General features: G+C 35.7%; 1 protein-coding gene across 1 annotated transcript; it reads left to right on the forward strand.

The window, feature by feature from the left end:
• Window positions 1–22,564: 22,564 nt before the first annotated feature.
• Window positions 22,565–106,091, forward strand: FGF10 (fibroblast growth factor 10). Its single transcript, XM_019736248.2, has 3 exons — window positions 22,565–24,397; window positions 98,639–98,742; window positions 101,594–106,091. Exons 1-3 carry the CDS (start codon window positions 24,025–24,027, stop codon window positions 101,789–101,791), a joined length of 675 nt encoding a protein of 224 aa, XP_019591807.2. The 5' UTR covers window positions 22,565–24,024; the 3' UTR covers window positions 101,792–106,091.
• The last annotated feature ends 38,088 nt before the right edge of the window (window positions 106,092–144,179 follow it).

A 144,179-nucleotide genomic window follows, 5' to 3' on the forward strand; every position in this document is an offset into this window, starting at 1 on the left:
TTGGATTCTGTTCGAAGTCTTACCTTTTAAATCAAGTGTTTTCCTCAGTGCCACCCTGTCTGGATTTGGACATGTTCCTCGTGAACTGCTGCTGCCAAATGCACTTCCCAACTTTCATGTCCTTATTCTCAGTCCCTCCACTTAGAGTCTGAATATATATTTGATGATAACAGTTTATGGTATAGAATTCAGGGATCATGAACTCAAAAGCCATCAGAGATAGGGAAGGTAATGTTAATTTGTAAGGCAGCCAGGAGTAAAATCATAGAAAGGAGTGGACCTATGGTGAACTGCACAACAGATACTCCAAAACATTCAAATTCAAATTATTTTTTTTAAATAAACACAGAACTAGCCCAAAAAGACAGGTTAAGAGGCTGTGTTTAGCCCAATGGCTGCCATGTCACAAATTTTAGTTTAGATCATTGGTTCTCAAGACTGGCTGCACATTAGACTCACTGCATGAGCAAAAATAAAACAGAATTGTACATCCCTAGGCCCCTCCTCCAGAAATCTGTATCAGTTCATCTAAGGCATGGCTCAGAGCACAATATCTCTTAACAAGTTCCCAACATGATACTAATATGTGCCAAAGTTGAGAACTTCTGGTCTAATAGATTTTAGATCTAATAAATAATTTTATTCAATCAGATGAAGAACATTTATATTTTTCTACTGAGATGTTAATTCCCACAAGATTAGGCTGATAATTTACATGTTTACAATAAAGTCAATTCACTGAGCTGTTTTTAAAATACGACTGAGAAGTTCTCCACCATATCTGGTCACATATTAATTTGTAATCCGAGACTTCCCCCTTTCCTTCAATCAGCATAATAAATCTTGTTGAGTCTACCTCTAAAATATCCTTTGAATCCATCCACTTCTATGCATCTCAACCATCTCCGCTCTAAGTCACCATCATTTTCTGTTTGGTTTATGGTAATAGCCTCCTAACTGGTTACTTCACTTTGTCTCAGATCATTTCACTGCTCTGCTTAAAACATTCATTGTCTTCTCATTATCTTTAGAAAAGAAAAAAAAAAAAAAACAAACTCTTAAAACAAAAACAAAAAAAGCCCTCAGTATCCTCACCATGACCTATAAGGTTTTGATTGATCTGGCCCCAACAACATTTGCAATCTTATCCAAAGCAGCTCGACTGTTTATACACTATGTTCCAGCCACAGCAGCCTTTTCCAAGTTCCTTGAACTTCCCAAACTTTTTCCTGCTACAGTATTTTTGTGCTTGCTGTTCCCTTTGTTCAGAAGACTCTTCACATGTCTGACTCCTCATTTTCGTGTTTCCTGATATTCTCTATTAAATAGCTATTTTTATGTCCCTCATACTGCTAATTTTAACATTTATCATCTCACTCGTTAATTTTTATGCTGTCTATTTATCCTACTGGCAAATAAGACCTAGGCAGAAACGGAGATCCTGTCTATCCTAATCTTCCATGTATTCCCAGTGCCTAGCACCATGCCATATACAGAACAGATGCTCAACGAATATTTTTGAATATTTAAGTGATTGAATGAGTACTTCAAGTTCTGACACTTTACTACATCTGTAAATAATAGAATGCTCTGTATGCCTAGATTTTATGAAGAGCATGTTTCTATTGCACAGTGCTGATCTACTTAGAGCACTCTCAATAAATGTTTTCAGTTGTCATCAATGCAGCTCTCATTCATCTATTGATTCAAGCATTTGCTAAACGTGCCTGATTATAGAATACCAAATACAATGCACATATGCTTCAGCAATCTATGACACATCCTAAGTCATATTAATATTAGTACTTGAATATTTCTATTTCTAACTTCCCACCTGCTCATTCCAGAATTCAAATGCCTTGACCCTCTCCACCGCTTCAGCAACAAGAAGGGTCTTCTATGAAATTCAGCATCAGTTTGAACTGTAATTCCTCAATGTACTCTGCTACTCCAAGCTCTACTTTTACCAAGCTGGTCTGATTATCTCACACAAGCCTCTGATCTCATTAAAGTGCATATCTTTACCTTTTTAAAACTTACAGCATTGATGCTCTCAACTGTAACAGTACAGCAATACATCAGTAGCCTTTGCAGCATTCCATCCCACTACATTAAACTCAGCTGGAAGTGAGTACAGTTCTATAGCAGAATGGGTTGGGAATCCATACTACTAAGAGTAAACTCACAGTTACACCAAGTAGATTCAAAACTGTCACGCAGGGTGTCATGTGAGATCTCTGGTCCCACTCCCCACATAAGAAATGCAGTACATGGTGAGGCCAAAAAGGAAGACCCACGGATCCATAGATAGGGGAGTCACACCACTATATTCTCGCTGACAGCTGGGTTGGAGAACCAGGAAGCAGGAGCCACACTATCTGCAACCTGCTGTTCACTTCTTTATCAACCAACCAACCCCACTTGCTAACTGCAATCCGCGCTTGCTAGCCCAGCCACCATCTTCTTGCTAGCCCCCATTTCTTTCTGCTAGCATAGCCACAGCATTTATATTAGTGGCCAATGGCTCACTGGTTACAGCTGACAGCCAACTAGCCACAGCTGATGGCCATTTACTACCTGAGCCAGCACCTTTCCACGCAAGGCCGAGAGTCTGGAAACTGCACTGTTGGCTCTGTCCCCACAAACACTGTATTAGGCTCAAAACAATAGAAGTATATTTCTTGATCATGTGACAGTACTAGATGGGATAACAGGCTGGTGTGGCATCTATCTCCCACAGAGTCATTCAGGACCTAAAGTGATTAAGTTTCTGCCATCTTCAGCATGTGGCTTCCAAAGTTCCCCTGGAGAAGTCTGCATTATAGGTAGCAAGAAGGCAAAAAGGGCATGGAGGTGCACCATGTGGGAGTTTTATGAGCCAGGCCTGGAGGTAGCACTATCACTTCCTATCATATTCCATGGGGTAGAACTCAGTCACATGGTGATAACTAATAACAAGGAGAAGTGTGATACCCACTTGGGAATTCACTTTCTAGTTACAGTTCATAAACTTTTGAAGGATAATTTGTTATGCCAGCCACAGCCCATGGTGTTTTAGAATACAGTGGATAGATCTTCTAGTCCACACAAAGAGCCCTACATGTTTCTAGGATCTACACGTGCTTCTAGGGTGGTTAGATTTGGACTGCTTTCAGGATTTGGACACCATACTATACCCAGACCTATAATTCCACATTGATCTTTAGTCCATGATGCTGAATCTAAAAAAAAATTATTTAAGTGTTCAAGATTCTTCTTGTACCTTGGCAGATTCTTCTATTGAAGCATGAGTTATATCTGTATGTTTAATATTTTGGACAAAGTACAATTTTCCACCCCCAAAGAAACTCCCCAACCCTCTAAAAATCAATGGAAACAAATATATATGGTAATTATGTTGCTTACAACTGTTCTCTAGTCATATCTTATACCTTAAGTCCAACCTTTCTGGGATCCTTGTTAGGAATTTGAGATGAGCCTCAGACTGGTTGGAATTTATGTAGCCATAGGAGCTAAAGAAATAATTCTTAATGAGAAATAAAATTTGAGCAAACACAGACAAGAATTCACTTATTCATTCACTCATTCTTTCATTCATTCTTATAAACCAGATATAATATTTTTTGAGTAACTAAAAACTACCTTTTGGTAGGTCCTATTTGCTATTCTCTTGGTAATCTTCATAGATTTGACTACAAAGCCGATTTCACTAAAAATTTAAAAGTACATCTTAGAGTCAAAAATACTTGGAGACTTTATACCCTGATTTCATCGATGAAGATTTTTCTCTTAAAATCAAGATCAGAATTAAGATTGGAATTAATGAAAACAGATTAAAAGTATTTTCAAGATGAATTCAGGAAACAAACAATCAAAAATAAGGCTGAAAATAAGCATATTTTAGAATTGTAATCACAGGCAAGAGTCCATGCTTCATAAAACTCAGCCTTCAAAACACTGGTTAAATAACGACATCTGGGAAAGTCAATAAGCAGCAACTCTCCAGTACTCCTCTGAAAGAAAAGCCTAGACAGTCCCGGCCAAGCTGGTTGGAATTTGAGGAGCCACCTCAGAAGGTAGAAGTACATGGTTCCTAAGTCCAAATACCACCTATGGTCCAAGAAGAGACGCCAAGAGTCACTTTGCAGAAATGTATCCAAACATGCTGTCAAGCAAAAGAAGCCTGAGAGCCAAAGCCAAGACAGCCACGAATTCAGACAAGGCTATATCAAGAAACAATGGATCAGAATCGGGAACTGAGAATAACCAGGATCTAATGCCTTTGGCTATCCCTGTTCTAGGTGGGATATAAGGTGGGACAAACCCATATACTTAAAGGACCTAGGACAGAGCAGACAGCAAGTAAATTGGCTTTAAAAGTTAGCTAAAATTGAAATTAATTGTATCAGAAATAATTTCTAGGAATGTGAAGTAAGTGGTAACAAATGTAACCTGATTTGATAAATGCTGATAGATCTTGGCTCTTCCTAAACATATTCTCTATTGACTCAATTTTCAAACAGATTTTTAAGTTTTAACCACTAAAATCATTGGTGAGAATAGCAATTAACAGAAGATTTATATAAAATCTAAGAACCTCAGCAGAATGCTCAGTCATGAACCCCCTTTGAAACAATTAAATTTGTTATTACCTAACTAAGCAGCAGCCTAAAAAGCAAAGGTTTGCTTATGACAGAGTGAGGATTTAATAGAAGTATTTTTTTAGTGTAACTTGGTTAGACTGGATTTCCTTGAAACAGACTCATTGACAATTCATGTGAAAGTGATTTCTGAAGAAAGTGCTCCTAGGAAAAACAAGTGAGGGCATCGGAGAAGCACGACAGGGAGGGGAAAAGCCCACTAAGAATGCAATTTCAGCACAGCGCCCTTCCTTTGAGGAAGCTGCAACTTGACTGCACCAGGCATCTCTGGAGTGTAGGCTACACATCAGAATTATTCTGCCCAGGGCAACATATCTGCCTTTCACACCCTTGTATTGTACTAGACCAACATTAGCTAAGAGTTACCCTGAGCAAACACCAGGCACTTCTAGTTTTCTCCACAGGCAACTGAATATAGTCTCTCTTTTGAAAAGAGTCATAGGTACAGGCTGTTGGAAACAGAATTACAACAAACCTAGAGTCAGGATTCAGTGAAGGAGTAAAAGACATGTGAGGGAATCTAGGCATTGATAATTGTGGTGCTGTTACAGGTGATTTTAGTTTCTGTATGGAAACTGTATTAAAAATACTTTTACATGATAATATGATTAAATATTTTGTAAGAAAAAGCAACAAGTGTTTCTTATCACAACTGAAGGAGTACAAGGATATAAAAAAGGGAAAAAAAGGAAATCTCTCACAAATTCTCCTCCATTTCTACTCCCTCAAGTCACCAATATTAAAGTTGCTAGTTGTTTATTCTTACCATCTTTACCCATATTTACATAAACATATGACATACATGTAAGTTTTTTTATTTACTAAAAATGGTAACAATATACACAATGCTTTTATCTTTCTTTGCCCACTTAAAAATATATTGCACAGCCATCCTTCCAGATAAATAAACATTTAACTCGTTTTCAAATAAGATAAAATATTCAAAACATGGATAATTTAAAATGTATTAAATTATTTCCCTATGAATGGTGAACATTAAAGATAATTCTTTTTCTTTGTTACTGTAAATAATGCTACCCTAAAATATCTTGTATGTATGTCCTTATATGTCACTGTTTTATTTCTATAGCATAGATACTGAAAAGTGGGACTTCTGGGTCAAAGAGTATGTAGATTTGTAATTTTAAAAGGTAAAGAGAAATTCAGTTGATGTTTTTGCTTTCTCTTTCACTGAGAAAATAGAACCAATCCAAAAAGAACCTTCACAAACTGCCTCAAAAAGATTTACCACTGGCCGGATCGGTATAATGTACCATATCTTCCCTCCCAACATAAATGATCTACCCATTCTCCTCTCTCACTCAATCTCTCTCCTATCTGTATAATAGATCTCATTCCCTCCTTGCCTACTCAAGGACACTTTTTCTCCAGCAATGTTCCCCTCTTTTTCTATCTCCTATATTAACTCAATTGCTCTATTTACTCAAGACAAAAACATCTTAGTGCTGTCCCCAGCTAGACTCACTAAGGAAAAACAGGAAAGATACACAAAAAAACAAAACAAAATCAGAAATGAAAGAGGAGAGGTTACAGTGGATACCACAGAAATACAAAGGATCATACAAGAATACTACGAAAGACTATGTGCCACCAAATTCAATAACCTAAAAGACATTGACAAGTTCATAGAAATATATAACCTTCCAACACAGAATCACGAAGAACTGGAAAATCGAAATAGACTGATCAACAGTAAGAAAATTGAAATAATCATCTAAAACCTCTCAAAAAGCCAAAGTCCAGGATCAGATGCGTTCACTAGTGAGTTCTACCAAACCTTAAAAGATGATTTAATACCTATCCTTCTCAAACTCTTCCAAAAAATTGAAGAAGAGGCCTTCCTAATTCATTTTATGAGGCCAACATTACCTTGATACCAAAACCTGGTAAAAATAACACAGAAAAAGAAACTACAGACCAATGTCTCTATGAATACAGATGCAAAAATCCTAAACAAAATACTAGCAAATCAAATATAATACATTAAGAAGATTATACATCACAGTCAAGTAGGATTCATTCCAGGGGCACAAGGATAGTTCAGCATATGCAAATCAATTAATGTGATACACCAGGTAAACAAAATATAGGCTAAAAATCATATGATCATATAGATAGAGGCAGAAAAAGCATTTAACAAGATACAACATCAATTTATAATTAAAACAGTTAATAAAATGGGGATAGAAGGAAAGTACCTCAACATAGCAGAGGCCGTATACAACAAACCCACAGCTAACATCATATTCAATGGTAAAAATTGAAATCTTCTCCTCCATGATCAGGATCAAAACAGGAATGCCTCCTCTCACCACTGTTATTCAATATAGCACTGGAAGTCCTTGCCAGAGTGATCAGGCAAGAGAAGGAAATAAAAGACACCCAAATTGGGAATGAAAAAGCCAAATTGTCACTTTATGCAGGTGCCATGATTGTTTATATAGAAAACCCTAAAGACGCCACCAAAAAAACTATTAGAAACAATAAATAAATATAGTAAAGTTGCTGCATACACAATCAATGTACAAAAATCCATTGTATTCCTGTATACTAACAATGAAAATTCAAAAAAAGAAATGAAAATGAACAATTCATTTTGCAACTGCAACAAAAAGAATAAAATACCTAGGAATATACTTAACAATGGATATGAAGCACCTATACACTGAAAACAATAAGACATTATTAAAAGAAATGGAAGAAAACACAAAGAAATGGAAAGATATTCTGTGCTCATGGATTGGAAGAATTGACATAATTAAAATGGTCATATCACCCAAAGCAATATACAGATTTAATGCAATCCCCATCAAAATCCCAATGGCATTTTTTAAAGAAATATAACAAAAAAATCATCAGATTTGTACGGAATCACAAAAGACCCCAAATTGCCAGAGCAATCCTGAGAAAAAAATAATAGGGCCGGAGGTATCACACTCCCTGACTTCAATTTATACTACAAAGTGACAATAATCAAAACATCATGGTGCTGGCAGAAAAACAGACACACAGACCAATGGAATAGAATTGAGAAACCAGAAATAAACCCATATATATATGAGGTGTGATCAAACAATACGGTGAATATTTAAAGAAAAAAAATTACAGTACAAGACACATTGCTATTAATCCCCCTCAAAATACTCCTCTGTGCTTCGAACATACTGATCCCAACATTCTTGCCAATTTCTGAAGCAGTTCTGGAAGTCCTCTTTTATGAGTTGCACTGTCCTGGCTGCCTCAATGCCCTGAATCATTTTGGGGAAGAACCAGAAGTTACATGGTGCCAGATCCAGTGAATAAGGTGGATGCAGACCCACCAGAATATTTTTATTTGACAGAAATTGCCATACCAGAAGTGATGTGTGACACGGGGTATTGTCATGATGGAGAATGATTTATTTAAAACACACCTTTTCTCAACCGTAGCTCACACCCGACTGACTACCAAACAAGCTGAAACTTGTCACACACTGTTACTAAGGTTCCATGCTCCGCTTCCCATATTAAAGATCCCTACCTTTCCGTTGGATGGCACTCAGCAAGAGCATTCACCATATGTTTTGATCACAACAGAAAGGCTCCATGTCACACATCACTTCTGGTATAAGGCAATTTCTGTCAAATAAAAATATTACAGTGTATCCTCATCCACCTCATTCACTGGATCTGGCACCATGTGACTTCTGGCTCTTCCCCAAAGTCAAAATGACCATGAAAGGAAAACATTTTGAATTGATTCAGGACATTGAGGCAGCCATGACTGCACAACTAAAGACACTCACAAAAGAGAATTTTCAGAACTGCTTCAGAAAGTGGCAAGAACTATAGGATAGGTGTATTAGAAGCAAGGGGAGTGTTTTGAGGGGGATTAATAGCAATGTGTCCTTTTCTGTAATAAATTATTGAATTTAAACATTCACCATATTTTTTTATCCCAGCGCATATGTCCCTGACTGGACTGCTGGCTTCACCATTCCTTCTTAGTTCCGAACTCTGCTGTACTTAGGTGGGATAAGATAGCTAGAGGAAGCCATATTTGAGTATTTCCCTTTCACTGCATGGAATGCTAGAGCTAGCTTGAGCTGGATATTTCCTTTCCCCTGTTTAGATTAGGTTGTGATAAAACCTAGTAGGTTGGGCTCTGCTAGAATGTTTTTCTGATGGAGGGTTTCGTTAAGAAGACCAGAATGCTCTAGCATATTTCAAAATGGTTTCTTTTTTCCCTCCCCCTGCAGAAACATGAGGAGATATTTTTCCCCCCAGTATTCATTGAGGACCTGTATTCATTGAGGCTCCTGCAAGTAAAATTCACAGAAGTGTTGGAGCCCCCCTATGACTGGGTCCCCACGGAGTTTTTAACTCTCCTAATTTTCTGTACTGAACTTTCTGCAATTTGACAATTAAAATTCATATTTCTCTACCCTGGTACTGTTTCCTATGGATATTTTTGCTCATGTATTTCTGCTCTGGTAAGTTTCTGGTAAACTGTGAGTCTCTGTATCTTCTTGCTGTCTCTCCAATATTTGAGGTAGTAGTTTGACCTGTGACCTCAATTCTCTAAGAAGAGGTGTTGAGTTTTCAATTTGTTCAGCTTTTAACTTGCTAGAATGGAGTGGTGACTTCTAACCTGCTTGCATGCTGGACTCAAGACCCTCAATCCCAATAAAGTTACTTTTTATTTTTTAATCTGGATACCCAGTTATTGCAACATAATTTGTTGAAAATATTTTCCATTACCGCCATATTGCTTAGGTAACTTTGTTGAAAAACAAATCACCAATAAAGTATGGATCTATTTCTTAGATTTCCGTTTTACTTCACTGTCAATTTTTCATCTGTCCCATGCCGTCTTGATTACGCAGCATTATAGTACATCTTTAAATCCTCCAATTTTGTTCTTGAAGAGTGCTTTAATATTGATCATAAATGGGTGCCAAATTTTCTTAAATGCTTTCTCTATATTTATTGCAATGATCATATTATTTTTCTCCTTTATTCCATTTATATAGTGATTTATAGATTTATTTTAAATGTTAAAACAAATGGGCATTTCTAACATAAACCTTGCTTGGTCAAGAATATACTTTTTATGCTAATATTTTGTTATGCTAACATTTTGCTAGTTATTTTTGTGTCTATATTCACAAGGGACATGGTCTTTAGGTTTTTTTTTTGGTTTTGTTTTGTTTTTTCAATGCCTTACTCAGACATTCTATTAGTCTCATAAAACGATTTGGGAGCAATCTACAATCCTCTTTTCCATAAAATGTTTAGTGTAACATTGAAATTATTTCTTTATTAGTGTTTCTTAGAATTCACCAGTGGAACCATCTGTGCCTGTACTTTACATTGTTGTGAAAATTTTTTATAATAATTCTATTTACTTAAGAGATATAGGGCTATTATTCATATAAGTTTGGGAGTTACTGAGCTTTTGTGAATCTATAAATTTGTGTCTTTCACAATTTTGGCCACTTTTATTCTCCTTCTCTTCCTCCTCCTTCTTCTTCTTGCCATATTTTCTCTCTTTTACCTTTTGGGACACAATTACACACGTACTATTGGTATTTGATGATTGTCCTTAATCTTGAGAAAGGGTCACATTTTCCCGATTCTTCATATGTTGAGTGAATTTGGTTTATATACTAGACATTGTGAATGATATGCTGTGTATTCTGTTATATTCCTCTGGCTTTAATTTGACTGGATTCAATGTGCAAATCCTTCAGTAGCTCAGTTATTTTATCTTAACTAGTGTGTGTTTCACGTATTCATGTCCCAGTGGCTAGCCAGATAATGTTGTAAAGCTTGCATAGAGAATTTGGGGCTCCCATTTTCTGGTTTTCCACTTTCCGGTATTGTTCCTCAGTTTCCAATGGTCAAGGTCATCACTAGGCATTCTGGTATGTCAGATCAGAAAGCCTGTGTTTTATTTGTTTCAGGTGTACAAAACAATGTAACAGACATCTCAACTTAAAAAAAAAAAGAAAGAAAGAAAGCCTGTGTTTTTCCATCAAAGTTTCAGTCATCCCACATGGCTGCTCACTATAGTTTATTCCTCCCTTCATAAACAAAAACTGCCACAGTTTCAGTGACCACATCTGCATATGACAATGGCTGGCATAAGAAAAGAGTCATCTTTATTAGTAAAGTTGCCACAAGCCTTCCCCTATGCCAGTACTATGTCACATGCCCATCCTAAAACCAGTCACCAGTAAAGACAATGGTATATTACTTTGTCTCAGGGAGGTATATGGCCAGGAGGGTGGGTTTACTGAATAAATTAGAGACAATGTCACAAAGCAATAGGCTGGTAATAGTTCTTGGATAGACAGCCAATAGTGCATGCTACATAAACCTCTGCATTGCAAAATACCAAGAGACAGTTTTCACATATACTAACACAGGAATGATGGGCCCCAGGATTTTGCAATGTGGTATTGTTAAAATTAATTACTAATTTTACAAAAACAGGATTGGGAAATTTACAAAGTGAAATCAGTTTTAATTCCATCTAACTGCAGAGCCCCTTAAAAGGGAATGAGATTTGTATTGGTTAAGAATTCTAGGTATGAACACCCTAAGCACGAACTTTAAGAAACAAGGAGAGCTTTCTAGAAGTATATAGAGTAATATATAACCACACTGAGAAAGTATATGGACAAAGGGAAGCTATTAGACTAAGATTTTCTAAAAAGTCTATGGTAAGTTTTCTAGAAAAAAAATAGCAAAGAAAGTGTATTAAAAATAAGAAGCACTAGGTGATGATAAAAGCAACATTCTTTGTTTAAAATGTGTTCCTACAAGAAGACAGGTCCAAAATGGGCATGGAGAAGTCCAGTTAGTTTTCGAGTGAGATTGCTATTTAAAATTAAGTCACTTTTCCACCCAGAAGAAAGTAAAGCCAAAGATTATTTTCTTGGGATAAATTCCTACAAATTACTTGGTTGAAAGGTATTGTTTTTCTGTTTATTCATGCAGTTTTTTGATAATTCCTTGTCAGTTAATTCCTATTGGAGTAGAATTTCCAACAGCCCATTATTCCAGTGTCATTGAGGATGCTCAATATTACAAATATAAATAATCAAACAGAGTGGTCTCATTCCATCAAGACTGTCTCTTTTTTTTTTTTTTTTTTTAAAGATTTTATTGGGGAAGTAGAACAGGACTTTATTGGGAAACAGTGTGTACTTCCAGGCCTTTTTTTTTTTTCCCAAGTCAAATTGTTGTCCTTTCAATCTTAGTTGCCGAGGGTGCCATTCAGCTTCAAGTTGTTGTCCTTTCAGTCTTAGTTGTGGAGGGCGCAGCTCAGCTCCAGGTCCGGTTGCCGATTTCTAGGTGCCGTTTTCTAGTTGCCGTTTTCTAGTTGCCGTTTTCTAGTTGCCGTTTTCTAGTTGCCGTTTTCTAGTTGCAGGGGGCACAGCCCACCATCCCTTGCGGGAGTTGAACTGGCAACCTTGTGGTTCAGAGCCCACTGGCCCATGTGGGAATCGAACTGGCAGCCTTCGGAGTTAGGAGCATGGAGCTCTAACCGCCTGAGCCACCGGGCCGGCCCGAAGACTGTCTCTTGATTTCTTATCTTAAACCAAGTACTGTAGACTTGACTTCCAACCTCTTCCCAGTCTAAAATACCCAGATTTATGCCAAAGTTTTCATAGAAACTTGTATAAGATTTTTAAAAATCCATTTAGTCGGAGTTTCCTTTATCTACATTTGCATTTACTCACTATATTTCTCACTCTATTACTTACTATCTTTTTAAAACAACAACAATTTTACATTCTGTTTGCTGCAAAAGATTGGTATAATGGAAAACAATATTGGAAAATTGTGCACATGGCTTCTATAGGGTCTGTAACTAATTAGCTGCGTAATCCTGAGCAAGGGATTTTCTCTTTATGGACTATAGTTGCCAGAGTTGCAACTGTAGGGGGAAAAACTGAAAATAGAGTTTGGTATTAGATGGACCTTTCAGTTCCACCTTCCACGAATCTACAATTATCCCATGAAATAATTCAAGTGATAAGAACAGACTTTCAATGCTAAGTACCATCTATTTCTACTACTGCCATAGTACAATGCTGGTAAAGTACATCTTTCATTATTCTGGGTCTCATAGTTGGAATATTTTAGAACCAAAGGTATCTATATTTTTGCCTAAATATTAGCCCTAGGCCACACAATTATTAGTGTGTTAGAACCAGAAATCTAACCTAGATTTCCTAACTTCCAAGTTTAATGCTCTTCCCTCTTTTTCTATTCACTTGAAAATGTAATACTCACAAACTGTATAAGCCTGACAAATATTTTAAATTATTCTTTCCTCCCTCCATGAACATGGTAGACATACTATTAGTGGAGATAATTCAAACACGAGTCACCAAGCTTTTGTCATTCTGCATCGCACTGGCATCCTGGAATAGACTCAGTATTCTCCAGTAATATGAAAGTCTCAAAAGAGAAGGCTGAGAAATTGTATATTTTCCTATAAGAAACAGTTCCAGGAAATACACTTTCATCAGAAAATTAACCCAAAATAATATTCAATAGTACATAGCACACGCACCGCCTGCTGAGGCAAAGACTGATTAGAGTTTCAAAATACTGCTCAATCTAAAACACATTACCTTCACATTCTATAAATTTTAAAACCTTTTAAAATGAAAAGTCTTGAAAAATCTACTGGTTGAGGATTCTCTTCCTTCTAAAACAAAAGCATGTTATTTTCACTCACTTTAATAGTAGCCATACAATAGCGCTGAAAATAAAGTGATTTATGTAAGTGGTCTTAATGATGATGTCACTTTGGGAAAATGTACTCAAGAGGGCAACCATTCTCTTCTGTCCTCTTCGTACCTAGGCTTCTAGCCCCTTCCACAGGAACCTCATACACGCTTAGGATTGAGAGAAGTTCCTCATCCAATTCTCCCCACTAAAGAGGAAGTGGGTTCAGGCCCTTAGTCTTACAGCTGCTTTGATGAAAGTCAGGGATCTCTCATCAGAGCCCCCTCCATTTGCAAGTCAGCAGAGCTGCTCTCTCCTTCCTGTCTTCACTGGGCCTTAGTAGGAAGAAGCCTATGTGACAAAATATTTTACCTCCCCCTCATCCTCTCTCAACTATAATTTACTTTCAGCTTCTACCCTTTCCTGATGGAAGTTGGGGCATACAGAGCTTTCTCTTTTCCCTTCACCAACATAAAGTTGGCCACAAATTTCCAATTTTCCCTAACAGTCAGTGGAATGGCTTTGGAAAATTTACTTGGTACTAAAGAGAATTCAACAGGAAAAAAAGAATTCCCTTCAAATGACAGAAGCAAATATTTTTAAGACAAAAAATGATGTAAATGAAACTGGCTCCCAAAACTTTATACAACAATTAATTTCTTCCTGAAACATTTATCTACTGTCATGTGGATATAGCCTTGTGTATTTTCAGTAGGCCTAAAAGGGTAGTGTTTATCAATAAAACGTTCCTAAGTACTAAAACTAATTATACTTTATATTGCTAAATCTGGAAGTTGCTTTATTAAAAAAAAAAATCTGAGGTTTCTATCTTTACCAAATATGTGGCTTCCTTGCTGTCTGTATTTCATTTGCCTTGCTTATTTACCAAAAGATAAACTAGTCACTTCCCCGCCCCCCCCCCACACCCGGCTTTGTTAGTTATCATTATTTTTTAACCTCACTACAATTTTATTTTGGACTTTGATAATGGAGATTCTGTTCTTAGGTTTACTGTGTGTTTTCTAATTTAAAAGTTTACTTAATTTAAAAATACATTAACAAAATCAACTGACAATCTCAAAATATTAAGACAGAGTTGAAAATGGCAGCAAAATTTGCTGCCTAAATTCTAACTCTTTAAGCAATGACTAAATAGGAATTTCTTTTTCCTTTCGGCCCTCATTTTTTTTTTTTTAATGACTTGGCATCATGCCTCAGGGTTTTAGTGGTCAAATTGGGATATTGTGTTAAGAATTCTCACGAAGGAAGCTCCAAAAGCTGACTGGAAATGTTCTCAAGTAGTTTGAAAAGTTTTTTCCCCAACTAATTATGTAGAACCTATGTGCAGCCATGCAGTCTTCGGTTTCTAAGCAAAATAACCAAATTATTTTTTATCTTGGCACAAAACTAGCTCAGGAGTCAGGTCTCCGCCCCAAGGGAAAGAAAGAAAAGGGTAACTTGACACAGAGTACAGCCCCCAAGTTAGAAAAAAAAAGGCTCTCTTTACTGTTACTGTTGAAGTATCAATAATCAAGCAGAAGACGCAGTTTTGCAGAACAAATGTCTGCATTTAGGAAAGGAATAAAGAAGCAGAGAACATGCTTTTATTTGAGTACATTTTCAGAACCCAGAACTTTCTGGAGAAATAATAAAATCAGGCACCTGAAAGAGAAAAAGGCATAAATGAAAAGTACCACTGTCTTTATCCTTATATATAGCCTTTCAACTCAGATACTTCCAGACTTTCCCAATTGGCATTTCTGAACTTCAAAGTACTCACTTTGAGTACCCAATGCTTTTCTATCCACAGGATTGTGTCAAAAGATGAAAATAAGTCCTGGCTCTGACATTTGGTCAGGTTACTTGACATTCCTGGACTTCAACATAGAGAGGGTGCCAAAAAAATGTATACACATTTTAAGAAAGGAAAAGAACTGCATTAATATATACCAATAACAAAAGATGAATACAAGTCACGTTTGACTTCTGCAATCACAAGAGGTGCTCAAAGTGGTTACCATCAGCGTCCAGACACTTCTGATTATGGCAAACTACTGCTTGAGCAACACTGACCAAAGTGCTTGAAGGTGTGTGTGTGTGTGTGTGTGTGTGCGTGTGTGTGTGTGTGTGTTTTATGACAGGAATGAGAGAAGTAAGGTAATTTCCCACAATTAAGTTTCTAATTGTAGAAAATATGAGATTTAAATATTTCTCATATGTATTTCCCTATTTTTAATGACACCAAATATAGATAAAACAGTAAAAACAATAATAGCTAAATAAATAAATCCAGAAAATGTTAGCTGGCATTGGTGGCATAGTAGTGAGCATGCTATCTTCCAGAAAATGTTGCTATCTTGTGCTATAAAGTAGGAATAATATACCCTAATCCCACCCACAAATGATTGTGACTTGGTTAAAGGCAAGACAGTATTCCTTTCTCATAAGTCAGTCAATGAAACATTTTTAAGTCCTTTCTTACTCTACCTATAAAATTCTAATATATTGAAACCAAAATACCCAAACCGCCACTGATAACTGAAATAAGAATGTAAAAGCCAGAATGGTATTGACAAGAAGGAGTCACTACTGACTCTTGAGCAGAAGTTAATTTTAAAATAATGTTATCTTTGAACTGTTATCCTGACAGCAGTCTCATCCCTTAGCTAGGATTATAGTGATTTATTGCTATGCTCTACTAATTCAGGGAGAGCCTAATACGTTCTCAAACACAAGGGCATGCTCTTCTAAAGGCATATGTTGAAACAAACCCTGAGAATTTTCCAAACAGCTTGCTAAAGGCACCAGAGATTCTGACATGTTCCCTTTCTCCCTTCCTGTTCCACAGCCTCACAGGGGCCACTGTTGTATTTGCAAACATATTGCATCCTTTAAGCATGTGAATGCTGAAATTCCTGTGATTTGCTAGCTTAATGCATACATAGTAGGTCACCTCTATAAGCCCTGTCATCCTGGGCAGCCTGCTTCACCTTCCAAGGCCTTCCCCCACCCCCCCCCACACACACTTTTTTAAAATTTATTTTTTATGTTTTATTTCCAACTATAAAGTAAGGGCAGTAGGACTAAGGAAGTTAAATTATTTTCCAAAACTTTATCATTGTTTGGGGTGATGAGGTGAGAGGATAAAAGAGAAAGACTTGAGATTTGAACTCCATAAATCTAGGCCATATTGATTTCTGTAAGAAGTTATTTGTCTATGAAATCTGTGGAATTGTCTAGACAGTAATCAAGCCACAAAATTATCTCTATATGTGTTTCATCTTAGCAGTTTTGGTACTATACCCAGCTTTTATGCCTAATTCAAGGCTGTCTGCATCTCCATTTTTAAAGAATTGTCCTTAGATGAAAACCAATGAAGTAGGCTAGAAAATAACATTATTAACTTCCCTCTTTTTTATACTAAGCCATAAACAAAGGTCAAATATAACAAATTTACTCACAAAAATTAATGATTTTAAAGATTAGTAAGGATTTATATTGAGAAACATTTAAATTTTTCATAGTAAACTGAAAAGAAAACTAATTTTAATATAGAGCTTTTACTACAGCTTTCGACCAATATATATCATTTATGAACATATTTCTACTTTACTAAAATTTTTTCTGAATTTATCAGGTAAAAGTATTGCACATTTAGCAGTGACAATGTTTTACTTTTTGATTTTCGACCTCAAAATCATTCACCAAATAAAAAAACCCCTCTGCAATAATCAATCAAAACTCAATACTAGATTATATACTTTTGAGGGCAAATGCCATGTGTCATTCTCTTTGTATAGCACAAGGAATATAGCACATTAAGCAAGCACTAGACTTTTATTCAATAACTCTTCTCTGTTCTCTTGCATACATACAGAATCCATACTATTTTGCACTGGTTACTTACTACGGAAGAGGTATACTGTAGTGGGTGTCCTGACTAGGACACAGAATTTACCCGGATTGATTCAGATGAAGAGACTTGAACAAAGTTACCAGTTACAGAGGTGTAGATAAGTGAAAGGAACAAATAAGGAAGGGATGCTGAGCTAATCAGCAATAGAGAGGTACTGTTACCACTCCTTGAGCTTAAGGGGCCAGGGGAGGATTTATTATTGCAGGGACTCCAGTGGGAAGTGTTGATCTGGAGATAGACAGCCACTGCCAGAAAACGGACACTGAAACAAAGAGGAGAAGGCCAGGAAGGAGTACTCAGAATTCTCTCTCCTTCTGTGCTCTGATCTTCTGAAGCTTCCATTTTTCCACTGACAAAACCAACTGCAAGTCATCTGTCCAAGGGACACTGGTGACGTAGAGATGTCACCACAGAGCTGAACAGAGAAGGGCAAAAACTGGATCTGGGGACCAATCCAAGAAAAACCATTACCACAAATATTGCATTCCCCAAACACAATAATATTTCTGTTAATAGTAATTTGTAGATAATAAATCTTTGTCAAAGTCTATTCAACAGTGGCAAAATTTGTCAAGTAGGGAAAATGGGTCTCAGGTCGAATTATATTTAATCATATGTACGTTTTAACAGGAGGCACAGGGGAGAGCCGATGGATTAGGAAAATCATTGGGAAGCAATTAAAATAATAAGCTAGAAAGCATATAACGTGCATCCAGGAGTCTGAGAGCAGAAAGAAAGAAGAGTAGGTCAGGTTGAGTTGGCAGAAAGGACACAGCCAAAGTCCCCAGATTGCACGACAACTGTGAGGGATTGATCCAGGGACACAAAAAAGGAAAAGATCTAGTCTTGATCATTTAGGAAGCCCAAGAATAGAAGTCAGTTTCTTTCAGCTCATTTTATAGAGTAGGATAACCAGAAAAAAATTTCAGGGGCTCCCAAATCTCTCCATTTGCTTTTTGAGTCTTAAGATAACCCTATTTTGTCCATCATTAATAATAAAGTATATAAAATTACTCATTCACTTATTCATTCATGCTCTTTACAAGGTAAGTTGCTCTGTCTTATTTATTAGTAAAATCGTGCACCATGCACACTGCCTAGCTGGCACATAATAGGTATCAATAAACATTAGTTGAATAAAAAACACTTAAGTGAATAGATTTAGAAATGAACACACTATAAATGCCTGTTGTTGTAAGACACTGTTACTTTAAAGAAAACATTATGACCTGCCCATTAAATCACAAACATAAATATTGTGACTGACAGAATGTTTAAAAGTTTGATCTTGGATACAGGACTGAGAAACCTAGAGGGCTTGAAGAGTAAGGAGGCACAGCTCTACCAAGGGACAGCTGGGAACACAGAAAACAAACAGAACCCTTCAAAAAACTTCACAACTTTGTTAAAGGAAGGTTCTGTTTACCATCAGTTGGGAGGAGACAAACAGCAGCTTTGTGGAAATTTGTTTGTTGTGTTTGGTGCCAAGATGCAGAGCTCAGTTTCCAGGAATTTTTGGTGATTTCTTGTATGATTTTAACATTCTTACACAGAATTTTTTTTCCCCATCGGATGACCGTTTTCAACATCTTAGCCATTTTTCCTTCTCAATAATAGATCATTAAAACTGTTTGAATGCTAGGGAATAGAAAATTTACCTTAGTTTCAAACTTTGAAAAACAAAATTTAAGCCACTACCTATGCTTTTAACTATTACACTGCTTTATGAAAGTTTAATATTAGAATATAGAAAGCAGAATCAAATTATGAATCTACTTTGCTAGAAGATGCCATACATTTTCTGTAGAAATTTATAAATTCAAATTATATAGAAAAAAATCCTTGAATATTCTGAAAAAGTGTGTTATGCACTGCTTTCTAATTGTGTTCATTTCACAAGCTTTGCTAAAATAGCCCCCTTTGCCAAATATGTATTAATATTTATTTGGCGAATCAACTGGTGCTTAATAATGCAACACTAAACTATTTTATTACTTTTCTATGCCTAGTTTATTATAGCAAAGATATATTTGTTTTCCGTAAGTAAAGACTTCTAACTCTTTTTATCACATCCACGCTGGCATCTAAAGAGTGGTCAAGGCTAAGAAGAGGAGCAGGGAGGGAGAAGAGAGAAAACAGACAGAACAGGCATTAAAAAAAAAAAAAATTAGGACAACAGCCTTTATAGTCTAGCACCTGAGTTCTAAACTCTGTTCCACCATTGAGTGACTTGGGCATCAGCTCGTTGGTCTACAAAATGAATGAGCCGGATTGAATTATTGCTAAGATTCCCACTGGCTATGAAGTATTGCACTCCTCTCTCTGTGAGGTAAGACCTCTTTTCCTTTCACTTGTAACCCCTTGTTATATAGTAAGATATCACCGTTTTATTTGCCGCAATGTCATGGGCTGTAAGCATCACCTCTAGCTGCATCCTGGGAAGACCACAAGCCCCGACAATGCCTTAAAACTGGCATCTTCTGTATCCAAAAAGGATAATGGGCTGCACACTCAGACTGACATACTCATAAGTGCTGCAGTGCAGATTTCAAAAATGAGGCCTGCCCATGTCCACTTGGTAGAACAGCCTGGCTGACTTTTGACCTGACTTAGCTATTATTTGAAGCAGCTTATTGACACTGCCAATAACATCCTACATAATAGAACACACATCTTGTAACTGAACCACAGAGAGTGCCCAGTAGCATAAAGAATATAGGAAATAACGTACTTAAAATGTAAACTGCTTCAAACCGAATCGCTACCGAAGGAACTGGAAATACATATGCAAATGCTTTTCTGAGGTTAAATAGCCACATTTTACGATTCTTCAATGCCTGCTGCCATGATCTTGCTTTTAAAAGCCTCAATAATTTCTCAAAACATCATATTAAACAAAAGGCCACACCTATCCCCCCCATCAAGATTTAGCCTAATATTACTGGATCTGTTTAGAGCATAGAAATAAATAAAGCATGCCTTCTAGACGTTAGAAAAAAGGAGAAAAAACAGCCTTTTAGAATTAGTAGGTACTACTCTAATCTGAAGCTTGTACTGTCCTTTTCAATCGCTGCAGAGAAACAATTAATAAAGGAACCCATTAAGACCTGATTATTGCTGCTAAAAAAGGAAGGTAGAATTTCAGTCCTTTGAAGTAACTGAGAATGATTCAGGCCTCATTACAGAGATATAATCTACATTCATACATTTATGTTAGTGATTCAAATCTATTGGGAGAGATTGAATTCCGTTAAATAGTGCATCTTTCCTGTGGAACTTTTCTCAGGCTTTCTCGGGCTAACCTAAGAGGTGACCTAACAATGCAAAGCAGTGAAGTATTTAGGGATTCAACTGCGCTATAAAAGAAAGGCTGTGCAGAAAAGAAAAAGAAGAATGAGATATAATCTAAAAAGCTATGTCAGCTTTTCCTTTGGGCTGTTTTGTAAATGCCCTTCCTGTCATCACGCTGTACAGAAAAGCAGAGAAAGGGCTCTAGAACTTTTAAACACTGCACCTGCTGCAAACAGATTTTAATATGGAACTTTTGAAGATGTGTTTTTTTCCCATTTCAGACAGAATAAACAGAAAACTTAAAGATCTGAATAGTTTTTTCCACTGAAGCAGAAAGTTGGTAGGCTGTGTGTGAGAGAGAGAGAGAGAGAGAGAGAGAGAGAGAGAGAGAGAGAGAGAGAGGAGACTTCCTTTGGGGTGCGGGTGGAGTCTCTTATGAGTTAAGAAAAAAATAAAAGGATCTCAATCTGGCATCAATGGTGTTGATGCCCAGTGTAGAGAAACCTCAACATAATAACTTCCTGTGTTTTGTAATTTTTCACGACAGAATTTTTATTGTATGGTTTCATCAAACATAATTTTTAAAAAACATGTAGTTTTAATTAGTTGTCAATTCAAACATTTGGATTCTGCTGAACAACTGGGCTGAAACTCTAGTCCCTTAGAAACACTATACTCTCTTTTAGGCATTTGTCATCTCAAGTATAAAACTGTGAACTAGAAAATTGAAATTAGTACTGTGAGTTCATTTTTAAACACCCATGCTGTAATGAAAAAGCAACATTTGTTTGACGTATGCTCTTTATTTGCTTAGCTCTCCAATTAATGGCTACAGAAATCAGAGCTAATTATATTTAAAATTTTTAAATGTGATGGATGTTCACCACATTGTTGAAATCTTCAGAATAAGCATTGCAATGAGTTATAAATAATGCAATTAAAATCCCTGATTCTAGTATTAAATGGTTCTATCTCAAAGGCTCTGAATGCAGAGGAAAATATATGAGAAGCATGTAAAGTCATTTTTCAGGTCACTAAACAACATAATTGGGCAATCATTCCTGATGCCCATCTCAAAAGTTAGATTTTTAATGTCTTTGTATTTTCGCCTGTTCACAATGAAGACTGAGGCCAAAAGCACATTATAGGGATTCTTGCTTGTTGTATACACACAGCTCTTGTGATTAGTTCCTCCCAAATTACAGTTGTAGAGGTCAAACTCCCAAGTTCACCTTGAAATCATTCTCCTTCTTAGAATAGCAGCCTAAATATTGGGTTGAATCGTGTGAAATTGCCACTTTTGAAGGTGAAAACCATAAAATATTGGCAATTGCGTATGTTTAAACATAACACAAGTGTCCAACCACTTCGCAGAACATAAATATTTTACACCAATACATCTTTAGGCACTCCTTCCAGGCAAGATTTCCCTACTTTAAATTAATTCTTAAAGAAGTGCTCCCGTGGGAACTCTTACTCAGATTGGAACGGATTATCACAGTATTTCTTCTTTGCGCCTCTTAATTCTTGGCAAAGGCTACCCAGCTAGTGACTTGGTTCTGTCTATACCTGGGTTTCATGCAAGTTTCTGTTAGCGAGGAGGGTGTTGAAAGGTGGTGCGTATGAAAGGGAGACGGGTAGTGCAGTTATATTGTAAAATAGAGCCCTTTAAACGTTAAATTTGAAGATAGAAAAAAGAAAATGCCCCTTTATGGGAAAGTGCAAAGGAAATTACAGAGAAAATAAAACAGCAGAATATTAGCCAAATTGTGTGGTTAAATCTTTGCAATCTCAAAAAGTGCGTTCGCTTTGAAGTGCACGCGTGATTCCGTAAACGACTCATGTTAGCAATTAGAAATCCGTCGTTGGGTCCCCGATTTCATTTGCGCCCAGAGAGGCAACTTTTAAGGGTGACAATAAATCTCCCTGAGCTTAAAAGGCAGAGAGGGCCAAAGTGTGAACTTTTTACTTCAGCAACGGAAGGGAGAAATCAGTGATTCATTAAAGCACAGACCTCCTTGGAAGCTGGCAGAAGAGGAGGAAAGAAAGCTAATTACGTCTCCCTTTTTTGTGTGTGCTCGCTCGGACCAGTTTATAATCTTCTGGTTTGGAGGGTTTATCCTCAGCATCTTCTGCTTTCTCCCCCAGCTCTCCCCTCCTTCTGGGAGCAAGAGGGAAGAAAAAAAGTCAGCTAAGCACCAGGCTCCAGGTGGCTCTCAAGTACTTCACTGCCAAAAGAAAAAAAAAAAAAATCCTACGCTGGAAAACAAGTGAGAAAGGGGCTCCCCAGAGGGGATTGGTTCAGGCTGGAAGACAGCAAAATTCAGAAAGCCTGAGGATACAGATCTCGCCGGTGGCCTGCGCAGCAGCGAGCACAGGGACGCTTTTGCAGCAATTAGCCGGAGCTGGAGCTCAGCAGGGCGGAGGTTGCGGTGCCGTGGCGCAAGAAGGGATCAGCAGCCCCCCAGCTCCACACAGAGCATCGCGCTCTCTTCTCCTCGCTCCCCTGCTCTCCCCACTCTCGGCCCCCTCCCTCCTCCCTCTCCCTGGCGTTCCCAGCAGCCCAGGGTTTCAGATGTCCCACCGCAGTTTGACCCCCTCCCCCCGCTTCTCCACCCCTGCAAATGAGGTTTGACCAGCAGAGGCAGAGCCCACCTCTGGCTTAGAATCACTGACATTTAGACTCCAGGCTTCAACCTGTTTACAAGCGGGCTTTCCAAAGGAAAGGAGGGTGGGGGGAGGGAAATAGGGCCAAACAAAACACCAACCGCCATCCCCCCAAACAAGAAGTGACTTTCTGCAGGCTTCAAATCAACAGGCACCACCAAAAAGAGAAAGCAAGAGAGAGAAGAAAACAGCGCTCGAGCCGGCAGCTGCCTCCAGTGCTGACAACTCCAAAGGGACGCACTTTTAGAACTGGGTAGCAGAAGGTGCCAACCACAGACGGGCGCAGATCTCTCCCGCAGTCTCCCACCCCAACCCCTTTGGGTTTTGTTCACCGTGCTGTCATCTGTTTCTCAGACCTTTTTTTTTTTTCTTTTACATCTAACATGGTGAAGAAAGGGGTGAAGAAGAGAACAAAGTAACTCCTGGGGCAGTGAAGATCGCTGGTGACCAACCCCACCACCTCCACCAAACAACTCCTGCTACTGCGGCCACCCACGTCCACGATTCACTGGGAGACTTGAGAAGCTCAGGGTAGCAGATCCGAGAACGGAGCGAGGAGAGGCAGCCGGCCCTTCCGAGGAGTTATGGATGTTGGTGCATTCACTTCTGGCCAGATCCGCACCCAGAGGGAGCTAACCAGCGGCCACCACCTCCAGCTGTCTCCTTGCCTCGCACCAGGTCTTACCCTTCCAGTATGTTCCTTCTGATAAGACAATTTCCAGTGCCGAGAGTTTCAGTACAATGTGGAAATGGATACTGACACATTGTGCCTCAGCCTTTCCCCACCTGCCGGGCTGCTGCTGCTGCTTCTTGTTGCTGTTCTTGGTGTCTTCTGTCCCTGTCACCTGCCAAGCCCTTGGTCAGGACATGGTGTCACCAGAGGCCACCAACTCTTCTTCTTCCTCCTCCTCCTCGTCGTCGTCGTCGTCGTCGTCGTCGTCGTCCTCCTCCTCCTCCTTCTCCTTCCCTTCCAGTGCGGGGAGGCATGTGCGGAGCTACAATCACCTCCAAGGAGATGTCCGCTGGAGAAAGCTATTCTCTTTCACCAAGTACTTTCTCAAGATTGAGAAGAACGGGAAGGTCAGCGGTACCAAGAAGGAGAACTGCCCGTACAGTAAGTAACAAATGTGTGCTCCCCTCCTTCCAATTATCCACCCCCACCCCACAAGGGGGGGAAAATCTGTTCCAGATGTGGCCAGCTAAATATTTACGTCCCCAACCCCTGTAAAATGATTAAGTGGAATACTTTCACACTAAATCACCCCCCAGTCCCGTGTATACATTGTGCTGCCGCACCCCCTCCTCGCAGCCCCCTCCCTCTACACCCCCAACTCCTTGCCACCCTATCCGCCCTGTCTCTCTGGCTTGTCACTCTCCTGACCACGCAGGGCGCCCAAGAGTTGTTGCAATGCATTGATGCCCCTCTCCGTCTCCATCACCCTTCCCTACTTCATCCCAAGGTCTCCTTTCCCTCTGTTCTGGAAATGTCTCAAGGAAACGCATTTTGTTTCTTTTCGCTAGCAATCTTATTAATAGTTTGGGGACAGTTTCCTCAAGCTGAAAATAATTATCTGCTGTCAATTATGGGGGCTTTATGGGAACTTTATTTAAGAAAGAAATGTCAATTCCACTTGCTCACTACCCTTACCCCTTTACCCCACCACCTCTCTAGATAGGAGTGAAAGTATTTTTCTGGTTTTAATTTTTGTGTGTGTGTGTGTGCGGGGCTGGGGGTGGGGGGGTGGTCCCTCATTTTGGCTTGAGTGATTGCAGTGCATGAAGTTAGCTTTTCCGGCATCACTGCTGCTATTTGTCTTCTGCCTGTCTTCTCTCTTGGTAACATGATGCTCATGTCTGCGTTGTCAATAGCATATGCGCTGCTTTGTGGTGTCCTGTTGTACTGGTTTCTTCTGAAACCTCTCATATTGCAGAGCCATACTACTACAGCATTGTAAACATCTGGGACTGGATTCACACAGACCTCACACAAATTTCATTGTCATTCTTTTATTTTCAAAGTAAAAGTCATAAGTCTGTTTCCATGGCTATAGTTTATCCCATAAGATGAGGTTTTCTTCTCCGTACAAATTATACCCCAGATTTCTGGATTTCTTTTTCCTTTCTCTCTCACTTTCTGTTCTTCTTTAGCACTTTTCTTTCTTTCTTTCTTGCAGGGGTATGGGTTGGGGAAGAGGAGGGAGAACCAGGAGAGGAGGAGTGGACATTGTGCCCCTCAAATCTGTCCAGCAAAGCCAGATTACCCTTTTGGCTTCCTTTCCTAGTTACTTTCAAGTGGTGAGACTTATTCATCCTCTATTGATTGCTATTTGAAAGGATCCTGAGGCTATGTAATGGCACACTGAATATAGTAGACAATGACATTTAAATATCTTTAATGACCATTTAGCATTACCTCAATGGTACTTTCAAGTCACCTTGTAAAGGGATCTTTTTGTGTCAGTTTGGGAATTTGAAACATACATTTGCCAACTAACTTAAATCCATGAGTCATACATTTCAAGATTCCTTGGCGCTGAAAGTATCTGGTACTAAGAGAGACAGTTAACCGGAACTTAGCATTTTCCTTTTAAATAAAGATTGACAAGAATTAAGACTTAGTTTTCTTATTTGGGGACTCACATTCAACATTAACTTTGTTCCTTCTCAGCTGCTCCTTCCATTTACTAAAATTAGCAATATATTTACAAGTAGTAATATTTGTAGAAGGATGTTAATGTATTTCATTTTATGTTTCATATCTAAGGTGTCAACCAATCAACTATACTTTTTTCCATTCTGATTCATTAAAAGTGGCTGAAATAATGTCATTTATGATCAAGATTTTTTCAATTGTTACCTGAATTAATTAGGTACTATGTATAGATGTTATCGTGGTTGATTAAAACTTTAATATCTTTGTACACTTCTAAAACAAAATAGCTGTGGTATCATCCAGGTAGGATGATGGGGAAGAAATTGTCCAAATACTGACTGAAAGTGAACTGAGAGTTTAAAAAAAATAATTCCCATGGACTAAAATTCTTTGTAGTTTTAGTTCATGGAGATAACTGGAAGAAATATAATAAAATTTTAGAGTGTTAACCTTGTGCAAACTTTATTCGTTTTTTTTTTTTTTTTGACACTAATTTGATTTTGCTATTGCTATATTTCAAGTGTCTTTAGGATATGAAGCAAGGACTAATCTACACTAGTTTATTTATGCAACTTAAATTACTATTTTCTAAAATAATAGTCACTGTGTGATTAATGATTTAGCAAAATAATTTTCAGGGTACACATTGGATTATATTTTTACAGTAAGAATTATCTACAAACAGAAAAGTATACAACTTTTATTGCGTAAATACAAGTGTGGAAAATTTCCATCCTAATTATCCAAAATATACTAATATCTCTTCCATATGATAAAGTATACTAAGAGTTCTTGTTAAAATTACAATATCTTACATAGTAATACAATCTTAATCAGTGGTTGAGAATAAAAGGGGGAGGGTCTTATTCTGTTAAATAATGTCAAGCCATAAATAATTTAGACTTTCAAAGAACATCTGTATGAAGACATAGCAAGTGAAAAGCAGAGGTTGAAAAAACCTTAATTTCACATGTGGCGGGGTAATCAGAACGCTGCTACAATTTCCAGCTGGACTGATTCAGCTGAACTACATGGTATCATTAAGATATTGTCTAAATGTTGTATAATTATATGTGAACAAACTTTTGCCATGCCTACAGGGTAACCAGCCAGCCGGCCCACCAAATGGTAGCCTGTTAAATATTAGGGTATCTAACCTCTGAAGAGTGTCAGTTCCTTGTCCAAAAACCACATTTCAGTAACATTTTCCTAAACAAGTTATTAATTATTCTCAATACACAAAGCTGTTCTTTTGAGGTTTGCTTATTTGAAGCTTAATTTTCTTTGTTACTTTTGACCCTAGTATTATTGCTGCTAAAATACAGTAACAGCTTATCTAAGAGGATACATGTTTGTGATGTCCTGGGTAATTAAACAACTGTTTTACTGGCTTTTTGCCAGCAAAATTCTAACAAAAAGGAAGTAAGGAAATCACTCATAAGTGCTGTGAAATTATTTTTAACTTCTACCTCCAAAGGTGGTTCCCAGAAATTGGATGGTTCTAAAAATATTACATTTGTTAAAGAAACTCTTCTCAATTTGGGTGATTATTATAATTTGACTTTTGGTAGGGAAGAGATATTTTTTTGTTTTCTTCTTAGTCATTATGGAAGAGTAGAATAGAGGGGGCAGAGATGAATTATGTTTCTCCTGCTAGAAGTCTGAGAAAGCTTGAATAATTTAGAATAGCTGTGGTCTATCTGTCACTAGATATGCTCAGGTTCATTTAGGTTTGTTTTATCATTCTTTACATCTAGAGCTTTGCCCTTGAAACATTACCACTCGGCTCCAGTTCTGGCCTCCTAGAAAGGCTGGATACAGCTGTTAGGTACCCTTGCAACTGGGACTGGTAGACTTATTTCTGAACGTAAGTAAAACAGCTGTGGGCTTCTCCCATGGTTGTCACTTGCACAACAAGGGAGTCCGATGCAAAGAAAATGTATCCCTAAACTTGAGACAGCCAAGGATGGATATTCTCAAAATGGAAAAGCCATCGTGCTTATGAGTCTTTCTGGGAAAAGAGTACGGGAGACAACAGAGAAATCAGTATGCACTGAATATGTAGTATGTGCCATAGTTCTTTAAATATATATCTCATTTAACACTCATAGCAGTCCTATGATTTAGGTACAACTATCACATTTTTCAAATATGAAAACTAAGCCTGAAAAAAGTATATTACCCCAGGTCATCAACTAGAAATTGGCAGAGCTTGGATTCAAGCCTCAGTCTATTGGGTTATATCACTCATTTTTTTTACCTCTTTGCTACTGGCAACACTGGTACCAATAATTAGAATTAGACATCCCAAAACTCTAAAACACAAATTATCCAAAACATAATTGCTTTCAGCTATGAATGCCAACAGTTCTTCAGAATGAAGGTGGAAGAGTAATAGAATGACAGTGGAACAGAAGCAGAAATATTGCAGGTGGCTACATGGTGTCAGACTCTGTTAGTGCATTCTCTAGGTGCAATATCTCTTTTGATATTATGATTGGGAATATAATTGCTTATGGATACACAACATACACATACATTGATCACACTCATTTTAAAAGAGGGCATTAGAAATACATGACTATTTAAGAAAAGCCCATGAATGCCACTGTACATAATAATTGTTTACAGCTGAGGGACATATGTTTAATTATTCCCACGTGTGATAAAATAATTTGATTATAAATACTAGTGTGAAATTGAGATATTGCAGATACTTCTGATCTATGACTCTAAAAGGAGTAAAAACTTGGAGACCTAAAGATAGATGATAGGTAGTTAGATAGACAGGTAGATAGATAGACAGATAGATAGATAGATGATAGATGGATGGGTGGGTGGATGGATGGATGGATGGATGGATAGATAGACAATAGACAGATAGAAAAAGCCTTAACATGAGTCTGCAAATCAAAAAGGCATTTCACCACATAAAAATGAAAGGTTATTGGCTAGTATTAAAGGTTTGTATTATTACTTTTTAACCAGGACTAGAGCTTATTTTAGGAAGTTACATGACATAAGACAGTAATTGTTGAGGAAAATAAGGACTCAAATATTATCTCCTAAAAATAATACTACAGTCTCCTGGCAAGAAAATCAATATACAACTATGGCTTTCATTGGTGTCTTATTTAAGTTGTGGTTGTTTCTAGAGTTTGCATAATTTATAACCGGCAGCATTTAATCATGAGCATCGAGGATTTATGAAGGTGGAAGGCACTGTATTTAATGTTTACGTGACACTGGGCCTGTTACCTTTACTGCATTCCTACCATATGGACCCTCCACTTTGATGGCTTTATCATAAATCTATTAAAAATACACAATTACAGAGAGTTTCCTCTTCATAAACCTGATTTATAACCATCTACTAGAAGAAACCCAAGAAAACAGTTGGCAGAAATCACATGCCAATATTGGAGTATCAGAATTCAGAAACACTAATCTCTAAGTCTTGGGTATTTCAGGAATCTATTATCTAATAAAATGTATTTCAGGGCCACTCTTTAAAGATGTTTTTCAAAATGCTGCTCAAGCACAGAATTTAAAAGAAGAATTATATCTCATAGAATAAAGGAAACCCAACTGTATGCCTATTTCTTCTACATTTTTACTATTCAGTTTAGAGCGAAAAGCCTTATTACAGTTTTGTGTGTGTGTGTGTGTGTGTGTGTGTGTGTGTGTGTGTGTGTGTTTAGTGTTTAATGAACTTATAGTAGAACATGAATGAGCACTTTAAATTCCTGTACAATCACCTTAATGTTCAGAGGCAAACCCCATTTATTATCCAAATGTCTGACTTTCCACAAGCCAAAATGTTGGAAAAAAGTTGACAGCTCATTTGAAATGGAGCTAATGTTCCTCACATTTATGAGCTGCCTATGAATATCTACATCTTTCCTAAGCCTTAAACGTCTGTATGCTTACCAAAATTGTAGTACAAATGATATTTCTTTATTATGCTTCAGAAGGAAGAGTAATGCATGTGTATTAGTTCAAAGTGATTTTAATCTCTCTTAACATTAATTCTGTGAACTTTGCAATGAAGAATAATTCAGATGACGTTTTTAGTATTACTGTTCCAACATTTGTCAGCATTAATAGTTGATGTTTGCTTAATGTGAGTAAGTAGAATATTAGCATTTCCCTTCCAGAAATTGAAGTTCTCTTGTAATTTTCCAGTAAGATGGCACATAAGATTCATGTTTATGTAATTTTAATACAGTTTCATCAGTCTAAAAAAGTAATGACTCTCTTTCTGTCTCAAGTCCTTTATGCAGAAGTATCTTAATTTTTCATGGTATATTGCAGTTATTTAAGATCACTTACTTACATTGGCCATTTGACCAATGGTGTTTGTTACATGGTTTTACAGATTAAAACTGTTTACTTTTCATAATTGCCCCTCTTTCTTTTCAGTGCCTGTTACCTTTACATATGCCTGTCTGTCAGTATAACAAGTGAAAATCTGGTAATGTGCAAACTTTAATATTAGTGACAGAAAATATAGCTGCATCTTGGGAAGCCACCAACTACACTCTGATACGGAATTACTGAATAAACAATGGTGATGCTTTACAGAATCAGTTTAAAACCAAGTATTTAATGAGCACAGATTTTATACAAATAGAAAATTTCAAGATATCGAAAAGGGAGCTAGTTCACCCAGAAAATAATGGCCTTAAAGGCTCCCTTGCTTTTAAATCAGGTCAGTTGTGTTCTTTCTTTGAACATTGTGTTCTAATTGGAACAATAAATCAAAGACGACACTCAGAGTAGATTCCCATGTAAGGTGGACAACTGGACAGTGACTTTTTACTGCTGCTAACACGTGCATCCAATTACCATCTGATAGATTCATAGTGCTGGCAGTAAAGCATTGCCTCATTTTATAGTTCACCTAATAATTCTTCAACTTAAATCTGTCCAACTTTACCTATATCTAATCTGTCAGTATGTGTGTTATCATTAATGAGGAATTTTCGAATGTTTGGCATGCTTCTTACAATGAATAATGGCATTGAGATATTAATGAATCATTTAATTAAGCATAATAAAAGAGGTAAAGTATTGATTAAATCAATGTCTCCCCAATTTCTAGTAATTGTCAACTAAACATAACCTAATAATTAAACTACAACTATAACTTAATTATGAACAGTGTAGGTTAACAGCAATTTAATTCCAAACAGCAACAGTTAACTGCAAAATTAGAAACTTTTTTAAAAAGGCCGTTTTCTATAATCATTGTTATTTTCTTTCAATGGCCTTGTGTTAACAAGCTATACTGAAAATATACGTGTCCATCCTTAGCCTTTTTTGAGGCATTGCACTGTTTGAGGATAACTTGACATATTCATAGAGTCTTTATAATTCAAGGCCCATCAACGTCTTTTTAATAGTTCTGTTTTGAGCCAATTATACATCTGAAATATCAGCCATCTGTGACAAGTCTGCTTCTGAAGCATTGTGAATGCCTAATACTTTATCACCCCTTCACCCCTCCATTCTTTTCTCCTCCTTTTCTTGTTATTGTTTTCTCCCTTTCACTGGCTTCTAAACCCTTTTTGTATCATCAAGGCCAGAGAAAGTCATCCATTATCATTGCTTAGCATGTTACAGTTAGAGCCAGGGACCTGGACCTTTTTGGATATGTAGCATCCTAAATAGATAGTTAATATACTATGCATAAAAGTCTCCAGCAATGTAAATTCAACATATTTCATCAGGAGCCTTTTCTCATTCTGAATCTCTAGTGAATTTTCCTTATCCCCTCACTCAGGCCAATTTCTTATAGCTTTGTCTTTAATGAAGTCAGCAAACCATAGATAAGTACCTTCTGAGAATAGATGCTGACTGTCTGATTACTAAGTCATCATTCTGCATTTTTCCTCCAGGTTAAATATTCTGTTCCCAATAACTCTCCTTGAGGGTTCATTTTACCTTCCTTTCCAATTGTTTTAGTACATGTGACACTTATCAGCTACTTTGTCTATTTCCTTATCTTTTTGCCTTTGTCTGGACTCGTATAAGAGAAAGAAAGTGAAGATGACTTAGAAAATCAAATAATTATTTCTCTTCTATTTTAGTCATCATTTATTTTAGAGAAAATGAATGCTAATTTGGAGGTCTTTAGTATTTCTAACTTCCAGAATTTTGCTTAGATCATAAAGCTTCACTGCACACCCCTGCCAAATAAAGCTCTTTAAAATGAAACCCATGTTCACATTAATAGTGGTTATCAAAGGGGAAAAGTGTGAAATGTGCATGCATGTATACTCCAGGCTGACCAAATATAGAAATGCACATATCTTTTTTGGAAAGCTATAGAGACACTGACAGAAGTTAGAATTTGAATTAATAGCATACCTGGGTTCACATCTTTCAAGGAAGAATTCTTTGGCATTGATTGCTGAATTATTATATGCAAAACTGGACTATTTACATGTTAAATTGATGTGTTATTGTGATAATAATTAAAAGCTAAGCTTCTTTTTACAATTGGTTTCAAATGATATAGATACATAGATATAGATATATTTCCAAAGCCTAAATAGCTTTGATTTATTGATAGATTAAAAGAAAAATTAATATTCTGTAACACAGGGAAACTGGTACCACACCGATGTTAATTTATATACTATTGATGATCTATAGTGAGCTATATTTACAATGTGATTAAGAACAGTAATTACCATTGTCGCAAACCAGATTTCTAGGGCATTTGGGGGAACATTTCGGTAAAAGGATATGATCCACAAATAATGGAAGAAAAAAAATGCTAGGGATGTTAGTCAGATTATGGTATAAAAAGTTGATGAACAAAACTACAGAAGTGCTTTAAAGCTGAAGCCAGGGAGATGGCAAAGAACATATAATTAGAATGTTAGAAGCCAGAGGAAAAGCAGAAGAGGCCATAGAGCATTTGGACAGACACTGAAAGGAGGAGGAGATGTTTGCTGGAGTGATGAAGACAAGGGTTTTGAACTCCCAGGAAAGAAATCAAGCTAATGAGTAGTGCTGCAAAAGGGCTGACATGACAAGAAAGGTGTGAGGGAAATACAACCCAAGCCCTGGCATTTGACTAGATGTTAAATTAACTGAAATGAGAACCTGTGGTCTAAAAGGAATCCCACAGAAGTAATCGCAGCCATGGTATCAAAGTAAGGAAAACTAAGTCCAAGTGTCTTCTAAAGAGGCTGTACGATGGAGGGATTAAAAGTGGAGACTTTAATCAAAAGTGATTACAAGTATGGACCTAGATTGAAAGTGAGTTTTGAAGACACAGAAGTGGGTGCATTTGAGTCTCCAAACTGCCAGACAATAGTGTGTGACTTAGGCAAGTTGTCATCAGTAAAATAAGGATATTAACAATATCCTTATTTTTGTTTTAACACAACCACCTCTTTCCTACATGGTAAAGATTTAATGAGCTCATTCATTCATTCAACAGAAATTTACTGAGTGTTCTGCTTTGTGTCAGATACTTAAATACAGTGGTGAAAAAAAACAAGATGCTGGTTTTGCTTTCACAGAGCTTCACTCTACAGTGTCAAAAAAATAAACAAGTAAACACAGAAATAATATGAAAAATTGCGGTAAATGCTATGGAAGAAACAAGGAGGGTACTGTAACAGAAAACAATTGGGGATAATTCCAAACCTCATGGCTAGAGAAACCTTTTGAAGGTGGGAGGAAGGGAACAGCATGGGGAGAGTTTGATGCCTCCCCCAAGAAGTACAGAAAAACACACTGAGCTTGGGGTTTGGTGAAAAGTTTGAAGAAATTGGAGTTATGCATGTAATAGCTTAATGGTGCCTGGTACATAATAAGCCCTCATCAAACGGACACTATGAACAGAAAAATATGATTCTTCCTCTCATTTCAAGGGAAAGTGTCAGGAAAGCAACTAGCAGATTATTTGATGAAGTGGGAATTAAAAATATTGGAATTGAAGAAAGAGGCAGGAATAAGGAATACACCTAGCATTTTTAGAAAAGGGAAATATTAAAACATCTGAAATTATTTAAGATTTGGAATTTTAGTGTTCTTAATGTTCTGAAGTTTGGAGGAACGAGTAGAAACTTGGTTAAGAGACTAGTAGCAGATATTTGAAAATTGAAGATAACTTGGGGAGTAAAGAGCTGAGAATAAAGAGTAGAAGATAACAAATGTGTTCAAGGACACAACTATAAAAGAGAACGAAAGAAAGAAAAAAATAGGGACAAAACAGGTAACTGTGGAGATTGGGAGCATAACAGGCAAAAGGAGAAGTGACTCAATTTCTAAATATTTCAAAACAAATCTTATATTTCAAGTTACCATATGGTTTTGAACCAGGATTATCACAGATGCTCAGCTTTCAGTAAATTCTGCAGTTAAGTGTCTTGTTTCTCATCCCATGACTGTGACCTTTTTGGCCCTTACCCTCCAAGAGTTTGCAATCAAGAGATAGAGACAGGAGATCTTTCCAGGGAGTTGGAAGATAATATAAGGCAGTTTATACTAAATGTCAAAAAATAAGCAGGGCAGAAAAACAGCAACCTGTAATGAGGGAGGGATGGATGACTTGATGAGGGTCACACTGAGGATACAGGACTTCAGCTAGACATAGACAGATTAAAAACTGAGGCATAAGAATAGTCTAAAAGAAAGCCCAGAAGCCATGTGGGAGCACACGTGACATGAAGCTTTCAGGAAACAACAGGAAGACCAACAGGATGAAGCAGAGTTTACAAACCAGTGGCTATCTTATAAAACACAAAACAAACTACACTAAGACGTGCTATCACATGAGAGGGAAGTATGTGAATATCAGATTTGAGGATTTAAGTTGTTTTGCTAAAATATTGCATTTAAACAGTTTTAATTTAAAATTGACCTTTAATTTGTTTTACTTTTTATAGAAAAGGGGGCAAAAAACAAAGAGAAAGCAGAGGAATATGTTTAAAGAGCATAAACCATAGTACAATGGACATAACCTAAATATATTAAAATTGTAGTCTGTTTGGCAAAAACAAACAAACAAAGAAACACCCCCAGAACTAATTTTATACTAGAGGCATGAAAAAGTAGTTCTGCTCTACACCAAATGTCATCATCTGTAGCATTCCTGGTTTACTAAGTGATTATTACTTAAGAATTTAAAACAGTCCCTACTGCAGAAGTTCTTAACATATATATATATATATATATATATATATATATATATATATATATATATATATATATATATATCACTGGGAAGGGGGTTGTAATTTCACAGCAGATTCCCAAAGAAAACACTAAGGCATCAGTAGTACTTGCTCCAGTTGTGTATTTTTTCTTGTCATTCTTGTTCTAAATTGCCTTAGATTTACGTGGTTTAGGTGAGTAGAAAAAGAAACAAAGTAGACTACAGCTGTTTATCTTGCAAAAGAGTATACTTAAGTATTTTTAAAACAAACAACTAGGAGCAGGACACAGACAGCAGGTTTGCAACCGTGCCCACTATTAAAACTATGAGCTTTGGAAACCAACTTCTAGATGTAGAATCTGGATTCTAAAACTATGTGGCTGTGTGGCCTTGGACAAATTACTCCCTGGGTCTTGATCTCTGCAACTGTTAAGTGAGGATAATACTATTACCCACCCCATCATTGTTGGAAGGATGGGTTTGTAAATTTACAAATGAGACTATAAATGTACAGGTCTCCGTAGAGGGCCTCACACATTTTAAGAGCTCAAAAATGTTAGCTTGCATTACTAGTCTATGCTATGACTACTGTTTTTTTGTTTTGTTTTGTTTTTTAATGATCCTACTTGCTGAAAAGAACTCCAAGTCATGGAATAATAAAAAATTAGACAGAAAACTGATATTATATCACCTTACTTTATTTTGGTTCATAAAGCATTTCAATGTTTTCATCAGTTGATTGTCAGAAATAATCTGTGAAATGGGTAAAATAATCATTGTTACCTTCATACTCTACTTAGATGAAAAAAATCAAGTCTCAAAGTTGTGGTGCCAGACTGAAGTTATGTAGTTGGCATAAGGGAGTCAGGATTCAAACCTAGGCCAGACTTAGCTGATGTGATCCTCTGTCTTGGTTTGCTTGGTCTCTTGTTCTAGCATATTATTAACAGCACCCTATTCCCTCTCAAAGTATCCCATTACAAAACTAACCCTAGTCTTAGTCAATCTGGTCTGCATAAGGCACACATCTAGCCAGTTTCCTATTCAATACTGAAATTTTTTCCCAATGTCCTCAAAATAATACTACTTTTTTTTTTGCATGTTATGTAAGGCCCTCATGATTTACTCTCTACCGACCCCCTTCCCGCCCTATTTATAACTGTGTTCCCCATTATAGACATACTGAGTTGATTTTAGTTCCAGAACATGCTTTGTCCCCTCATCTGTAGCATTTGCACACACTACTAAGTCTGGCTGGAGTGATGTTTCTGCCCTCGGCATCCCCAGCACTCCTCCCTCTCAAGTTGCAGTTAGATGGCATCTCTAGGAAGACTTCCTGACCACTCTACTGTCCCCACAAAACCTGTGCTCCCAAACTTAATCTCACATTTGAGTAATTTACCCATGTAGTTCCCTCATACACAGAAAGCTTGTTGAGGGTGAGGACGGTACATATCACCGTATGCCTTTGCATGCAAGCCCTTAATACAGTATCTGGTATATGATGGATTCTCTTTGTATACAGAGGGTGCCAAAAACATGTATACACACATTAAGAAAGGAAAAAAAACTGTGTTAATATATTCCGATAACAAAATATGAACACAAGTCACATTTGACTTCTGCAGTTACAAGAGGTGCTCAAAGTGGTTACCATCAGCGTCCAGACACTTCTGATTACAGCGAACTACTGCTTGAACAATGTTGACCAAAATGTTAACATCTCCTAAAATGTGTATACATTTTTTGGGCACCCTTGGTATTTATTAGGTAAATTGCTCTTTTTAATTGCACGTCCTTGATACAAGTCACCTATATTCTCTGATTTAGTCACCTGACCTGGAAAGTATGATTAATACACTACCTAGCTGAACAAAAGGTGGTTGAAGTAAATTATCTCTTGAAAATTCCATTCAGTGCTAAGTTCTACAATTCTGAGAACTTAGAAAATAAGTTAGGACCATCATTACTTAAGTGAATGTTATAATAAGTACTTAATTATATACAAACTTCTGAATGGAAATATTGTGTAATCCTTGAAATGGATTGTTTCCCATATTTTTCCAACTTGCCTAAGGTTACTATTAACTATGTTCAGTGGAGATAAATGGCGACTCCTTTTTAAAATTGATGCTGGCTGTGAGATAGTTATTTATGGTTTCAGAGTTGTATTTGGGTTGTGGGATAATTTGGTAACAATTAAGAAATGAGCAATTCTTGGTAATTCATTTAGAGAAGAAGAATAATGTACTACAAAGAGTGGGAACACAGGGGTCAGGTTCATAATCTTGGCTGTATGGAAACATTTGCTGTGTGGTTCGAGGTAGGTCTTTTACTGTATCTTGCCCTCAGAGACTTAATCTATGAAATGAGTGTACTAAATGATAATTAATATTTTTCTTCAATACACTAATTTCCTAGATGCAGGACCCAATTCCAGGAGAAATAAATATTAGGAGAAATAAATATAGTAGGCTGAATAATAGCCACCCAAAGACATCAGGTCCTAATCCCTGGAGCCTGTAAATGTTATTTTATATGATAAAACTTTTGTGCATGTTATTAAGATCTTGAGATGAGGATATAATCCTGCATTATCTAGGTGGCCCTAAAATGCTATCACTTGTCTCTTATAGAGAGACAGAGAAAGATTAGACACACACACAGAAGGTAGAAAGAGAGTTGATGATGGAAGCAGAGAAAGAGAGATTTAAAGATGCACTGCTATGGCTTTTAAGACAGACGAAGGAGCCACGAGCCAAAGAATGCTGCTGTAGAAGCTAGCGAGTAAAGAAACAGATTTCCCCTTGGAGCCAGTGGAAGGAGCTTGGCCCTCCTGGTGCCTTGATTTGGGCCCAGTGAAACTGATATGGGGCTTCTGGACTCCAGACCTGAGAGAATACATTTCTATTATCTTAAGACACCAATTTTGTGGTAATTTATTACAGCAGCCACAAGGACCTAATACAGATGTTGATACTCAGGGTGGGGTGCTGCTGTAACAACTACATAAAAATGTGGAAGTGACTTTGGAATTGGGTCATGGGTAGAGGCTGCAAGAATTTTGAGTCATGTGATAGAACAAGCCTCCATTGCCTTCAACAGACAACTGGTAGAAATACGGACGTTTAAAGACACTCTAGTGAGGGCTCAAAAGGAAGTGAAGAGCGCAGTAGAGAAAGCCTGTGTCATCTGAGAGAATACGTTCATCTTCATAAACAGCACTTTGGTAGAAATATAAATATTAAAAATGCTCCTATTGAGACCTCGAGGAAATAGGGAGTATGTTATTGAAAACTGGAGGAAAGACAATCGTTATAATGTGGCAGACACTTAGTTAAACTGTGCCTTACAGTTGCTTGGAAAGCAGAACTTGGTAATTTAGTTAAAGAGATTTCTAAGAAAAGTGTTGAAGGTGCAGGCTGGTTTCTCCTTGCTGCTTATAGTAAAATGGAAGAGGAAAGAAGTAAAGTGAAGAAAGAACTATTAAGCAAAATAGAACCAACATTTGATGATTTGGGAAATTCTCAGTCTATCCAGATTGCAAAAGATGCTAAATTAGATTTATTTTCAGGAAAGTGTGCTCTAATAAAAAGGCCAAGAGTATGGCTGGACAGCCTTATACTACTGCTGAAGAAATTAGGTATATGAGACAGATGGGTTCCCTCAGCCATCTCAGCAGAAGCTAGGAATAGAGATTATCAAAGAAAGATCTGAGGAGGACCCCTCTTATCTACTGACATGAACGCCTGTCTCCTGTGACATACACAGGAGAATCACTAAGTTTTTGAGAATGTTATATTAACAGAAACACTGCCAGCTTGGACTGAAAGAGCAGAGATAGGACAAAATGAAAGAAAGCTGTCAGACTTCCAAAATTCTACAGACAGGAATCAGGCTGATAAAACTATTCAGCTGCAAACACATGCTAGCTTTCAAGCAAAAGGAAGGATCATGGTGAGGGCAGATCCTCGTGCACAGAGAGCAGAACCACAGATGGAGAGGCAAAGACCCTAACTACAGGTCCAGAGGCAGGACCCTCAAGCCACAGAGGACTATACCCAGGACTTGGAACATAATGGAATTTGGTGGGACCGGTGATACTTTTCTTCCTTCCATTTTTCCCTTCCTGTAATGGGAATGTCTATACTTGTACTATGCCTATCCCACCGTTGTATTTTGGAACAGATACCTTATTTTCTAGTTTTACAGATCCAGAGATACAGAGGAATTTTGCCTCAAGGTGGATCATACCCAGAGTCTCACCCATGCCTGATTTAGATTATTTAGATGATGAGATTTGGGATTTTTGAGCTGACTATATTTAAATGAGATTTTGGATGGGAATTTATGCTGTGTAATATGTGGTAACTTCGGGGGATATTGTGAGGGGCTGAATGCAATTTACGTAGAGGATGGATGTGAATTTTGAGGTCAAGTTGGACTATAGTAGTATGATGAATAATGGCCATCCAAAGATATCAGGTCCTAATCCCTGGAACATGTGAATGTTATATGGCAAATTTATACTATATAAAATCTTATATAGTAAAGTTTTAAATGTGATTAAATTATGGAGATTACTCTAGATTATTCAAGTAGGCCTTAAATACTACCACAAATGTCTTTATAAGACAGAGGCAGTGAACGATGACACAGAAGGCAGAGGGTGATTTGATGATGGAAGCAGAGTGAGAGATTTGAAGTTACTATGTGGTTGGCTTTGAAGATAGAAGAGTCCTGAGTCAAGGAATGTGGCTCAAGAAGCTGGAAGAGGGAAGTAATGGTTTCTCCTCCAGACAGCCTTCAGAGGGAATGCAGCCCTGCCAACATCTTGATTTCAGTCCAGTGAAACTGATATTGGACTCCAGCCTCCAGAACTGAGAGAGAACAAATTTCTGTTGTTTTAAGCCACCAACTTCATGGTAATTTGTTACAGCAGCCCTAGGAAACAAATACTGTAACCTATGACAGCTTTATGTGGTCCAAATTAAGGATAATTTGACAAAAACAGTATTTTATTGTAGAAGGCACTTCATCTGATCAGTGAAAATTAAAATAACTTATGTAAAAATATGTAGCAAAGTATCAGGCTCAAAAAGGAACCTCAAATTTTAGTTGAATCTAAATTGATAAGTTTAAATGACTGTATGTGAAACATTGTTTCAATTAGTTTATTTCCCTATCGTACCTTGACTGCTGGGCACTATAAGAGCAAAGGAACGACTTTGATTATTTAATGTAGAACCCGGCTATAAAGCTGGTCTGTTTTTTTCACTGGGTTATAAATTCAACCTGGATTAAAGGGTAGTTTGTTCTCTTCCTTCTCATCAGTCCAAGAGCCACTTTCCTGAAGATGCATGCTAAACCCATGGGGACCTTTCCAACTTAAAGAGAATCCTTTGTAGTTAAGGGTGATAGGAGAGCTATTTAATAATTAGTATAATGAAAATGTAAGTCCACTTTCTGAAGTATGTCAGTGTTTAAATATGTTGAAGTTAGTGTCCATTTGTTGCTTTCTTTGAAACTATGCCCTGCGTCATCTATCCTCTTTTGCTGTGGATAGAATTCATATAATATCCTATGTTTAAGCTTCTCACATCTCAAAATGTTTCCATAATAGTGCAACCCACTTAAAATTTATTATCATGACTATTTACGTCACTTGAATTTTTAAGGCCCCCAAAAAAGATGATTCTAGAACTGGCATTTGCTCTTACAGAAAATTAGTTGTACAGTAATAGAGGCTATGAAGCTGGAGACAGTGGATAAATATTTTGTCATTTCTTAGGGTAATGGGTTTTTTTTCCAAGCTGAGGCTGACAGTGACAGCTCCTAATTTAGAGTGTTATGGAGCTCACTTACCTCTCTCCTTAACTTTCATTGTTAGCTGAGTGCTGGGGCTATAGAAATTTGAGAAGAAAGGTAACGGTGGTGACATTGATATTGAGAACGGCGGGTACAATTAGGAATAGGACCCTGGTGCAAGGGAAGTGGTTAAAAGATCTGACACAGGATTAGCGTGAGCACAGTGAACACGCTAGTGTTGAGGACCAATCCTACTAGCCATGGTTGCATTTAAAGATTTTTACTTGTAGTCTGCAAGGTCAGGCAAATAGCATAGATCCATCCAAATCTACAAGAGGCTTTTGAAACTTTCTTAGCAATAGAAAGGCTACAGAGAGCATTATAAGTTCTGGTTTGAGATCCAGCCCCTACCCATTCCTCTTAATAAAAATAAGATTCCTTCTAACAAGTACTTAGAAAAGAGGTTTGAAGCAAAAGGAGAGAGAAGCCAGATTTGAAATAACTGATAATAGGCAATGCTAAGTGTTCTCAAACTTGAGCCTATGGACCACATCATCAGAATAACTATGGTGCTTGCTCAAAATCCAAATTAGAAGAGTCCTATTCCAGAAGTACTGCACCGGGGAAGAGGGACAGATAAGAGGTGCATGCACAGAAATCTGAACTTTAATAAACTCTTCAAGCAATTTTTAATCCCAACAAACCTCTAAGAAACAATAAAATTAAGGGTGACACTCAGTTAAGTGTGGATCAGATGGGATGAAAGGCCAAAGGTATTTTGAGGTTGGGATAATCTGAAAAATTTTTCAGAATGAATTTCTTGCACATAGTCCATGTTTGCAGATTTTCCATTTTTGCATGTATTCGGGCAAAGGAGAAAGTAACAGCATATTCTATAAAGAGGAAGTAATTTTTTAAGTTAAAACATATGCTAAAGTTTAAATACTCTTTGGTTGGTGGAAGATTTTCCAATAAATCTGAGATTAGGTCAGTTTTCAATTCACTATTGTAAGTGCAAGTTGTGTTAAATCTGTGTGCTAAATCTGGGGTGAGGAAAGAGAAGATGTGATACCCATCTAAAAGCTGGCTGTTTCTCACCATGTCAGAGTGTCTTCCACTGCTATTTATGAGGAAGAGTTGGGATACTACACCAAATGACAATCGTGTAAACAAACTTTTTGAGATTCAGGACTCCTCCCTACTGTTTTTTAAAGCCACAGGAATTTGTGCATAACCGCCTCTGACCCTAAGAGTGTTGGCAGGAACACAGCCCTCAAAGTGATCACTTGAGTTTGTAGCACAGTTTCCAAAGCTGGAAACATGCAAATAGGAATACTGATCACATTCTATACTTTCCTTGGGAACAATCTTTTGAACTCAAGCAACTCCTTAATGTCTTGTTTTATTAGAGGAATTCCTCTTCATTATGATAAATTACTCCTTTCAGCTGTGGAAATTATTTTTGTTTCAGTTCTTGTATATGACACTTTTTTCAGATGAGTGGGACTGGCAGTACAGTAAATCTGTGACTATGTCCACCTTGCATGTTCCATGAGTATGCAAATTCTAGGGTCCCTCCTGGTGTCAGTGACATTTCATGATATCTATAAAAGACACTGAAGGCCAGATTTACAGCCCATATAACTCAGAGACTGTCTCCTGCAGAGTCACAGGGAATATGAATCTGGAAATATTAATAAAGAGTTAACAACACTTAGCACACCCTCTGATGTATCTTTTTTCTATTTTTTTTTTCCTTTTTATATATTTCTTCTTTGTACTGACGGCCTCAAAGTTATTTAATATGATTATTCAGAATAAGTTCAGCTGAGCTTAACAGTATGTAACCACTGTCATTGACCATAATTTTTTAGTCTGAAATGGTTATTGTACTGACCAACCTAAAGTAGTGTGATTGGGTTTTTCACAATCCAAAAAGGCTTTATGGGGTTTGAAATTATTTGTTATATCCTGTTGTGCCAGATAAGGCATTTGGCCAGAGGTATTTTGTTCTAATATTTTGAGCTCCAAAGAAGGCATCAAATTATTTCAGTTATTAAAGAATCTGAAATTGAACACCACTGATTTTACTTACCAGAAAAATGCCATCCATCAATTGCCATATTATTTTCCCTTTTGGTGACAATGATTATAGAATGAAAGCATTCTGTTCTAGACCTTCCTACCATCCCATGTCTTTATTTAATAACTGACACTTTAATTGAATTAACAAAATTTTCAACTAGTAACAGTGACATTTTGTGATGCAGTAAAACTGGATACTAGAAAAAGAAAAATTACAACTTGGAATAAGTTATATTATTAACTTATTTTATATTAAAATAAATGAAGCATTCAATAATATTCCTACAGACTCATAGATTAACTACATAAAAATCTTTGTTTTCCTATGTTGATCATGGAAAATGTTTTGAGGTAGTTCAGTTTTAAACAACATATGGATTCTTCATGTGCCATTGTTTATCATTTTGTATATTGGCATAATTCACTGAATAAACATATAAAGATTTTTAAAAAACCACAAATCCACTGAATAAACATAAAAAGTTTTTTTTTAAAAAAACAAGGATTTTATTAGGCAGCATTGAATGATTGATGCAAACTGGGTGAATGGTCTCAACTACTGATATCTAGCTCCATGGTTTTAGATATTGAATCAGTGTTTTTAGAACGGGATAAAATAATAATAACAGCTATTGGTATTAAGTGCTTACTGTGTTTCCCCAAAAATAAGACCTAGCCGGACAATCAGCTGCAATGCGTCTTTGGAGCAAAAATTAATATAAGACCCGGTCTTATTTTATTATAATATCAGGTATAACATAATATAATACCAGGTGTTATTTTACTATAGACTGGGTCTTTAATATAAAATAATATAATATAGTATAGTATAGTATAGTATAATATAATATAACATAATACCAGGTCTTATATTAATTTTTGCTCCAAAAGACACATTAGAGCTGATTGTCCGGCTAGGTCTTATTTTTGGAGAAACATGGTAGTTAGTTCTAAATACCTCACTTGTACGCTCATTTAATCTTCAAACAACCCTAGGGTCTGGATACTAGTGTCAACCCAATTTATAGATGGGAAAATCTGAAGCCACTAAAAGACTGAGTGACTTTACAGAAGTCTTACAGTTACTAAGGGGTAGAGCTAGGATTTGAACCCAGGTAGAGTAGCTTCAGTGCACATGCATTTAATCACTTAAAGATTGTGCCCTTCAATAAGATAAAATCTACACCAAGTCTAATTTGAAATCCTTTAGTCATGCAGAGGCAAACGGGGCACTATGGTATGTCAGCAAATTAAATTTTATAGCTGGAAGAGCCTTATGTAGTATTTTATGCTTTCTTCATTCAACTTTGCCTACATCAAGACCAAAGAAGATCACTATTGTGATCTATAAATTTGTACCTGATGCTGCATAAGTCTGGCTTCTGATCACTTTTGTCTTAATACAATGATTAAAAAAAAAAAAGAGAGAGTAAAAAATATGTATTTTTCCAGTACCAACCATTTTAAAGAGTGATAAACTGGACATTTTTAAAAAATAAAGTTTTCTATCAATTCTTTCAGCTTTAAATCCTTTATGTCATTTATTTAATATCAGAGATGATACTTTTGACCTAATCACATATGAGAAGAAAATATTTGTTCTGTTTTCTTGCAGTTTGGGAAATAATTGTCTTGATACCAAACTGCCCGAAGACATACTCTTTCTCTTAGAAAGCAAAGTTTTAAGAGTTTACTTAGAATTGCCGATCTTTTACCTTTTATTTAATATCCCCATAGTTTCCAAGTTCAAAACTTGAAGTATTCTCTTTATTAAAGAAAGTCATTCATATTAAACTCCTACATTTACATGTAGCCATTTTTAAGTCCAAAGGAGAACTTAAAAATGACCCAAATATTGAATCAAATAAAAGATTTATTTCCTTATTTTAGCAAATGTCTTTCCTAATGAATTTCAACCAAACTAACCTAGAATCAGCTTTTGGCATACTTCATGCTAATGGTAGATTTGCTTTCTGCTTTTGAATGGGAGTTAATATTCACAAATCATACGTCACAAGCCACTAAAAGTGTCAGAATCCCACAGCAGGCCCATGGTGGCTTGTTAATCTCTCCTGCTTAAAGGAAACAGACTAATTCACTTAAATATAATGAAAGCCATGCCTACTCTAGTCCAGTACCTCAAAGTGTGTCAGCCCATGCGAGTCCTGCCTTCTTTCTTCACCTCCTTTCCTGGCTCTGACAATTAAACATGAAACTAAGAAGCAATACTTTCCTTAATGTTGCCATGTCTGAGTTATTTCAGATATCACATATGTACAAAATATAGCAAGCTTCTTTTTTTTTCATTGAAAATATATACAAGGAGGTATCCCTGCCCACCTTTCACCATTGTTTTCAACAAAACATAAAAGATAAACCAAGATGTCAAATGGAGGGACCAGATGTATATATAACCTTTTGCCCTCATTATTCTAATTGGCCTCCATTAAGGGAAGGGAGGAGAAAATAAAATAGTACAAAATAGGAAATAATTGATACAGAGGTGTGAGAGTGAACTTTTATAGTGGATTGGCTAAAATCTGAACATACTCTGATCAGAATGACAGAAGAGAAGTTTTCAAAAGGATCAAATCAAAGGTGATTGGTATAATATTAACAGAATGGAAGAAAAAAATTTATCCTCTTCTATGTACCCAGAAATTGTTCAACTGTGATAAACTGTGCCCAAACTACATTATTTTTAGCATTTCTCATATTGACATTTAGTTTTATACTTTGAGGAAAGAGTCAAATGTTCTCTGACTTTGGCCAATACCCACAGTCTACACACTTTTGGCTAATTATGTTTGTAGTTAGTTTTCCCCTTTTAGTCCTGTGTATTTTTCCTTTTTAACAGCGTTATCTATTTGTGGTTCTTCATACTGAAACTAACTGCAACATGTTGTGAGGTAGATCTTCCTATCAGATACCTTAGTGACAAAGGAAGGAACCCAAGACTGGGATGAAAACTTCCTAGGATGAAACAGACTTTTACTTTTAACATATGTCTTAATCAAGGCTTAGAGTCATAAGGGTGGAAACCTAGAGTTAGGATATTTAGGGGGAAAAATGATTTTCATTGCAAGCATACTGTACATGTTAGTCATGGCTCAGTGGAATAGAAATTTTATGGAGCAAGAAGGGGGAGGTGCAAGAAGAAGGTTTTGAGTTTCCTTCCAAATGTATTTTTGAAATAGCATGACAGACCAGGATTTATGAAGAAAGGAAGACAATAACAAAAGAAAGGTTTTCCTCTGGCAAATTATTTGAGAACTGAATTGACCACCAGGAAAAGGCCATGAAGAGACTACAAGGAGATGATTGATTCAAGAGCTCTGAATGTGGCAATGTCTGGAATCCAACAAGACAACCTGCTAGAGTCTATTGACAGCTAATCTTGTTGATATAAAGTCTGAGTGGAGGTTGTAGGTATGGAAAGAGCTTTCCAAAGTTATTTAGGTAACCTCTATTCTTTGTCCACAGACCACACTCTTTGTCATTTTAGGTATCTCACACCCACACTGGTATTTGACAATAATCATCATAATTGGAAAATCTACAGTACTCATTAATAGCCAATTTAGTGTTTGGATATAATATTTAAATGTATGTATAGTAAAATTTTTACTTAAACCTTTAGTTATCTAATTTTAACTTATTTTGTCTTAGTCTTAGTTTCTCCTCATGAGAAATAATTGAGTCTAAATAACCTACTTAAAACTTTACATTTTTTATTTATTTCTGTCTTAATTCTTTTGTTAATGTCTTAGAGTTTTCAGTCGTTCATCTCCTTGGTTAGATTTATTCCTAAGTATTTTATTGGTTTTAATGCTATTCTTAAAAGGTGTGTTTTCTTTATTCTCTCTTCAGATAATTGGTTGTTAGTGTATAGAAATGCAACTGATTTTCTATGTCAATTTTGTATCCTGCAACTTTACATGTTCCACATTAAAACCATCCACAGAAAACCATCCACAGAGATTATATTGCCATATTTCTACCTTAATTTCCTTGAATCGAAAGGATTCATATTATGATTAAATTTATTTGGATACTTTATTTGGTTTACAGGATCCTTTTATATACATGATCTTATTTGGTTTTCAAAACAGCTCTTTCAATTAGGCAGGTAATACCTTCATTACCTGAGTGAAAATACTAGCCATACTGAACTTAAACTAGAATCTTCTTCCCCGATTTCTAATTAGTAATCTTTCTGCTGCATTATTATATTCCTCTTATTCCAAGGTATCTTAGCCACAGCATTACTGACATTTTGGATTGGATAGTTCTTTGTAGTGGGAGGCTGCCCTGTGCTTTGTAGGTTGTTTAGCAGTATCCCTGATCTAGATACCAGTAATAACCCTCTCCCAGTTGTGAAAACAAAAATATTTTATTGTGTCCATGGGCTAAGCGATTGACAACCTGATCACATCTGGAGAATAACTATACTAAATTACTGTTAAGTACTATATAATTTCCTAAATGTAAGGTATGCATTTTCCTATTAACATACATAAGATTGTTGAGTTTTCACCTATTTGGTAACAAGGCTGTCTGTCTACTCACAGAGAATATAATCTAGTATATCCTCTTAATACTTCTAAGGCCTTCAGTTTCCCATCATAAAGTAATTTCCTATCTTTCCTTTAGAAGGAGTCATAGTAAGACATGTTATTTTTTTTTCCATAAAAGTTTAAATTGCAAAAGCAGTAAATGTAACTTATATGAGCTTGTAAGTCTCTTAGCCACCTAGGTCTTGGTCTATAGCCAAGGTCTAAGACCTGAAGTCTTCTCTTGTTTTTTTGTTTTTTTTTCAGTACTCTCTAAAGCTGCAAGCTTCTGAACTATATAGTGAATTCTACAATATAATTCAAATAATGGGAAGTTGTGTTTATTACCAGTTGCTAATCTGTTGCCTCATTACCATCTGATCCAGGGCTATCGTAATTTGTGTAGTTGGGGTGTATGAAAGGGATGGAGAGACACATTAAGAAGGAAAAATTTATCTGGGGAAACCAAGAAGGTAACTAATGAGAACAAAAAGAATAAGATTTCCAATAAGACCAAAATTATGAGTAATTTCATCTGGATATGTAGACAGTGACACTCTACCTTCTAAGTTAATAATAAATTTCCTAATGACATAGAACAAATACCAGGTTGCCAAAAATTACTTTCCTGATATTGTAAAGAGGGTCTCATTCATCAATGAAGAAAGATATTGTCAGAGACCTTATCGAAAAGTCACATTTAAAGGGGATAAATTCTTCACTTCTATTTTCACTTTTCTACAAATATCTTTTTTGGTACTTCTTGGATGTGTAAGACTATTTGTGTGAAACTCCAAACTTTCTGAAACTTGCTTGTCCAAATTCTCACAGGAAATTTATAGCAGTCAAGCTTTATTTGAAATGTCTTTAAACTTTCCAATCTGTACTCTTTTTTAATTGCTATTGATTTTAAGAATACCTAATGGCTGAATCTTGCTGGTTCACTGTAAGTAATAATTTTATTTCCTTATGGAAGGTTAAACAACTGTTTCATTTTCTACTGATCTAAGTTTCCTGATGACATTCACAATTAGCTTTTAAAAGAAAATTATGTTTAATTGAGATTGACCAGTTATTTTAATGTAAGTTTTCACTTGAAGAGCCATTATCTTTTGCATTACAAATCGAAAACTATTAATAGTGCATGAAATGATGGATATTTAGAGGTCTGAGCAAGAGAAACAAAACTTTTTTATAACATGTAATTTTTAGGTAAATTATATTCACCCGTTGTTTTTCCCCAGAATGAACTCCAGGAAGATTGATATTGTCGTAGAATACTGGAAAAGTTGTGGAGCACACTTATTCAGAAATACATTGATTATGCAACAAATGTTTATTGAGACCCGATTATATTCCAGGAACTATGCAATATTTTGGGGACAGCAAAATTAGTCCCTGCTGTGTCCCACATGGAACTCACAGTCTAGAACCAGAGCTAGACACCTAAACACATAAGCATATAGAATAGGAGGTGCAAAAGAACAGTGCAGTAGGAGCACAAAAGAGGGAAGAGTTTTAGGCAGGAACAACACTCAGAGATGAGTGATGTCAATTCAGGTTCTTCGGGGGTGGGTTGGGGGGGTTGGGGGGGGGGTTGTATCCCTTCGGCTAAGGAGAAAGAATATGTAGAGTGTCTCCAAGAGATTAGGGCAGAGAGAATTGAAACAATTTCTCATATTAGGGAAGCAAAAGACACTTTATTTAGTGTTTATTCTCTAGCACATAGCATCCATGATACTGTATGATATCACAGGATAGAAAAATAGGACAAAATGCCTAAAAGACCAGCTACTGTGAATACATAAGTGCTGTCAAATTTGAGGAAATATAAAAATATCTGTTATGCCGTATGCTAGGTTCTTTAAGCTTTACATATGTCTTGGCTAATTCTATCAAAAACATTATGGAACAGGTGATATTTTTCCCATTTTTTAGAGGAATTAAGGAATAATTTGTCGAAGTTGACCAAGACAGTGAGTAGCAGAGCCATGATGCCTGCCTCGGTCTTCTTGAATCCAATCATTACAGAATATTGTCCCTCTTCTACGTGTGTTATCTGATTTGGTAAGATTTTTTAGAGTGTATAGTCTCCTCAAGGGCCCTTCAAGAATCAGAAGGCATAAAGGCAGGAGATTTGTTTGGGCAAAACAAATACGGATCACCTTTCTGGTAAAAGGAGCAACTGAGAGAGTGTTAGGAGGTGGCTTTGTGTGTATGTATATTTGAAAGAAAGACTTTTTTGCAAATGCAGATGAAAAGGAATGAGAAATGGTATCCAGGTGCTCAGGAAATGGAAACTACAAAATTGCTGAGCAGACAAACCAAAATCAGTGAAAATTTTCAAGTAAACTTACAGAAAATATCAAATGCAGATTTATTAAGTGTAACATAATAATGAGTTTGCAAGGCACAAAGAATCTGTAGAAGCCCAACGTTTCTAAGCCTTGCCAGACTATGCAAGAGAGGCTTTCTCTCCTCCCTGGCTCAGCTCCTAAACAGAGTTATTATCTGGAGAGATAATTCCAGATGCTCTGACCCCTTCCAAATTCTTATTTGATGATCCATCATCTGGAGTGGAATCTTACTCTCCATTGGGTTTTCAGAATGATGCACCAAGCTTTGCTCTCCTAATTAACACTATGGGTCATCTCCATGCACCCAGTAGTTCTTGGAGACTGTCAGAATTCTCAAATCTATGACACTGCCCTTGGGGAGGAGAGGGATGGGTGGACCTCTTGAGTGGCCTTCAAATGCCTCAGCATTAAAATAGAAGTCTCTCATGAGTCTCTGAAAAATCTCAGCTGTTATTTCTCCAACTTAAAAAATTTTTGAACTCAGAAAGCAATAAACTACAAACTAAGAAGGCCCAGAGTGCTTCTGTGGGACAGCAGAAGCTGTTTTTAGCTGAACTAGCAAACTCTCTGATTGTCATCATTCCAGTCAAGATTTCAACACTGAAGAATAATCTTAACAAAGAGTTGCCTGTGTAAGGCAACTCTTTCCATTTAAAATTTTTATTATTGTTTTTAAGTACATGGAGTAACTTTTAATATAGACATTTTAGGGCACTTTGGTTGTGTTTTATATTGGGTCAATGAGATAACTAGGAAATTTTTTTTTTTTTAAACAGTGGTTTAAATGAGAAAATTTAGGAATTCGCCCATGTTTTCAGCAGCAGCAGCAGGCCTCCTTAGAAGATCCAAATCTTGAAATATAATTAAGACAGAATATTTTCTAGATAAAGTCATGCCATTAATATTCTTTGACAATCAGTCAATTAGGGATGAGATTGCGAGGAGCATCTTGCTACTTTTAATGGTAGTGATGATGATTGTTATCATGTGCCACAAACATGCTACAGGCATGACATAAAGAGGCATAAAATTCCTGCTCCAAGTTTAAGAGACTTGCAGTCTAACTTAGGAGACATGTATAATGATGTAGGTAGTACCTACATATAAAGATTCCTAATGATTGAGTACAAATGGAATGGTATATAACATCAGTACAGACGCAAGCATAAAGAAACCATGGAGGCAGACACTTGAGAGATGCTCTTTGAAGGAATTATGCAATCTAAAGAAGTGGCTGAGATGGCAAGGAATTCAAGGTAGAGGTCGTGGACTAAATTAGAAATGTTGCTAGAATGTTCAGGGATCAAGGACCAAATTCGTGTGGCAGGATGAATGGTTGCCACAGAGAAGGGAGCCTGGGATATTAGCAGGAAAAACTAAATGGACATATCAAAAGCCATTAGGAAATCTTAAATGTCAGGCTAAGTAGGAAAGTTCAATCAACACATTAAATGTCTTATTCTTCAAAACTACTTTTCCTGATGGAGTATATTTTAAACAATTAAATGAAATCTGTTTTAATTAAAGATAATTCTTATGTGGTTAAGATAATGTCATTTTATAGTGGAACAATGAATTATAACATTTGGAATTCAAAATTCTCCAAATGTGTTTTGGCAAATGACATCTCATTAAGTCACAATACATTATTATGAGCCAAAACATTGAATGAACACTGGTAGATGAAAGGCTTTTTCTGGTTTTCAGGACACTGAGGATTACAATGATTTGAAGAGCAACTCTTAGGGTACATTTAAGGATACAGGTATTCCAATAAGGTGATTCAGTTCAGGAAGATAGCACTTTCTAAACAACCACAAGGCTAAATATAGATCACATATTTTCAAGATGGACTCAGGTTTTCCAGTCCACTCAAATTAGACCACCATTACCTAGCCAGTACAAGCTACCTTGGGCTCTAAGGGGCAAAGTATTCAACCATTAAAGAGTATATGCCATGCTATGATATACATGTGATGTTGTATAGGTCCCTACTGAGAAGCCCAATGAACAACAGTCTCCCCTTTGATTCAGTCTGCAGGATTGGCCCAAAAGGATTCATATAATTCAGACTTCCCTTCTCCCCGATAACGTGAAAGGTTTTGTGATTTTCTTGGAAAGCTGTACAATGACAAAGGCTAGGTAGAATAATAAGGTTTATTTTTGCTAGGAGATCCAGAATCTTACACCAGTGTCTTTGAATACACATCTGATTTTTGCAATACTATAACATTTTTTCAATGTGTGTCAATATAATTTTTCTCGCAAAATCCCTTATGTAAAAATATGCAGATTCAGCGTATACCTAATAGCATGAAGGAAGCCCTCAAGACTTCACTAGCTCATAAACTAAATATAAGCATTCTGTAAGGTACTGTGGATAGTTCAAAAGACGTGCAAGGTGGTAGCCCACCTTTAGAAGACTGTGAATCTTGTCAGGAGGCTTTCATTGGGGTATAAGACTGCACATAATCAACTGCTGAAAGACTTGAGCCTTTGTGCATACTGAGATTTGGAGGTTTCGGGCTGTGTGTATTGCATCACACTGAAAACAAATGTGCCACAAAAGAAGAGAGTCTTTCTTGGAGAATATCATTCTGAAATCTTCTATTTGGGGAGGCTAATCCTATTAATTATATAATATCTATTTTTTGTCTTGGTTTTCAAAATCCATATATCAATTTAAGATACAGTGTACTAACTTTTAGTGTTGTCATGGGTAGAGCATGTACCACTAAAACTGATGTGTGGAGATAATAGGCACCACATGGTTTCTTACTGTCTATATGTCTGGCTTTAATCACAGATTCTACATGAAATGTTGCAATCCTGGGGTGAGCTAGCTGTGAGATTCTTCTGGGGTACAGGCTGGGCTGGGATTATAGGTGGACCTGCATTATGAGGCTACTGAGGTTAATTACGTCTGAAAGTTTCCAGTACAATCCACATCAGTTGACACTCTGTGCATACTACATAAACAATCTCTGAAGGGAGTTCTTTATTAGCAGAGCAAGAAAGCAGCTAGCTGTCTGTGTTCTATATCCTTTTGTTTTTCAGAGCTTCTGACTCAGCCCTTCTGTTTGCTTATGTATGTTTAGTCAAATGTGTGCTTATTAAGCTAAATAATTAAGAGCCAAGAGGATTAAAATGATGAATACAAATTCTCTATCAAATGCAACAGTTCTTATTTTAAGTGTATGTGCCCCAGGACAGCAATCTACTGCATTTTCAGTGTTTACCCAGAAAGTACATGATGTGGTGCTGAGAGTCTTCCTAACCTGCAGAAATTTTATAAAGAATCCAACAAGAAGAGGTTGAAGGTCTCCCTTGAGTATGTGCTACCTTATCTTTTGAAACTTTTGCCATGTAGAAGCCTACTAATTCTCAATGAGTCACAATCCTCTTATCTGTAACACCCTTTCAGTCTCAAACAAAGGAAGGGTAGAAAAATGGGGGTGGGGGGGCATCCCAATAGTCTAAGCTGACCTGGAAATACCTTTGCTTTCCATCAAGCTTCCTAACTTTGAAGTCACTCAGCCTCTGAAGTACACCAGTTCCACTTTTCCTCACATGGGCTCTGCCTCATCATCATATAATTTAGTGGGTATGGTAACTTCTGAAGGAGATAGAGGGAAATGTATAATTGCTAAAGGGCTCCCTAAATTCCTCCATGCCAGACAAGATTAGGAAGCTTTAGGGTCCCGATCACCTTATAAGCAAAAATACACCATTTTAGCTATAAAGAGAAAGCTAGATTCATCAAGATGTTGAGAAAACAGGAGAATTTTGCCCCAGATTGACATGTCTGTCATTAAACTACTTAAGGACCTTACACAATAGCATAATGATTAAGAATAAAGACACTGGATCTCATACTGAGTTTGAATTCTGGCTTCACCATTTAATAGGCTAAGAGGCTTCAGGCAGGTTACTGAACCTCAGGTCCTTGTTATTTCTCAGTAAAATACACACTAATAGTGTCTCACTAATAATGCTGTTAGATGACTTGATATGTGTCTCCCGGTAAGTGTTGAACAAAATTTAAACTGGAAATTCTCAATTGCATCCATTTCTCTGATATCAAGTTCACTGTTAGTCATTTACATATACATCAATTTTTATATCTATTAACTAATAAGAAAAGAGAAATACACAAATTCCAAGACATCTAAGTTTTTGCCCTATCCCTGCACTGGTGAGCTATGTAACTGTGCAATTATTTGGTCTTTTTGGGTTCAGGTTCCCTCAGCTGTAAAATGAGGAGGGTGAGGCAGATTACTTCTATGGCCCCTTTCAGGTCTAACATCTAGTTATTCCAACTCTAGAGTTTTGTTGGTGACAAGCCAAAATAACTCATCATGTTTCCAAATTGCATTAGAATGTGTTTTTTTTTTAATTTTTTTAATTTTTCAATTATAGATGACATTTAATATTATATTAGTTTCAGGTGTAGAGCATAGTGGTTAGACATTTATATAACTACTTAGAATGTTTGTTTTTAAATAAAATCTTAGGAAATTACAGGTAGTGTTAGTGATCTAAATGGCATCCCTCACCTACACACACATTTTTTTTTTTTTCTGGCAATTTTTTTTTCTAAAAGTTTTGGCAGTTGGAGCAGGAAGAAGTGAAACATTAGATTTTTGAAAGCAAAGTATATTGCAGAGAAAGGGTTATAAGGTCACCGGTTAGTCTGAAGTGTGTAATTCTTTTCTCTCTCACCTCATTCTTGCTTCTTCAGAGTAGCAGTTGAGTAATATTGCATCAGTTTGATAAGGCTCTCTTGCCCTTCCTAACAACTAAAACCATCCTGGACACCTTTTCATGGACACTCCCTCCATTAAAGCATCAGAGAACTTTAGAACTGCTTTTAAAAACATCAGATAAATTAGTGATTTTCTTAAGAAATACTTTTCACAAGAAGAGTTTAACTGAGAAACAGTTGATAATGCCATATAAGATCCTTATGCTGAATAAAGACATAGAGCATTTTTGTCTTTAGAAAGTATCTCTGGGACATAGATATTAGAAAAGGAACAGACACAAACTCCACTGCTTTTGGCTGCCAGTAAAGAGCTCATTTTGTTTACATTATTACTCTCCAAAGAGACAAGATGAGATTGCCATTATCCAAATGTTGTCCAGTGTTTTCCAACTCAGTTCCTGAACTAGAGTAAAAGATTGCCAAAAATCATGTTTACAACATTGAATACATTGTGTAATAAAGTGTTAGGTAGATCAGCTAATAAAATTACTTATTTTAGACTTAGATCTAAGTTGAATTTGGGTCTAATTCCCTTCCCCAAAGGGGGCAAAGAGAGTTGACTTTTCGATAAATGGAAACATACCCAACTTTTTGTTGATAATAGGGAGTGAGATCCCTTATCCAGATATTGCCCATGGGAATCATTCCTTTTCAGTGGAAGAAGTTGGCCAATCTCAACTGAATTGCTAATGGTCATCTAATTGATTTTGATTCTCAAATTTGTTAAAACTAAGTTGGCAAAGAATATTTTTTATTGTCCCTATTGGCTGACCTATGGACTCTGAGTGGGAATGGAGTTGGTGAAAGTTTAGGAATGGAGCTGAAATTTAATCCTTAGATTCCCATCATTTATTTCCTAGGGGAATTGTAACAACTTCACCTCCCACCCTTTCCTGACACTGAGAGTTGTATGATCAGCATTCCCTTGTTAAAACATTAGTGGATCAAGCCTCTTGGGAAAGACAGTGATGTGGTTTGAATATTTGGCCCAAAGTACCACTTAAGATCATTTATCTCTATTTATTCTACTTACAAAATGAAGATTAGGAAAACTGAATCATGATGCTTTAAATATAAATGCACCCTACTCCCAAAATATCCATGTAGAGTCATATATAAGAAGTCTTCTATGCTATATTGTACTTAGAGTTACTGTTTAGTGTTGCTAAAGTACTACAGAAAAATATGGGCCACTGGATTCTCCTTATTTTTATACCTTTGTATACTAACACCTAATTAGTCATCCTCTGTTTTGAGCTCAGGAATCTGAGATGCTTGTTAGTTCTCTACTTTCTTAGTAAATGGTACATTTTCATGCAGATTGTAAATACATAGCAGGATATATACACACTTGAGTTCTTGACAAGCTTCCTGTTCTGCTTGAGTCTATTCATATCACACCCTTATACACTGTTTTCTCTTTCTGTTCAATCTTTTATTGTGTTCACAACAAAGACATTATTAACCTAAGTAGAAGGGGAATACACTTTGACTTTTCTATAAATGACTGCTTTAGAAGATTATTTGTAATATTAGGTTGGCGCCATATATATCAGAGTGTTTTGGTAAGATGAGGCTTTTGAAGAGTCCAGATGACAATGGCTATGCTTCCTGGTCAAATGTCTTCTTTCCTACTCCATTTTTTTCAACTCTAAACACAAGTGAAATACATGTTCTTGTAAATCCTATTTTCCTTTTCATGCCAATGAGGCCACAGTTCTGCACTATATAGACACATAATTTGGAGACTGAGTACATGCATAGAGAACCAAGTCACTGCCTTTTCAAGATCTGAGTTTACATCAACACTGCCTAGCCAGATAGAAAGCCCAATGAATAGAAAAGAGAGTTGGTATTACAACGAGAGTGAATCATGAAACCTAATAAAACCAAGACCTGACCAAAGCCACATCTGGGAGGTCTTAAGGAGCAGGCAGGAATGTGCACTAATTATCAGATTGTTAATATGTTACTTGTGTTTTGGAGAGGAGATAGTGTGACTCAGGGCAGGCAGTAGCTGAACCAGTAGCCCTGGGTTTTATCCATCACAGATTTAGTATTAGAACAGCAGCTGCATTATAACTTTTCTAAAGGAGCAAATTCCCATACATGAACTGGTGCTACAACCAAACATACTATCACTTTCAGAGATTTTAACATTTATATGAAGAACGGGGTCTATTTGTACACCTTTTAAACAGGGTGAGAAGTTTAGATATATCCGTTAGGTGATAGTTACAGCTCTACCAGGAAAATGAACAAAATTTGAGGGCTCTCAATGTCCTCAGATGCAATTAGATTTAAGAGTAAATTATTTGACTTAAAAAAGCCAATGTAATTGCCTTTCAGTAAGAGGTAGTTGGAGAGTCAGGAAGAGTCAACTTGCCCTGGTTCTCATAATTACAGAACCTAGAAATGCCCCAGGGTAATGTCCAAACCATGAACTCCTGGTGATCTAAATTAACATAGGGGTGTCTCTAAGAATACTTTGATAGATATTCTTGGGCTTTAGACTGCTGATCTCAAAAATCAGTACCTAAAGCTATAATAGGAGCTGTGTGTAGGAGTCAGGTAGTTTCTGAAATGCACAGTTCATATTTTGTTCCCAAAATATAAGAGCTTTGCTGTACACTGGTCCAGACAAGGGCCGTGCCACCTCTGCATTGGTGTTGCTTTTCGGAAGCACAAAGGGTCAGGCATGAATTCCCTCTGTGGCAGTTTTTGCATTTTATATACAAGCAGTTCTTTTACTGAACCCTTGAGTTCCAATAATAGATTTCAATGCACCCTGCATTTGTGCATCAAAAGCTTCAGAAAACCCCCCTCAAAGTCAAAGCCCTCACCCTGTTGACTGAGTTAATGGCGTGGTGCTATCTTTGTTCATTGGTCCTGATGTGACCAGTGCTAAATGACAGTCACCTTTCTACATGTCAGTGCATCCCCAAACATGCTCCTCTTTCATGGACTATAACTCCAGTTAATTTTTGGCCCTCCTTAGCCTGAGATAGAATCATTAATAATAGAATAATTGATGTATTCTACAAATATCTGCTAATTTCTAAATTTAACACTGAATTCAAATTAAACATAGTTCCTAGTTACTGGAAAATTCACACTTTAAATCTTATCTACAAAAATGGAAATTAACATGGTTCAATCCAGTATCATTAACATGGTTCAATCCAGTACCTCCAATACCTAACTATTAATAGTAGCAAAATATCAACAGAAACGTTAGTACAGAAATTAGTGGTAACCTGGAAGATTCCAACAATGGGCAGGCCTGGAAATCATATACTTCTGGTTTTCAGAAAGAAAGCACACATTATATAGCATGTTTCCCTGTTTAATTAATCACATAGTGTTTGTGATCATCTAACTCATTTTTACCTATAGTTCTCAAAACCTCTGAGCTTTTTCTCTTTCTAAATATTTGGAAAACCACTTAACTTTAAAAACAAATTACTGTGTTTCCTTGAAAATAAGACTTTGCCAGACAATCAGCTCTAATGCGTCTTTTGGAGCAAAAATTAATATATAAGACCCGGTCTTATTTTACTATAAGAGCAGATTGTCTGGCTAGGTCTTATTTTCGGGGAAACACAAATGGCATAAATCAAAGAACATGACCTGTCTTATAGCAAGCACAGCCTCTAAGCATCAAGAACATAAGAATGAATCACTGACTCATTTTATCTATTTTCTATCTATCCATCTCTATCCATCCATCTCTCTCTCTCGCTCTCTCTCTTTCTCTCTCTCTCACTCTCTCTCCCTCTCTCTCATTAGATGATAAATTAAGCTATGCCTTTACATAAGAAAATTGATAAATACCATCATGTCTTTAAAGTATGACTTGTGCAGCTGATTAGTGTATTTTTAATAAGATAAATAAGAAACTCATATCATGAGAGATTATTATCTTCTCTCAAAAGAGAGAATAAGAGATTTTAAAATCCAAGAGAATTCAAATTCTCTTGAATTAGCTTACTTTTACTAATTTAACCATGCCAAAGTAAGGAATCAGACCTGAGAAGATTAATTTCAACAAATGGATGTTTACCTATTTCAAGTATTTTTCAAATTCTTAGACAGGTCCAATCAAATACATATAACAATGTTCATTTGGCCTTATTTTCTAAACTACCTAATGATGCAAATATAAACAACTTTTTTCAACATGGAAGTTACTAAAATCAACATTCTTCTTAAACTAACAGCACTGCCATCTAAAAGCATGAATCAAAACCAAGAATGTCCATAGTGATTTCCGAAGCTCTTTGCTAAAGCCAGATGCTGATATTTTTCATGTAATGAACTATGGATAGAACATAAATATCCTCCTTTCACTTTAAAGAATATTTACCGATGACTGTAAACTGAATATGTTGCAAAAAAAATGGGTTCTTGGTGTACACCAAAGAATTCAAGGATGCACCGAACAGGCCAAGTAAGCAGTGATTTATTAAAGAAGGACAGTACACTCTCAAGAAGGTGAGTGGGAAGCCCAGAGAGGAGCAGCTGCCCTGAAGAACAATGAGACTTACTTGGGAATTTACTAAAAATGAAGGCGCAAAATATTCAAGACTTAGGGATAGTGTTATAGGCGTTCCCAGGCAGGTCCTCGCTGACCATTCCTTCCCATCAGGAGGAGACATTTCTGTCCTGATTTGCCTCAGAACTGTTATGACCAACCAGGATGGAGACTGTCCCTAAGCACAATGCTAATAATATTATAATCCATTATAATGAGCTAGAGTTCACTTTGAGGGGGAAGATGGCATTCTGGATCTGCTCTCGGCCACCAAAATCTAGTTCTGGCCTGTCTGGTAGCTGCATTTTTTCTTAAGGATGATCTCATCCTCCTTCCTTTGTCTCTCCTCATCTCCTCCTCCTCCTCCTCCCCCTCTCCCCACAGTCCTATTCTCTCAGAAGGGATGGGTTTGAATCCTCAGTGGATGAACATCTGGAGATGAAATTGCTGAATCTTGTCTGTTTGAAGATGAGCTTGAGATCTTCAATCAGTTCACAGGAATAGGAAGGTGTCTCAGTGTTTTCTGAGTGACAGCCTTCCTCTCTGGGGAAGTCTTGGGGAGACTTAAATGAACAGGTTTGATTCCAGAGAGGTGTATGCAGCTGCTGACTCCTTGCAGTTGGACAGCGGTTGGAGTGCTGGAGAACTGTATGAACTGTGTGAAAGAACTCCTTTCATTTAGAATTAACTGGTCCCCTGGGGACCCCGCTTTCCAGGTCTCTAACAATACTTGGTCACCCGGTTCTATGAGGTTACAATGGGGAGAGGGGTGGGTCTGGGGGAGGTGCTGATCCCCATATTCCCTTAGTGCCCGTTGAACCTCTCCCAAGTTAATGATACAGGAAATACAGAATTGAGGTCGGAGTCTAGAAGTAGATCAAACGTAAGAAGTGTCCTCCCGTAGAGCATTTCATAAGGACTAAGTTGTAAGGGCTCTTTGGGAGCAGGGTGACAATGAAGGAAAGCAATGAGCAGTAATCGGAGCCAGAGCTCAGAGGTCTCCTGACAAAGCTTTCCCAGAGTCCTTTTTAAAGTTTGGTTGGCTCATTCTTCCTGGACTGAGGTCTCCAGGAAGAATGGAGTTTGTAAGTTATCCCTAGGACAGATGTCAGACTTTGGGTGACCTTACTGACAAAGGAAGGTCTGCTGTCACTCTTGAGTGACCTGGGGAACCCAAGTCTCAGGATTATCTCCTCTAACAAGGCCTTAGAAGCCTCTGTAGCCTTTTCAGTCCTAGTAGGAAATGCCTCTATCCACTTTGTGATGATGTCTGTGAAAACAAGTACCCTGTTTTCCCGAAAATAAGATCTAGCCGGACAATCAGCTCTAATACATCTTTTGGAGCAAAAATTAATATAAGATCCAGTATTAAATTATATTATATTACAATATATATTATATTATATTATATTATATTATATTATATTATATTATATTATATTATATTATATTGACCCAGTCTTATAGTAAAATAGCACCAGGTCTTCTATTAATTTTTGCTCCCAAAGATGCATTAGAGCTGATGGTCCAGCCAGGTCTTATTTTCGGGGAAACATGGTAGGTACTGATATCCTGGGGCATCTGGGTGAAATCAAGCTGCCAATCTTCCCTGGGGTAGGTACCTTTATGCAGGACCGGTTTTAATGGTGGAGGTGGCCTGAAACCTCCAGCTGAGTTGTTTACGGTGCCGAGGGTACAAGCCTTGGTCACCTTTTTAATGACTGTAGGGAACCCGGTCCCAATGAAGAGGTGATGTCTTAGACAGAGCATGGCATCCCTCCCTAGCTGAGTAGAGTCATGTAGGGATCTAAACATGGCCCACTGACACTGGGCAGGTAACAAATCTGCTTATCACCATCCCTCTGCTGTTTTTGATAGCCCTTCTGACAAGGCTCTTGATTCCTCTGAGGGAGAGTAAGAAGGAGTAGGTGGGGGCACCTCTCCTCCAGGACACGGGCTGAGTTGTCCAGAAAGCTCTAGGAGGGCTGCTCTCTTGGCTGCCGGATCAGCCAGTCTAGTACCTCTAATCTGGCTGAAATCTCCTTTTAAGTTTCCTCGGCAGTTGATTATTGCAACTTCAGCGGGCTCCAGGACTGGCTGAAGTAGACACAAGATTTCATGGTGATGTTTAATGGGGGAGTATTTTGTAGGTTAAGAGCCCCGTTCTTTCCAGATAGCCACGTGAACATGGAGGATTAAAAATGCGTACTTTGAGTCAGTGCATTCATCTTTTTCCTTTACCCAGTTTTAGGGCTCTGGTGAGGGCAATAAGTGCTGCCTTCCGAGCCGAGGTATTAGAAGGTAAAGGACCAGAGTCTATAAGGGAGTTGAGGCTTACTATGGTGTATCCTGCCCTGTGAATGCCATTGTGCATGTAGCTACTGCTATCTGTGTACCACCCCTCATCCGTGTTGTCTAAAGGAGTATCAGGCCTGCTAGAGTAGACCTATTCTGCAGACTTAGTGCCAAGTCACGGTGAGGCCCTGTAGGAATCAGCGTAGGTGTGTAAACAGTTTGGCATGTCATAAGGGTGATATCTGGAGAGTGTAGTAGGAGTGCCTGATATTTGGTAAGGCATCTTCCCATGAGCCAATGATGGCCTTTAGTCTCTAGGACTCCTTGTACCTAGAGAGGAGTCCTAAGCGCTAGTGGCATTCCCAGGGTTAAATTGGTGGCTTCTGACACTGCCTTTAAGCATCCCAGCCATTTGTTGGCTACAGAATCCAGCTGTTTAGAAAAGTATACAACTGGCTGGAGATCTTGTCCCAGTGGCTATGTCAATATCCCTAGTCCTATTCCCTGCTTCTCTGCAGTGAAGAGTATGAAAGGTTTGTTGTACTTAGGGCTGGGACAGACATTAAAGATTCCTTGCTATCTTCAAAGGCATTTTGTTGTTTTAAGTCTAGCCTAACGGTTCGGTGTCTGACCCAGCTAGAGCCTCATATAGCAGCTTGGCCATGACACTGAAACTGGGATCCATATCCTACAGAATCCCACCATACCTAGGAAAGTACTAAGTTGTTTTTTTTTTGTCTGAGGATGACCAATCTGGGAAATGGCTTCCTTTCTTTTAGTAGTTAGTGCCCGGTGTCTGGGAGTTAAAATGTACCCAATGAATTCTACTTTTTTGCAAAGAGATTTGGGCCTTTTTCTTGGAGACTTTATAATCTCTAGAGCCCAGGAAATTAAGAACATGGATGGTATTGGTGTCTGAAAACTCCTTAGTGGTACTACAAATAAGTATATCATCCACACATTGGAGGAGAGCCCCATTTGGGAGGCTATCTCTAAATCCCTGGGGCAATGCAGTCCAGGTAAGCTGTTGGGACAGACCAAAGTCAGCGTCTGTCCATTCAAAAGTGAACAGGTATTGAGAGTCTGGGTGTAAGGGGATACCAAAGAATGCATCTTTGAGGTCCAAGACAGAAAACCAGCTGGAGTCCTGCAGCACCTGAGTTAGAATTGAATATGGGTTTGGGACCAGCAGGTGAATAAGTACAATGGCTTCATTAATAATTCTCAAGTCCTGGACTAGATGGTATTTTCTAGTTGGCTTCAAAACTGGTAAGCCAACAGGAGTTACAAGGAGATTAACAGGGTACTGAAAGTCCGTAAGTTATACATTTCAGTATCAAAGGTTGGAGCCCCTTATGAGCTTCGACCTGATGGAATACTATCTCTTTCGAGGATATGAGAGGATCCTGCAGAAAGACCTCAATGGTATCTGCTTTAAGGGCTCTTCCCAGGATTCCCTGATCCCAAACTTCAGGACAGACGCTGTTTAATATGTCCTGGGGTACCCCTGAGGGGGTTTCTGAGGCAGAAGAACTTAAGAGGGCTGGGAAGGATCCTCAGGACTCTGGAAGGCCTAATGTCTGAGAGCAGATCTCTTTCCAGTACTGTCTAGTTTTAAGAGGGCCCAGTTCTGAAGAAGGCAACCGAGAGGAGAGTCTCTAGGAACTGAAGAAGTATTACCTATTTTGAGTCTTCGGGAGGTATCCTGAAAAGGGGGAAATGGAGTGATTAGGGCTCTCTGGAGAGTCCCACAAAAGGTATAACTCCTGGAGAGTCTAGCCGACTTAGGAGAAGTTGTGAGTGTCCTCAACCTCTCCCTTCTGCTGTCGGCCTCTAGTCGCCATGGCTATGGCCAGTTGCCGTGTGACCCTGATTGGCTTTGGTGTCCCAGAATTTATAGTCCCATCTTGGCTGTTGCAGCCCTGGTAACTGGGAGCCCTGCCTCATCATCTACAAACCCGAGGGCAAGTATACTGTGAAGTCCTGAGGAATTTGGTAGATTTTTGTGCCCTATGATGGGGTGTTCAACGCTGGGGTGGATTCCCCAAGACCTGGCATCATTAAAGTTCCAGGACCTCTGTAGTTCCCATTCCCCTCTGGCCAGAATGGAGCCTCTGAGTTTCAAACATGCCAAAGGGGAAAAGGAGAGCTCCCTCCTCCTCTATTGAAGGAAAGCCTCCATTCTCTCCTGGAGGAGATAGCTTATTTCATTTAGTTTATAGGCGGTCTAGGTAAGACTTAATTTCATTGATTCCTAGGGAATTGAATGGTGTGGACCTTATGACAGTTAAGCAAATGACATATTACACAAACCCATAGCCCAAATTCTCTTTCTTTGGGGTCCCTGGCCGAATGGTGGGAAGGTTTGTACCTTATCTCAATATGACCCTGACAGAGACAGCATGAAGAGCAGGTCCCTTCAGAGAATCAGCAGAAAAGCAAGAGATTTCATCCCCACCAGCAGGGGAGAAGAGTTCCAAAGTGTGATTTTCAACTGCAGAGGCAAGGCAAGGAGTCTGTCTGTTGTTCATAACTTACCCAAGATGTACTTTATCTGCCAAGAGAGCAATAGATATAGGAAAACAAAAATGATTTGGACAAGAAACTAAAAGCACCTGCTCTCAGAAGTAAAGGCAGAGATAAAGTTGAGAGGACTGGCTCCGGGAGGCTGTACTAATTCTAACACTGGAAACTGCTGCAGGAAGGGGTATTGTGTGATTGTGAAACTGTATTTTGTTGCACAAATACTGTCTTGAGGTTGACGAGGGAGCCTAGTGACAATCTACCCAGATCCGTGACAAACTCATCCTGTCATTGGAGTCTTCAAGAAGCCAGCACCCTAGGGGCTCTTAAGTATTCAAACCATGACCGCAATGCAGCTAATGCCTTTCCAGAGTGGTCTCAGAAACAGAAAGAAAACGGAGAGCTAAAGTGGCTTGCAGCTTTGTTCTTACCTTGGAAAATTCAGTCTAGATGTCAGCCAAGAAGATTCCCTTCGGGATTGCCACAGATGTTGCCATGGAAGAAAGGGTTCTTGGTGTACGCCACAGGAAAGAATTCAAGGGTGCACCAAACAAGCCAAGCAAATAGCGATTTATTAAAGAAGGACTGTACACTCTCAAGAAGGTGAGAGCGGGCAGGCCCAGAGAGAAGTTCACCCGAAGAACAATGAGACTTGGGAATTTATTTTACTAAAAATGAAGTTGCAAAATATTCAAGACTTAGGGGTGGTGTTAGAAGTGTTCCTAGGTAGGTCCTTGCTGATCACTCCTTCCCATCGGGAGGAGGGGTTTCTGTCATTATGTGGCTTGGTGGGAACTGTCATGGCAACACTGGGGGTGGAGATTTTCCCTAACCGCAATGCTAATATTATAATCCATTATAATTTGCTAAAGTTCACCTTCAGGGGCAGGATGGCATTCCAGATCTGCTCTTGGCCACAGAAACACAGTTCTGACCAATCTGGTAGCTGTACTTTTTCTTAAGGATGATCTCATCTCCTCCCTTCTTTGTCTCCCCTTACCTCTCCTGCCCTTCCTCTCCCTCTGTCCCTGGGGCCCTATTCTCTCTACCTATGGTAACAGATATATTTCTTAAATTATATATATTACATATAATATATTACATATAATTTAAGAACATATATGTATACATATTATGTATACTCACTTATATGTTACAAGTGCTTCGTATATTTATATATATGTTTCTATATACACACATAAAATTTTTTTATTGCTAATAGTATTACATGTCCATTGTTAAAAATATGGAAGATACATAGGTATTAAAATGATAATTACTCATAATTCTACTACCCAGAGGTGACTGGTGTTCTATTAGGTTGGTGCAAAAGTAATTGCGGTTTAATGCTTTAAAAAAATTGCAAAAACCGCAATTACTTTTACACCAACCTAACATTTTTGGTCAATGTCCTTTCATTCCCTTTTTTGTATCTTTGATTATGTAATTCTATATTTTCAGTTACTCCTAGTGGATGTCATACCGTACATACTACATTTTATACTGGTTATTGTTTTGTTTTCTCATGGACACTTTTTTATATTATTGAAAATATTAGTTTAAGACTCCTGTAGATTCTGATTAATAGCCATATGATGGTTTATTTACCCTTTTATGTATAATACATGTTTAGGATATATATATATATATATATATATATATATATATATATATATATATATATATATACACACACATACACACATATATATATAAAATAATAGTTAAAATATTCAAACTAACTCTATTAGTTTAATATACTTGTTATTCCAATCCTCCAGATAAACAAATGAGACTTACATTTTCCATTGCCAGTAGATGGTGAAACTATTATAGAATTTGAACCCAGCTGTGTATGATTCCAAGCACTATGCCCTTATGTATTCAGCTTCACTGTCTTCCAGAGATGACTTTTTAGGTCAAAGAGTATTCAAATTTTTAAAGTTACTGACATATATTTCCAAACAGCTTTTCAGCTTATTCTAAAGATATTTAACCAGAGCTAAATTAGAATATCAAACAATTTTCGAAACCAAGTATGAGACAAACTGATATGACACATACACCAATGCCAACTCTAACTTAATTTCAAAATAAAAACATTACATTCCAGCAAGGGAAATAAAGTAATAAAATGTCTTCACCAAAGATAATGGTTGAAATATATATGAAAAACATAACAGAAAAGAAGCCTTGTTTCACAATGCAACCAGTATTTTCATAAAGAAGAGAAAATTCATGAAAAGTGAGATTGAAATTCTAGTGGACAAGATTGAGAATTTGGTGAAAGCAAGAATTTAGAGCAAGAGGTGATAGAGAGATGCTTAAGTCACTCCCCAACTAAGGTTTCCACATAAAATATTCCTAGATAAAATGTGGATTTCAGATAAACAACAAATGATTTTTAGCATAACTGTGTCCAAAATACTGCATGGGATGTTTCTACACTAAAATAAAATTAAATTAAAAAAACATGCATTGTTTATCTGAAATTCAAATTTAATTGAACCTTCTGTATTTTTATTTGCTAAATCTAGCAACCTACTCCTAAACACCTCCAGAGATAATGGAAAGAATAGCAGGTTCCACCTTATCTCAGATGGGAGTGATAGACATTTGTGCTGAATTTTCTTTACAACTCAGAGGAGAGAGGACAAACACAAATGTACATCGTGTCAGAATGATTATAAAGTTCAGATGCGTGTTTGGTGCCTACTGTGATCAAATTGTCTGTGTCCCATAAAAAGTTATATTTTGAAATCCTAAGCCCCAAAGGTGATGGAATTAGTAGGCGGGACCTTTGGGAGGTCATTAAGGTGGAGCCCTCATGAATGGCATTAATGCTCTTATAAAAGTGACTCTACAGAGCTCCCTGGCCCTTTCCACCATGTGAGGGCACAATGACAAGTCTGTGACCTGGAAGAGAGCTCTCAGCCAACCATGCTAGCACCCTGACCTCAAACTTACAGCCTCCATAATTAGGAGCAACAATTTTCTGTTCATAAACCACCCAGTTGATAGTACTTGGTTGTCATAGCCCAACCGAACCAAGACAGTACCCTTTTCTCTTTACCTAGTTCTGCTTCCCTTATGGCAGGACTATTCCATCAATAAGTTTTATTCCTGTGAAGTCTGTGTAATGCTTATAGCATATTTTATCCTACTATTGCCATTCTACTATTGGTTTCGTAAAAAAAAATTACATGTTTGATAATCACTGCTGGCCCACCTTTAACTGTACAACTCTTTGAGGTAATTAATGCATTTCCTTAAAGCAATGCTGCGAGTCTAGCAATGCTCTATTAACCACTTCATCGTACTGCACCTACGAGGCAGGTAAAATCCTTGGGATCTTCTGTTAATCATTCTCATATTTGTCAATTATTTTCACTCAGATTCTGTCTATACTTTTTACCAAATTATGATAGTCTTAAGAAAAATGATATACTGCAGAATGGTTGTATGGAAGATTCCTATATTTACCCTCTAAATTCAATAAAACTGTATTATGGCCCCAACATAAATCATATTATGCAGACACTAAAAATAATTGCTCTATGTAAGAAAAATGGAAGAAAGCGAATTGTTTTTCTACAGAAACAATAAAATGCTTGAGCCAGAGCCACTAGGTCCCATTTATCAGTACAATGGAACCCTGCAATTAAGACATGAGCTGAGTTTAATTAACAACCATTGATGCAACATTTATTAAGTGTGTTTACAGCTAGACCTTTTTTTCTGTGCTGAGGTTATAAAGTAACTCACAGTACCAGAAACCAAGTATAATATATTTAACATAGCAATAAAAATATAGGTAAGGTATAAGAGGTGTACAAAAAGAAAAACAAAGAAGTGACTGTCAACAAGAGAAGGAAGATTTGCCATGGGTGAATCATCATACAGAGTATTCCTTCCTATTTTTGAAGGGAGTCTAGGGAGGACAGTATTATTAACAGTCTGAACCAGAGATATTATGACACAGGCCTAACTTCAGCAGAAGCAGAGGGAATGAATTCATCCATTTATCTATTTATCCATTTTTTCTGCAAGTATTTATTGAGTACCTACTATGTGCTGGGCCCTCTTCTAGGCACTGAGTATATATAAACAAACAGATAAAATGTCCCTGCCCTAAGAAGCTTACATCGTAGAGAAGACAAATAATTTTTTTAAAGTAGATTAATAAACTAAATAAGCAAATGATTTTAATTCTATTTTTAGAAATATAAAATAAGATACTGTCCTAGAATTGCACCATTCAATATGGTAGCCACTAGGTACAGTAGTGATTTTAATTTAGATTATTTAATACAAATTCAATAAAATTATTTAGTTTTTCAGTATCATTAGCTATATTTTAAGTACTCAATAATTACTTATAGGATAGCATTGATTATTGAATATTTCTGTCATTGCAGAAACTTCAGGATGGAGCTACTTTAATATACTTCCTTTATATAACTTTCTTTCTTTCTTTGTTTCTTTGTTTATTTATGAAATGATATTTGTACTGATGGGATACAGTCAGCCATGTAAAAATTAGGGGAAGTAAAGCTTAGGCAAAGGACACAATTGCGAGAGTCCTAAAGAATTTAATCAATGTGTTCAAGAAAGAGAAGGAAGGCCACTGGCGCTGGAGAATGGTGTATGAAGGGGAGACTGGTGGGAGAAGTTTAAAAAGTAGATTGTAGCTCTCTAGACCATGCTTGGATGTCCAACATTTATTTTAACTTAATAGGAAGCCAGTGAGGAAATTAAGATAGGTGAATGACAAGATGTGATTTATGGTTTTTTTTTCTTGTTTTTTTATTCACTTTATTTTGGGGACAAGAGATAATAAGAGGTTAAAATAAAAGCATTATAAAGGTGAAAAAATGATGGCTTTGGATAGCACTAACAATAAAGTTGCAGAGAAGTGGTAGAGTTAAGACACATTTTGGAGGTAGAACAAACAAATCTTCATGTTTGATGATAAATAGGGTGGAACATGAAGAAGTGAGGGGAAGAATGAATGGTATTGCTTTGTACTGAGATAAAGAAAACTATGGGGGCAAGAAAGAACTTTGGTAGGAAAATCAATTGTTTAATTTTGTAAATATTAAGATCACTATTCAAATTTAAGGTCAACTGGCAACTAGTTAGTGATTTATGAACTTAGGTTAGAAATCAAGGCTAGAAAAATATATTTGGGCATCATTCTATGCATGAAACTTACAGTCATGAAACTGAGAGATCCCTAAGGAGACAGTGTAGAACACCTGGGTCTGAGTTCAAAATCAACTCAATATCTCCATAATGAGTAGGGCAAGGGGAGAAGAGAGAAGAGCAACTTAAAAAAGTGCCAAAAAGATGAGGGAAAATCCAAGGAGTATGATATCTCAGAAGAAAAGTGAGAACTGTTTCCACTAGTACTATAGAGGAACAGCTATTTCAAATGCTACTGAGAGGAGGCTTAGGACAAGAAGAGACCACTAGAATTTAGCAACATGGAGATTGTTGGTGCCTCATGAAAGAGTGCCAAGTGGAAGCCCAATTTTATTGAGTTGAGGTTGAGAATGAAAAGTGAAAAAAATGGGGATATGTAGACAACTGATGTTCTGCTGAGAAGGCGAGGAAAAAAATGGAGGGAAACTCAGAGAAAAACATGAAGTAAATGGAAGGTTTTTTTAAGATACTCAAAAATATTGCAAAGAATGATCCTGTAGTAATATTTGGGCAGAAACTGATCCTGGCAATGGTCATCTGCTTGAGTTAAGATGAATGGAAGTTCAATAATAACAAAATTTTTGATGTATTCATATTCTTATGAACAGAAGAATAAAAAACCTGGTTGAAATCTGATGCTCTCAGAAAGTACAATCTGCAATTTTATTTTATTTATTTTTTCCCAACATCCCTTCAAATCAAATCTTCTTATTTTCTCATTCTATCATTCATTATTTTTCAATAAAACAAACAGTATACTGTCAGTAATTCCCAACCTTTTTGCATTTGAAGACCATTTTTAAGGTTCAGATATTTTGCAGACTCCCACATGAAATTGTTCTACTTAAATAATGATAACAAGCTCGTATGAAAGTTTTAAAAATTTTTATCATTTTATCACTACAAAATATCCACATGTATTTGAAAAGTTACAAACATACACGAGGTATGACGCCTATTCAGATTATAGGCAATGTGCAGTGTGACCTTTCTTCATAATACCTGAAATCCTTCAGGTATCCAAGGCCACAGACTGGAGGTCCATATACAATGTGAAGAGAAAGGAGCCAACAAATAATTGTACGTACTACTGTAGCCTGGATCAGGGAAGTTAGTAGAAGTATTACAAGTGCTTTTATCTAAACTCAAAAAGTTATTTTTCAAATGAAATCCTTTGAAAATCCAAAAACTTCCTTTCCTTTACTGACCCCTAGAAACCACTGACCCAGTACATACCATAAAATCAGAACAATGCTGAAACTTACTGTTATTATTAGCAAATGTTTCAGAGAAAAATCATCTTGAAAGAAAACTTGTCCTCTCTCAAACTTGTAATCTCTCAATCCTAAGTATTGAAAATACAAAATATCTGTAACTAGAAGTAGGAGTGGGCAGGGAGTCAATAAATAAATAAATAAATAAATAAATAAATAAGGGAAACCTTAATTTTGGTAAAAAGAAAAAAAAATTTAACTTTTGCCAAATTATAACTCAGCTTAAATCTAACATTTTTACTGTTTGTTTTAAATTTAGGAAGCAAAAAAAACATTCATTTAATCTTCTTAAATTTTTCAAATAATGTGTCCCACAGTTTTATAGCAACCTACTGAGAAGGACAATTGGGCCAAATGCTATTTTGCTAACAGTTGGTCTTTAATTGAATATGGTATCATCATCTGCCGGAATTTATCCCCATGCAGGGACAAACTTTGGTTAAGCTGCAAAATTAGACCATGCCAATGGAATGCACTGATGTACTGGGGCTGGGAAAGGAACTTGCCTTGGCCTTGGAGCTGATATGTTTTCTGTGTTGTCAGTCTCACCTGTCTCCTTGCTCTTTATGGATGCCCCTTATTTGCTCTCTGCCCAGATTATTGACAGACATCTCTTCCTCTTGGCTTGTCTTCTTGGTCCCTATGTCTGCATCCAGATCTGTCCACTACTCTGGTTTCTTAGTCATTGCCTTGCCCTGATCTGTCCACATGCAGCAGGATTTTTTTTTTTTTTACTCATACAGAGTAAAAAGCAACTTCTTGAAGTTTACCGACATCACTGAATTCCTCTAAGGAGAAACAGTCCCCAACCTAAGTTATTGAACTATCTCAAAGGTGTAACTGATCTTTTAAAAATGTAGATGAACTTTACCATGGGGAAGATTATAAAGAATTTCATAGTATTTTCATTTCCTTTACTGTAATGGTTCCTTGGCTCCCTCCTTCTTCTGCCTGTGTTTTACTAGAGTGCTTGACCCAGAGCTGACAGTCAGTAAATACTTTGAATAATGGGTTGTTTTTTCCATAAAATCTCCCATAACTTTCCTAATCCAAAGTCCTTGTTCCCTTGACCTCCTATTGAAGTTGTTGTTTATACAATTTATTTAGCAACATATATAATAGATGAATTTGTGACATCCATATCTAACATTTATTAACTTTCCATAAACGTTTTGCTCCTTGACAGAATGTGCCCAATATTGTGGTCAGTGCATTTCAGGGGCTGAATTAAGAGGAAGGTCTAAATGCTACAGTGTGACTTCCACTTCCTTGTATCCTGCAAGAAATAATAATATGTACGTGGTACTTGACAAGTGGTCACTGATTTGTCTGTGATTCCTATGAAGATCAAATTTAAGACTAAAATAATGTAATTTTATATAAGAGGCAACTAATTAAGGAATGAATAGCAATAGGTGGTATAGACTGAAAATATAAATTCACTAACTTCGTATTTGTATGGGTGTTGATAGGAGCCTAAAAAGAATGGGAGCAGATGACCTAAAGTTGGAGTTCCCTGTTCAGTATAATGAGGCTGTAAAAGGGGGAGAATTCAGTCACAAGTGAGAAGGTGAGGAACTAAAGAGCAGAGAAAGAGCAAAAACCAAGATGTTAAAGATAGGGGTCAAATGGTCAGAGGAAACTGTTAAGATAAGAGGGCACCATTCAAAGAATTTCAAAGTGGAAAAAGAATAAATAAGTGGAAATTTCTCAGCAGGGGCCTAAAAGGTTGCTGTTTCCCCTATATAGAGAATTGATAGGAGGTTATCACTACATTTTAGATAATTAGCAAATACAAAACATGAGAAATTCTCTTGCTAGGAAAGAGCATAGCACACTCATATAAAGGATAGTTTTGCTTACGGGATGCCTAATACTAAATTTTCACTTTGCATTTTGTTTTTTATTTTCCTCAACCACACATTTCTCTAATGTACTGTAAGGACAGTATGATTTGTACATTTAAAAGTTAAACATCAATTAAATTATAATATGTAAGCATTTTTGAGGAGTGGATTAATTTACACTTATATTACTGAATTCTAAAATTATTTAACTATTTTAACAATCACTTTACATTTAGAACCTAAGATGTACAGGCTTCAAATAAAAATAAGTTTTTAAAATGTTCTTTGTGCTTGGATTTTAATCTCTGTCTTGAAACAGATTAGCTATTTTGGAAAAAAAATTTTTTTTAATCCCCTTTAAATCATAGTCATTATTTGCTTTGATCACTTTTGGAAAAGAAAATAGTAAAAGGAAAGAAACTTTTTAAAATTAAACATATTTGGTTCTAAATAAACAGGAAATTAGATTCATTGATTGGTTTTCTATGAACACACTTCCATGTTCTAACTAATGTCCGTAACATGCTTTAAATTCATTATTAAGTAGCTGGTTAATCTCAATCTAAATATAGTTTGCTTTTCTACATTAATTTTCTATGTGATCTTCTTACATTCCTCGCTGAAAAACAATAAAATATCTCTATTATGTGTCTTTGATACTTGAAACAGAGTATACAAGTCACAAATGCCTAATGAAATTAAAGAGTACTTTAATTCAGCTGGTGGAGTATTTCTGATAAAGTTATAAACTTTACGTTGGGGTAGGTTTTGTTACAATTTAGCCTCTTCATAATAAATGTTTCTTTGAACTTGTGCTAGAATGAGGGAAGGCAAGGAGAAAGCTTTGCTGATCTTTTAAACACATCAAAGCCTTAGGAAGCTAAACATGCTGGACAGATGCTTTTGTCAATCTGAAATGGTCCTGTGCCCCATCTTCCTATGGAGATAATGGCATTTATCTCCTATAAATGGCAAACAGGAGTTCCTGTCACTGAAGGAACTCTAGGAGATCTATACAGAGCTTCATAATTTCTATTTCTTTTAGTATTCCTCAATTTGGGGTATTAAGTCATCTTTTCTGAAAACCAATTTTGTACTCAGAAAAAAAGTTCTAAATACTGGTTGTAGAAAATACAGAAGTTTATAAATAACAATACAAACAACCAATAAAGCCACCACTCAGAAATAATCAATTAATTTAGATTATCTTCTTCCTTTCTGATATATAACTATTTGTGATATATCAGGTATATGTCGAATTGTAGCTTGTATAGAATTGTGGTCATTCAGTATTATATTTAAAGCTACATTAGCAGTTCTTCAAATTATTAAATAATGTTATTTCTAACATTTTCTATGATTGTTAGTGGAAATATAACAATCACTTGTTAGAATAATTATTTACTTAAAACATACTTTTACTTGGACATCTAAATTGTTTGCTGTTTGTCAATATTACACATAATGATTTCAGTATTACACATGATTTTCAATACATAAATCTGTTTTTCATATTTTTTTCCATGTAGATTTCTAAAAGTGAAATTATTTGGTAAAAAAATACAACAGTTTGAAGGCTATTCTAGCAAGTTGCTTAACTGCTTTAAAATGTTACAATTTATAGGCCTATCAACAATTCACCAAACATATCAACACTGGCTATCATTGGTCCTTTTCACCTTAGCTAATTTGATAAGCAAAATATTTTTTGTTTTAATATGGATTTCTTTTACTAATTAAGGGATTAAATATTTTGTATGCCTAAAACTTGTATTTTTCTTTAGAATTTCATTTTTGTCCTTTGCCCAATTTTCTACTGAGTTTTAGTCTTTCCTTTTTCATTGATTTATGTGAGTTCTTAATGGACTGGAGTTGTTATCTTGTTAAACTTGTGGTATAAAATGTTCTCTTCTTAAAATCTTTTGTTTGTTTGTTTGTTATACATGTTGATATACAAATCATTATTTTTATATTCAACTCTATCATTTTCACTTTGAGAGTATGTCCTTGTGCTTGTTTTCTCATACCCTTAAGACTAGATTATTTCCCTATAGTTTATTTCTGATTATATTTTGGTATTATATTTCAAGAGTAATGCTTTCATTAACTTGGAGTTTATTATTGATTTGAAAAAAAGATCCAATCACAACTCTTTCTCCCCCACCCTCACCCCTAAATAGTTAGGTAATTGCCTAGTAGCCTACAATGAATCTTTTTCTGATTTTTTTCATGCTGTCTTAATCATAAACTATATTTGACATACTAAATAATTTATTACTTTTACACTGTGTCTCACTACAAATTATTTTAGAAAGCATATAAAGATAATGAATAAAATAAAGGTAACATGAAACAAAGAAAACATAATAATTGAAATTATAGATGGAGTCAAGGATGGGTTAACACAAATTTTCTACCTTCAAATGTTACAATATGCAAGGAATGGACTTTAAATAGTGTCCCTTAGGTTTTCAGGCAGCTAATGAGAAGAGAAAAGTTTGGAGTGTTAGGAGATTCAGGATTCATCGATATAAAAAATTAATGTTCTTAAAAATCACAAATTATCTGCTCTATGAAATCATAAAGGAGGACACTGTGTAATATGGTAAAATGTTATTTACTATATTTTTATAACAAACAGAGCATCACTAAAAAAGAAATCTGTTTTGTACTAACAGGTTTTCAAGCCCATGGATTTTGCTTTCGGATGAGTTTAATTCAAGTATAGTTTTAAAAATCATATTTATAAGAATGGATTCTATATACCTCTTAATTTTTAATACTCTTATACATATTTTTGGACTATATTCAGTAGCCATAAATTCAAGAATATTCAACTTGAGAGTCCTTGGGGTGCCACTAATGCTATACAGCCAGTTGAAGGCAGAACAATGATTAACAATTTGAAGAGTCAGGATAGAACTGACATCCTTGAACAAACTGAGGGTATTATAAGGTCATGTCATGTTTCTGAATAGAAGTCCATTCCCCTTCCGCTTAAAAAAAAACAACACTACTTAAATAATTATTATCTAAGCTATCTATTCCATTCATGAATCTCTTTGTACCACTTTCACACTGCTTAAATTATTACATCTGTATAATGTATTTTATATATAAGAGTAAAATGTTTTCCCCAAAATTACATGTTTTAAAGGTGAAATATGACTATTTTAACTATTTTTCTCAAGGAAATATAAGATCCCTTTACCAAATTAAAATTGTGATTGAAATTGCATTAAATACATAATAATGAAAACCTGAAGTGTTTATAATATTCATATCTCATTATATACTAATCTTTTATATCTCTCAAAATGTTGTTTCTTTCTATAAGTCCTGCATATTTTGCTTATGATTGTTTTTTATTGGTGATTTATAAAGGGATTAATTTCTAGTAGTCATGGACTTATAGAAAAACTATTAATTTTAAATACCTTGTATTGAAACAATTTAAAGAACTATTAAGATTTTCAGTAGATTTTGGTGTTTCAGGTAGGTAAGCCTATTATCCAAAGGTAATGATAGTATGGTCTCCTCTTTTCAATACTAATCCTTTTAATTTTTGTTTAATGTTGAACATTAACTTCTTGGTTAATGTTAAATATTAGTTGTGTTAGTGGGTGTAGTTTACCTTAAACTATTTTTCAATTGCTGGGTAATCTCACTTGATCATAAGTACCGTCCTATACTAAACTATTAAATTAATAATTAATTAATGGAATTAATACTATACTATTAATTAGTATTTAATTTAGGATTCAATGCTAGCTTTCTTTTTGTTTTATTTTCATCATATTTTTTAGTGTCAAGTTTTTTGTTTGTTTTTGCAAAATAAATTCGGATCATTAATACAGCATGTATTTATCTATTTTAGAAAATTTAATAACATTCACAAGTATATTCATTAGATCCTAGAATCATTTTTAGGATTGGAGAAATTGTTTTATAATAGTATTGATAGTAATGATGGTATTTTATCTTATTTAAGATAGGACCTCCTCTCAATTTGAGTCAGGTGAGGAAGAATATAGGTTCTCAAGATATTTGAAGTCATTATCATTATTAACATTCTAATTATATTCTGATATTTTTAAAATTCAAGAATATGAATAATTACATGAGTTATTAAAGTGGGTATTCATTTGTAATATAGCATATTCATAAAGTTTGTTTATAGAATTTTTTATTTTCATAATCTGTGCTTTCCTAACATGCATGGTCAATAGGGAGGAAAACAAAATTAAAGCTAGACATATAGGCAAAGTCTAAGTACATAGCTTTACTACTATGTGATTCTGTAAAAGAATTTCTTTTCCATGATTTCTCTCCATGTATTAAACAAGGAATTAAAATAGTGACCTAAATAAACAGAACTTTATTGATCTCCATGACTGATGCTCAAGTTGTAAATCAATGAATACATTTAGCATGCCAAAAATTGTATTTGGCTTTTAGATCATAAAATCTGAATGTTTCTTCCCAGTAGAATTCCCAAGAAGACTTTTGTTTAAATTTTATTTTGGTAAAGTAACTTAATATGAAAAGAGATTTTTATCATATACTAAGATATATACTAAGTAGAACATTAGCTATGAACAGGGTTGGAGAATACAGCCAAAATTGAAGCTTTTTAAAATTATCAAAATTTCTTGATACAAAAAAAGAAACCTGGGGATTTCTCCAATCCAGCACTTGCTTAAGGTAAGGTTCAGTAGGTCATTTCTTCTCATCATTAAGATTCATGATTGTCTCTTGTGAGTGACCATTGTTATAAATAATCATTGTTGTGCTGTGATCCACCTAGTCCCACCCCACTTGTGGGTATCAGTCCTTATAACTGATGGTTAGAAAAAGACAAATTATTCAGATGTCTAACTTATTATTGCTCTTATTCACCATTATTGATGTTGCAGTTAAACTCTGAGTCTGGCATTATGTAAAAGAGATTAAACTGAATACAATATTATATCTTTAAAAATCATATAACATTAGTGGGGGGAGGGTGTTCAAGTGAGAATAATTAGGAGAGAAAGAGAGAAGTTCTTCTGTGCTAGGGATTTTTCTTATGCTCAGTTATGATTCCCCCCGCCCCCCCAGCATTTATGACCAGTTTCCACTGACTTTTCCTGGGGTTTATAACCAATGTACTCATTTTCCAACAGACTGAGCAATATCAGGCATCAGCTCTCTTGTTCTGCTGTCATGACTATCTCACATGGAAGCTACTTTGCATAGCATCATTTTCCTAGAGCTAATGGAAAGAATATTAAGCTGGGGTTGAAAAAACCTAGGTTAACTACCAGTTGTATAAAGCTGGGCAATTCATTTAACCATTGTGTACATTCATTCTGTCCAATCCAAATTATTGACATTCTTTAATATGACCTCTAAAGGCAATTCTATTGATAAGCTTCTAGGGCATTTCTATATTCAACTCTTTTGTGTGAAGTAACCACATTCCTCTTTGTAGTTGGGATGAGAAGGTGGCAGGCATTTCTTTTTAGTGAATTGGGAGAAAACTTATGTTGGTATTGCATTTCAAGAAATCTTTGTAGAAGAGGCCTAGAAATAATCCTAACATGCTTGAATGGATTCTTACTCTAGAGTTCAGGGATAATATGGTAAAATGGAAGATGGAAAATCTAAAGTTATAATGATATAAAGGACATACGATTGGGCATTTATATCCTCATACAGAAAAATGATTTGTGGCATCACAAAGTGTCAAGACAACTGAGGCTTACTGAAGCAGAACACCGGGAAGATAAATTCAGAGTAATATTTACCATTATTGTAAGAAAGTGGTGCCCATTCCTAGTTGTAGAAGCAAAAGAGATGAGAACCACATTTTACACCTTGTCACCATTTGTTTCTGAAAAGAAACAGAGTGAGGCCCAGTATCGTATATGAGAAGGAAAGCTCTGATGATGGAGTAGAGTAGGAAACCAGATCTAAAATTCAGATGAGAGTGTCAGGCACTGCCTTCTCTCCTCCTGCCAGTTTCTCCTCCTTCCTACAGTCCCTCTCCCCACACATAGAATACAAATGTAAAGATAGATAGTGGGATCCAGACACACATCATTTATTATTCAAACTGGCAGCCTCAGCATCCTCTCCTTTCATTACACTAAAGAGGCAGCTGTTGAGAACATGGAAATCAAATCACACAGAGGGAAACGATCGCCCTTCACCTGTTAGTCAACTGGAGTTAAGATTTTGAAAAACAATGAAATGCAACATAATCTAGTGGTTAAGAGCCTACACATGTGATGTCATATGAGTTTGGAACTTGACTGTAACCGCTTTTAATTTCAGCTTCCTTATGTATATAATGGACCATCAAGGTAACAACCACAGTGTGCTTAGGACAGGGTCAAGTACATAATGATACCCCCTAAATTGGAGCTACTATTCATCTCTTACTCTTTATCATATTTCTATAGCCATTTTCTGTCTTCCCTTCTGTGAAATGAATGCATGATAAAACATTATTCTTATCTTCCTTGTTTAGATCTATACCCTTATGTCTTAGCACAGTGCTTTGAATATAGACAGAACTGTTTTTTAGTTGTTGTTGTTTTGTTTTTGTTTTTATTTGTTTTTGCTGCTAAATTTAGACCAGGTTGCTGTCTGGAAAGAAATCCAACTATGCAAGAGTTCAGTGCATTTGGGCATTTGTACTCATTGTTCCATCAATACATCTTACTTCTGTAACAAATTATATACATATGGTATTTTTGGGCTAAAGTGATTTTAATGTGTGTTTTTACATTATTATAAGAATTGCAAAATCCTGACTTAGGTTTAACTAGTGCTGTTTTTTTTTTGCAGGCCTATCTTTTAATTAAAATTTACTAAAATATAATGTTATTAGAAGGATACTATGTAAGTCCAAATGCATATACTGTCATGTTAAGCCTAGACTTAGAAACTTTCTAGCGATGGCCACTGGTCATGAGCAATGTGGCTTTGTCACATGAGCCCTTTCAACCTGGTGGATTGATTTCCTCCTCCTCCTTCTTATCCTCCTGTTCCTCTCCTTCCTCTTTTTTCTCCTTTCTTTTCTTCTAACTGGAAACTTACTTCTTAGCACATGCTGAATATGTTTTCTTCCTTACTGAAAACAAATATGTACCAAAGAACCCTTGCTACTCCAAATATGGTTCTAGGACCAGCAGCGTTGAAATCACTTGGGAGTCAGTAATATGGAAGGTGAGACCCCATCACAGGTGATTTGTGTAAAGCTTGTGTAGCTTGATCTTAATCACGTAAAGGGAAGATATGGTTTCACCCACTAGAGGGCAGTAGGACATGCACACCACTAGGTGTTGCATTGATTTCCCAAGTATGATGAAAAGTTCTTTTAAGAAACCACCCACAGTTGCCAAAGGGATAGTATGCTTAGTTCCTTTAAAGGAAAAACAACAAAGTCAAAGCAGGCATAGAGAAAGGCAACATTGAGATTAAATAAGCAATTCCATGGCACTATCATAGTATAAAACCAGGTGCCAAATCCTAAATTGTAATGTTGGCTCTTGTTCTTAGATCATAGAATTGTAAAGCTGGAAAAGGCTTTGATAATCACCTCTGGGGCAACCTCCTTATTTTACAAATGAGAAAGGAGATTCCCAGAGGTTAGCTGGCTCTTCCAAATTCATACAGCTCACAATTTGCCAAGCCAAAGCTGATTGCCTACCAAGACTAGAAAGAGATTTTAACAAGATGTTAAACATATCCTTATAGTATTCCTTGGTAAAATGGAGTTCATAATTGTGTTTAACAAATATGGCAGGTTTAATACTGTTAGTGGTTGTTTCTTAAAAGGGGGAGATAGAAACAGAGGCATTTGTTGTTGTTTTTCTTCAGTTATTTGTAATCAACTGCACTACTGTCAGAACACAAGCCTAGATGTCTCCAGATCTAGCCCCAAAGTGTCCACATGTAGATATCAATGAATCACTAAGTATTGAGTAACCATAATATTTATGGCACTGTTTCACATTCCTTTTAGCATGATGCTAGCTAGCATGATTTCTGCTCTTGGTGGTCTTCGGTTATGTGTGTTACAATAGCTTGGCTGTTAACTGCTTTTAAGTCTCCATTCCATATGTTTTTTTGCATGCAACATGGGAACAGCAACATTGTGTCAGACCCAAAGATACAAAAGATGATGAAAACTGAGCTGTGGATCTTTATTCATCTAAGAAGCTGGCAAGTCTTTACAAAGAAAGGAACCCTAATTGCATATATAACACCCTTAGTACAAATTGCTTGAGTCTTCAAAATGACCTTTTAAAGAATGTTTTAAATGTCAATGCTGTTTTAGAAAACATTGAACCAAACATGGAAATCACATGAGAAAAGTCTCTAAATCTCCAATTAAGGCACAAAGAGCCACATTTTCAATTTCCCCTTCCTTTTTCTTTCTCTTACTTATCAATGCAATTATTTAATAAAATCTAAAATCACACAAAATTGGTAGGCACAAGCATTTGGATGCTGATGTAAGCAGTTTCTTAAAGAGACTCCCAGTTGTTGAGCAAAGCTCCAAGATGAAAAATGTAGCAAAGCAGAGTCTTTATGGAGTGACCCCAGCAACAAAGAAGCTCCTAAAATATGTGCGAAAAATCTTTAATAAATACCTAATCTTGTTTAATTTCTACCTTGACAAAGAAATTTAAATCTAGCTCCCAAATACATTTTCAGAGTCACTTCCCATTTACCCATCTTTCCTTTTACTTTTAGCTGTAGTGTATAAATGATGTCATAGCCAGCTGTCATAATTTTACCAGCCATAACTGTTTATAATGAGAGTTACCCACAAGCCAACTTTTAATTATCAAGAATATGAACGCAAAAGACAGTCGCTAAGATTTGGTCCGACTCTGAAGTAAAAGATCTAGATAGGGTTTTATTTTTGTTTATTTATTTTTGTTTTGTTTTTCTATTTTAAAATAAATAGGCAATAATCTTAGCAAAACAAATGATGTCTACTCAAATGAGATAGTGATCCATAATCTAATAGTTAAACAATTTAAATTATAAATTTGATTTTCCTAAGGGATAGACCAGATTATATACTATTTATATGGGGTATGTGTTTTCTACCAAACCAACAGTACAACAATCATAAAGAAAAAACAGTAGCATTTAATAAACTTCACTTTTTAGTATTCACATAAAAAATGTATATGCAGCTATTTTAGGAGAGTAATATTGCCATTTGGACTTACTTTACCTATTTAATCTGATAATATTCCTTCTTTTTCCCCATTATAATAAAAGAACAGCCCTCAATTATTGCCAGTAATATTAGTGGCATATTCATGTTTATATCTCAAATATGCTTTTAATTTTCTGAAGCAGAGGCAAATTGCTGGTGATATCTTAATGTTTTGAGGTAGTTAATGCCAAAAGGTTTGGACCTGATTTTTAACTGAATATTTCCCAGATGTGTGTTAGGGTGAAAGGTGGAACAACTAACAGAAACCAACTTCCTATCCATGTTAGATTTACTTAGGTGAATTTTAAATAAGCATTAATTAGGCAATGAGAACTTATAAGCAGTCAACTTCACAGCTCCCAGAGATAAAAGCATGGGACCTGCGCAATTGTAACATAAATTGTAACATATGTTTAGAACAAGAAGTATCAACTACTACTGTCTCCTTGCACTTTGTTTACAAATGCCAACTTTCTTTCTAGAATTCAATACTTTTGGAAATGCTGAAAAGCTATTTACTGAAGGATTAAATAACTTACAGTTTTTGAATAAGTATCAGATAGATATGGAAGTAGCAGAAATACATGCAAAATATTTAACTCAGGAGGATGAGCTCATACATATAAAAAAGGACGGCTTAAGAATGACAAGAGGAAACTGCTATTTATGTGGCTATCCTAGACAAGCTTTGTACTGGCAGGTACCCCAGGGAAACTATGGCTCTGAAATTCTATGTCTCTGTAGGAAGCCCGCTACCAATTTTATGAAGAGGAATTTGATGCAAATTCACAGTTGTTTGTCCAGATTCAGTAGAGACTAAGGATGTATCAGAACAAGATCTTGCCAATTATCCATTCTTAAGGGTTGGGTGCTTTAGCTTGGCAAGATTTTGCTACCTAAAACGGCTGCTTTTTGTTGGAGACTAGATGGTAATTTTGCAGAACGACTTAGAAGGTCTGAGCCATAAATGTCAAAGCAAAAGTTTCTGATATTGGATAATTTATTTTTCATTTAAATTATCATGTAGATATGGGTTTAGATTGTTTAGATTGGAGGTGTGGATGAAGGAGAAGACAGTGATGTTAAGTTAAAAACTAATGATCAAAATACACCAGCCAAGTGAGAAGAGATCTGCTTCCTCAGACGTAAAGAAAACTTAGAATTGGTCAAGTCAAAAGAGCTGTACCTATTTGCTAACAGCAAGAGCAAAATCTTCATTAGTAATATCAATTGTTCAATTATGTCAGGTTATTCTGGATTGAAATCTACTTGAGATAATTTTCCTTAAATGTTTGTTTTTTTACTTTTTAAAAGTATTTAATATACGTGAGATTGTCAGGTTATGGTGAGGAATAAGGGTAATATACAAAATCTGTTTGAGAAACTATCTTGCAAAGAAAATAACTGGTTATATATTTTTTTCTGCCTATTAATAAATTTGCCAGAAAATTTTGTCTACGGAAAGAGAAGACAAAAGTCAAAAATATCTCTGACTTTTTTTCAATGTTATTACCTTGCATAGTAGTTAGCTAGCAAGGGCAATTGAAAAAAGAAAACTATCAGATTCCAATGAGTAGTACAATCCTCACTCTCCAGAGATGCCAGAATTTTTGGAGGGGTTGAATGAAGGTGAAAGGGAAAAAAAAAAAAAAACCCATGAAAACAATTTTCAAGTATAACCATTTAACAGTAGTGTGCATATCCCTTGAAATTTTGACTGTGAAGACAGCTAAGAAAATGTCTGTGAAGCTCTCTTTTTGGAAATCAAGTTTGTGTAACTGGATAAGACATGTGGCACAAGCCTGTGCAATTAGATCACATAGCCTAGTACCGCAAACATAATTATTAGCGGCTGTTTTTGTCAACGGGCAGGTTAGAGAAACAATAAAAAGAGGAGCTGATGATGATGAAAGAGGAAGGGTGTGAAATGGTTGTACTCTTCCCAGTAGCTTTTAAGTCTCAACATAAAGAAAAGTCTTTGTCATCCTCTCTGGACTTAAAGTGTTGACTTAAAAAGCAAAGAGGGATGAGAAGGCTGTTTCTTGGCTACAGGAATAGATAGGATCTTTCACCATGTCAGAAAGCTGTTAAGCACTCAAGATGAAAACACCCATCAGGGTTTTAGAGTCAACAAACAATTGTTTATATTTGGACATTTGCAACAGACCTCATTACCTCAACATTCTTGACCAAGTTTCTGAAACAAAGATCATCCAGGGTGTGGACTGACGTATTGAACTCAGTGGTTAGAGGATTTTTTTTTTCCATGTTTTAAAACAGGTTCTTATGACTGTACACAGACTATGAAAGGAAAGGAAACAAAGTGGTCCTTGACGTTTATTGTGGTTGAAGCACATGGAATTAAGCTGGAAAAGACTGAACAGAATAATTCTGGATTTAGGCTTGGGATTTCACTTTATTCTTTATATAACATGCAAGTCACAGTGGCGGTTTTATGCTTAGTTCGTTGCTTTCATATAATGTGATTTTCATAGGGTTACATTTGGTAATCAGTCCTCGGAGTACCTATTGAGTTGAAGATACATGCATGAAATAATGTAAGGAATCAGCCTCCAGACTAGAGGTCATGCTGAGGATGGAAGACAAATTGGAGCATGGGGGTGGGGGTGGGGGTGGAGGGTGTGCTCCTCTATATTCCTTGGCTTCTGATTTTACCCAACTGAGTATTCTGGGTTAGGTTGGCACACTCAGATAAACAGGGAATACCTGCCAATGGAGATTAGCTTTCCTTTCCTCTTTCCAAAGGAAAGTAAATTTGCCAAAGTTGGTAAGTTAACTTTGCATATTACTTTCTTCAGATAAACTAATTATTTTTGTTCTATGATTTTATATTGAGTACCTGCCATGGTCTAGGTACTGGTAGTACAGATGTGGCTCACAGGGAGAAACAGAAATCTGTTTTCAATAAACTAGGGGTAAGTTGAGTCTCTTCCTACCTCCAACCAAATTCACTTTTCTCGTTCTTCAGCATAGTTCTCATTTCTGCCAAATGATCAAAGATCAAACTTTTGAAAGGATGTGAAATCTACACACTGAACATTTCTCCTTGATATGAAAATATAACCAGTTTTTATAACAATGCATAAAGAAATTCAGCTACACTGTAGCTGTAACCTATCCATAAGTAAAAATTGCTTAACAGAATTCTGTTCCTGAGTTCCATTCCCACGGTCTGCCATAGTTTAATCAAACTTTTTAAGTTTTTTAAAGATATGTCTATTTTATTTATTTATGTTTAAGGTTCTTTAATTTTTAAAATGGTTTTTCTAAACAGTTTGTATAAGACAAATGTGCATGTTTCTATTCATCTATTTAATAACAGTGACTATGAAATCTATTCTGTATTATGGGCTTGTTTTTGAGTCTGTTTTGGTAAAATATTGAAACTTCAAATACATCCCCTTCTAAAATTATATTATATTAAATTTGACATCTACTTGGACATCATCTATAAAGACCATTGTATGAAAACAAGTAAACAGTGTTTACTTTGAATCTTATCCAAAAATAATCTACACTGAAATGTTTCAATGTTTGTATTAAATTAAGTTATATTAAAATCACAGGTTTTTTTCTGACCTTCTTGAATTAGTAGAGAAGGAAATAGTAAAACCAGAAATGAAATAGTATAAAACTACTGAATGTTGCTCATTCTTCTTTTATAGATGTTTTCATTAGTTTATTAACCTGAGTTGCTAAAAAACCAACCACTTTACCTGGAATTATTTTTGCTATTTTGAAGGCAATTTGACAAATTATTTTCAAATTTTTATGGTCCTTTCTAGCTTCTGTTTTCCTTATACCATACCTATGCATCAAAATTCTAATCATCTTAAATTATTATAAATTGTTATTTTATTACAGTTGAACTTAATTTTTGACATTACTTTACAAGCTAGTCAGAATTGAGTAAGTCAATTCAAGCTCCTTCTTACAATTGATTATATGAATTATCAAATGAGTCTTTCTTTGGAGGGAAATGCTTTCAGATTTTGACCAACAGATGTAAATAGAAACATTTCTTCAAAATGTAAACACTGTTTTATCCAGCTGAACTGAGGTGTACTACAAAGAAGTTTATGATAACTTTTTTAAAAATATTGTTCTTTTTTTCCAAATTTTTAAAGGTTTTAACAATTTTGGATAAAATTTGAATTGAGCAAAATGAGGCATTTGCAATTAGTGTTGTTTGAACATGCATTTTAATGCAAGACATACAAAATCAAATCAATCCAATACTTTTATTTCTCTTGGTGTTTCTTTCCTGTTAACTTTTAGTTTGGGGTTTCCTCTTTATCTCTTTTTCTTGTAATTGGGGTACCAGAAATATCTTATATGCATGAGAATTCAAGTACATAGTAGTTGTAATCTATCACATACTTTTAAAAGCTGAACTTTCAGCTTTTATTCTGAACAGTTTACTAAGCCTTGCACCAAGAACATGTCTGAAACACGTATATACAAGGTATGATCACTAAATACAGTGAATGTTTAAATACATAAAAAATTATTACGGTAAAGGACACCTTGACATTAATCCCCCTCACAATACTCCCGCTCACTTCACACACACTTATCCCATTCTTCTTGCCACTTTCTGAAGCAGTTCTGGGAGTCCTCTTTTGTGAGTGTCTTTACTTCCTCTTCCATCATGGAAATGCTCCATATCACACATCACTTCTGGTATATGGCAATTTCTGTCAAATAAAAACATTACGGTGTGTCCTCATCCACCTTATTCACCGGATCTGACACTGTGCGACTTCTGGTTCTTCCTCAAAGTCAAAATGCCCATGAAAGGTAAATGTTTTGAATCGATTCAGGACATCGAGGCAGCCACGACAGCGCAACTAAAGACATTCACGAAAGAGGACTTCCAGAACTGCTTCAGAAACTGGCAAGAACAATGGGATAAGTGAGTTCAAAGTGAGGGGGAGTATTTTAAGGGGGATTAATGTCAATGTGTCTTTTACTGTAATTAATTTTTCTCAATTTAAACATTCACACCTCATATATTTATATACATTTCTTCATTTATTGCCAGCTTTGTGTTGTGGCAATGAGAGGACATTTCCATGGACTTGAGTCATGAAGAATCACTTCCACTTATTGCCTGGCCAACAAAGGGCAGTCTTCAGGGCCATGATCTTCATGAATATTTTAATTAAACTCCCTGCTTTTCAGTAGAAGGCAGGATTTCTTATTTCATTATCATGAGTTACAGAAACATATAGTTTTATATATGGCAAATTAATCAATGTTTCACTTTGGCAAATATATAGGTATCTTTGCACCATCAAATAAAAATACACATACTAATAGTAATATTTATATTTCTTTGCAAGTGTTATAATTACCCACTCTAAGTAACTGTGGAAATAATATTTGAAAGAGTTAAGAATTATATATTATTCCATACCATGTTGACAGCTTGGCAAAGTTACAATATACATGCTCAAAGTGAGCCTTGAGCTTGCACCTTAAAGCTTCTTCTACATTAAGTATTTTAAACTACTTAGGGCTGATCATGCTTAGCTGATTTATGAACACTTCAATGCATCAAGAGAGTTTTTTTCTTGCCAGAAACTCAACATCAAGATGTGCTCTACTGACATATTTTATTCTTTTCACTACATTGATAAGCAAATATATTCTATATTATATTTAGTTATACTAAAGAAGTTCATAAAAACTCGAATAAATGTGGTAGACATGTTACAGAAACATCTTTAGAGTAAGTATCTGTATTGACCTGGTGATCATTTAGTGAGATATGGCATGAAGTAATTCCTCTAACCATTTATGTTGGCTTTAAAAGTTTTCTTCCTTAATAAACAAAATGCAGTTTTTGAGCTCAACTAGAATGAATTGTTTCTGTGTAATGAACAAGATAAATTAGCCTATGAAACATTAATTAGGTATAAAATCTTTGCCAGGCTGCCAACAGTTTATAAATGTCTATAGGCGCCTCATGGTATAGTAGAGAGAACATGTACTAACTATTTATTTCAGGCTGTAAGTAATCTTCTAGAGGTGATTGGATAAGTCCCTCAATGTCTCTCGGCCTCTACTTGTCATCTATTACAGAAGAGAATCAGAGATGAATCAAATAAACTCTCAATTTTGTCAAACTCGTCTCTGATTCTACAATTTGTTAAAACCTGCTTTTTTCTTAAGCCTTAAATGATCTGAATTTTTCTCACTAAATAAATGAGATTAGGTTTTTTCATTTAGTAATTTTACTTGATTCAGAGGCTCTGAAATCTGTGCTTTAAATGAGACTGATCATAAGTTTTGATTGAATATAGACTATTTCTCAAAGTAATTTATAATGACTTAGTTTTTTGTTGTTTGTTTGTTTTTTGGTGTGTGTGGGGAGTATTATAATCAACATGTTTCCCCATGCTTCCTTACCACAATAGATCTAAAAAATGTGGGTAGTTGTTGGCTTTTACTAGAGCATAACACATTTCTAGTATCATTTTGAATTCTCTATAGATGTTTACTGCAGCAATAACATTACAAGTGCTACAGATAATCCTGATGCCTCAGTGAGAAGATACAAGCCACATTAGGATTCTCTCAGGCTTTCCCCCCAAGTGTGAAATGTAGGAGATGTAATAAGATTAGGGCCAAAGTAGGGTGTGGCCAGGATGTCCTGGCAAAAAACCCCAAAAACCAGAATTTCTAACTTTCTAGAATTTTTTTGAAGAACTGATTTATTTATGAGAGAGTGGAGCAGGGGGAAAAAAGGGAGAGACAGAGAGAAGGAAAAGCAAAACTAATAAAGAGCTTTATAAAACTTTATACACACATGTATTTTCTGATACAAATGTAAGTTTATCTTTAAAAAAATATTTTTGGTAATTACTCTCTGCCTTGCTCCTGACCTTATTACCATTCAAATAAATTGTGCTGGGCTTTTTTGAGTGTATCCACATCCTCCTTTTTAAACTGTTCTGTTTCGTGCTATTTCTCACCATTTATCCCATTGTAAAACGGTATACGATGTCAATTATCTTGGGTCACAGCAAATGTCTCAAACATGTAAGTATTTCCAGTATTTTTTTCCTAGATTACTGGAAGCTGGGAGGGGGGTAGGGTTCCTATCTTCAAGGGGCATACAAGCTTTTCTAGTTTTTTATTTCATACAAAATGAGCCATACAATTTTTCTCATTTTACAAGTTAATTTAATTTATATCAGTACTTCCTGTGGATAATTCTCAAGAGTTTCAAATAAATTCTCATCCTTAGAAACATAAAATGTATGTCTCATTGTGATTATAGACTGAGAACACAGAAGGTAATATTTGAAACATGGCACTATTGTTATAATATTGATAATTATCTATTTCATGGCATAGTTCAATAAAAGTTAAAAAATATCTCTGCTGGTGAGGAAAAAACAGTTTAGTTTACTAAATTAATTGATCTAGCAGTATCATAAAGAGACACATTAGATAACCATATTAAATAATGATCAACATGGAAGAACTCAGTCACATTTCATTTGCAAAAAAATGCACTAGGATATTAATCTTTAACATACATTAACAATTAATTTACAACTGAGCAATACTGTCAATAGATTAGGTTGTTAGTTGATACTTTTAATACTAGGCCAATGACAATGGTTAAATTACAATACTGGTCAATTAAATATAGCCTTTAAATTGAGATATTCTCCTAGAATTTGCCACTGTGCATGTCGATAAGGCCAAACTAATCACTGCATATGTTCTACAACTTGAAGTACCCAGTGAGAATGTAAAAGGTCATTTTTTGGTCTTAGCATATTGAGGAGGATATATCTTCTTATACAGAGATGATAAAGATATTCTGCAAATGCAGGTCCTGTTTCTGTCTGCAATTCTAAATGAATGTCAAGGATATCTGAAAGAACTGTGACTAATAGAGAAACTAAATAGCTCTATTGCATTATGCTGAACAGGTCACCAGAGTCTAATAGTACAAGGTATACCACACCTAGATTAATGATTAACCCACTTTAGTATCCTCCTTTTAAAGGTGGTGAGGTCATTCTAGAGCAAGCATATGCCTTTAACTCTGGGTGAAGGGTAGAGGATCAAGCGAATCCCTACTCATTTGTAACAATGTCTTGGCCATGAGAGTAACTTTAAGGAGGCCATATAGTTCTTTAATTCCTAGAGTATCAACACAATTAGTCCCATCAGAATGCCTATAAAATACTTAAAGGAGTAGTTGAAGGTGCTTAAGTTTCCTCCAACATTTCCATACTCTTGCTAAGGAGAAGAAAATAAAGATTCTGATAATAATCTTATTGAAAGTCTGACAAATGGGCTATAGACAACAATGAAGTATATTTGTAAATGAATTTCAAATCCACATATCACAGTTATGCAGATGTTGAAAAAGTACCACACCTATTTTTAAAAAGCAAAAGAAAAACCCAGTACTTATTTCCACATTCCCTAAAAATGTTTCTTTGATATTAAGCTGCTACCATTAGTTGTGTATATTCCTGCTTGTGGTTTTTCCTTTCTGCACATGTTTCTGTCAATGCTTTTTTTTAAATATAGCAAAGCCCTGCTCTTTCTCTGAATCACAGTGTATAGAAGACAGTGTGTGGTTCTTGGACCAGCAGAATCATGATTGCCTGGGAAATTGCTAGAAAATCTAATTCTTTGGCACCTTCCAGATAATCCTGATGCATGCTCAAGCTTGAGAACCACTGGTATAAAAGACTGGTTAACTTGCCACCCATTCTGATTCAGCAGACAATAAATGCCTACTCCATATCCATTGTCTGAGATTCTATGCAATCCTGCGAGCTACAGGTAATTAGCTCCAAGGAAACCAAGACTCAGGGAGAATTATTGACTTATCCAAGGTCACACAGCTAGTTAACATGTTGCGTAAGGATCATGAGAATCTTCACGAGGGATTTAAACCCCGCGGTACGCAACGTGTTAAGTAGCAAGCTGAGATGCTGAGACAAGTTTTTCTGCTCCACTTATATCTCTTGCAATTACACCCAAGCTCCTCCATTAATTTCATCACATGAAGTGTGACTTTGCTGTTTCTTTTAAATTTGTGTGTGAGGTTATTATCAGCCTCATTGTGTGTGTGTGTGTGTGTGTGTGTGTGTGTGTGTGTGTGTGTTTGAGACAGACAGACAGACAGACATGGGGCAGCAGGGTGGAGAGAAATGAGATGGGAAAATAAGTAGGTATTACAAAAATTACTTAGGTACATTTTGACATTCTCTCAAGACAGTTGAGTTAGATGTAGATGTAATTTTTGAAATTGTTGAATCAAGCAACTATTCAGTCCCAAACAGGTTTAAAGCATGTGGGGACCCTTAAGCTAAGAGATATGAACATAGTTCTATCGCTTCTCCACTAGGTGCTTTCCTTTCCCACTCTTCAAAAACTCTTTTTTTTTTTTCCTCTTTGCATTCACCACTTGTGGAATATTTTTCTAGGCACATGCTACCCATGAATTTGGTGAAAGTTTTCTAATTTATAATCTCCATTATATTTTTCGATGTCATGTAATTGTCAAGCAAGCAAACAAACAAAGCAAAACCAGCATCAGATGCTTGTTAAAGATGACAGGCAGATTTTATTCAGACTACTGCAGTAAGGGAGAGAGACTACAGTCTTAACAGAGCTCAATTCCAATTAAGACAAAGGTGACTGAGATTTTTAATAGAGAACAGACAGGGAACAAAGGGATTATGGGGAAATGAAAAAGGTGGGCAAAAAGAGACTAGAGGTTATATATAAATGAAAAATTAGAGGAGAGAGTAAGTGGAGAATTACCGAATATGGTTTGGCAAGGTGGGTTGGGACAATGTACAATATGCAGTTTGGCAGCATTGAATTTTCTTAAGTAAAGACTCAGCCCAGGGGCTGGAGTCAACTTTAGGGAAACAACCTAGTGCAGATGGAAGCCAGGCTAAAGTTTAGTCAAGTCTCTTAGCACAGTATTCAGGAAGGTTCTTTGAGCTGTGTGGGAGTTCAACAGTTCGCATTAATTTTTTTGAGGCTTTACTTAATTTAGCTCTGTTTCACATTAAAGAGAGGTGTAAATGTTGTTATTTGAAATAATTCTAATTGTTATGATGGAAATTATTTAGATATTGAAAAGTACTACGTATTTTTTTTCTAGACATGATCATATAAACCTAGAATCTATTGGACTTCCCAGATGCAAAGTAGCATTCTACTGTCAAGAACCATGAGTGGAATCATGTTTTCTACAAATTCAAGGCTGTAAATGAACTAAGTACCAGCTGAAAAAATAATTTCTGTATAATTTTTTTCAACATTGGTGTTTATGAAACAAAATTCGACCTCATGAGATCATTTACAAATTGCCTATTATAATTCTTACAACATAGGAAAAATTATTACATTTGTTTTATCATAGACATAAAAGATTAAACTAATATAGTTTGTGCTAGACATAAAGCTAGGTATTTTTGTTTCCTCAGAATTTTAACACATTTGTGATGTCCACTCTCTTGAATGTAACTAAAAACCTATAAAAAAGAGATACTAGGGTTTCTACACAAAACCTCATATCCTGTACTCAGAAAAGAACATCGCAAAAGTTTACTCATATATTTGACTCAATTCTAACAAGATTACATATTGATTTATCATCTTATGTTGGTACTCAGAAGTTCTTGACAGCGTTCTACTTTCACAGCAGAGAAAGTCATCAGAGCTAATGTTGATGACACTGAGTCATCAAGAAAAATAAACATTAAATTTTGATTATAATCTCTATATATGAACAAGGAAATGAGTGAAAGTGAAGATGTAGGTTCCAATTTTTTTTAAATAAATAAAGTCTAAGAGCTATAACACTTTAGTTACCTAGAAAATTAATCTATAATGAAGTTAACCCTGTTGTGTTGACTAAACCATATGCTTCTCTAAAATATTTTGGAAATTTTAACATCAAGTGTTTGCTAAAACTGGAGAAAAGTATTTACGATAGGTAAAACTGTCATTGCTTTTGCTATTTTGTTATTTTCAATTTTATTTAACAAAGCCTCATGTACTGGAAAGATAATGGGCTTTGGATCCAAACACCAAATCTATACCACAGTATGTGTTCACCAATTTACTTAATTTCTCCAAGGCTCAGTTTCAACATTTAAAGAGCATGATATTTACCCGATATTTTTTGTGAATATTAAATGAGGCATGAAATCATATGACACATGAGAGTCACTCTGAGTTCTTGATTTTTATGCTACAACTGTTTTTAATTAAATTTACCCCAAATGGTGCTTTTCTTAACCAAGGATGTTGCCTTGACTAGGGATCTCACACCCTGGATGGCCTTTCTGATCCATGTTTGAAACCCTTGTTTTTCCATAATTTTAATAGTAAATAGTCACAGAGCCATACATATATTGTTTTTAAAATTTCAAGGAATTTCAGATTTATAATAATTGACCTATAAGTAATAAAAATATACTTATACTTTGTAATGCACTGATTTTTTTCCCTTTGAAGCATAAAGCATTTAGACATTTCCTTTTATCTTCAGTTTTATTTTATTTAGATGTGGAGTTATTAATTTACCTCAAGATTTTATAAATATGACTCTAGTGTCAAAAGGAAAAAAAATCTATATTTAATGAATACCCAGTTTTCCTTTACTCAGCCCGTCATTGGACTGACCACTCATTGATTTATTTATTTAATAAACATATATTTAGCACATATTATGAGCTATGCAATCTAATAAAAATAAGTAAAGACCACTGCAACTGCTGTGGTTCTTTGAGAAAGATACACAAGTAAGGAGATAAGACCCACGGTGATTCTGAAATGAAGACTACACGTTTGGAGCCATGTAGCCCCCACTCCTGGGTATGTTCACATAATCTCTGAGGTATATAGTATAAATGTGACAATGAGCTCAAGGATCTCAGTTAAGTTTTTCTATATTAGAATATAATAGATCTGTTTGGGACACTGACAATTCATGAGAGAGAGATATACAATTTAGAGAGGTTAGGATCTATGTATTAGGTTATACTAATCATGATATATTTCAGCACATGGACTAAAACTGCAAACCAAATAGCATTTAATCTAATTTGAGTTAAAATATTTAGAGAATAATAACAGACGTGACTGATTCTGAATTCATGAGGCTCTGACATTTATTGAGCTGCTTCCAAGTTTCACAACTAATTTTTTGAAAAGTATATTCCTCACCCGGGAAAGCACCACTGCTTCCCAATGAAACGGAAGCCTTACTTTTACCGAGAAGGTGGCCCCACAAAGTGGAATTCGTGGGGAGAGCCAGCTGTGGCTCAAACATACAATGAGCTCTCTTCTCTCCTCCATGCTTTTCTTTACTCATTTATGTTTCTCTGCCCAGAATATTCCCCTCAACTTTCCAAATTCCCACCTATTAATATCCTACCTGTGAAAGACTCACCTCAAACACCAACATCTTTTTCAGGATGACTTCTTTACTACTTAAGTCAATGACAACCCATTTTCTCTCTCATATAGCACTTAATATATTTTCTTTGAGTTCTAATTACTTTAATTATTAATGGCATTACCCTACCCAGGTTTAAGACTCCTTAAAAGTAAAGACTGTGTTTGTCCCATAATGAAAGCTAACACAAACCCTGCACATTTGTGCTTAATACATTAGCTGAATTAATTTACTCAAGTAATCTCTAGGATTCCTTTATATATTCATATTCTGTTTATCTAAGAGAGACTAATGGGATTTTGTATATGCTTTTACACCTTTTCCCATCTATATCCATTCTATTAAAGTTTTACTTTCTCTTGCTGTGTCCATGAAAAAATATTTAAGGAGAAAGCTACCATCCAGGCCAATAGCTTGTTTATCCTAATACCCCAAAAATAGAAGTAGTCTTGGTCCAACATTATTACTGGGGAGAAAATGGGTCAGGTATTTCTCTTCTGGAGAAGGATGAGAATGATAAACTGGGAAAGACACTTGTGAATGGCCACCTCCTCAGATTAACTACTCAATGATTCATCAAAACATGTCATATCTGTAAGTTAAAAGATGATTTACATGACAATTGTGACTTCTAAGTTATTTCCATTTGGAGTTCATCATTTTGCAAAATCCTCTCCATTACTATAGTGATGATGCATCGTTAGGTAGAAATTATCCATTAATAGGAGCTGATTTATGTCATAATCACTTTTATAATATTGATTATCAAACTTTATTACTTAAGACTTCAAATATAATTCAAAATAAACTTAACAGATTGCTATTATTTAATTAAAGAAATCTGCTAAACGTTGGCTTTTTCTAATATGTTCTTTGAAAAGCTATATATTTTTAGATAAAAGACTCTCAAATTGCCTAAATCTTTACAATCCATACAAGATGGTTGGTAACTTGAGTCTGACTTAACTCCCCAACCTCACTTCTTACAACTTCCTTCCTTGTTCCTGTTACTCCAGTTGGCAAACCAAACTTATATTCTTTTCTGAAAACACCATACTGTTTCACTTTAATGCTTTCACTCATGTCTTCCCACCTTTTCCCTGGATGCTTCTTACTCAACCTACAAAACTCAGTTCAAGTCTCATTTCTAATTGATAGTCTGCCTTGGAACCTCACCCGATATGAACTGCCTTTATCTTTGCCTCCCTTGTCTTCCATCTTAGCAGTTACTATCACTTGATATGTTTTACTGAAATTCTCTCTTATGTTCCCAACAAGACATAGACTTTACAAGAGGAGAGCTAAAACTTGACTTTATATTTCCATTTCCTAAAAGAGTGCCCTTCTCCTCATAGGTCTTCACATATGTTTGAATTAAACTGTCCAAAAGCCCTTAAATAGGTTTACAATACCACCTGGTATATTCAACTTATACTGGTGTATTACAACTTAATATAAATAATAGAATTTCACTACAAGAATATGTCTTTAAATTTATAAACTATCTAAATTATACAAATGGGAAACATAGAGTTTATGTTTCCTTTTATTGATAATGTAATTTTCAGGTGCCAGTTCCTGTGAGGAACAAATCAGTGCTTTTTTTATAACTTTAATTTTGAGATAATAGTAGATTCACGTAAGTTGTGAGAAATACAGAGAGATCCCAGAAGCCCTTCACTTACTTTCCACTACGAGGCTGTCCTTCAATTAACATTTAATTTTGCATGAAAGTATACACATAATAGAACTATAAGTTATTAATCTAACAACTGTCAAAGAAAATTCTGGTGTCCCTTCCCAAAAATACTTGTATAGGAAAACTTGATCATCCTCACCAAAGAACAGAGAACACTGGAGAGATTCTTTACGAAATTAAGAAGTCCTCCAGACTTGAGCTTCTCAGAAAGTCACTCCTCCCGTTCACAGATATTTATAATAAAGGCAGTCATTGTCCATTACCCATAAGATTATCAAATGATGACTTATTGACACATGATATATCAAAAAAATTATTTTCAGAATTCAAAAGGACCTTTAATCACCTAGGTCTTCCATTTTTCTATTTTGAAGCACATAGAACATTTTCGAGCTAGTCTTAAATAATTGCAGAGTGGGACAGATGGTTAATAGACTGATGGATTTTTTTGAATATTGAGTTTCTATTTTGTGCCAAGCTGAAAGAAACCCAGGGATTCCGAAGCTAAATATGATCTACCATGTGCAGTGCATTCTTAGAAATAATCAGTCAAGGATTTGGTAATATTTATATCACAATATTTTTCCTTTTCCCAACTTAGTTACTACAGCTTAATCTCACTACTTGTTCACCTTGAAAAAAAAATCTTGGTTTATTCTTTGCTAAGAATTCTCGTTCTTTTTCAATCTAACAATTTCCAGTTACAAAAGCAAACGTAAGGAACACCTTGCAATTTACTGACAGTGTTTATTTGCCTCTTGGGCAGGCAAAGTAAATAGCAGCCTAAACATTTTGCCACAGATTTCTGCCACCTGCCCTGCTCTATGTCTTCTGCTTATGACATAAGTATATTAGATTTCCTTCTCTGAGACTTAGGCATTATCCTCCGTGCCGTGCCTGTTAAAGACCATTATCTTGATAAGTCATTTTGTCAGATGGTTTTCCAACAGGATTCCCTTGTAGGAATAGGAAAGAGTGAGGAGATATGATGCAGAGGCAAAATAGTCAGAGAAGGAGAACAAAATATTCTGAAAGTCAAAGGCTTAAATGTTGAATCCGTCATTACTCACCTATGTCATGTTATCATCTATTGTGTGAGTTATACAATGTCAGTATCCTCCATTTTTTTCATCTGTAATTGAGAATAGTAATACCTCCTTAGAGGACTGTTGTAGGAATTAAAGAAATAAACTATGAGAAAGTACTTTTTACAATATGCAAATACATGTGTATGTGTTCATACCTTGAGAGCAACTACCAGCTTAAAGAAAACAGATGTTAAAATTACAGATACTGTCTCCTTCGCCCTTCGCACTTTCCTTGGTTTTAGCTTGCCAATTGAGATCTATCTCACTCTATTAATGAGAGGATGGGCTGTGTTAGGTAGGCGGCTTCCTACAGGGTACATGGACAGAATGGTCCTTGGCATGTAGTTCTGGCACAAGTCTCTCTGGTTATGTCGACTTTGCAATGGGGAAATTTAAGCATTTCTATTAATCTCCACATGGCATCACCTTGTGAAGGAAAGGGAGGTGTTCATGTCTTGAGAACAAGACACTTTTTTCCAATAGGAAGAGTACACACAATTTGTCAACCACATTTAGGATGATACTTCTTTGGATGACAGGTAATATATGCTAAATGATAACATATAATCAACTTTGAGATCTTATGGGCTAAACCAATGGGAATTGGTGTGTCCTGTTCAGGATTATACAGCTTGGTAAAGAAGTTCCAAAATCTAAAACTTGGAGCAAAACTTCCTTTTAATAATAATTAAGGAGTCACTATGCTCTAAGCAACTTCTAATTATTTTATGTGTATATCTGATTTTAATCTTCACAACACGACTATGAGGGAGGTACTATTATGTGGCCCATTTTACAAATGCAATTGAGACATAGGCAATTGAGTGACTTCTGCTGTGGTCATTCACCAATAAATGCAGAGCCGGGATTCAAACCCGGACACTCTGGGTCCAGAGGCCTTTGATAATCACAACACTTCTTCTCTACCCTGAGAAAGCTTTTCCCAAGAGTTACAAGATAAGAAGTAGTTAGTATCCAAGGTCTTCTTAACCTAAACTAGGTGGGAATTTTGAGTAGAGTATCAAATGCCTTTCCTCTAGCTACCTATAAACTTTTCAGAGAAAATTATCTCTAGATGCATCAACTGAAACTTGTGTATGAGGGGGAAAGTTCTCTTGTGTATCAGTTACTAACTCCCTCAGTTTTCTCTTCTGTCTAGAAAAGAAAAAAAAAGCTTTAAAAAATGTTGATGGATTTTATCCTAACCCAGAGTAACTGATAAGACAATGTGGATGTGGGATTAGTCTCTCTGACTCTCAAAATGTCAACGCATTTGCCAAAAATGAATTTATCAGTTAAATGTAGCCAAAAGATTGAGTTTATCTAAGTGTCCTACAAAGAAATAGTTTACCACTGTTTTTACACATTGAGGTAAATCTGACATATTATTGACATATGCTATAAATTTAATTTAATACCATAGTACAGATGTGTGCCCTGATAAGTTTTTGTGAAATCTAGACTAAGATGAGTAGACTTGTTTCAATATTTATGGGGTTGAAAATGCAGGGTTAGCAAAGGAAGCATTTTAATTGAGACAGTATTTTCCCTATATGCTCAGAGTAAAATTCAGGGAAATTTTTTTAAAGACTTACTATTTGTTTCTATACAATTTCTGGGTTTTTAGGCACATTGAAAGAAGTTGGGATTTTTTTCCAATTTCTTTAATGTTTTGACTTTAGGACCATCAAAAATAAACTCAGGAATTGTTCCTGACTTTTCTTTCTTTCAACTAAATTTATGTGACTCGGTAAGTGCAGCCTTTTTTAATTGTTATGTTTTAGGTATCCTGGAGATAACTTCAGTGGAAATCGGAGTTGTTGCTGTCAAAGCCATTAACAGCAACTATTATTTAGCCATGAACAAGAAGGGGAAGCTCTACGGCTCAGTAAGTATTCTGTTTTTATTTTCAAAAGTCACTGCAATAAATTACTACCACAGTTTTGGGATGTTTCCACCAGACATTGAATAGCTTTGTTATCGTTCCATTGCTAGTAAATAGAGCTGGTCATCAGACCATCGTGGACTGGTCACCAGAGTTGCAAGGACTGACAGGGCAGCTCTTACAACTCTATAATCTCTTCTGTTGTTCACCCATTAGTCTACCACACAGGCTGTTGCTGGCATTCATCAGTCACTGTTCTGAATTGCTAACGGGTCAGACTCTCATGGAAGCATCTGGTCAAATTGGCATGGGCACTGCAGACAACTTAGAGAAGAATTATTGAAAACAAAGATCCTGAATTGAGTAGAAAACCATATAGTGTACGCATATTACAGCTGAAGATAAAACAGGGACTTGGGTGTTTTGTATCCTGTTAAAATCTGAAATGGGGAGACATATCCAGAAATTCATCATTTTGTGTGCCACTCAGTCAACTCCAGACTTTATTTACCTAGACAATAGTGATTAATTCAGTTATGGAGCTGGTATCCAGCCAGTGCTTTGGGTACCTACTCCCTGTGTTCCATAGCAAGTATTAAGAAATGTCACTTTAAAATGTGTAAATAAACTTATTTTGTTGATTAATATAAGGATGATTACAGTGCCAGCAGCCCTCAAACTTAAGGATGTGGCAGAATCACTGGATTTATTAAAATATACTCCCATATTTTCTGGTTCAGTAAGTCTGTGGTAGGGGCTAAGAATTTTCTCTTTTGACAGGGTCCGAGGTGTTCCTAATTCTACTGGTTTGGTAACAATTTGAGAATCATTGGAACTTGGATCCATCACTGGTCTGGATATAGAATAGCTTTGTATTTTATTCATATCGGGTCCATTTATAATTGGAGAGTCAAACGTACTTTCACGTGGTCCCTTTGGCTAGGGTAAATGCATTTTGGGTTGAGATGGTCAGAGGAATTTTAGTTAAAATTTTCTAATATACATTGTTCTAATAATGAGCCTAAAATAGACTATTCTCTTCTTATTTAAAAAGTGGTTCCATTTAGGGGTTCTCAGCACGATCACTCTTGAGGCATTATTTTCCTTTTCCTTTTCAATGAACACAACCATGTCCATCCTTAATCTACTATATCAGAATCACTGGGTAAGAGATCAGGTATACATTCTTTGAAGAGCTACTGATGCATACACACAGTCAAAACCAACGCTTTAAAGTAAAGCCAGCTAATATGAATTTAAATTGAGGGAGAAAATGTAAAAAATTTAATTGTAATAACAGATTGAATAATTTTTAACTGATAAAGTATACTTCTTTAAAAAGGTAACATCAAAGAGAAATGGATACCTCTCAAATTAACTGTGTCATAAAAATATTTAATACTTTTCCTCCAATTCCTCCACACTTATTTCTATCCCAACATTGCTCATGTACGATGCCTATGCCTCCTGAGGTCTAAGGTCTGTAAATTATTTCATTCTATCTCTAGAGCTAAAGTAGATACTCAGTTGGCTTCTATCATATCACCCCATTTCAACGATCTGCAATGACTTACCAGATATTTCTCTTATTAATGTGTTTGTTGTTGACTGTCTTCTCCTGACAGTTGTGAACTTCAAGAGGGGAGGTTCTGCTAGTCCTCCACTATTTTCTCAGTGCTTAGAACCATACAATCCAGAGTTCTGCATGGCATAAACCTAACTACCTCTCCAATTAGCTCAGCTCATTACAGCCTATGCTTTCCACTTCCAGCCTGTCTCAGAGAGAAACCCATTCTCTAACCACAGTGCACTGTTTTATGATTTTGCATTACCATCAGGAAAAGTGAAAAACTGTAACTTGTTGAAATTAAGTGAAAAATCTACTCAAATTGAATGTCCTGCTCAGGATGGAATAGGACTAGAAACTTTGCATCTAAAGGGTATAACATCAAAATTCATAAGTACACACCTAATATAATTCTGTATATCAGGTGACAACTCTTACAATTCCTATCTTTATTTTTTTCAAGTAATTTCCAATGATTTCATAAGCCTTCTTGAAAATATCAATTATGCACTCAGAGTGATTCAAAACTAGGACATGGATCGCCTTGCTTTGTGAATTACCATATCAAAGAAATTATAAACATGGTGACTAGTATTGCCTATATTGTATAAGCCTGATGGCTTTGATCTTGGGAAACTCCACTCTATAGCCATAGAGCTTTGGCTTTGTTTCAAGTGACCATGTGTTTTTAAGGGGATCTTTTAGGACAAAGGATTGATGTCTCATTCATTCCATAAATCCCGGATCTCACTCTGGAGTTAATAATGAAGAGGAGGTACCTCACTAATCTGTGGACTCTGGCTTCAGAAATGTCCCATTTCCCTCATATCCAAACTAAAGCAGTTAAGAATCCAAAGAGTGGGGCTCACCATTTTTCTATAACTCTATTTTTCCCATGAGACAGCCTAGTCATTACTCTGAAAAAAGGATTATAACGCTATTCTCTATCATTGACTCATCACAAATATTGTTAGTGGAATGTTTGCTTCTTAATAATCATTCTAGGCTCTTAAACTGTGTCATGGTCAAGGCACACCCGCTTTTTAAAAGGGCCCCAATATGTGGTTATGATGATCAATTAAAATGAGCCATATGCCTTCAAACAGAATCTGTTTTGTGGTTATGAGTTTTACTCTTCTGTTGTTGAGACTGTGTATTACGTGCACAACTTATGTACAAGTGTCAAAAACAAACAAACCCTTGAACTGGAGTTGTGTGGATGGTTTGTGTCCAATGGAATCAAGTAGTATTATCATAAAAATAAAAGACTTTGGGTTTTTGTTGCAGAAAGAATTTAACAATGACTGCAAGCTGAAGGAGAGGATAGAGGAAAATGGATACAACACCTACGCATCCTTTAACTGGCAGCACAACGGGAGACAAATGTATGTGGCACTGAATGGAAAAGGAGCTCCCAGGAGAGGACAGAAAACACGAAGGAAAAACACCTCAGCTCATTTTCTTCCAATGGTTGTACACTCATAGAGGAAGGCAGTGTTTGTGGGTGCAGTAGAACCAAAGGCTCTTTTGCCAGGAATAGTGGGTGTTCTTCATGAAGACAGTAACTCAAAAGACAAAGACGCATTGCAGATGTCTGCTTGCTTGAAAGAAAGGAAGTCTTTGAAGGTTGTTGTACTCACTGCTGACATATGATGCTCTTTTAATTAGTTCGGTGTTATGCCTTATAATCGAGATACAGGCAGATCAAATGGGATGGAAGTTATTCCTAAGTGAACAACATTGTGGCTGGGTTTTTGGTTAAGGTTTTGTTTATGTTTTTGTTTTTTAACTTCTGAAATAGAACTTAAAGGACACGGAACAATCTGTTGAATGATCTTCGGAAAAGTTATTTATGGAATACGAACTCATATCAAAGACTTTCATTGCTCATTCAAGCCTAATGATTCAATGAGCAGTAAGACACGCAAGCATTTACTGGAAAGCACTTGGGTCATATTATATGCACAACCAAAGGAACTCTGGGCGTGGCATCATGGAAGCATTGGATAGGATTAAAAAATATAAACACATTAGTGTAAAACTGTTCTAACAAAACAAATAGTATGATATGCTTGTGCATTCTGCCTTCATCCCTTTCTATTTCTAAGTTATTTATTTAATAGGATGTTAAATATCTTTTGGGGTTTTAAAGAGTATCCTCAGCAGCTGCCCTCTGATTTACCTTTTCTTTTTCTTCAGCACACCACATGCATGTTCATGACAAAGTGTTTTTAAAACTTGGCAAACACATCAAGAATAGGAGATGCAATGGGGGAAGCAGTGTGAGTGCCTATGTACTATCAGTGGACTTTAATTTACACTTCTGCAATAAGAACCATCAACAATAAATATGACAGTGCGTGGCATGGCTTGAGTGAGAGATGTCTGCCATCATTTAAAAGCATGTATCACTGCTAAGGCTTCCTTTCCTAAGAAATAGACCAGAAGGCTAAATTCTTCTCTTCCAATACATCAATGGGTCTCTAAGAATATACTAAAAGAAGGAAAATTAATTGTTAAACGCATTTTAGTAGCCTAGCCTCATTATTTACTAACAATTTTCTGCCATATGTCACAGTGATAAGTGATAAAGAGGCTGCCTGCAAACAGAAGAACCCTTTATAAGTCCCAAATAGTGCATCTCCCCCAAAGAAACTGTCAAGGAATTCGAGACGAAGTACAACTTTCCCAGGGGCTTAATCTGAGAAAATATATCCTGGTATATGTGTAACCATATACTGAAACCTGTTCAAGCTGTATGATCTAGTCTTTACAAAACCAAATAAAACGTATTCTCTGTAAATTTAAAGAGCTTTGGGAGGTTCCATAATATAACCATATCAAAATTCAGTTTGTTAGAGCAGGTACAGGGAATAGTACATAAGAGTCCGCATCACCTTGTATTCCACTAAATAAATGCATAAGCCTTATTTGCAGTGTCTGTAGTGAAGTTAAAAATGTAGAAAAATACTTTGTTCTAAATACTTCAAGTGATAACTATAAGAGTATGTTGAGGCTGCAGTTTTATCTTCATATTTCTTGTTTTGGAAAAGTCTGGTTATTGTTGGGACACAGTATTTGGTTCAAGGAAAAGACTCACTAAATGTGTCCTTTTACTAAAGTTTAACCTCTATAAAGTCTGGTGTTCTGTGATCTTCTCTTGTAACTTAATTGTGTCAATGCTTAACCAGCACTTTCAGTTAATATATTATTTAAGAATTAGCTTTATTAAGAAACTTTCCCATAACGTGATATTTTTCTCATTCCTTAAAAAAGTTGGGATTTCAAAACAAAATGCATTTGAGACAGTGTTTTTGGCTTATGGTTAAGGTCGCATTTCATGGGTCTTGGCTTCCAACTTGCCTTGTGACAAATGGGATACTAAAAATGTTTAATTTTTGTGGTTGGAATCTGTATGTTAAAATTTAATTGGTAACCAAGTCTGAGAGCTACACTGCAATGCATTCCTATCAGAACTAGATTATCGTTGTTCTTTGATTTTAAAATAATAATTGCACCTGACACATGAACATGGACCACCCACAACCAAAATTAAATATTTGATGAGACAAATATAGTATTAGATGACCACAGTAAAAACACATAAGGTACAAACTGGATTCATATTTCACATAGCCATTTAGATTACCAAAGAGACTACGTGTAAACAGTCATCATTACAGTACTCAAAACACTAAAACAGCTTCTAGCAAAATGTATCAAAGCTTGCAGAAGCTAAAAATAGAAAACATCTCCCTCACCTCTCCCTACTCCACACACACAAACACACACGCCCTCAACAGAGATACAGAAACAGTTTGGAAAGGAGTAATGAGATTCTCCTGCATTTAAAAATGGCATCTTTGCTTGATACTGAGAGAGAATTCTGGTCCCCTTTGCAGCTGGATTGTGCTACTGAAGGAAAAGCAGTTCCAGCCCTGAATAATGTATATTTTTAAAAAAATGTCATCACAATTTTGGGAGCTCTGCCTCTGTGGGAATTTTAACTCCCCGCCACTATGTCAAGGTACATAGCCACAAATGTGTGTCCATCTGCGTGCTGATTCTGAGGAGATTCCTCATAAAGATATAGAATCCCTTCCTCCTCCTACCTCCCAAAAGGCTGAACAGTGTATAGCATGTTACATTTAAATAAATTAATAAAAAATTTTGGAAAATAAAATAAAAATATTGTCCTAGTTTGTTTTAGCCTAAAACTATACCTGGCAATAAAGAGAGAAGCTCAAGTGTTGTGTGCTTGGCAGGATGTGGTTAAATGCCCCACAGCTCCAAACAACAACAAAACAACAGGAAAAAAAATCACTCAAACATTTGTAAGGTTTATTTAATGTTTTACATGTGTGAGTCAGCTATCCTTACTCTAATAACAACCAAATGCTTTCGATTTTCCCTAAGTATTCAGGTCCACCTAGTTTATACAGTGGATAAAGAAGGATGAATTGAAAACAAGGCGGCTTATGAAACAATGAAATTTGGGGAGGAAATCCAGGAGGCTACAAAATGTGATTTCAAGGGGACAGAGTAGGCCAATAAATTTGATTTGAAAAGTAGAGAGAAAAAAATACATAGTAAGTTGGGTCCAGGGCCCAAGCAAGCTTCTGGAGACTATTTAAATAGAACAACATCCATGCTGCCCATGTCTAATAATTTTGATGCTGTTAATTCAGGTTTTATGATTATTTGCAAAAGTAAAATTTACCTTTTCCTTATCAGTGAAATCCAAACTTTGTTTAAATAATAGCAAGCCATGAAATATTTAAGAGAAGCTACCTAGTGCATTAGAAGTAACACATTTAAATGCAAACACATACCATACTGATTAAGAATTCTTGTCTCTTTCATTAGACAGGACTTAGGCTACTTAAACAGTAAGGAAAAAAGAGGGATATTTTAGAAGGATACTGGAAAGAAAAGGGCAACTCTGAGTTCCACCAGAACTGGAACATGAAGCAACTAAGATCTGTTTCCTCTCAGGCACTCATTTCCTCTTATCTTTGATTGGCTTTATTTGCTTGGCTGCTGCTTATGTTCAATTTACTTCTTTCAAACTCCAAAACCCAAAACCTTTTTCTCAAGATTCTAAAATGGAAACATCCTAGGTATGACGCCTCCTAGCCAAGTGTGAAAAACATAACCTCTGAGAGCTATGGGTATGACAAGGGATATGGGTATTGTGATTGACCAAGCTTCAGCCATGTGACTAGAGTGACCAGGTATGGATTCTGGCAGCCTACACAATCAGAGCTAAGGGAAAACCTTGCACCAAGCAAAGTTCAGGGCTGAGCAGTGCAAAAACAAAACAGTTCTTAGCTATATCCATTTAAATGAGACTACTGACTTAAGCATACACCTTTTAATCTTGCATTTTTCATTAATTCGAATTAGCCTTCACCTATTTATTCAAACCAGAGAGGTCAGAAGATTTTTCTTTCACACATTTTTTTTAAAAGGGAAAGATTGTATTTGTTTTGCTTTGTTTTAAGGCCAAGAGTAGGGCCCTGAATATAGCCGGGCTCACTGTAATTCTACAAACGTTATAGAATGATCATTGAGATGCATGCAAGTTTTCATTGAATAAAGAGGTGGTCCTCCTACTAAATATAAATCTATATCACAACATAACATTATAAGTATTTCTTTAAGTTTATCCCAAGAGTATGTACTAGTAATTTCAAGTATATCAACATGTAGAATAAATTCTGAAATTCAAATGCCATTTGTTTTTTTAAAAATTGTAAAATAAAAAAGAAAAAAACCTGCTTTATATCTTTTGCTATGGCTGTGTACATTCAATATCAGACAAAAGAAAACTGTGTAACTTCCACTTCTCTTTTCTTTTGCTGATTAGAAAATAAAGCACAAAATGCACTTACAAGTGAATAATCTGAGACACCTTTACAAACACCACATATTAGTTAAAATGGAATAACCATGATCTGACTAATGAGATCAGAGGAATTGATCTCATTCCTAATTAGCTGATAATGAACATTTCCATGTGGTTGCTCCATGATAGCAGCTAAGGACAATCCCATACTCAAAGAGAAAAGCCATATGCCAACCATATATTCATGTGGCATGTATTAGCTTATGTATTTTTATTATTCTCCACAAAAGAGTCTATGTTCATTTTTTAATATAGGCCACTGCATCCTCTAGAGATGAGCACAGCAAATGAAGAATCAAAACATTCCATGTTCCTCATTACAACTGTAAATTGAACATATGCCTTTGTACAACTTAGGCAGTGACCGCAGCTGCAGAATAACCAAGTAGCACAAGGCCTTAACTCTCCTAAAGTTTGGTTTTAATTACCTTAGACATGTCTTAAATGCCTTAATAATCTTACAGTTTTCTAAATTATTTAGTTATCATTTCTGTGGTCAATGTAAGCTGCTGACAATGCAAATATTCTCAGAGAGGTCTTTCAAGGAGAGTAAATTAAAATCAGTGATTCATGAAGTACCACCATGTTTTCCCGAAAATAAGACCGGGTCTTATTTTAAGTTTTGCTTCAAAAGACGCATTAAGGGCCTATGATCAGGGGATGTCATCTGGAAAATCATGCTAGGGTTTATTTTCCGGTTAGGTCTTATTTTCAGGCAAACACAGTATAAATAAAAAAAAAAAGATTGTTTTTTACGGTTACAGGAAGCATTCAGGTTAGGGGTCACTTATCAATTCAACATTAAAAATACTTTAACATCTGGTATTTAAACACCAGATTTTTCGATAGCCGTTTTTTTTCAGTGATATGATCAATATGTGCAGACATCAATGGTATTAGGTTGGTGCAAAAGTAATTGCGGTTTTGCAATTATTTTTAACCTTTTAACCATAATAACCTTTTTTTTATTATTAGTTTCAGGTGTACAAAACAATGTAATAGACATTTATCATTTATACCCCTACCCCATCTACAACCCCTGACATCGCACACAGCCATTGCATTTTCACTGCCTCTATTCCTAATGCTGAATTCCACTTCTTGTAACTATATATATTACAAGAAGTTTATATATATATATAAGTTTATAAAAATTGTGGTTGGCATTCATTATTGTTCAGCTTCAGCTTCAGGTGTACAGCGCAGTGATCAGGCATCTACATCATCCCTGAGGTGGTCTCCCTAATGGGACAAGTGTCCATCGGATACCCTACAAAATCTTTACAACTAAATTATTAATTACATTCCCCAAATTGACTTTCATATCCCCGTGACAATCTTGAAACCACAATAACTTTTGCACCAACCTCTATTTAAGGCAATATCTGTAAAAATGATGTAAGAAAATATATTTTTGGTAACTTTTCTAAGAGAAATACAAAAGAGAAACATTGAAAAATGATACTGCCATATCAGTAAAAACAGAAACAATATCTTGTTTTCCTGATAAATTGAATATCGAATGTAAAGCGCATTTTAGAATGCAAGTTTACCCTCATGCAGGAAAAAGAAAAATAAGCTAAATAGTATTTTTTAATAATATTTTTAAGTCAGTATTGGTAAGTATTCCACCTTATCTTACCATAGGAGAGTTCTACATGCCATCCTCCAAGATCTCCGTAGAAACAGGCAGATTGGCATATTTCAATGGCAATGGTTTCTCTTTTTCTCCTCATTTTTAACTCGTGTTGTTAAATAGCTATGTGAAAGCTATTTCCGTATTAAACTCACAAGGAAAAGAGAGACTGTATTTCAACGAATACCTATTTGAGCTATTTCAAATGAATAAAAGACTTCACAGTAACATTGGTAGATTGTTGGAAGCAATTAATACTGAGTACCTGAAATTATTGTTGCAGTTGCCTTTCTATGTTTTTTTAAAATGTTTTACTCCATGTATGTAAATATTCCATAGTGATAAAATTCATGGTTTCTAGTCACTTAAGTTATTCGTTCCTATTATTGGGAAAAAAATAGAATTTAAACATAGGGCCTGTTATGGGTTGAAGTCCAAACACCTGCCAATCATGACAGTTTACACCAGAGGTAGGTACCTGGACTCATGCTAACTTACAATCTTAGCTTCCACCTTTTTATCTTAATTTTCCCAGTAGAATTCCAGAACCAAATTTTGAATTCAAATAAGTTACTGAATTGTTTCCTATGACCCTTCTGTGTGAAACCACAAGATGGGTAGATAATAAGGGACCCCTTCTCCAAAATCTTTAGTAAATTCATTACCAAAAAAAAAAACCTATGAGGATCTCTTGTAAATACAGACACATTTGCCAAACCTTATCCCCTACTTTGTTTATTCCTCCTCTGATCATCTACTAGTGAAACCAATAATACCCAGGATTCCTTTGGTGCTCAGTATTTTATCCTCCATTCTTTACCATCTCAACTTCTATATTCTTTTGTACAACTAGTAGGTAAACAAGCAAGGAGTGCTGCAGCAGGACTTCAATAAAATAGACTGTTTCTACAAAAATAAAATTACTGTGGGATAACCCCATGCTAAATCAATGTTGCACGTAACCACAGGAACACTAAACATTCAAAATATCACAGATTGGTTCTGGGACACAACATAGCTCTGTCACCGGAAAACTTGTTCAAGATTTGTCTCATATCAAATGTAACAAATTAGTCAAAATGTTGATCTCTATCATTCTTTTATATGTTAATTTCATAAATGATAAAATAAGGTTCATTTTCTTTCCCAGGGCTCACTGGTAGGTAATGAATGCAGGTCTCCTGACTCCAAAATCACTCTTCTCTCCATTATATGGGCACTCCACACACACACACACACACACACACACACACACACACACACACACACTGAACCACACCATTTATAGCCCAATATTTTTCAAATTTTCAGAAATGTAATTCTAAGGATAATGAAGGTATTTCATTTTAATTACACATTTCTCTTTATGAATACTTTTTGGGAAGGAATAGCATGTATTTTTCAATCAGAGAGATCATTTTTAATCCTGGCTTTACCACTTTCTAGCAGTACAAACTTTGAAAAGTTACCTCACTTAAAATATAAATGAATGAACAAAAAGCTTGTATGACATGCCGAATACTGGGCACAGTAGTAAAGATTGAATGTGATCATACTTATTAACTGCTTTGTATCATAACTAGCAAGCAATATATGATCAATACATTTTAATTTTCTACCCTTTTTTTGGTCAATACTGAACATTTATTTTTTAAAAAAGTCCTAATGGAAAAAAATAATAACTGTGTCACCTTCAAAATCTCCACATTTACTCAAGATTACGTTTTGATACAGATTTCAGGTTTAATTTATCTAATTTTTCCTTCTTCTCCAAAAAAAAAAAAAAAACCCTAAAATTTTTTCTGATTATTGACTAGGCCATCATTGTATATTAAAACCATATTTCTTCTCAGCACTGTGCATTACTGGACTCTGGGTCAGTTCATAAGGAGGTACTTTGTTTCTGAACCACAATTTCTCCCCCTGGGAAAATGGGCTTTCTAAGGCATCAAAACAAAGGAGGCAGAGATACTGTAAAAGAACCTCAGCACAGACACAGCTTTCTTACTTCAGCTATGGAGGTAACATTGCCTGTGAAAAATTTGGTTTAAGAACCAAGAGGTATGGATGCTGAAAATATTCCCTTGGAAAGAAGTGTACACACTCAGAGCATGAAGACTTCTAGAAAAGTTATATATATCTTAGTATAGCAATGATTTGGCAATAATTCAGCTTTTTTTTTTAACCAATTAATACAAAGCATCATTTTCATAAAAAGTGAAAGTGGTAACTGGCCAACCCACAGGGACTAGAGGGAAAAAAAAAAAAAATGGACAAAGATATTTTGCATATTCTATACTGTGTTGCCACCCACCATCTGTCAAATTCTTAATCCTTTTTAAAATATATTGAGAAATAATATATATATTATATTATATATATATATATATATATATATATATACACACACACACATATATATATATATATATATATATATATATATATATATTATATAATATATAGGAAATTGGTGATGCACTGCCCAGGTCACCCTTTCAGGACCTAGGTACTCATTCCCCAGTTGCTGAAGGTAAGTCGCATGCCCCGCATCCAATGACAGCTCACTATCAGGTATAAAAGCCTTGCCCTCTTGCTCAGTTGGGGATAATTCCATGGGGTCATCCCCTGTGGGATCAGCTGGGACATCTGGTGTGACTTCATCTCAGACCAACCTTTTCCCCTCTGCCTAACCCTGCTTCCTGCATCCCTCACAGGTGTCCCAAGAGCACTTCCCAATAAACTTCCTACGTGCAAATATTTATCATTGTCTATTTCCTCTGGACCTAGATCTAAGACATTCTGTACTCATAGTTTGTTTGTTTCCAACGTGGAGACAAAACCGTAGCAAACCAGCTACTCCTTCTTCTGAATGATGGTTGCCTCAGTTTTAATTTAAATAGCATGTGAGTTTACTGGAGAGACCTGTGGACACACAGTACTTCCTAGGAAGAGATTGATGAGGGAAATAGCAATTTTTAGGAATAGCTTGGAGAGTGCCAACAGCATAGGAGAGTAAGAATGTGTTCACCAATGTAGTTCCAGGATATGAGCGGAAGCAATGGGCATTAAGCAAAGTGCCAAAACTAAGCAGAGGCAAAATGGCAATTGTCTAAAATCTTTCTTATTTTATTTTATGAAAGAACCAGCAAAGAGAAACTATGACACAATTCTGTTGTGGAAAACCTAAATGTTAGAGGAGTATACTCAGCCATTTCAAAAGGAACATTTCTAATTGTTTTCTTTCCAGAAAAAAAGTCAGTATAAAGGGTAAGTGAAAGATGTGTAGGCATATGGATTTGACTCACTGCAAGAGAGTTCATTCCAATTTACCATGAGTCCATAAAGCAAACGATAATATTCTCAAAACCAAGAAAAGTTCCAGAGTATTCCCTCCAAACAGTTTCTGGGACCTAAGTATTTGTATTTCATAAAGAAAATCACTGATAACAATTTCCTATTATTTTTTTCCAATGTGCTATGGTGAAATTCCATTACTGGGAACCTCAAACATCATTATCTAGGACAATTCCCTATTATTATGTTGGAAATGGAACTTAATTTTAGGTTTCCAATTCCAAGTCCCAAGTGGGAACTAAATGTCACAGAACAAAATGTCACGCAATAAGATCGGATACTAAAATATGTGACAGTAACCAGATGTTTCCCTAACAATTACCACATAGCAAAAACCAGTCAAAAAAAAAAAAAAAAAAATGAGGTGCAGCTCTTGTCACAAGTCAAAGGACATCCACATTGTTATTTAGTATGCTGGTATTTGCCAGTTTTCATTCTGATGAGCATATCCTGGATGCCTCCAAAGAAATACAGAATAAAATGACAAATATGATTCTTTCTATGAAAGACATTTTTAAAGAAATTATCCAAATAGGCCTCAAGGGGACAACTCATAGTATCAACAATATAATCTAGGCTCTCATCAAAATATGAAGTAAAAGGAAATAGGTCCTACTAAAAACCTCATCACCGTCATCCCTACCCTAACACCCTGTCATTAACTACTTTGCCATCTGTGATGCATGAGAAGAGGCAAAAAGAATAGAAATAGGACTTAGGGAGAAAGACCTAAAATTAGAGCTGACCAAAAAACAGGAAGACCACTCCCCTTCACCTTGGATACTATTTATGATGAGATCCCTGAATTTTAGTCCTTGGATTGGTTCCTCAACATCAAATTGCTGATTTAAGGAAGCAAATGATTTGTTTCAGGGAAGATGTCCCTTTCGCCTCTTGACATCTGACATCCAGTTTTAACACCATAGTAAAGTTACTGTAGCCAGTAGTGAAAGCAAAGATGAAAAAAAAACAAAAACAAAAAACTCTTCAAACCCAGTGGAGATGCTCTAACCTCCATGGGACAAGGGTAAATATTAGTTTAATGGATCAGAGGAAATAGTTCAATAACCAAAAGTCAAAAATAGATATAAAAGGATTACAAAACCTTGTGATGCAAAAACAAATAGGTTAAAATGAGTCTTAGGTATAGTCACATGGTATAACTAAGTTTCAATTAAGAAAACTTAAATATATTTAATTCACTTTATATGTGCAATGTTTCTCTTCTGGAGGCTCTAAAATAGTATATGAACCAGTGTAGTTTTATATTAATATGTGTGAGTTTAACATAAGATAGGATAACAATTTTGGAAGTGCTTTAAATTCTAAAATGTATCACTGAATTTTTTCAAAGACCTCTCCCTCTTAATTATATCTAAGATATTACGAGGCAGCTAAAATACAATGTATTATAGACAAGACTTTTTTTTAATCTTGAATTTGCTAATAAATCTTAAAATACAAAAGTATATAGTATCCCTCCTTTTCCACTTTCACAAAAGTAATCTTTGATGAAAGGTGCACTTATCTTTAGCAGCCTAGCATTCCATGCAGAAGGCAGGAAATAGGTGACCAAGCCAATCTGGAGAGAAAAAGGCCAAGATCTGCCTCTCTATGATTTTGTGCAAATTTTTATTTGGTGTGTATGTTCCCCATCTTAATGTAAAGCTTTCTCATAATCATTTCTAAAAGTTTTGAAGATACTGTTCACATTTATATTTTCAATTCATATGGAATTTATTTTTGTTATAGTGTAGGATATTGATAAAATTTTATTCTCTTCAATATGGGTAACCAGTGGTATTCCTATTTACTTGTAGGTCCACCTTTGTCACGTGTGTGTGTGTGTGTGTGTGTGTGTGTGTGTATTATCTAAATCAAAAAGCTTTTGAAATTGAAAGAGGCATTGTGACTAATTGTGCCCATACGACAGGCAGAAGCAGGAATATAGTCCTAGGCAAATGGGGACATACAGCCATTTAACTCATAAATCAAATTTAAATATGTGTGTTGATCTATTTTTTTGACTGCTTGGTATCCTCTGTTAAAACTTTTATCTATTTCTACAGACACAACATAGTTTTACACCTAAAGGTCTATAATATCAGAGAGTTTGGGGCAAGTCTTAACAAAATTTTCAGAAAGACAAAATCTTATAGTGTAGAAACTATTTCATATAAAGTTCAGACTGGGAAATGATATTTGTGGTATATGTCACTGAAAATGATTAGTATGCAGACTACATCAAGAATTCCTACAAATTTCTAAGAAATAAAACAATAAGAGACTACTTCACACCCATTAAAATGAGAAAAATTAGAAATTCTGATAACACTAAGTGTTGGAGAAGATTTGTTGAAATGGAAAATCTCATGGACTGCTGGTTTCTTGGCAGATAGTGAAAAGAGAACGACTTAACTTCTTCACCAATTCTGCACCTGAATGCTTCATGGCCCTTTTCTATTCAATATGTTTTCAGATTACTTCATCGTATTCCTCTAGAAACTGTTTTGGTTCATTTGGATGTTTTTTTCTGCTCTCAGCTGTCTATATCAGAGCTTACTTGCCTAGGAGAGTACCAATGAATTTAAATTATTAATAATGTTGCTTTATTGCACCAAGGGATAAATGTACTTTACCACACGAAGGGATAAACATGCCATAGATTATTTGTTGCCAAGATAGCCTTAGCCAAAAGGTAGTAGGGGAAGTGTATTGTGAGTGAGGGAGTTGAGTTGCCTCAAATTGTCTTCTAGCATGACAATGGTCATTATTTTTTAAACTTTTAAACTTTATTTTGAGATACTCGTAGATTCATATGCAGTTGTAAAAAAGAGTATCCTGTATTACCCTTTACCTAATTTTCCCCAGTGGTAATATCTTACAAAACTATGGCACAGTATCACAACCAGGATCTTAGGATCAATAGAGTCAATATGCAGAACCCTGTCATTGCCACAGACATCGCCCATATTGCCCTTATAGAGCCACACCACTTCCTTCCCAGCACCAACCTCCTTAATACCAGGCAGCCACCAATCTTCTCTATTTCTACAATTTTGTCATTTCAACAATGAAATCATACTGTATGTAAGCTTTTGAAGGAAGGGGAGAGAGGAAGCAAAGATCAGTAAGAGAAGAGGAGGGAAAGGAAGGTAAGAAAAAGGGAAGAGGAATTGTCAGCATCACTTTGGGATTTTGATTGAATTGTTCAAAATGCACAGCTTAATTAGAGGAAGTGAAGTTTTTTCCAATTGTCTCCTTCTCTTATTCAAACAAGCTTTCTACCTCTTCTTGTATATTTAGGTTTCCTCCTCCTTAATTACATCCCTGACAATTGTCCTGACAAATTCCTTGAAGGAAAGACTCTGAAACTAAGCTCAAATAGCAGAGACTTGCAGTTGTACGTCTAAATAATGAAGGAACAGAACTGTTTCAGTAAATGTGCTGGTTACTATTGCTTTCATATATAAGCATGTATTCTGGACTCAAGAATTGAGTATCTCTCTTGCTAATACTCTGAACACATCTCTTACCATTCTCTTCCATGCTTAGATCCCTCCAGCACACTGTTCTCATTGCTTCTCAGACCCACAAGCATGAGGAATTTTGTACTTGCTGGTCCTACTTTGTGGAACTCTTCCCCATCCAGTCTCTGCTTAAAAGTCACTTTTCAAGAAGGCCTTTCTTGACTATTCTGACTGACAATTAATAATATCTAACATGTGACATATTAATTTGTTCAATCTCCACTGGAATTTAAGGTCCATAAGAACAGATTTTTTTTCTCTCACTATTACATCCCTAGAACTTAGACTAGTTCCTGGCATGTTAGTTGGCAAGCAAATATTTGTTAAATGAGTGAATAAATGAATGAAAAAAAGAATTTGCATGCCCTTAGAATGCTTGTGTATCTCTACTGATTGGGCATGGGGAGATCTTACTGCTGCATATTTTTAAAGTAGAGAAATTCAGAGGAAAAGCTTAAAAACAATCACAGAATTAATGGCAAAACAAAGAAAAGAACCTAAGTTTCAGGATCCAAAGCCTAAACTCTATATTTCACCCCATGAAGCCTCTGGCAATGCCCTACTTTTGCATTATTAATTACATTTCGTTTTATTATCTGCAATTCTTGCATCTGTTCAGCCCACTGGAAGTTTTACAGACAGAGCTTTTTAACAAAAAATTTATAGCAAGAGTTGGCTTCCTCAAATCATGTCTAAATTACCCCAAGAATATGCCTTCCCCATAGTATTTTGGCATTTCCTCTCCTGGCTCCAGTCAGATCCCAGAAGCCGAAAGGTGTTCTAAAGTGAAAAGTAACAGGAAGGAAAAATTAACCAAACTCCTGAAGCCTCCAGAAAGGTTGGTTTCAAGTTGCATTTATATTTTGGTGTGGATTAGTCACGAGAGGTGAAGGGAAAGGGTTATTATTTTATTCAGTCTTAAGCATTCAGTTTTGAGATATTTCTCTGTTAAGCTACTCTTGGAGTTTCTTTGTTTAAATCTCTTCTGTTCCTTGCTGACAATTCATTTTTAACACGTTTCCCCTTCATGTAAATTTAGGGAATTTTCTTAACGGGAGCCAGAACACATTTAACATAACCAGGATGGACCTAATTAAATAGGGGACAGATGTGATCTTTCCATAATACATGGGAATCTTGGAAGATTTCTTTTTAATTGAGCATGAAATATACAACAGATTTGTTGCCACCTATGTAGAATTACAGATTCAAGAATAAATATATATGATGGTGTACACACACAAGCACAATAGTTTTTCAAAAATTCAGGAAAATAAAAAATAAACACCTGTAAAAAAATACTTTACATTTCATTTGTTACGAGGGTGAGCCTAAAACCAAATTTACCAGCCAAGTTTGAGAAAGAACTATCTTCCATTGCTTCCAGCAACATAAAAGTATACTATATAAGGAAAACCATTATCATTTCTTGCCTCTTCTCATTATTGGTCCCTACCAAACCGAAGGGAAAGTAGCACAACACGTTTTTTTCCATACTCTAGTTCACAGGCCTATCAGACATTTAGTCTTAACAATCTCATATATTGGATAGAATATAGACATTAGGGTCTGATACATCTGCATTCAAATCCTGGCTCAGTCATTTATTAGCTTAATTTAATGTCACTTTACCTACGATGAAATAGGAATTTTACTTCTTCTCTTGAAGGTTGTTATAAAAATTTTAACAATATATATAAGGCTCCTAGCAAGGCTCTTGGCTTATGGAAAAAGCTCAATAAATGCAAAACCAACTGAACTCTGAGAAGACCTAAAAGATTTCTTACTGATATTTGTTTCAAATGAAAATTTAATTCACCCTGTACATTTTTCAGGCACATACATCTTCTATAATGATAACATTGGAAAGGAGCTTAGAGATCAACTAAGTCAACCCATTCATTTTAGAGATGATAAAACAAAGGCCCTGAGAAATTAAGTGATAGAAGGGACGAGACCTCAAGCAGCCTGGCTTCAAAGTAATAATAAAAAGTCCATTAAAAATGTAATTCATAATTTTATGACCTATTGCTTTCATTGTTGTGTTGTTATTCCTTCCATCTCATATCATATGGCTATTTCTTTGCATGTGTTGGAATTATAGCCTAAATATAATTTTGTACAGTTTTTGTTTGTTTGTTTTTTAAAAGTCTATGGTTTAAGTGGGGGCAGGAGAAATGGAGTTGAAGAAACACAGGAAGAGAATATCCTATTTGGGAAATTAGTGCTGTTTATAGTCTTAAATTCTGGACAGTCAATTGCCTTCACGTTTATACTCAGTTGGAATTTTCTTTTCCTTTATGTCAGAGTAAAAGACCACTAGACTCTAACACCATAGTTCTCAACCAGGGGTAATAGAGAAGAAGTGATGTATATGTGAAAATTGTGATTAAGTATCTTTGGTGATTCTTCATCCTCCCATCCTCCAAAGACAATCACTAGATTAATTCATAGGATCAAAAGCAGGGTGCGCAAGCCACAAAGTTTTCTGTGTTCTGCATAAAAATTATTGCTATATATTTTAAGCTAAAAAGTAAAATAGAAACTAAGCATTCCTAATATCTAATCAACACTCATACAGTGTTGACCTCTTGAAGTCCTTTTGTCCAATACTCATCAGCACTCCCAGAGGTGAGGTACCCTGAGGGAAGAGTAAGGTGTGCAGTGAGACCTCAAGAGTTGCTTGCTTTTAAGCATACAGTAGAATTTACATGTGGCCAGCTAAGTGGATTTACAGGTTGTACTATCTAGTTTTAATTAAACTAACCCTAACAAGATGGAGAGGTGGCTTGAAAAGATTTCTGTAAGTATTCAGAATAAAGATACTACTACTAAAAGACGCGTAAGCAAACAACTAGGAAATAGAACTGACTTTTCTCCTAGAACAAGCTTTAAGCTGAATTACAAGGTACAGAACAGTAATTTTGCAATCCCATCTGACATTGTAAGCTCACATGTAGTTTTGTTTTTGTTTTTTTAAATCAATACTCTATGTCTTCAAAGTAAAGTTTTATCAATGAGCTTGAAAGTAAAGCTTTTTAAAAATATATACTTTGTGTGTAGTGAGAGTACTTTAAAAATAGAGGTTTGGAAATATTTCTAAATAGTACCATCAAAGAAAGTAGGGGCAGGATATTAAGGGAAAGAAATGTTGGATAACTGTTTTTCACAATGGTTTTATCATAAATGAAGGTATTGCAAAGCAACTTGTTTAGTTTAGCTTGCTTTTGAACTTTATATGAATAAAATCAAACTGTATGTACTTTGTCTTACTTTTTTCCCCAAATCTGGATTTGAGACTTACCCATTGATAAATTGGCTGCAGTTAATTCACATTCATTCTCACATAGTCTTATAAAAATATCATTAATTATTTACTTACTCTAATATTAAAGGATCTAGGCTTTGTCTGATTATTTTTGCTTTTTGGTTTTTGCTGCTAAACACATATTCCAGCATACACACATTCCTAGTACTAGAATTCTGGATTAAGTGCATTTACTACTTTACAAGGTGATATGAAATGGACTTTCAGTGATGGTAATAGTTATATCTGCCTGGTGTTCCCATTACAACACATCCTCACCAACACTTTGCATTTTCAGAACTTAAAAAAAATATTTTTAGCAACCTGGTAGTGTGAATGGTAACTGTTACTTTAACTTTTATTTTCATGGTTATTAACAGAGATGCACATTTCATATGTTTATAGGTTATAGCTTAAGGTCTGCCCTCAATAACTATTTCTTAAATTAACGAATGTCTGAATAGTCAAACAGCATTATATGAATTCTATTAAATTATGAATAGTGTTATAGCAAGATTCTACTATTTTTTAGGGTACCTAGAATTCTGAAAACCAAACTAATGTTATTTGGAAACTGTTGCCATATAATATTTTTTAGGGTTGTAGTTGATTCAATAAAAACAAAGTAGAATGGCATGTTTCTTATTCCATTTGGATTTTTCTTATCATTCGCACTGTATCTATAAGAATATTTGCTTCTAATTAGAGTAATGTCCAGATATCATTAGCTTGTTCTTAAATTTCTTAAACTGTTTGATAGGCAATTTAAGATTAGACTTACTAATCTTTATTTAACAGATCGGTAGTTGCAGCTCACATGAATATTTACAAGTCATGACGATAGATCACTTGTGATTACTTGCTCTATACCCACTATAGAAATGCCCCTAATGTTTTGTTAAATCAAATAGTTTCTAGCCATTGAGAACTTATTTCAGGTTTCTGAATGTGCCATCACCTTTGTTGCCTCCAGGTCTTTAAATATCCAGTTCTTTCAGTTATTAATTCCTCCACCCGAACACATCTTACAGGTTCTGGGTCCTGGATTTCCTTAGACTCTACATAGCAAAGAATTATTTTTCCAATACTGACATTAAACTACTGTGGTAGGTCCTTTCAATTACATCCTCCTTCCCACTTTCACACAATCATATCCTACTTTATCACCTTTCCTCATTCCTCTTTGAACAGATAAAAATCATGTAGAACGCTATTATTTTGAATTTATATTTTTAAAAGAATCTTCACGTTTTTAATAATGTCCTCTGAGTCTAAGGAGCCATTGTATTTTTTTTACTAAAGACATATTTTAAAATAAAATTAATGGCATAGCCATCAGAATCTTTTGTTTGTTCTTTACACTTCTAACATTTGGGAACAGTTACATTCTTTCACTACAAATTATATTTACATATATTAGGAATATACGCATATATTTTAGGAATACTATTTTCATAAGTATATATTCATTATTTGAATTAATCCCTTTTGCATTTTTCTGTTTTATTTAATATATACAGTCTAAATAATGTGTTTAATTAACCATTTCAATGAAAGCAGTAAAATATAAATAGTAATTTACAGAAAACAAAAGAATCAAGTGAACAGAATAATGTTGACACCAAATTAAATATTTTTACTTATCCAAGTGTGATTGTATCATTCTTTACATGCAAATGAAGCTTCTCTTCTGAGGCCAAAGTATTTTTCTTGCTGAGCTCGTCCCACACATAAAATGCAGTGTATAAGAGTGTTTCTTAGAGCTTCACATATTGGTTTGGTTTTCATTTGCTTCCCCTTGAAATAGTGTGCTATTTTCCATACCTTAGATATTACTATGCATCTGTATCTATAGAGTTTAATATTAGAAATATGCCATTTTGAAAGTGTTTGTATATAAATATTATTTTCAACTTATATTCTCTAGGCATAAAAGAAAGATCAGCGCTGCACATAGGAGGCAGAAATGTGTTTCATTTCCATGCTTTTACTCCCCTACACTATAAGAAAGGCTGGGAAACCTCTCGTACTTCATCACCTGCTTCCTTTTGGAGAGCATGTTTTCTATTACTTCAAGTAACTGTTGGCATTGCCGTCTCTAAGACACTAGCCATTGTATGTAAGGAGTTGCAACTAGGATGCTCATTCTGCTCCAGGAACACCAAGGTTCACCTTTACCCCCAAGAGTTTCTTCTCTGGAGAATAATTTGAAAACATAGGCTATTGCTCCCTGAGTAACGGGGCATTAAAAAGAAACATGAAAGAGAAAGCTCTCCTTCCCCTGAGTACCTAGTGTGAAGCGCTAATGTGTAGCACTGATGATTTTTAAAATGACCACTCTCATGCCTTGTCCTCTTTTCAATATACCGGTACTAAGCCATTTGATATCTTCCTTATGTTTAATCTAGTAAAGTAATTTTTTTAGTCTGATTATAGCATCCTGCAATAGAACTCATGTTTTCAAACTTTTTAATGTTCCTTATTTCACCCCAAATTATTGAATACTACCAATTAAAGCTAGGTATGTAATTAGTTATTTTATTAAATGTTTGATTATATGGGTATAGATATTGAAGAAGAGACAATATTCTTTGTACTTTTAAATATTAATTACGTCAAGACATCTTGTTAGAGAAAGTGTTTTGTTACTTCATGGTTTGAGCTTCCTTTATACATGCGTGTGTAAATTACAGTAATTTATACACAATTTATATACACATAGAAGAAAGCAAATCCTATTGGTTGGGAAAAATCTAATTTTCTACATGTTATATATTATCATAATTCCAAGTAATTTAATTACTTGGATTTTATATTATTTTATTGTGCTGGTGTTTTTCAATGCTGTTATAGAATTTTATGAATTTTTTTGTTTCAAGTTACCAAGTAACTTTGGTGGTTATCAAAGAATTTTGTGTTTTTGTTCTTATGTTTGTATTGAATAACACTCTTACCACAGATGAGTTACATGTAAAATGAATTTAAAAATCTTACAACTATAAATCATCCCATGAAAATGCAGATTAATGGATCCCAGAAAAAAAGAGAATTCAGGTTCATCTCAATAGCTTATAGAATAATTAGGACATTTAAGGTTTTGCAATTTCACTGGATCAATTCTATTTACTAGTTAAAATTCAGAAATATCATTTTTCTTGTAACCTCCCTCACACTGTGATGTGGGGTGAATATAGTGCAGTCTATAATTAAGACCACCCACTATTTAGGGGGGAGGTGTCAATTGAGTAGCTACTGCAGACTTTACACTAAGTATTTTTGTCTGATTATTAACCACTTCTCTCTTAAGGGTTTCTCTAACCATTCCTATTTAGAAATATGCCTAAATAAATCATGTTTTTCCTGAAATTGATTTATTCTACTGACACAAACATAGACTGGTAAACTGAAAACAGAAAATTGAGAACCTACTATCTCATCTCAGACACTAGTTTTTGTTTGTTTTTCTTTGTTTTGTTTTTTTAGATGTTTGTTACTAGCAAGAGTTAATGCTGTGGAAAAAGTATATGGCAGTTTTGTATATTCATGGACCTACTGGTCTAGCTGGGAAGAGAAGGAATGGAGACAAAATTTATGCACAACAGAGAACTAAATGTGAATTAGGTCTCAACCTAATGCTAGTACCCAAGCTAGAATGTGACATGGCAACAGGGTCCTTAGCGGCCTTTATTGAGCAAAATCCCAGGGCCTAGGACACTGCCTGGTAAACAGTAGCAACAAACCCTAGTCTGTACTGTCCAGGCCATGACCTTGCTTGTGAATGTGGCAGCATGTGAAAGAGGCCAAGTTCACTTGACCTAGAGTCTGAACAGTCAAACACATCTTTGATTCTTACAGAAATGTTAACTGAAAACTAATGAACGTTTTTAGTGATTGATAAACAACTTTCCTCAACCACCCTCTAGTGACTTCCAAATCCTTTACCACATTTGGAAATTGTTTCTGGTTCCCTTTCTACCAACACTACTACTACTGTAATGCTACCAATAATACTTAACTTTTAACATGCTTATTTTTGAAATATTTCCCTTCATGGTCTTCCTATGCACAATAATTCTTTTATCTCTACTTAATATTTTTGAACTCCATCATCACCAGGTGTGTGATAATGGGCTGAGAGTATAAATATGAATGAGATGTGGTTAATTCCTCAAGGACCTCACCATCCAGTCTGCTTAAAATATAATTGCCATATTGAATAATAAATACTACAGCAGGAAGTGGAAAAGCCAGATATCATCAGGGACCTACTTTGTTCCATGTTTCGGATCAAGTAATATGCTACTTCTTTCCACGATCTTGCAAGTCAGTTTCTATAACATCTCATTTTACATCTGGGGATTCTGTGTTCACAGAGGTAGACTATCTTCCCAAAGCAAGAACTTGTACTCCTCGGATCCACCCTTCATTGTGCTGACTAGTCTATACCACAACTTAAACTTATTCCTCTGGAACCCAAACTTCATTCATCATACTGATTACCCTACGTTCTGCTGCCTCTTCCATCAGTCTCTTTGCTATCCCTTCTCTTCGTGTTTCCTGGCATATCCTCCAGCATAGGTAAAAGAAACACATAATCACCTAAGCTTAGATATTCTTTGGTAAGATGTTTTTAACATCCCAAGTTTCTTCTCATGATCAATGAAACCTTACAATTTGATACAGTGACCCCATATTTTGTATTATAAGGAAGGCAGAATTGCTGTTCTGTTAAGGGAGATCTAAGGCACAACGCCAGCTGACTGAAATCGTGTTTTACTGAAGATGCAATTAACTCGACAGGAATATATTCCCATAGCTATTACAAGACTTCTGGGAGTTTCAAAACATCCCCTTTGGCCACACAACAGCCTTCACCAAAGAAATAATATCAAAGTGATATTTTTCCCCCCGTAAATCTGGTAGATGGTTCAAACACTTAATTTGTAACATCCTATAAGTATTTATATGTATTCCTATTGGTTTTATCTGAATCGAGATCATCAGATTGTAGGTTTTTAATTAATGCACTCTGCTTACTAGACCCCCTAACTTAAATTGTGAGTTCAAAACAACCTTGTAAAAACTAATAGATGCCATTTATGTGCCCTAAGTCTTGTCTCTGATTTCATAAAATTCTTTTTCCAATGGCATCATTCATATAAAAGAAATTTGTTTTTAGTTTTTTTTCTTCTCCACATTTGTGGTAACTATTTACTCTTCATTATTAATATTGTAATACAGAAAGTGTACTTCTCTGAACAATGGTGTGGCTACTGTGGCTGGAAAAACATGAGAAATTGCTTACAAAGAATTAGCCACCAAAGCAAATAAACTGGTTTTGAACTATACAAGCTTCCCACAAAATGTTTCTGGGCTTTTTGACCTTATTTTTCCTTTGGGTAAACAGAATTCAAGGACACGAATACTAACCATTGCTGACATAAAGTTCTTAGACTTCACTCACTAGATTTATCCTTCCCTGTTTCTGAGCTGATGCTACTCTTCCAGAGGATAAAAATAATCTGATACAAACCTTCGAGGTCAACATCACTTTCTTCCAGCTCCAGTACATTTTTAAGTTATTTTGACAGCCGCAGGAGGCTACATATCCTTTTGTCTATCTGGCAACATTTTATATTTTAAATGTTTTATATATTTAATTTGTCATTCTTCTCTCAAACAAAGAAGTTGGATAAAAAGTTGGCCATGGAATTCAAAATTATAGAACAGTGATAGTCTTTGGCCACACGACAACTGTTTTTTATATAGACTCTCTCCCAGACACACAGAATAGAAAGATAACCTTACTTGCAAACATAATGAACTAATCTATTTCATTGCCTCTGAATTTGAAGATTTCATTTCTTCTGGATTAACTAGTTCTTAGAAATAATTCTATATAATCTTGTTTCACTTCGCTTCCTCTATAATCATTTATGTATCTTGGTTCAATGTCTGACACATACTAAGTTCTCACATTTTTGAAGAACGAACATATGAATAAAATAATATATACAGGGAAATATCTGAGGAAAAACAAAATCATATCATTAGGGAATATATAAAAGCCTTTTCAAATAACTATTTAACCAGCAAATGTGTGTCTAACATTCTACTAGAATAGTGGATGTAGAAATACCAGATGTTTTTACTTAGGTCATTGTGGTGGCCTGAAAATAATTATTTCCTCTTTTGAGGGCCTTGAGGACATGAGGCCAAGAAAAAAATGTCAGTGCCTTGTAGATCTAGTGGAGATACATAGTACATCTATCGTCAGGCAGTTTGGGATAAACACCTTGGCAGCTTATGAACGTGGCAATGCCATATTATATAATGCACCTTGTAAAACATAGACTGAAAAATCTATATTAAAGAGATGGAACCCACCATGCTTAAAGTCAGTGGTTTGAAGAAAATTTAACATTTAAGTTAAAAGTAAACAAAAGCTGAACCATATCCAGACCACACCTACGCTTTGCTTGCAAGTTATTATCTATTAATAGGTTCACCCTGTAAGCAATTCAGAATGACACTTTTTATGATTTGCATAGTGACACGTTGGGTTCCAACAGATCTGAAGTTCTTTTCAACTGACACTTTTAATAGTCCTGTTCAGGAAATCTTTCATTTTCTGTCTCCTCTTTATGATTTATTAAGCACGTGTTTTTGGGTGATGAGATGCCACTGGTGCAGATCTGTTGTTGAAAATAATACTTCTTGTCAATTTGTGTTGCATATATCTTCTGAGTTTTTATTGCATTATCAGAAACGTGAAATAACACTAAGAGTATGTTGAATCATGAGAAGCCCAACCCAATCAATAATTTTCTTTGAAGAGCTCCAAAAATCTGAGTCAAATCCTGGCCAAATATCATAACGACATACTGTGCAAGGCAAAATAAATTAAATTTACTAAATTAATGAGTGGCCAGTCATTAAACTCCTTTCTAGGTTTTCAATTCAATTTCAAATTGTTCATTACTAATATATATCAATACAATTGATTTTTGGATTTTGATCATGTATCCGGGGACTGACTTTTTAGTTCCCAAACCCTTTTCAGATTCTTTCTAGTTTTGTGTTTTTTAATAAACAATCATATCATCTGTGAACAGAGTGGTTTCTTCCTTTCTCTCCAATCTCTATGGCATTTATTTATTTACTTGCTTGTACGTTTTTGCTTTTCTTCTACTTACTTGCTTTACTCACTTTTCCTCACTTACTGTTACTCACTTGCCTTATTGCACTGGTTAGAACCACCACTGTGACTTAGAATAGCACTGGTGGTGAGAGCGTGCATACTTTCCTCTTTTCCAATTATAAGGAAGAAAAATTCAGTCTTTCACAATTAAGTATTATATTAGCTCTATTTAGGGGGGTATCCCCTTATTTGTTTGAGAAAGTACCCCTTTCCCTAGTTTGTCAAGCGTTTTCTCATAAATGGATATTGAATTTTATCAAATGTTTCTTCTGTATAAATATGACCATGTGGATTTTCTTCTTTATTTTATTGAGATACTTATCACACTGATTTCGAATACTGAACCAACTTTACTTTCCCAGGATAAATCCCACTCAATCTTGGTGTCATAAAATTTGTTTAATTGCCAATTTTTATTTTTGTTGATGATTTTTTGTATCTATATTTGTGAGAAATATTAGCCTATGATAGTCTTTTCTTGTAATGTCTTTGTCTGGTTTTGTTAAAAGGATAATTCTAACTCATAAAATGAATCTGTAAGTGTTCATTCCTCTTTTCTGCTCTGGATGAATTTGTGTAGAATTGATATTATTTATTTCTTAAATGTTTGGTCTAGTTTTTTAAATATCTAAATCCATTCCACTCCACTAAACATACTCTAAAGTCAACAATTTTATGTAAACCAACATGATTTGTACCAGAAACACTATGTAACAACCACCTTTCTGGGTAGGAATCCTTAATGTTTCAAAGATATCACTTTCTAAATTGACTTTTAGAATTATTTAATTTAAATATAAATTGTCATAGGGTTTTACAAAGAAACTGACAAGTTGACTCTAAGTTTATATAGAAGAACAAAGAATAATCAAAGAAGGATAAGAAGATAGTGTCATATACTCCACAAAATTTCCATGTTTACTTTAAGCTGTAGTATTTAAGACAATGTGGTATGGCATAAGATAGACAAATTGACTAATGTAACTAAATTGAGAGACTAGAAACAAATCCATACATGTTAGAATATGAGACTAATGAGAGAAATAGATTATAACTCCCTGAGGAAAGGTTGAGCTCTTAAAAAAATCTTTCTGGGACCAATAATGATAAGACCATGTGGGAAAACTAAAATTTAATTCCTACCTTATGCTATTTATAAAAATTAATTTCTAATAGATTAAAGACAAATGTGAAAGAAAAACTTTAAAATTTAAGAAACCATAGGATACCCATGATATTGATGAGGAAAGAATATATTAAATTAGATACAAGAAAAAAATGCTGACAAAGTAGGTTATGTTAAAATTAAGAATTTCTGTTAATCAAAAGATGATAAGTAAAAATACAGACTAAAACTGAGACAGGTTACCTGCAGCACAAAAGTAACAAGGGAATAGTATAGCCATAATATATAAAAATTGATAAGTTTAAAATTGGTAAGTATAAATTGATCGATATAATGATAACTATAAATTCATAAGTAAAAGATAAGCAATGCGAAAATCAGCAAAAATAAGAACAGACATTCCACACAAGAGGGAATGTAAATGTGAATAAATATAAGAGAAAATTCACAGCCTCAGTAGTAATCACATAAATTCAAATTAAGATTACAGTGACATATCAGTTCATATCCACTATATTGGCAAAAGTTAAGCAGTATGACATTACCAAGTATCACAGAGTACTATGGATCAACAGAAATTCACATATACTACTTGTTGGAAAGTTAATTGTTATGAACATTTTGGAAAATAGCTAGGCACTCCTTTGTAAAGTGAAACATTTTTATGCCTTAAAACATAGCAATTCCACTCCCAGAAAAATTTTGCAGATGTGCACCAGAGAACATGTATACCAGAAAATGTGTACAAGAATCTTCAAAGCAGCAACATTATTTATAATTGCAAAACAACGGAAACTAAAATGCCCTTCAGCATCAACAGGGAAATGAATCAATTTTGCTCTACTCAGTAAAACACTATAGAACGAATTTAAAGCTACATGTATAACCACAAATGAATTGTAGAAATACAATATTGATAAAATAAACAAGTCCCAGAAGACTATATATAGACTATATATATAGACTGTATATAACAGTTTTATAAAGCTCAACTGTGTAAGGATTCATACATAGTAGAAAATTTTTTATAGCAAGGTAATGATAAACAACATTCAGGATAGTGGTTTTAGGAAAAGCAAGGAATTGTGATAGGAGAGCCTTCAGTGACTTTGGGTTTAACTCAGCATTTTATTATTATATGACATAACTTACCTATTTTACATATATATCTTTTGGGCTGTATAATTTAACAATTTTTAAAGATTAAATAAGTGTGTGTGTGCGTGTGTGTGTGTGTGTGTGTGTGTACTTTCAAAAGGCTTGGTTGTTATTACAATATACAATTTAATCCTACACAGAGGGAATGAGCAAGTGGCCAAATCTCCCAGATTCCTCCATCCTCTTACATTGAGTGATAGGAGAAAGAAGTTCCATCTAGATCAAGGACTCAGTGAACAGTATGGTTCACTCCAGCACTGCACAACTCCTGCTAAGAGACCAAATCCCACAGCCTGTCTCTAGTTTAGTAGTCTGTGTAGGGATTTTGCTCTCTATGGTTAAGGACAGCTCATTTCCTGGTTTGTCTTCCCAACACCTCCCCCCAAAAGAAAAGCAGATAGAAGACCAAATCATGTACAACCCCCCAAAATAAACAAGCCCAGTGCCTTCTGTAATCCTACAACCCATCCACTGTCTTCTCATTGGGAAGAAATAAAATCAAAGAAAAGGGAATCAAAGGGGAAAGGAAAAGAAATAATGCTGAAATTCTTCCTTTTTTGACTCCTTGAAGCTCAAGGCATATTTTTTAGCTTTCAGATAAATTTGTACAGCAACTAGATTCAGATAAAATGACAATAAATTCCCTCTTGTAGGATAATTTTTCAAAACTGTCCAATTTTCTAGAAATACTCTGAACATTCTATTGACATCTTCCTGTAGTCAAATTATTCTAGTGATAAATATGCTGCAGATCCCACATTCAATGCTGTAAAGCGGCACTTCCCAAAAGATGTTTTGGCCATGCCCTTGCCAAAACACGTAGAAGCATCTGTGAACCTGTCAAAATTCACACTCAAAACAAAGTTTTTATCCATATCAACTATATGATTATGGAAATCTTAATGAGCATACGGTGGTTTCAACAAACTAGGAGAACATCTTGTGAGAATTATCGCGGGATATACCTTTAGTATAAACTTACTGAAACCATAACCCACTGGACCAGTGTTAAAGCAAAGATTGAGCACAGAGCAATAAGTAAAAGGTAACTCTTGTACTTATATCATTCAAACACAATTAAGAGGATACACTCCACAGCAAGACTTATTTTAAAATTGTCTTTCTTTGCCCATAAGTTTTCCTCATATACTGCTACTACTTTCATTCTAATTTCTCCCTTAACAAAAAAGAAAAAGAAATATGATAGAAAGAAAAGAATAAGAAAAATTATCTTAGTCTTAATCAGCCTCATTCTCTACCTCCTCTTTCTTTCTCTTTGTTAGGTAGGCGGCTCCTGAAAGGGGAAAGGGAAAAACTGAATTCACAAAGTCAGAATCCTCTTCAGGGATCAGTACAAGAGAAAGAACTGTGGGCAAATTTAAGATGAAGTTTTTCAACCAAAGCTATTTATGAGAATCATTCCATGTATTCTTACAATCTACGCCACCTTTACCTTAATTTGGCTGTGATTTTGAAACATTTATGGAGTTTTCATTTCTCTTTCACTACTGAAGGATAATTTTGCTGAATATATAATTCTAGGTTACTGACTTTTTCTTTCAATACTTTTAAATATTTCATTCCACATTCTTGCTTGCTTGGTTTCTGATGAGAATTCTGATGTAATTCTTATTCTGTTTCTCTACAGGTAAAATGTTCTATTCCCTCTGGCTTCTTTCAAGATTTTCTCTTTGCCTTTGTTTAGTTTGTTTGTTTGTTTGTTTGTTTGTTTGTTTTTATTTCGGTTTGTTTTTGGTTTTGGAGTTTTGTTTTTGTTTTTGTTTTGCCATTTTAATAGGTTATGCTTAGGTGTGTGTGTGTGTATGTGTTTTTTTGCTTTTTGTTTTTTGTTATATATATATACTTATCCTCCTTGGTGTTTTCTGAGCTTCCTTGATCCATGGTTTGGTGTCTGTCACTAATTTTGAAAACTTCTGAGCCATTATTACTTCAAATATTTTTTTTATTCCATTCTGTCTTCTCCTTTTTGTATTCCAGTTACACATATCTTATACCTTTTGAAATTGCCCTACTGTTCTTGAATGTCTGTTTTGTTTTGTTCATTTTTTTTGTTTCTCTTTGCTTTTCAGTTTGGGAAGCTTCTATTTACTTATATTCAAGCTCACTGATTCTTCCCTTGGCCATGTGTAGTCTACTGATTGACCCATCAAAAGCATTCTTCATTTCTGTTAGTTTTCTTTTTTATTTCAGGCATTTTCTTTCTATTCTTACCTATATTTTCCATCTCTCTCTTTATTTCCATCTCTCAAGAACCTAACTGTTCTTGCCTTCTGTTACTTTTCACTAGCACCCTTAACATATTAATTATAGTTATTTTAAATTCCTTTTCTGATAACTCAAAAATCTGTGTCATATCTGAGTCTAGTTCTGAGGCTTCCTTTGTCTTTACAGATTTTGTTTCTCCTTGTCCTTTGAAATGTCTTGTAATTTTGTTGTTGTTGAATGTTGGGCATATTGTATTACATCATAGGAATTGAGGTAGGAGGGCCTTTAGTGTTACAGTTTATTTTAGACTGGCTAAGACTTGGGCTATGTTTAATGTTTGCTGTAGGAATAGGTGCCAGAGGCTTCAAATTCTTCTACTTTCCTAATTTTTGTCTCCTTTATTATCTTTCTGCTTCCCCTAAGAACTCCATCTGCAGGCCTCTTTGTGTGAAGTCAGGTATGAGGGAGGGAAAGCATTATATAATTTTATAACCAAAGCTCCGTCTTTTATGGAACCTGTGTTTCTTACATACCTCCCTCCTTAGGTTAAACGGAAAGTTTAGAGGATAACTGGAATCTGGAAATTTCCTTCTCCAAATGGTTGTCCTTTCCCCTGGAGAGTAGGCCTTTATAATGGAAGATGCTCTGCGGGTATTTCACAATGATTAGTTTCCCTTTCCCCTGCCAGAGCCTTGAGAGTTCTTTCTTGACTCTTCTCCAGGAGAAACTGGTTAGGCATCTGGAGATAAATCCCACAAAAATGTGAGGATTTCCCTAAGACTGTGACCCCCAGAAATATCTCACTCTTAAGTTTGTCTTCATCTAGCAACTTGTCAAAATTACTATTTAAGTGTTCTTACCAGTTTACTGCTCCTATGGTTTCTGCTCCCAATAAGTTTGGGGCAGGCTGTAACTCTCCTGATTCATCTATCTGTCCACGTTTTGGGGGTGGTTTTCCCTATGATCTCAGCCAACTTATAGGTTCAACAAATCATTGGGCTTCAGTATGTTCAGATTTTTTCTTGTTGTAAGAACAGAATGTGACCTCCAATCTCTTTATGTCAGACCTGAAAACAGAAGTCTTAAGGTCTTTTAAAAATTCACTAAACTGTGTTGTTGCCAGGAATTTGTCTTTACTCCTCCCTATTGATTATAATGTAGAGTCAATATTGATAGTCACTTTCTTAGATTTTTAGACTTTACAACATTTCTAAATTGTATCACTACTCAAGGATAACTAATAACAAATAATATGCATACCCTACAGGTTTACACTTTTCCTTCTGACAAACATTACATAGCATAGTCTTTTAATATATTTTTCCATGGTGATCATCCTAAAATATGAGAGCATGCTTGTGGCACCTCTGGGCTTGATCCTACATGCCAGAACTAGTCTGCTACTTTTACTTAATGCCATCAGAACCTCACTCATTTGGGACAAAGAGCTCCTGGATTAGTCACCTTTTCCTTACTGATCCCGCTATTATCCCAGAGAACTTCAAAATCCATATTAAAAAATTATAAGCTCTAGTCTCATAGATCCACATCTTCCTCAAGTTGTGAGAGCTTTACTTCTACTCCTCTAAACAGCCAACCACATTGCGCCCTCTTATCTTACCTGTCTTGATAACACTTAGCACCATGGCTCACTCTTGTCCTTGATAATATATTCTCCCATACCTTTCATAATACTCTTCTGGGACATCTCCTTTCTCTTTGACTACTGCTTCTTATTCTCCTTCATGGCTTCTCTTCCTCCATACTCTCTTAATTGTCTTTCAGTGTTTCTTTTCTTCCATTCCTCTTTGTGTTCTTTTGCATGGATGATTTCATTCATATTTTTGGCTTGAATTATAATTCATCAGTGAAACCAAAGAACTGCTTCTCTACTTTTTCTAAGAAAACATGTGTAAAAGTAGATATTTTTGCTATTTAGGTTGCATGTTTTTACATGTATCATAATTTGAAGGTACATAGTTGGAGTCTTTTTTTTTAATTGAACAATACAATTAAAAATATATTCTTTTTGAGACCACATCAAAATTACAACTAAACTACAGAACAACCATCATTGAGAGCCACCTGAAATCTAGTTGAACAGAAGTCCTATAACTAAGAATATAAAGAAAAAACCACATTGAAACTGGTAGGAGTGGCAGAGATGTAGAGCACAGTGTGATGGTTAAGAAATGGGATGGATATTTCAGTTGTGGAGGTCCCTCCCTAAGGAATTAGGGGTCCCAGTCATACACCATACTCCTCAGCCCAGGGTTCCAGTGTCTGAAGTCCCAGCTGTTCCTAACATCCTACACATGAACTTACTCATTGACAGACTCACTTGCTCTGAGCTCCAATGTCAGGGCAGCAGCTCAAAAAGCACCAGGAAAATACAGAGAGGAACTGAGTTGTGTGGCTTCAGGAAGAGGCCTGGAGGATCAACTTTCTACAAAACAGAAATGCTAGCAGGCACCATTGGTCCTTTGTTCAGACCACCCCCTACATAGCCTAAAGGCATGGGTGGGCAACAAGCCTGAGTCTCCATCAATCAGTCTAACAAGTTCACCCACCCTGATGATTCCCTGAGACCCTGTCCCTTCCAACTTGCAGGCCCACCCCAAGCCATATCTAGCAGCTTTTCAATACAAATGGCCTAGCCCACCTTGCATTTCAGACTTTCCTAAAATCTCTCAAAGGTTCACAAACCCCAAACAAGCAGTGACGACCTCCTGCTAAGTGGCTCCAAGGCCAAAACACTTGGAAGCCAGATTTGGTTCACAACTTAGCCTCTCCCAGGCACTCCAAGTCCAGCAAAAGTGGCAACCACCTGCAGACCACTTTGTAACTCGTAGCAGGTAGCCTCAAGCAAGGCATAGGCAGTGGCTGACTTTGGCCTGCCCCAGGTCCCCTCCCAAGAGGCCCCAGAACCGACACACTCAATGGTCAATATCAGACCACATCAGAGCACCACTCAACCACCTCCACAAATTACACGCCCAAGGGGCAGACTCGGCAGGCACCAGGGCCCCACTAAAGCAAATCCTGCTTTTATAAGGATGTCCAATGAACTTAGGGGAAGAGTAGATGAACTCAGTGAGAACTTTACCAAAGAGATAAGAAACATAAAAATGTTTGTAGGAAACAAACAAACAAACAAAAATCAGAAATGAAGAATACAACAACTGAAATGAAGAATACATTACAAGGAGTCAACAGTAGACTAGATTAAGTGGTGGATCAAATCAGTGATTTGGAAGATAACGTAGCAGAAAACACCAAATCAGAAAAGAAAAAAAATCCAAAAGAATGAGAGGCCTCTGGGACATCAAGTGTACCAACATTTGCATCATAGAACTACCAGAAGGAGAAGAGAGAGCACAAGGAATTGAAAACCTATTTGAAAAAATAATGACAGAAAACTTCCCTCACCTGGCAAAGGATATAGACATACAAGTCTAAGAATCATAGAGAGTCCCAAAAAAGTTGAACCCAAAAAGGACCACACCAGGACACATCATAAATAAAATGCCAAAGTTTAAAGACAAACAAAGATTCTTAACAGCAGCAAGAGAAAAGCAGTTTAGTTACCTACAAGGGAGCTCCCATAAGACTGTCAGTTGATTTCTCAAATCTTTTCAGGCCACAAGCAATTGGCACAAAATATTCAGAGTGCTGCAAAGGACTTACAGCCAAGATTACTCTACCCAGCAAACCTATTATTTAGAATTGAAGGACAGATTAAACAGCTTCACACACACACACACACACACACACACACACACAAAAAAAAAAAAAAAAAAAAAAAAAAACTAAAGAAGTTCATCACCACTAAACCAGTATTACAAGAAATATTAAAGGGACTTCTTTAAGAAGAAGAAAAAAATAAAAATATGAATAGAATGGCAATAACTACATATATGTCAACAATTGCTTTAATTATAAATGGGTTAAATGTTCCAATACAAAAGACATAGGGTGGCTGAATGAATAAGAAACAAGACCCTTACACATGTTGCCTACAAAAGACTCACTTCAGATCAAAAGACACATAACAGACTTAAAGTAAAGGGATAGAAAAAGATATTTCATGAAAATGAAAAATAAAAAATAAAAAGCTGAGTAGCAATACTTATACCAGATAAAATAGACTTTAAAACAAAAGCTATAACAAGACTCAAAGAAAGACCCAGCAATTCTACTTCTGGGTATTTATCCGAAGAAATCCAAAACATTAATTTAAAAGACAAATGCATCCCTATCTTCATTACAGCATTATTTACAATACCAAATTTATGAAAGAAACCTAAATGCCCATCAAGAGATAAATGGATAAAAAAGGTGTGGTACATATACACAATGGAATATCATTCATCCATAAAAAGTGAAATCTTCTCATTTGTGCCAACATGGGTAGACCTAGAGAATATTATGCTAAGTGAAATAAGTTGGACAAAGAAAGAAAAATACCATATGATTTCACTTGTATGTGGAATCTAAAAATACAAAATAAATTAACAAACAAAACAAGAACAAATTCAAAGATATAGAGAACATTTTGATAGTTTCCAGATAGGAGGGGGTTAGGGGTGGGTGAAAAAGGGGAAGGTATTAAGATGTGTAAAGTCCAGTTATAAAAATAGTCATGGGAATGTAAAGTACAGTGAAGAGAATGTAGTCAATAATATTGTAATAACTCTGTATGATGTCAGATGGGTATTAGACTTATCCAGGTGATCATTTCTTATATTATATAAATGTCTAACTACTATGCTGTACACCTGGTAATAATATAATATTGTATGTCAACTGTAATTAAAAATTAAATTATTAAAAATAAATAAAGCAAATGGGTAAAAATATAAAATATGAGGTGTGACCAAACAATATGGTGAATGTTTAAATGTACAAAAATTTATTACAGAAAAAGACACATTGCCATTAATCCTCCTCAAAATACTCTCCCTTTCTTCTAATATACTTATCCCATTGTTCTTGCCACTTTCTGAAGCAGTTCTGGAAATCCTCTTTTGTGAGTGTCTTTAGTTGTGGTCTTGTGGCTGCCTCGATATCCTGAATCATTTTGACTTTGAGGAAGAGCCAGAAGTCACATGATACCAGATCCAGTGAATAAAGTAGATGAGATCACATTGTAATGTTTTTATTTGACAGAAATTGTTATATACCAGAAGCGACGTGTGACACAGAACATTGTCATGATGGAGGATGATTTACGGCACACTTTAAAACACACCTTCTCTCAACCGTAGATCACACCCCACTGACTGCACCAAACAAATTGAAACTTGTCACACACTGTTACTAAGGTTCAATGCGCTGCTTCCTGTATTGAAGATCCCTGCCTTTCCATTGGGTAGTGCTCAGCAGCAGCATTCACTGTATGTTTTGATTGCAACGGAAAGGCTCCTTGTCACATACCGCTTCTGGTATATGGCAATTTCTGTTAAATAAAAACATTACAGTGTGTCCTCATCCGCCTTGTTCACCAGATCTGGCACCATGAGACTTCTGGCTCTTCCCCAAAGTCAAAATTATTCAGGACATCGAAGCAGCCACAACAGCACAACTAAAGACACTTACGAAAGTGGACTTCCAGAACTGCTTTAGAAAGTGACAAGAATGAAGGGATAAGTGTGTTCGAAGTGACGGGAAGTATTTTGAGGGGGATTAATGGCAATGTGTCTTTTAGTGTAATAATTTTTTTAAAAGTCACCTTATTTTTTGATCATGCCTCGTATATATATTTCTTTCCAAAAGTTTCAAATACTCATGAAGTTCAAAAGCGCCTACCACCAGGAAAACATTAAGCATCACTGGTCTACACAAGAGGTATGACATCTTTCGCTGATCAAGTACATTTTAATTATCTACTCACTTGGCCAATGCAAAAAATAGGCATTATCATTTATAGTTCTAGGAAAATTGCAAATTGTCATCAATTACTTGCTGTGTTTATTTTCTGTGTAAAGGTCTAGTCTCCTGAACTATATAGTAATCTCCTCTCACTACGACTTAGGTGTTTCACTTCTTTAGGATAACTTTCCCAGAACAATGAACCTCAAACTGGTTTAGCCATCTAATTTGGGCACCATGTCACCATCTGCATTTACAATCTGTCCAGATGATTCTGTCAACAAAGCACAATAGCTCACACTGGTCTAATGTTGACGATTTAGTAGTTATTAATAGGTACTTGTTAGTTGATTAAATGATTCCTACCCAAAGCTGGAAATTTAACTCTATATTCAATACATAGAAAAGAATGACAATTTTTCAATAGATAAGAAAGTTTTTCTTGTTTTTTTTTGCTTTGTTTTTGCGTTTATTTCCTGTTTAGCAATTTGACTTTGGATGCACACAGGATTACTTTTTTGCATTAATAGGGTTCTTATCCCTCTAGTTTCCTTGCAATATTTATGATAAAAGAGGCTTAGAGTTATTATATGAACATATAGAGACCCACCCAAAATTTGAATTACTTTGTAGCATAGACTCCTTCTTGTGAAAGAAAAATGATTTATTATGGTTATTCAGTATAAATCTTAAGCTTATGTATGACTTTTGTATGACTCCCAATACTTTTCCCTTCCATTTTTAAGTGTCATATCTCCATCATTAAACATCATTCACATCACGATTGTATCCAGAGAAAATAATTTCAAATATGGGAGAAGATAAAGTCTAGATTTTAGCACCAATCATGAGCCAAGCTTATCCAGAGGGCACACATTTGGAGAGGAGAGATGTGACATAGCCTTAAATTTAGCCCTTAAGTGCAGTAAGATGTTTAGTGGGCCATTATTTTCACAGTTCATCATAATGAGTAGCTTTGCCATATTTGCTTTATAGGGAACATTTTATCCACTCCATAAAACAGAAATGTTATTTCCCTCCCCTTCTCTTTAAGCAAGGGTTGATGATTAGATATTCAATTTTAATGAGTGTAAGAATATCCTACTTGACTGAGATTAGAAGCTTTCATTTGCAAGGTCCTCTTCTAGTTTCAGGAAAACTTTTCTAACACTCTCCAGGATAATATATTACTACTGCTTTGACTTTCATTAACCAAAGAACTCCATTAATTACCAGCAACCAGACTTCACTTCCTTGCGATGTTTTGTGCACCTGGTTTGCAGACGGAATGCAGTTACAGAAGCCGACAGAGCACACCCAGACTGCACTACAGGCCAGAATGTTGGCTACTCTCAACTAATTTTATGTGTCTGTGGAAAACAGAGTTTGGATTTCAACCAGCTGAAGTCAGCACCAATGATGTTCTGCACAAAGTCAGAACAAGAAAAGTGAATTTTCAAGATGTGGATCAAGTCATCATTTAGTTGCAGCTCTATTCAAATAACTATGAATTCATGGGTTGAAATAAAAACCACACAGATCAAAACCTCCCAATAATTTGAAGCTTTGTCATTGATTTTGCGTATTAATAGCATGGTATTTTTTTAATAATAATTTCACAATAAAGGCTCAGGGCTCCTTTGGAGAAACAAACAAAAAGTGCCTTCATATTCTACATTCTTATTTATCATTTATGTCTGTATTAGTTCAAGAAATGTAAATGTCTTCTTAAAGTAAGTCTTAACAAATCTTCTCAGCATGTGGCATGAGCTGCATGTCTGTACATGCCCAATAAATATTGGGGTAAAGAGTGATGCTTGTTTTTGTTGTGAACTCAGCCTCTATTCACTCCTATTTCTCTCACATTAACATGCTTTGCCATTTTCTGGCGAGGTTTTCTGACTAGGTACTAGCCACAGGAGCCTGTCTTTGCATCTTGCTTTCCTGGGATCTCTTTAATAAACCCTGCAGGTAAAAGTAGCGATGGTGTTCTAGTGAACTGTTCCAAAATAGGGCTTGCTGGGTGTGAGCAAGCTCTCTGCAAGAGTATGGGGGGGGGGGGGTACAGGGGTGTAACACTGGGCTAAAAATACAGATGGGGCAAAGAGCAGGGAGTAGTTCCTCAAAGATCTCCAGCACAGCTGAGTTAAATTTGATAATTACTGGCCCTTTTCAGGTACATTACAAAAATCGTTACACTAATGTCAGCATTACAAAGTAAAATGCAAAATGATCTAGGAACTCTTGTAGGAGCTTTATATGCTGTCTCTGGATCCTGTGGACCTCAATTTAGGAAAGGTCTAGGATCTCAAAAACCATCGCAAGATTGCCTTCAGGGCCACTGTCTGGCACCCCAGGGAACTACCAGAATTTTCCCATAATAATAACAACACACTATTTGGCTCAAATTTATTTTACTCCCCACAATATCATCAAGAAAAGTGGATGAGGGTATTCAGGGTGATTGATATCATGGGAGGGTCGGGGAGGAAAGGGGGATATAACAGTTATTTAAAGCTAAAGAAAACTGAAACTTTCATTTTCTTTCTGTCTTGTAAATATGGCTACATTATTTTAAAAATAAGTATTTTGGCTCAAAACAAAAAAAAAGATGTAATACTCTCTTTTAGTGTTTTTTTGTTTGTTTGTTTGTTTGTTTGTTTGTTTTTTTACTTATAGTAAGAACAACTAGAGGTAGAAAATAGAAACAAATAGAGGTAGAAAACTCACTTGACTATACAACAAAATATAGCACTTCCTCTAATATTGATTTCCCCATTGAAAAGATAATTGGAATTTTTCTTCTAAAGAACAGACTTTGATAGAAATATCAAGAGCTTTTTGCTAACTTTATCTTTTAATTTCAGTCTTTGTGGCAATTATTCCCAGACCTTATTGTGGTTTCCTGCACAAAATTATACCCTTAAGCATAGCAGTCTTACATTTACTACAGACACAGGACAATAAAAAGTCAACAGCAGAAAAAAAATATGTTTTATATGTTCAGTTAACTTTACATAGAACTGGGAAATATTGGCAAGAGTCACCTAATTATTTTAACTCTAATTTCTTTAATAGATCTCAAAAATTGCCAACATGAATGGAGATTAATAATTTCTAGTTATTCAGAGATAAAATAATTACATCTATAATAATTTAAAGCCTTCAAATAGTCTCTCTATGATTTTAAAAGTTTTCCCTGCTCAATTTTGTAGCATTCTCATTTTGTATTTTTAACTTAAACTGTCTTCCAATATGAAATGAAGAAAAATGATTTTATTTGAGATACATAAAAATATAAATAAACTAGACATGAGTAATCCTAATTTCTTTAGCAGGTTGATTTGGAACATGCATTTGTTTGTTATAATTTGGATCAGAGACCTTCCCATGGATGATAGAGCATCTATGCATTAGTTACATATTACCATATAACAAATTACTTCTAAAACGTGGCTGCTTAAAACAACATACATTTGTCTCCTTACAGTTTCTGTGGGTCAGGAATTCACGGGCGGCTCCACTAAGCAGTTCTGGCTCAGCTCTCCTCATGAGACTGCAGGCATATGTCAGCCAGGGTTGCAGTCATTTGAGTGCTTGGCTGGGGCTGGAGGGTCTGCTTCTAGGATTTCTCACTCTCATGTCTACTGGCAAGAGGACTCAATTCCTCACTGGTTGTTGGCAGGAAGCTTCAGCTTCCTTGTCACATGGACTTTTCCATAGGGCTTCCTGAGTGTCCTTATGACATGGCAGCTTGCTTTCCCCAAAGTAAGTAACATAAGAAAGCAAAAGGAAGCCATACTGCCTATTACCACCTAGCATCAGTAGTCACATTTCACCATTTCCACTATATTCTATAGGTTACACAGGTTAGCTCTATTCAGTGTGGGAGGGGACTATACCAGGGTGTTGATACCAGGCAGTGGAGGTTATTGAGATGAGCTACAACGATCCAGTCCAGCTGAGGGAAAAAACACGACAGAAAAAAATCCCCAAGCACATGAAGGATGGAAGGTCAGACAGTTAGAATTTCAGAGCATGACTAGTTGGCAGATTTTTAGTATTAAAATATTTCTGAAAATACAAAAAATATTCATACTTTAAAACAAAGCCCAAATGACTGAAACTATGTGTGATTCTTGGACATCCACCTTCTTTTTATTTCTTTATTTTAATTTCATTTCAACACTTTCAATAATTGATATTTATGATCATTGCTTAGATTCCCTACTCCCTCTAAACACTAAGCACAGAATAATAGCTATAAGAAGGACCTCATGAAATTCTGCAAATAGAAATTAAATTCAAATGATATAAATAATAAGCTGTTACCATTTGAATTATAAGCTGACACCACTGGTTGCTAACAGTCTGTGGCTATATAACTAAAAGATTTGTAGGTCATAATCTGAGTTTGTACATATAAAAATGAAACCTCTGCTAGCAATGCCATATGTGTACCTTACTTGTAATAGAGACCATAAGGAGGTATCCACAAAAATCATTTTTGCAGTTTCTTAAAGTCCTATTAGATGACTAACTTATTGGTCTTCTTTCTTGATAAGAAATCTTCAAAGGAAATATCATGGAGCCTGGATTGATTTTGTTTCCTTAAGACTGACTTTCTAGTTGCTCTCTAGGACACTACAGTGTCCAGAATGACAGTGTCCCTTGATGGAATTATTTAGTGTCCCTCACCATCCAGGAAATGAGAGTGAGAAACATGTAAACAGTGAGGTCTCACATTTTATTAGCCTAAAGTCTTCCTTTAGTGACAGATGGCCAGGAAAGACACAGCCTTAAATTAAAGTTAGACATTAGATTGAAGGGAAATACCGTGAATGTAAGTGCAAAAGATGGTAGTACCTGACCCCAGTAGAATGAGGGAATGAGCTAAAGGCTGGGAGAGACCACAGTGTGGATAAGCTGTGGTCACAGGGAACAATGAATGTACTCTGCAACTTCAGGTGGGAGAAAAATGCAAAATAAAGAGAGTCAAGAGTGAGGGAGAAGAGGCAAAAAAAGCTTTATTCGAATTTGTATCCTGCACAGCAGGTACTAAGAAATAAATTGCAGAATACCGACTATATGCCGAGAAATACTCTCGTCCACACACAGATATCATAGAAGAGGCAGAAAAGAGTCTTGAGTGATAGCTGGTTCAAGAGTCAGAAGTAAAGAGTGGAGTTAAAGATAAATCAAGGCTTGTATTTAGGGAGTGCTAAGCCTCGTCTAGAAGGAAATCTTATAGGTGTGTGTTGAGGGCAGAGGTAGAAACAGGTTCACAAGCAGCAATGGAGCTGGGGATAAAATATGACCAAAAAGTCAGGAGGTTCCAAATAGCATCAAGTGTCACAAATTGAGCAAAGGAGGTTGGAGAACAGGGCCCAGGCAACTTTTAAAGATTATGATCTAGATTTTATTTCCCTAGACCCAAATGACAGAGCTCCAGTACCAAATTCACCTAATAGCACACAGAGCAGTTTATTGCAAGAAAGTGACCCATTAATCAAGAAATCATGAATCACACATTAATTATCTATGACAAGAGAGACTGTAGGATTCGTGATGCCAAAGTGGCTTTACTGAGATTCTGAATTTGCAGAGTTCTACATTGATGTATATAGCATATTATCAGGCACCCTCCAGATACCCATTGAGCTGTCATTTGGCTTGTATTTCTTACTTCCCTGTGACTTAACAATTATGGGAAAAATGTAGTGCTACCTTTGGGCATTTTCAGTAGGAGGCAAAACAAATGTTAGTGGGGGTAACCATGTAGCAATCAAGGATGTGGCTCAAAATATAGAGGTGGAATAAATTGAAGAGTCAAGTAGCTCTACAAATCTGTGGTTTTATTGACCACACTTGAGTATCAGTTTATATAAACAGTGCAGTTTTAATCTTTTGAAGTACTTCCACATATTTTCCATATTCCCTTTCATATCCTTATAACAGTCCTGGAATAAATTGCGTAGGTATAATTATATCTGTTCCTTTAGATGGAGAAATAGACTTACAGAGGTTAAGTGATTTGTATAAGCTGGTAAGTGACAGAGGCATGGCGTGCAAGTGTCCTGAACCTAGGCTGGTGTTTGTCTCCCATAGACCAGAGCTTCTGGAAGTTTAATATAAATCACGGGAAATCCCGATGAACTAGTGATTCTGAGTAGTAGGCTGAAGGTGGGGCCTGAGATTCTGCATTTCTAACAAGTTCCCAGGAGACACTAATGCTGCATCTAATTCAATAATCTCTTAACTGAATGTACATCAATTTTTTTAAACATAAATTCAAGATCCCTAGCTCAGAGGATTCAGTAGGTCTGAAACAGAACCCTGACATCTGCATTTTTTTAAAAAAGTTTCACCAGTGATTGTGATTCACAACGAAGCTGAGAACTTCTGCACACTAAGAAGTCACATTTTAAAACTGTAAAGTGAGAGTCTTTTCATTGCAATTATATGAACTCTAGTTCCATCCTAACTCACAAAAAGAGAATAATTTCATGCATTTATAGAATACTGAACTTTCAGATTTTTATCCCTCATTGTTTGATCTTAAGATTTTTATTTCTCTAGTTCCCAAAGCACAAAATATCATGGCACTCTATAATGTCACAAGATATCAGTTTCACTCATTTTTGTTTAAAATAACATCACTTACAAATTTCAACCCCTATTTTCTTTGATCTTTTAAGATGTCTATACTTGGAGAATTTATTGTCAGGTGTGACTTTCATTATAAGTCACATTTTAGAAGTCTACATAGAGATAAGGAGGAAGTGTTCAAGATATAACAATCATTTCAAGAATTACATTTTGAAAGGGAAAAAAAACACTAACATCTGAATGACAATGAGATGGCAACCTTACTGCCACAGTTTAAGTTTCCTGAGCGAGCACATGGCAGAAACAAGTTAAGAGCAAGAACTGATAGAAGACGTTAGGGATGATGTGTGCCATGTTGGTCTTGCATGTGGTCTTTGAGAATTTCATAATCCAGCAAGTAATCTTCCAGATTTTCCCCTCATTGATCTGAGGGACAGGTTAAGAGTACTCTAAGGATACATATAGTTTTCTTTTCTTTGGAAGCATGACCTTGGTTTTCAAAGTGCTAAACTTTATTATACCCCATGTTTACTCTTCAGATAAAAGCAAACAAAGGTGGTGGCCATAGACTGCAGGATTCTGGAAGAACAGTCCAAGGGATTGTGAGTTCTCTCCACCCCCTATAGCCTCTCACCCACAATCTCCATTTCTTTATGCTAATGCCTTTGGGCCCCCATAGGGTAATATCCCCAGAGCACAGATGTTTTCTCAGTTTACAATGCTCTTATGTCATAGTTATTTTTTCACAGCACATCCTAAGCTAAAAGAAATCCCTAACAATTCTATTTATTAAGTAGCTAGTTCCTAACAAATTGTAAGTACTTATATCCTAACAATTCATTGCCTGCTGAGCACAGCTCAACTTCTCAAACTTTAGAATCAGATGGGATAATGCTACCTTAATTTCCTAATCTGAAATGATTTTCTTATGGCCCTTGCTTTTTCCATAGAAAACCCAGCTTCACAAAGGCATGATGTAAACAAGTGGAACACAGCAATCTAACGTTGAAACTGCTAGTAGTTCACACAGTATAAAAAAAAAAGGTGGCTGTAGTTCCCTTAAAATTTTTAATATTCCATTATGTCCCCATACCTTAGCACACAATTTGGGAATGGTGGCTCTAGCACCCAAATTTGAAGCCCAAGATTCAGATTTCTGGTCCTAGCTGCTGAGCCTTAAGCCATGTCTTATGGGGGAAGTCTATTAACTACTCTGAGCTTCAATTTCTTTATTTTAAAATAGAAACAATAATTTTCAGCATTCTAAGGGGGAACAAAACCAAAAGTACTTTGTAGGTACAATACTAAAATGTTGTGTTCTCTTAAAGTTGGTTTAGTATAGTGAATTTTAAACTTTTAACATAGAATCCCTTTTTTCAAACAAAACATCCCTAAAATTCAAAACACACATATGAGATTAATGAGATTAAACATATATATATATATATATATATACCCCATTGAAAAAGGCATGCTGGCTATTTTCCTCAGACCCATTCTCCATCCTCTTTATGCTCTGCTGTTTTCCAAGGGGATAGATTCCCACTATGTCTCCCAGACTTTCTTGGAAATTGGCTTCCCACTGGGCTTGTTTTGTAGGCTATCAGAGGGAGACTCCAAGGTATTCCCTGGACTCCGTCTCCCAGAAGCATCTTAAGTAGACCTGTTTTCAGTTCCCTATCAAAGGTCCCTTCCTACAAGGTTCCCATGCCCATCATATGGCCTCTTCCTCCCATCTTCTCTCCAGCCCCATGAGTCAAGGTGGATTCCTGCAGTTGCATATCTTGGCCTTGCTCATCTTCCATGAGCTCCTCTTTCCAACTCCTCCAACCTGTAGCTGATTTTCTCTATTAAATATCCTTCATCTATTTTTTTTTTCTGTTGGTCTTGTTTTCATGACTGGTCTCTGATAGTAAGATGTGAATGGCTCACATCCCTGCCTTC

The sequence above is a fragment of the Rhinolophus sinicus genome, linkage group LG03 (assembly GCF_036562045.2).
Source record: "Rhinolophus sinicus isolate RSC01 linkage group LG03, ASM3656204v1, whole genome shotgun sequence".
Classification (NCBI taxonomy): domain Eukaryota; kingdom Metazoa; phylum Chordata; class Mammalia; order Chiroptera; family Rhinolophidae; genus Rhinolophus; species Rhinolophus sinicus.

Bases quoted from the DNA above. Each gene is read 5' to 3' on its own strand.
- FGF10 (XM_019736248.2), top strand. From the start codon at position 24,025: ATGTGGAAATGGATACTGACACATTGTGCCTCAGCCTTTCCCCACCTG. The intron at 24,398-98,638 runs GTAAGTAACAAA...GTTATGTTTTAG, and splicing joins GAAGGAGAACTGCCCGTACA to GTATCCTGGAGATAACTTCA. The intron at 98,743-101,593 runs GTAAGTATTCTG...TTTTTGTTGCAG, and splicing joins AGGGGAAGCTCTACGGCTCA to AAAGAATTTAACAATGACTG.